This window comes from Camarhynchus parvulus, chromosome 5 (assembly GCF_901933205.1).
Source record: "Camarhynchus parvulus chromosome 5, STF_HiC, whole genome shotgun sequence".
Lineage (NCBI taxonomy): Eukaryota > Metazoa > Chordata > Aves > Passeriformes > Thraupidae > Camarhynchus > Camarhynchus parvulus.
Window position 1 is genome coordinate 38784627 of NC_044575.1, and position 138291 is coordinate 38922917.

Genomic DNA, 138291 nt, shown 5'->3' on the forward strand with positions numbered 1-138291 from the left:
CCTGCACAGCACAGGGAGTGATACCTCCATTTCATAGAAGCATAGAATATGCTGAGTTGGAAAGGACTCATCAGGATCATCCAATTCAACTCCCCTCTCTGCACAGGACACCCCAATAGTTACACCATGTGTCTGAGAGTACTGTTCAAATAATTCTTGAACTCTGTCAAGCCTGGGGCTATGACCACTTCCTGGGGAGTCTGTGTCAGTTTCCAACCACCCCCTGGGTGAAATGCCTTTTCCTGATACCTAACTTAAACTGACTCAGCCTCATGCCATTTCCTCAAGTCCTGTCACTGGTCATCAGAGAGAATAAATCAGTGCCTGCCCCTCTGCTTCACCTTCTGGGGATGGTGGAGATGCACAACCAGGTTTTCCCCATCCCACATGCAGAGTCCAGCACTTGCCCTCGTTCAGCTTCATACAATTGGTGATTGTCCATCTGTCTGATTTGTTGAGGTCTCTTTGCAGGGCCTCTCTGCCCTCAAGGGAGTTAACATTGGCAAACTTAGTATTCTGAGTATTCTTTTGAGTCCTAAGTCATTGAGATGTTGAAGAGAACTGAAGCCCTGCAGAACCCCGCCAGTGACTGGACAGTGTTGAAATTCACACCCTATTTCCCTCACTCTTCAGGCTCCATTGCCCCTAGAGAACTCTGGCTTTCCCCACCTCCCAGCAGAGGTACTGCCTTCTCCATATCAGTACTTCTGTGACTTAGGTAGGAGGGAAGGCAGTGGGAGCTCCTTCTTTCTCAGCTGGCTGCTGCTCTCCAAGGCTCTCGTAGGAGCACAAGGCTTTTGGATTCAGCTCACTCGGCTTCAGCAGCAGAGTTATGCCGGTCTGAGTGCAACCCCCTTGCTTCCAAACAGACAAGTGGCCCCGGAGGAGGCAGCTGCACTCCAGGCTCCCCAGACAGGATCTCTGCTTGCAGGAGGACCACAGGGGGACAAAAAGGTGGGCAGATTCTACCTCTGCACCTCTGACACTTGTGTGGTCTCTGTTGCACATGGCTGAAGGTAGAGGTTAAAAAGCTGCCAAAGAAGATGCCAGCCAATGGCTCAAGTGGCCTGTAATCTTGAGTCCTTTGCAGAGTCTCTCTAGCCATGGTGGAGGGCTTTTTGTTTTGATTCTGGGGTTTTGTTTTGGTTTTGTTGTTGTTGTTTTTGGGGGGATGTTTTGGTGTTTTTTCTTTGTCTATTTTGGGGGTTTTTTTAACATCCTTGTTAGATGGAAAATTTACATGGGCAGAATTGAACCCATGGATACGAGTAGTGAGACTTCATCACAGGCAAAGGCAAAGGATAACTGGTGTCAGATGCTGTTTGTCGTGGTCACACTGGTCCACATTTCCCAAAAACCAGTGTAATATACAGCTCTCTAGTACCCACTTGTAATTATGTGGCAACCACTGGAGCAAAAATACTGCTGCAAATAGTCCAGTCCTATCAAATGTCTTAATTAATGATCAGGTTGTAGAGTCCCTCCTTACTTGGAGATACTTAAAACCCCTCTGACATGGTCCTGGGCAGCCATCTCAGTGGCCCTGCTAGAGCAGGGGGTTTGACAAGATGACCTCCAGACATCTCCTACAACCTCAGCCACTGCATGACTGGGATTTGGGGCACTGTCTTGTACTTGGTCCCCCACCTGCTGTTTTACTGACACTCATGGACTTGCATGTTGCCACAGGAAGCAAGAAGCTGCTACCCCCACCAGGAATTTTGTGTGAAAAGCTTTGTTTCAGCAGGATGCCTGCAGTAAACCTGTACCTTATGTTCCCTAATTATTTAGCTAGAACAGATGAATTTGCTGACCCTTCCCTGAGCCAGCCCATCGTTCCCCTTCCCAGCAGCTTTGGTTTTGCCTACCCAAAGCATTACTTAAGCTCTGAGGTTGTTATTGCCTGCAGGAATGGCACATTCATGGTACCACCAGCAGCACTTATCCGATGTTGTACATTTGAGTCCAGCACCCTTAAGCTTTGGTATATGGCTCTGTGTGCCTCCAGCCCCCCTTCCTGATCCTCACAAGTTGCACTTCAGAGCAGACTAACCATTGGGGCGAGGGGGCAGGTTTAAAGGAGCTGGTGTGGTTAGTGGGGCCTGCTTGACCCCACAGAGATGCTGGCAGAAGGACTGCCCTTTTGCTGCAGTGTTATTTTTCCCAACAAAAAGCAAGAAATTCCTAGGATAACTCTTTAGAACAGACATTGTCAAATACGTCTTCAGGGATGTGAAGGGGTAACTTAAACAATGTGTTTATTTAGAAAGGGATCATGTAAATTTGGTGTTGGGGTTGTAAAATATACAAACTTGGAGGAATAAATATACAAAATGAAGCAGGAAATCTGGGTGGCCACACTCGTAACTGCCCCTATTTCAGAGCTCCCCATTATGTCCTGATGTTTCCACTTCTTTACTCCTATAGATGCATTGCCTGTGGATCACCCCATGCACTTGACTGATGCTGGAGCTGTGATTTACCTCTCAAGAGTCATTTGCTGCATTCTAGTACCAGCTGACACAGCACACCCAAAATTACCTTGGCCCTTTCCCAGCCTTCTTCTCCCTGAGGGTTTTGTGTGAGTATGTTGTGGCTCATCACTGCCCTCCCCGTGCCCTCGTGCCATGCGTCTGTCAGGACTCCCTCCTCTTCACAGCCTTTTCCTCTCCACTGCCACCTCTGTCAAGATTAGAGAGCCCTTAAGACAAAACACTTCTCCGTGCTCCATCAGGTGGAATAGTGGTCACTAAGTCTTGGCCATAGGGTAAAGAAACCTCCTTGAGTTTACAGCCCTTACAGCAATGGGGTTGTGGATGTCAAGGCCCAATTCTTCCCCAGCTTGTGTTAAACCCACAGGGACTGATGGATCTCAAATCACATTCTCCTCTTTCACCAGGGGCAGAGAACAGAACAGAGATGCCTGGGGCAGTTTTGCCAGCAGGAGCACGGTGTGAGGGAGCATGGATGGGTGTTTAACATGGAGCTGTCCTCCCAGGTGATGGGCTGATGGAGGCTCTTTAGAGTGCCAAGCAGAGCTGGCTGTGCACACCCTGCTCTCCTCCAGCATGCCAAAGAACACTGCTGGAGAGCACACACTGCTTGGCCACAGCACACAGCTGCACGGGGGGATCTTGTCTCACAGCACAGGGGAGGTGGAGGAGACTGTTATTCTTGTTGGCTACAACAAACATAGTTTTTACATATTCCAGACAGGAACAGCTATCCCCATGGAATGCTTGAAGCGCTGGAATTCACCAGCTGTTTTCTTTGGACACTGGTGTGTTGTATCTGGACAGAAACTGAGTCATGCTTTTGGACTCAGTACATCCGCTAGTCTGCTGTGCCAAGGAAACTTTGCCCACTACTAGGATCTCTTCCTGTTTTATAAACAGCAAGGCTGTTTGCCCTGGTTTTTGACCCTCTGGAAGAGAGAATGAAGGCAGCTCAGTCAGGGTCATAGGGAGAGCTGGGGCAGGGCAACTTCTCAGGCTCCAACCTGATGGCTTCATCTCTGTCCCTCCCTTCTGGCGTTCCTCACCAGTTCTGAGCAGCAGAATAGAATGCACATAATGCACCATATGCAATGCAGCATAAAATCCCAGCACATGAGGCAAGTGATAGGCCTTACCCAAGGAGCTGTCTTACAGAGTGCATGGCTCTCAGAAAGAGAATACCCCAAATAATAGGTGCTGTACGGAGTGCCCGTGAGGTGCACATGGTGGCTGCACTCACAACCCAGGGCTGCTTTCACAGAGACTCAGCTGTGGAGCAGTTCCTGGGAGCAGCCAGCAGCTTTGAACCCTTCTGGGATGTCACTGTCCAGTTTGGAAATGATTTTGTAAATGGGTTTCTTCCAGGAGGGGTCAGCATCCTTGCCTGCCCTGACGGCACTGAAGAACTCCTGCAGTGTCAGGCTGGCCACCTCCAGGAAGCGCCCGGGCACCTGCAGCAAGACAGGCATCAGCCAGTGACACCGCCATGCCATGGTGCCTCCTGACCCCCACAAGCACCACCACCCCCTTTCCCCCATCCCCCTCCTCACCTCAAAGTCATTCCCCTTGTTGTAGTGCATGTTGAGGGCACGGAAGAGCTCTGAGTCCCTGGAGACCTGGAGAGTGCAAGCATCCACCACACCCTCCAGCAGGGCCTGCCGGGCAAACTTCTCCACCTGGATGTAGTAAAACTCACGGAAGTTGCTGAACCACTTGATGAGCTGGGAGGTGATGCAGCGGCTGAACTGGTGGGGGGACAGCCAGGGGATGGTGTTAGGCCAGCTTGGATCCTCCCTCCCCACCAGCCCCTGCAAACCCAGCCAGGCACTGCTGGGCTGGCCCAAACCCAGCCATCCCCAAGCTGGGGCAATGACATCAGCATGTCCCAGGTGTTGTCCACACTGAGATCTGGATCCCAGCTGCCCTGCAGTGGGAAGGCACATTCATGGGGGGCTTTAATCTGAACAACTCGATTGCACAGAGTGAAGAGCTGACAGCCCATGTCTGCCACTGCCCTGTGCACCTGCCCCTGGGCAGCCCATGCTGAAATAAATGGGTGCTGTCCCCATCTCCTGCCAGCAAGGCAGGGGGACACAAGAGCAGCCCTTTCCTCATGGTTCCCAGGGAGGCAGGCTAGGTGCCACACCACGTGGGAGCCCTGCCCCGCAGCAGTTCTGGCTGCTGCTCTTTTACCTGCACATCAAGGAAGTAGGTCTTCAGCAGAGTGGAGCTGGGGTAGCGGGTGAAGAAAAACATCAGCTTGGCCTTCTTCAGGTGCCCGGGGGTCAGCGCCTCCTGCATCTGCCCTGGGGTCAAGGAAAGCCTGCACATAGCCAACCCCGAGCTTGGCATGTCCCTGAGCACCACCCCTGACACACCAGGCCCAGTGCCCTCAATAGCCCCTGCTGGCCTGTCAGGGGGCAGAGGGGGTTCATCCTTGGCTGGACAGCCTCTGGTTTTTCCCTTGAGAATCCCTGGAAGCTAATGCTCCCCACAGCACTTCACAGTCTTGTGAGAGCCAGAATTTCTATGAGACTCCTGCTCATGGTTTAAGATGACAGGACCCCCAGTACAGCCCAAGAGGAGGCTTGGTAGCTCCTGGCTTATACCCACAGCTATGCTACAGCATCTGGCCAGCCCTGAGGAATGGCAGTGCCCCTCCATGGCTTACGGCTCCTTTCCTGCCCACATCTGTTTAGCCCCTATGGAGCAGCAGGGACCTTGGCCCTGCAGAGACCAGCAGGAGCAGTGCCAAGCTGTGGCTGCAGAGGACAAGGGGAGCACATTCCCCAGGGACCTCTAGCTGCCCCCAAAGGATATGTGGGTCGAGGCAAAGGGTGTTCCATCATTTGCAGCTGGCAGATCACCGTGGCCATCCCTGCCAGCTGGCAGCAGTGCCAGGCTCTCCATGCTGGCAGGGCTCAGGGGCAGGGGATGGTGCTGCTGCTGTCTCACAATCGATGACCTCAGTTTAACAGATCCCCAGGGCAACTCGAGGGGCTCTGGACAACCCCTCTCCAGAGCAGATGGGCTCTCACGAGAGTCACTGCCCCAGGGGCTGTGCTGGCCATGGCCCAACAGCTGGCTCAGCAGCTGGCTGTGCTGGACAGAGGTGGCTGAGCCCAGAGAATAACCCATGCTGGGTACCCGAGAGGATTTTCTGACCCCCTTTGAGCTGAAGGAGGCAACATAAGAGCTCAGGCTCTTCCCCAAAGCTCCTGGCAGGACCTCAGCCTGGGGTGAGCCCAGGGAGCCTGGTGCATTCATGGGAGATGGCTTAGCAAGAGGCTTTCTGCATTTCCCACCAGCAGAATACTCTCTCCTGGCATCTGGCCCCAGCATCAGAAGGCTCTGGTGCTGCTTCTGGATGTGGCTGTCTGCCTTTGGCCAGAGAGTCTTCAGGACAGAGTCCACTACCTGGGATGTCACCACAGACAGCTCATGCTTCAGTGCCTGTGAGAGTACCCTCACTGCTGAGGGCAGGCCACCTGTGTCACCTCTGTCCTCAACCTCCTCCAGCCCACACGCCTCCAGGACACTCCTCCTGAGAGGCACTCGGCGTGGGTTGCTGGTGGCAGTGGCACTGTCCTTGTCCAGTCTGTCTTGGGGCTTTCCAGGCAGTGGCTGCACTTTCTCAGAATCTTCCTGTGTTTGGGCAGCATCCTCAGAGTCACAGACTTGGTAGAACTTCTCCTGAAGCCACCTCAGCTGCTGCTCTAAAAAGCAGAGCTGCTCTTTCAGCTGCTGGCAGCCCTTGGCATGGGAGCTGCCCCCTGTGGGAGCCACTCTTCCAGCTGCCCCCAAGCCCTGCTGGGGCACCCTTGGCTTCCTCTTGCTGTCCTGGGGCATGTCCCCACCCCTTTCCCTCTCATGCCCAAAAGGTGCCTCCAGGCTTGTGTCAGATGCCTGTGGGGTTGGTGGGAGGCTCATGCCCTGGATGATGCTCTCCACCCTGGCCCGCTTGGCTCGCAGGTGCTGGTCACAGAGCTGCTCCCGTGGGTGCTGGTTGGAGAGCTGGTCCCCATCACCAGCACAGGGCAGGGGAGCTGGGCCACGGGTCCTGGGGAAAGCCAGGGCTTGTCCTTCTCCAGGACATGCACCACATTTGTAGTCATGGGGCAGAGCCACTGCCTGAGAGGAAGGGAAAAGAACGGTGGGATCCAGGTTCCTGCCAACCATTGTGTGGCTGAGGAGCTGTGGAATCAGGGATGCACTGGGGGAAGGCAAGAGAGAGTCAGTCTGGAAACATGGCTCCAATTTCAGCCCCTGGCCATGCCCTGAAGTGGCACGGTCTCTATCCTGCTCAAAGCCAGTCCTGCTGTCCATTGTATCTTCTTCCTGCCTGGACAGACTGGCAGGCTTCCCAGATGTTTGATGTTTCATCCTGCTAGTGCTGTGGAACTGGAGAAAGAGCAAGAAACAGGACCTCATACAGCAGTTTTCCAAGCACAGGGATAGAGATTTTTTTTCTCCAGGTTTCCATGGCATCCCTGCTCCCCTGCAAAAACTATTTCACCAGGGAGTGACCCAGGCAGAAATCTCCAGGCACTGCAAAACCTGTGAGCAGACTGTCAGATGTCACATAACAGCAGCAATGCCCTGGGTGCCACCCCACCACCCACCTACCAGCCAGGCATTCATTGTGCCCTGATACATTTCACCTGCTTTGGGCCCAGCAGCGCCTGGCAGCGCAAACTTCCACATCACCAGCTGCATCTGCACCAGAGGCATTTGAGGAAACTGCCTTCTGGGCTTGTGGACTCTGCTATGAGGGCAGGGAGCAGCAGGCAGAGCCCTCTGCCACGTACACCTGGGCAAAGGGTGGGTTTGGGTGCTGGCAGAGCGCAGAGGAGCAGCTGCATCCCTGGTGAAGGTATTCACACAGCCAGCTGGGCCATGGGTGCTGCCGGCTTCTGCTGGCCCCAACACCCCCAGCAGAGCCCCCAGGGCCCGGGATGGGTGGCAGCACCTGGGGCTGGGCCAGCGCAAAGAGCCTGGTGGAGGAGGGCACAGACAGGGTAAAGGGGCAATGTGACCTGCTGTGAGCAGGATGCATCGAAATGGTCAAGCTAACACAACATGGGGTTCCTGAGGGCTTGGCAAAACACTGAATTAAAGAAACGAGGATGGGGATTATCAGGGAAGAGGAAAAAATACTGAGCCAGCAGCCCCAGGCTTAAAATTGTCATGCAGACTCCAAGCAGGGATTCACCCCCTCCGGTCATTCCCCGCTTGCAAAAGTGTAAAACATTGTATCCTGGGCAATTACACAGTAACCATCCCTGAGGGATGTTTCTTCCTTATCCACATTAATTAGCAGCAGCTTTGCACCACTAAATTAGGACAGCTCTTGTCTTTTTTGGACCCCTTTAAAGTCTGAGATTCTTTTGCTGTTCCCAGAAATACCTGATCATTTTCAACACCATCAGTCTCCTGTCCCTGTCGCTGCTCCAGGCCAAGTCCTCCAGGCAGTGTAGAAAATGGGGTTTCTTCTTAGGGGTTTTTAGCAGGTTGCCTTTCTTCAAACACCCTGAATTCCAGGCAGGTGCCTGGCACCGCTCTACCTTTTGCAGAGCCACAGCCATGACAAACCAAGTATTTTCTGGGTTATCTGACACCACATGTTAATCTGTGTTGCCTCCCCACCCATCCTGACCATTAGGGTTTCATTTTCCTAAGAGTCTGGTGTAGGGTCTTTCAAAGTGCTCCATTTATCCTCAGCCAGCACAAGGCTGGGCTGCCAGGAGCTCTCACCATCCTGCCCTGCCCCTGTGTTACAAGCTTGACCATTGCCTACAGCTGCCTCTCAGCCTGCCCTCTGCACCCAGCACAGTCGCACAGCAAACACACTGCAGTCACAGATTCCATCCAGCCTTAGTCCTTCCTCAACGCTGTGGTCCTGTAACCTCACTTGTTTTTGTACAGAAACACCTTCTTTTGATGCTTGTTCACAATTTCTCTTGTTTGCTGTGCTCAACAGCAAGGTCGGGAGCTTGCCTGTCCCCTGGGCTGAGGTTTCCCAGCCCCCTGGAACCTGGGTGATACACCCCTTTCAAACACATCAACTCAGAGCTGGCAAGGTGACCTCCACCTGCTTAAGGTTTGCAGCATCACCGTCTTTCTTCTGGAGATTTGGAGGGAGGGAGCAGAGCCTCCCGTCCCAGGCCACGGCAGCCCGCTGGGGTGGCCCTGGCTCCCCCTCGCTGCAAGCAGGTGCTGCCCTAAGCAAACTCCTCCTGCTGCTGCAGCTCTTTCCCCTCGAAGTTAGCGGGTGTGTGCTTTGGTTCCCACTCTTACTGGCAGCTTTCACTAGTGCCACGCTCCAGAACACTAAAAAGCAGACGAGACTCGTCCTACCTGAAGAAAAAGACAGGAACGGAACGAAGGTGTTCAGAAGACGAGGGGAGTGTGCCATCTCCAAAACTGAAGCTTCCCCTCATGGGCTCCCTGGGTGCTCCTCGGTGGGACAGCCGTGCACGGAGCGGCGTGCTGTCCCTCCGGACGGCAATTCCCCGCAGAGCCTTCCCCGGCTGCCGCATGGCTCTGGGCGGGGGAACCGGTGCCCGAGCCGAGCCGCGGGCAGCCCCGGGATTGCGGGAAGCGCGGGCAGCCCCGGGAGCGCGGAGAGCGCGGCGCCCGAGGGCAGCCCCGGGAGCCCCGGGAACGCGGCGCCCGAGGGCAGCCCCGGGGCGCGGGGAGCCGCAGAGGCAGCGCCGGCGCGTCCTCCCGCCGCGCTCAGGGCCTTTAAAGAGGGAGTGGGGAGGCCGGAGGCAGCCAACCAGCTGGGAACGACTTCTGAATATGCAGATGGACAGCCAGGAGGTCAGGTCCAACACCCGCGTCCGGCCACCTTCCCTGCTGTGTGCCGCACTCGTTAGCCCCTGGAAGCAGACAGGCAAGGGCTATCAGGTGCCGAGCTGCTGGCTGCCCAGGTGGGCAGAGCCCCAGAGGAGCAATTCTGGCCTGGAATTTGGCCGGAAGGCCCATTCAGGACCCAGGCTAGTGAAATGTTGGTGAGACGATGCAAATACACCAGGTTGACATGCCGTGGCACAAGCAAGGAAGGAGCTGGTCCAGATCCCACCAGCTACCCATCTTCCATGGAAAGTGGCCAGGCATTTCCCACACCCCACACCATGAGGGCACGGAGGCAATTTGGCTGCCCTGAAGGTCTGCAGAATAGGGCATGGCCAAGAAATGGGACAACACAGGAGAAGAAGAAACACAGAGTCCCTTGCTTGTCACAGGGTGCTTTACAGACAGCACCAGCAGAGCTGGCATCACTCCCAGCTGAGCACATCCTGACCCCAGCCCCAGGACAAACCCACCTGCCCCAGCAGCACACGTGGTTGTCAGACACTTCTCCTCATGCAGGAGCTGTGGGTGGGTGGGCAAAGCCTAGCCAAGCATGCCACTCCTGGGGCTTCATCTGCTTTGCTTCCACAGGCTAACTGAGCATGGCAATGCCTGGTGTATTCACTGGCTAGGCAGGAGGCTGTAGTTAAAGGCAGTTGACATCAGGTGGTCAATATTGTTCAAGGACATTAGCCTTCGAAAGACAGATCACAGAGAAATCCCTGACAGAGAGCCTTTCTGGCTCAGTTACCTTTTGTTAGAGCAGTCAGCTCATCCTCAAAGCCTCAGAGACAATCCCCTGTTGATTTTTATTCAACCTCTTTCCTTTGAAAATGATCTCATATTTTGAAGCTTGCAGTTAACCATTCATATATTATTAAGCAGTGGCTAAATTAAGTAGATGTGCATAACCCAGACTTGGCTCCTTGAGAGATTCCTGGCTGCCAGACAGCCCTTTGTAACTATCCCAGGCTGATTCCCAGAATCTGTAAATAGGTTCCTTGGGTTTTCTTCCACCTGTGGTTCCCTGCCTGGAAGCAGGCAGAAAACAGAAGCTAGCTGGGGAATTCTCAAATGTTTTCAACATACAGAGAGCAGCTGAGGAACAGGGCTTACTTGTGGGCTCATTTTCCTGTTTGCCATGCTGAGATGAGCTCACTGCCCATTTCTAACCATGCAGCATCCCACGGGGTGATGCTTGCGGCAATGTCACCCACACGGGCTGAGCGCCGTGGTTTGCCAGGGTGAGCAGGGGAAACACGGCCACAGCTGCCCTGCAGCCACCCAGAGCTGCCTCAGAGCACAGCGTCATGAAACGGCACTCCTCGTCATGCACGGGGTTGTCTATTACACATATACACATACCACTACGTATAATAACATCTATATGTGCAGATACATGTTTATATAAGCATATGTAATACATAGATATTTTATTTGTATGTGATCTATAAGTAATAGTACTTAATATCACATATATTATACAGGATATGTTAATACCTATATTATTACGCATATGATAACACGCAGCAATATTATGAGCAGCCCCGGTTCCGGCCCGGCCCCACAGCCCGGCCCCACAGCCCGGCCGTGCCCCACAGCCCGGCCCTGCCACGATGGTCCCGCCCCGGCTGCTCCCCCCGCTCTGGGCTCTTGGTCCGGCCCCGCGCGCTTCCGCCTCGCGCCGGGCCTGGTTCCGGTGTCCGCCCTGCGGCCCCTCCCGCCGCCGCCGCCGCCGCCGCCGCGATGGTGCCGCTGTGGCGGTCCCGCTGCCTCGGCCGCGCGCTGGGCCGCTCGCTGCGCGCCCTCCGACAGGTACGGTCCGCGGGCACCGGCCGCGGGGAGCGGGGCAGCGAGGGAGGGCGGCGGCCGGGCGGGCGAGGTCGGCGGCGCCAAGGGCACCGGGACGCGTCCCCTGCTGCCTGGCGCTGGGCACCGCCGCCCCGGGGACACGGCGGGGCCGGGCGCGGGAAGGGGGCGGCGAGGCTGTCCCGCAGCAGGGGCCGCGGTGAGCGCGGCGCTGCCCGTTCCCCGCGGGTGCCGCTGCCCCGCTGCCAGGCCCGGCCCCGCGGGAAGGGCGGCGGCGGCCGGCACCGGGCAGGGCTGACTCGCGGGAAGGGCTTCCGAGCGCCGCCGCTCTCGGGCTCCGCCGTCCCCGCCTGTCTGTGGCTGTAGCGTTCGGGGCCCTCGCTGCTGGCAGCCACCGGCCTGCGCTGGCAGAGACCCCCCCGGCCGGGGTGCGCCCGGGGCGGGACGGCACCAAACCGGTGTGCGGTTTGTTGTGTAAATTCTGTGCTCGGTTCTCAGGGCAGTCACTGAACCGCTGCGAAGGGTGGTAACCTCTGGCGGCTGCAGCGGGGGCTGACAGAACCCGGTAGCTGCTTAACCCTGGGGCTGCCCTTGGCCAGCTGGGTCCTGTGTCCTGCCGCACACATCCTCGTTTGAACAGCAAACATGCCCAGCTCCATGCGCACACACCTGTGTGTGCGTACCTACGGGATGGGAAAGATCACTTCTCTTCCCCTGAGCAGCTGGAGCCTTCGAGCATGAGACTTGGTTTTAGACATCCTGCAAATGTAGGCGAGCAAGTGTTAACAACAGATTGTGATGTAAAGACACCTTTGTGTTAGAAATGCATGTGTATACATGTAAAACTGCATTACGAACAACTTACAAGTAACTGTATAAGCTACAGCTTGAAGTGTAGAGACATATTGATTATAATGCAGCTTAAACAAGCTTATCAAAGTGACATTTTAGCAATATTTGACCTTTGTCAGCTCTCAGTGGTGCTGTGTAATTATAAAGAACAGGAAGAAGTCAGATGGAGTATTCAAATCTTTTACAAAACTAGTCTGAAAATCAGGAGGTTTTAGGCTGAATGCTAGTTAACCTGTTAGATGTACTGGAAGAGTTATAGTAGTACTTTGATCTCCATTTGAATAGCGATATGGGAAGTAAGTTTTGATTATGATATAATGCAGGCTTTTTGGAGAGATAGAAATTCCAGACCTTGGCAAACCTCTGATGGCAGAAGTGAGAACAGTAGACATGTACAAAATTCAGAAGGGGAGGATTGAATTGGAGAAGAGTGGAGTCAGTGAGGGTGAGGAAAGTTTGACTGGGTTTTGACTGTCTGTAAAAGAAGAGGTCCTGAATTCATATCAAGTAGAAACCATTAATGTGCATCAATAGCTTGTAGCACGTAAGAGTCAGGGCAGGGGCAGGCAGACCTTGAAGGCTACGTGAAAAAGTTCAGGGAAAAGCTAGCCTGGAAAAGATAGATTTGATCAGGAGCTGTGTAAAATGCTTTGAGAATCAAATCCTTCTGTTTATCTGGGCAGGAGTTGGTAAAGAACTTTTTCTTTCCTGTTTAATCCTCCCCTCATGCTGGAAGAGTTCTGAGCCTGTTAGTCACAGTATCCACCACTCAGCATTGTTATCTCCATCCCATCTCGGCATCTGCCCTCCCATGCTGTATATAATGTTTTGATATCCATGAAAGCCATGCAGCGGGGTTTCTCTGTGCAGCAGGGGTTTGTGCTCATCCTTGTTGAAGCAGCAGCTGCTTTGCTCTCAAGAAGCCATGGCTGGAGAACCAATTGCTGCTGTGCCTGTTGTTGGAGCTGCACAGCACTGGCCTTCTGGTGTGCCTCTGTTGAAATGAGCTGCACTGTCAAGTTAATCAGATTCCTGAACTGGTCCCTCACTGTTGGTATACAGGCTGTTGCTGTAGCTGATGTATTCCATCCTTTATTTCAGTGTGTACTGACCTGCTGGAAGGTGATGGCTCCTTGAAAGGTGTGGCCTGGACAGTGCATGCCAGGGTCACTTTGACGCTGTTATTTTATAATAACAGTTATAAAAACAGTTCTGAGAAGTTGTGTGAAACAAGAGGGAAATATTAATCACTTGGTACATGAGTCACTGGCTAATTAGACCAAGACTTCTTTCCCCAAGTGAAGGCTGTTTTTTTAAACTGACCCAAAGTACTAATGCCACGTGGCAAAACTGAAACATTTCCATTCTCACTGAAAAAGCTCTAATAGAAGGCAGAGGGCAGATTTAGCCAAGTGATCCAGGAAGAGGTGTAATCAGAAGGACTCCTTCAGGGAAAAAAGGGAACAGGAAGCAGCCCTGTCCAGTGTCTCCTGAAGCTGCATGTTCATCTGAGGTACGGTGGTTAAGATACAGACACACAGCAGTTCTGCAGAATGTAAGCCAGAGAAATCACAGTATCTTTTATTACTGGCTTCCTTCTCACATTAAGCTCTTCCCCTAATTTCTTAACCTTAAAGGCAAAGGGTAGAGTGATACCATTTTTTTTCCTTAATTTTGCTGCAGTTGTAGAACACAGACTTGACACCACTGGTGGAAGAGAGCTGCAGGTGTTTTCTCACAGTGATTTATTTTAGGACAGACGTTCCTTTTTGTTTTAACTCCACAGTAAACTGGTCCTGAGCAAATAAAATTGTCTGGTTTTGCATCAGTCTGAGGCTGTTCCTTTCTTAGCAATTTATTGTCTGGCATGCTAGGAATGCCTTTAACCACTTAAAGCACCCGGGGAAACATTAATGTATAGAGGGGAACTCAGGTCGCTTGATACTCAATTGGTGATTGACTCCATGCTATCTGGGACCCTACAGAAAGTGGGAAAAATATGATCAATACAGAGTGCTGAGGATTGTGGTGCTCTAGAGAGCTGACCCAGTGGAGTTAAACTGGAGCTTGTCTTACTGATCCTGGCTTAGAGCTGGCTCTACACAAACCAGATCTGAATTAGCAGGGTCAGTGCTGCACCAAGATTAGGCATTGTGGCATTCAAGATGACTCTACGAGTCTGCACAGTGCTTCCTGCTTTCCCTTACCCAACCTGACTTGGGGCAGGGGCTCAGCAGGCCCTGCCACAAGCTGGTTTTGCAGCACTGTTGGTTCTGGATCACTGATCCCTGCAGTGAAGTGGCAGTCAGGGAGGCTGCATGGTGTTGTGCTGGAGCTTAGCAGTAAGTCAGACTGGCTGCCCGCATCCTTGCCACAGCTAATTATAACCCTGTTGAATTGCCCATTGATCATTGAGTTGTCTCTGTGTTAATATCCAACAAGTCAAATCCATTTATAAGCTTGGATAATTAAACTACCAAGGGCTTGATTCCAGGCCTGTTAGTAGTTTTGATACAAAGTGTTCATTGAATGTGTTTTTGTATGCTGCAGCACTCAATCCTGTAGATGGTGTGCCAAGCTTAAGTATATTGTTGGTCCTTGGTCTCTGTTGTCTTGCCACACTGCTCCTCAAATTATTTTGATATTTAAGGTCAGTTATATCCCATCCTGCTTGCTTTGCTGAAGATGAAATCAGGGCTTGTATGCAAACTTCACATCCTGAAGGTGTGAAGGAAATCTAACTTTTAACTTAGCTGCTTTGAGCTCTTGAGTTGCTGTCATTCTAAGCCAGTCAAGTGCATTTCCATCATGGCTACAGTGCTATTTTCCAGTTGCTTTTAAAGAGTTCTTATCTTCTCCAATCCTGCAGGTTTGATGTGAGAGAAGTATGTAATAACAGTAGGGGGAAGTAATTGACTTTTTTGAAATTGAATATTTTGAAGTGTGTTGTACTTTTGAGCACTGTTATGCTGAGCTAGGTGTGTGGTCAATGATTACACAGGTATGAAGTGAAACATCAAAGAATGTGGAATTCCCGACTAACTAACAGCAGTAGAAATTTTGCCACTGAGAGGAATTCTGGTCTTCTGGAGTTCAAAGGCTGCATAGCTTTAGAAAAAAATTTTAAAACCCTTAGATGCTGCATTCATGACTGCAGGAGTAAACATCATGGGATGTTTTATCATCATATCCAGTAGGTACCCTTTATCTTCTCATTTATAGCAAATTCTATTGGAAATCTGTTCCTTCTTAAAGAGGAAAGTGCATGAGAAGGTCAAAACTTCTGGATCCAGAACTGGAAAATGCAAGCACCAAATTTAGCATCACTGCATCATAAAGCACCCTGGGAGGAGACAAAGGATAAAGAAGGGCATAGGTGTTCTCCTGCTCTAGCTCACTGTGGGAAAGTGGCATGCCTGCAAGACTGGAGCATGGGAATGGTGGATCCTGTGTCTGATTCAGATCTCAGGGAAAAAACAAAGTCCTTCTAGGATGGATTTGTCTTCTTGCAATACTGATACATCCTTTTCTCTCTGACAGGGGAACTGTACTCTGGCAAGATGCCCTCTGTCTGGTGAGTCTTACACTTCTGTTTAATTTCAGGCTACCTAGCAAGATCAGAGCTGATGATGGAGGTTGGTAATCGGTCTGATTGGGGTTTGTTTCTGTCAGTCTGTAGTGAAGAAGCAGTGGAATGAGCTAAGTTTCCATGGGAGTGCCTCCCTTGACTGATGTACATGCTGCCTGATCCATTTGGCTCTGGTGAAGGTTTCACAGCAGCAGCACAATGTATTTCAGGCATTCAGTGCTCAAAGCACATGCTGTTGCAGAGCCCTAGCTCTCTAATGAACTCCTTTGAAGATGATGGATGAATATTAAGTGACATGTCAGATCTGGTGTGCCTGTGAACTCCTCTTTGATGCTTAAACTGTTTTTCCTTAGAGCTCTGTTTTTTTTCTAGCTGCACTGTAGAAATTGTGCTGCTTTTTTAAAAAATCAAGTGGGGAAATGGTTCTTCCCTCTGTCATTGTGCAATTGAGATAATTATGTTCTCCAGTTACTACGCTGACTCTCTTTAAGATCAGTCTGGAAAACTGCCCAGTGCCCTGTAAGTGATAAAGGACAAGAGTCCAGTTCATAATAAAAAATGCAGTGTCAGGACATATGAACAGTGTGGGAAGGGGACAGTGGGGTATGTGAAACTGGGAAGCTGTGCAAGTATTTCCCTATTGTGAGTTTTGGAAACTAATTTTCTCTGGTCAGGGAGTGGGTAGAGAAGAGGGATGATGGTGGCTCATTACTCTGTCCTACACCCTCTTTTCAGTCCTTTTTTCCTCCTTAGCTGTCTCTGTGGCTGTGAAGCTTTCTGGGGTGCCTCTTACAGGGCTGATTCCTTGCTCCATATTTCGTATAGGCGTGGATAACTCAGCAGTTCTGGAGGTGGTTCCTCATAGCTCTTTCCTGGTTTTGCTCTGAATGCTCTGCTTCATTTGCCCATTTCAATGTTATCCTTATTAGCTTTGTTGTCATAGCTGTTTTCCCCATCCCTATAAATCTAGATGAAGACAAAACCACTGTTCTTGGCAAGCTCTGGGCAGGTTTGATGGCACTTAGGTGTCTCTGCATGGATATATTCCCCATTTGGTCCCAAACTTCTTTCAGTGTCCTCTGCTTTCTTTTATCTGATGAGGATACTTGAGGGTTGGACAACTGGATAATATAACTCCTTTCTCATTCACAGGTGTGTCTGGGAGCCAAGGACTGGCTTACACAAACAGCAGGAAGCTTATGTAAGTATCCACAGGAAAACTGTCATGTGGGGAGACTGGGGCTGCTCTAGCCATGATAAGATTTGAGGTCTGAGGAATAGAATATGGTTGGCTGTCATGAAATCCTTGTGCACATTGTAGCAGTATGGAGATAGCCCTAAAAAAAAAATCTAGGTTTTGCAGGTTGGGAACTGAAAACAAGCTCTGTCTGCAACTAGATACTGGGACAGGGAAGGGACAGGAGTGAGGAAACCAGCAATAAATGGATTTCTACTCTTTGATTATCTGACTAGAGGTGTTGTTTGCTCTATGATGGTCTCCTGGTAGATTTTCTATTGGGAGAAGTGAGGTCATTCACAGAGCTGTTGTTCATATGTCAGGGTTTGCGCTGATGAGGTGGTCTTATAAAAATGCATTTGGGGAAATAACCATAAGAGTACGTGTATAAAAGCCGAAATACTTTCAAATCCTTTTTTTGTGCAAAGCAGCCTGTGCTAGAGGGAATGCTAGAGCACATTTGTTTCAGTTTTCCAAATGTGATGTCAGTAGATATAAAAATCATCCTTTGGAATGCTTGGGATTGCCAGCTCCCTGTGAAGAAACATGGTGGAGGGAAATAGCTGTTTTTTGGATGCATTGCCATAGGCAATTTCTGGTGCTTTTCTTTTATTTTGGAGCATCTAACAACTTCTGTAGAGATGGCAGTCCTAATGTGGAGGTAAAAAAATCATGCTGCACTAGTCTTGGGCATTGTGTGGGCTGGCCAGGTCACCCTTTAATCAGTATTTAAACTATGAGGGTTCTGTTGGGTTGTCTTTCTAAATGGAAATTCCATACATGTCAGTTCTCACTGAGTTTCTGAGAGCACTAGTGATGGTAGGATGTAATGCTTCCTTTCTGACTGGATTGTTGCAGCTTGAACAGTAAATAGGAGTCCTTTGCAACAAATACATCAGAACAGCTGAGCGGCCTTTCACATCAATTAAGCAAGTGTAAATTCTGTACTTGAGCTTGGTGCTGGCAGCCTGCAGAGGAATGTTCTTCTGTGTTCATACTCTTCTCTCTTTCTGCAGAGTGAATAGCTCCAGTGTCTTCACTGTCCGCTACTTCAGAACCACTGCGGTACATAGTAAGTAAAAAGGCAGGAATCAGCGTGATGCTTCTGATACCTCTTGCTGTCCTGCCAGCAGCCACCTTCCATCCTTGGTCAAGGCTCACTGCTATCCTGCCTGCATGGATGACTCAGGGTTTATATCCCCAGGGCCCTAAAGATTTTGTCTGGCATTCCTGTCACAATGTGGCTTTCAGTCAAATGTGAATTTCTCTGGTGTTTAAATGTTGATCAGTGTTGAAGCAAGGAGATGGACAGCAATTGATGTCTGACAGCCTACGCCCTTTAGCAGAGTTGTGATGACAAGAATGAAGCAATACCATAAATTTTTAGCTCTGAAAGCAGTCAAGTCTGTTTGTCTCTCTCACAGGGGATGACGTGGTTACGGTGAACACACCAGCCTTTGCAGAGTCAGTCACAGAAGGAGATGTCAGGTGGGAGAAAGGTAAGCAATTGCCCCTTCCCTGAAATTCTCATTGCTGTTACTGCTGTGTTGGACACCTTGGGGATCCATTACAGTTCACTGGCTGACATCCTGCTCTGTGCCTTTCAGTCTGTGACAAATGAGGCATTTAATTGCAGCTCTCCTAAGGGGTTAAGAACTGCAGTTACTGCCTCATCACCTCTCTGTCAGGGGTACTGTTGGATGAAGGGAGATATCTAAGCTGGAGTCAGACTCTTAACTGTGCAGTAGATTGCTTGAGCTAGTGTTTTATTTAGAAGTAGTGGAGAAGTGGGATGAAGAAGTTATGGGTTAGCGTGGGAAACTGCTGTGGGTATAGAGGGGAGGCCAGAGCACACCTCCCTCCTCACAGTGGTCTTCATATCTGTCATTCAGCTGTTGGAGACACAGTGGCGGAAGATGAAGTGGTGTGTGAGATTGAAACAGACAAGGTAGGAGTTTCTGGACCAAAACTTCTTCTAGTTCTGTAGCAGGTACCCTGTGTGGCTTCTCTCCTGCTAAGAGCTCCTATAGCCTGCAGGGCCCTGACTGTGTCTCCTGCTCTCTTCATGGAGAAAAGCTTTTCTCATCTAGTATAAAACTTGCTGTGCCTTAAGTGAGAATTCTTGATAACCCTTACTCATCCATTTGATTAATCATCACTGGTGTTGTTTTTTATTGGAGCTGTAATTTTACTTCTCCTTCCAATTTGAGTGCTTTGAGTTTTGAAACCTGTTTGTGCTTAAACAAAGGAGAAATCTGCCAGACATAGGTTGTCTTCAGATCGTTTTAAATCTAGGCTTTAAGTTTATCCACCCCTGAAAGGGCTATTAAGCCTTGAAGTTCTTGCTGAATTCTCTGCTGAGTTCTGTTTTCAGCTTTGCTGTCAGGAAGATGCTGGCAGTGGGTCAGTTCTTGACTGTGCCGTGGAGATCAGGCTATACATTACACTGCCAGCATCCTAAAACTTCTAACTATTGGCACAAAATCCCAGTGGAGGGTGTGAAAACTGGTGCAAATAGTGTGAGGCACAGCTGCTGTCTGTGCCAAGTTACAATGCATTTCTGCACATTTTGGCATCTTCTCTTGGGCACTTGGTCTCCAACTGATGTTTGGGAGAATTGCACTGACTTTCTTTTTTTCAGACATCAGTGCAAGTTCCAGCCCCAGCAGCTGGTGTGATTGAAGCCCTTCTGGTACCCGATGGTGGCAAAGTGGAAGGGGGGACACCTCTATTCAAACTCAGGAAAACTGGAGGTAAGTCAAGCATGGATAACTTGTGTAGGCCTTTGTATTTCCACCAGTTTTTTTCTGAAGATTTAAGCATTTAGAAAAAAATGGTTTTTAGCATTTAGCAAACCATTTAGAGGGATCCTGAGAGAGGTTAAATAATTCCCTCATCTACCTCTGTAACTGGAAGAAAATACTCCTTTTGTCCATTAGAAAAGCATAATTTTAATCCTTCTGAGGGGGATCTTCTCTTTTGCTCCCTCTGGAGGAGACTGAGCTCTTAGCTCTAACTAGTTGAGAATTCCCCTAACTCCCTTCTGTGCCCTCTTCTCTGTAGCATCCAGCCTCCTCCAGTGAGGAGGTCAAGGGTGTTGATGAGTAAAACGCTTTCACAATGGCTTTCTCTTGTGGTGACTTCTGTCAGCTCAGTAGTGCTGAGAATATAAAGGCACTCTGCTTGAGGGTTTACTTTTGTTAGATTGGTTGGACTCACAGATCTCTGCCAGTGGAAGCTGGTGCCCTTACCATGGTTCTTCCTTGTCTTTCAGCTGCTCCTGCCAAGGCTAAACCAGCAGCAGCCCCTCCTCCTCCTGCAGCCCCTGAACCTGCAGCTGCGCCTGCTCCTCCCCCTGCTGCAGCACCAATTCCCACTACAATGCCACCAGTGCCGCCTGTGTCAACTCAGCCCATCGACAGCAAACCAGGTGAGGCAACGGCCCTTTGTTCCTGTTCTCGAGTCTCTCTGCTTTGGGGGACAGTGTATAAGGCTAAAGACATCAAACAGAGGCATTTGTGGTGAAGGCCTCCCACAGTATTGCCCTGCTTGCTCCAGACTGGATTGTTCAGCTGTGCTTGGAACCTTCCCAGCCTAATTCAAGCTGCTTCCATACTGTGTCACTTAAGCAAGGAGCTCAAATGTGCTTTTCTACCTCAGGGCTTTTTCTACCTGGCTTCTGGTTTTGACTGATGTGTTTTTTCCCCTCAGTGTCTGCTGTGAAGCCGGCTGCAGCCCCAGCGGCAGCCCCTCCTGGGGAGGCAGCGCCCACCAAAGGTGCCAGATCAGAGCATAGGGTAAGCTGTGGGAGTAGGGACCTTGCCAGCTCTTCTGTTGCTAGGTGATAATCTGTTCTGGCTGGAGCTTGCCGGATGTGTCCATATCCACCTGTACACACTCAGCTCAGGTGGGAAAATTCTCTGTGTGAGGGAACCACTTACAAGTGGTGTGGAGGAAGAGCCTGGACCAATCTGGCACGGGTCTTTTCTAGGCAAAAGTCTTGTCTTGAGCTCTGCTGACTCAGGACAGAAGGACTTTGTGTGATCTGCTTGGTTTGTCCTCAAGCCCTCAGCAGAGGGTTGAGGCTGCTGAAACTGCCTTGTGTATTCTCAAGAGATCATGGTTGAGCAACCTGCTTTCTTAGCAGTCCTGCTCTTCTCACTTGAGCCACATGGAAAGCTATGCATGCTTGGAAGTTTTGAGGAATGCAGAGGTCAGAAGTAGCTGTACTGTGATGCATTTCAGCACTGCTTTGCACGTGAACTGTGGATTGAGCTGAGCAGTGAGAGAAAATCCGCAGCCCCTTGTGCTCCTGACCTAGAGTGAAAACCTTGGCCCTAGACATCTAGTCACTCAGAGGGCAAGAGGAGGGCCTTTTGAGTTTCTTGTGCATTTTGCCCTTGGATGAGCTTTAGGCAGCTTTTGCTTACACCTTTTAATTTGCAGGTGAAAATGAATAGGATGCGTCAGCGTATTGCTCAGCGGCTGAAAGAGGCTCAGAATACTTGTGCCATGCTGACCACTTTCAATGAGATTGATATGAGGTGAGGAGTAAACCTCTTTTTCCTTTTATAAGTAGAAACAGATTAAGGCAGTAATCTTTAAATAGCAGTCAAAACCTTACAGGTTTTCTTTGGAGAGACTGGCAGCATGTCTTTTGGGCCCTCTTTCTTAGGTATGTACCACAATCTGTGCAGCTTCTTCACGACCACTTTGGTGTTGTGGTATGAGGGGGTACAGAGCTTCCTAATGGCCTGTCATTCCTTGGGAGTCACCTGTACTTGTAATAGGGGTAGTCTCTGTTTCCTCTTCTGTGGGCTTTTTGGTGGAAGACTGGTAAATGTTGGGCAGAAGACCAGAAGGGGCTAGTATCACTTGCATATAGTGGCTGTTAGAAGACAGCAAGATGTAGCATCTGCTTTCTGCCGCTCCACCAGGTTACTGCTTTTGGAGGTGTTTAACTTGCAGTGAGTTGGTTCTCCAGGGCTCATCATCCTTTCAGGTGAGCATTGCTTAGGCCTAAGGCCTTTGCTGTTAGATGGTACAGCTTTCTAGAGACAGAGCAGCACCCTTCCCCATCCTCTCAAGCAGGTGGGGGGCTCCTGACTCAAGTGCTTGCATGGAGTGAGCACACTAATGTCTTTGGAGGGTGGGCAGCTTATGTTACAGTGCATTAAGGGGAAATTGTGCCCAAATCAAATTGTCTTGTGAAATCCTATGCTACTTCTTAAGACAAAACATGTAAATATTTGGGTCTCAGAACAATAAGGCTGGCAAAATAGTCTTGATTGGAGGGAAGTGCTGCAGCTTTATCTCCTCTCAGAGGCTCATTGAGGTGTCGCTTTACGCCAGCCTGGGGCTCTCATTGCATCTGGTAATGTGGTTTGGATCGATTACTGTGAAGTTGATTTGTGAAGACCTGTGCTGGGGCCTCTTGCTTCCCACGGGGGTCAGTGTCTGAAAGGAGGAGGCCTTAATGAGGCAGTTCCATAGCAGGTTGTATCCTCATTGCTGCAGCCTCTGTGTCTTGGGAGGCACTAATGTCTTTGGGCCGTAATCCTAACTCTAAACAAGGTTAGACACAGGAAAACAAACACTCTAAACCACGGAAAATCCTGCTCCTTGGTGAAACTGTCTCTTCAAAGACTGAAGGTCTCTGAAGGGGGAGGGGATGAACCATGCAATTCCACAGCATCTGATGTTAGGCTAGAATAGGCAGAGCTTGTAGCCGCAGCTTGGTTGATGTTTTGTAAATGGCCTCAATTTTGATTAATAGAAACAGTGGGGAAACGTGATTTGTCTGGTCAAGAGCTGTGGGTGGACTGGCACCCACTACCATAGCTCCTGGGAAAGTTCCTTTCATATTCACTCAACTCTCAAAGCCAGAGAGTTGGGTACAAAAGTGGTGTTGTGCTGTCTGGTGCTGAATTTGCAGAGTGGTTGAGGTCTTTTCCTTTGATCGCTTTGATTTTATTTTCTGCATGTTTATTGCTTTTGCCACATCCTGATTTTTCACCCTTCTATGTCAGTCCAGCCACACCTGCATTTGCTGTCTGTGGTGCCACACTGGTATGGGCACTGTTGTCTCCAGAGAATAGGTGGCAACATCAGACCTAAGCAGGAAATATACCATGCCACACCTTGCTTCTGTTCTCGGCAGTGTGGGCCTTGCAGGTTTACCCTGGCTGTGGAGCTCATGGTCCAGGACCAGTTTCTCTTTGATCCTTTGGCAGGAACCTTAGAGCCATGTTTATATCACATGTGAAGGCTTTTGCAGCAGACTGGAGGTGTCTCATTTGGTGGTCCAGATTTGCTTCCTTGGAGTTGGCCCTGAAATCTGTTACTCAGAGAGAATGATGTTTTCTTGGACTCCTGGTTTACCGTGGTTATTGTGTGTTTCACAGCAACATCCGGGAGATGAGAGCTGTACACAAGGATACTTTCCTGAAAAAGCACAACCTGAAGCTAGGTTTCATGTCAGCTTTTGTGAAAGCTGCAGCCTTTGCTCTGCAGGACCAGCCTGTTGTGAATGCAGGTGAGTGGTGACCCTTGCTGGTGACTTGCATATCTAGGGAGCATGGCAGAATGGGGGAAAGGTAATGGCCAAGTCCACAGGCAGGAGTAGTAGCTTGGAGAAGCAAGTCAAATGCACAGAAAGCATGGGGACAGTCCTGCATGCTACAGCTGATTTTGCTAAAGCCACTTACATAGGTAGAGGTCAGCTTGCCAAGACTCGACTGGGAAGGGGTGACCAGGAGTGGGGCTGAGGCCGTGCATATGCATCCTGCAGAGGGCAGAGCCTGCTGGTTGTGTACAGGTGACTGCTGTAGGCACAGTGCAGTTCCTGGGTGTGTCAGAGGTGCTTGCTGAAACGCAGAAGAACAGAATAACCAAGGGGAGAATAACTGAGGAGGACTGAGCAGTGTGGACTGTTTTCTTTCTGTCTGTCCTGGTGCCTCTCCCACAGGTACAGGAAGGAATCATTCTTCTCTGGAGTTATGTTTAAGCTAGATGTGAGCAAGTTGTTATGATTTTTTTAGCCAGTCAAACCTTTGATCTTAGGTTCTGCCTATGTAACACAGGTTTTTTCTCTTTCTAGTGATTGATGACACGACCAAAGAGATTGTGTACAGGGACTATGTGGACATCAGTGTTGCTGTAGCAACTCCCCGGGTAGGTACCTTGGAGCTTTGTCCATGCTTCCTGCAGCCTTTCATATGGGATGATCATATACTTTGAGCCAGCTGAGCTTTGTGCTCTGCTGCAGCAGAAATTAACTGATAAGACTGATTCTATAAATGAGACACCTGCTGCACTATGGACTGCTGAGATGGGTTTTGAGAGAAGGTTGAGGACCAAGAATATTCTACCACTATATTCATCTTAATAATTGATCTGGTCGCAGGGTCAATATAGATCTCAGTTGTTAATGAGTAGGGCCGGGTTAGGGAAACCCTTTCTTGTCATGAATCCGTGACATAGGCAGTAAAAGCTTTGAGCGTCCTGTCCTCTGGCTAACTTTGCTGGGCTGTTCCACAGAGATGTTTCTGTCCAGGGCGAGTATGGGATGGGGTTACAGATGTTGAATTAGTGAATTACCTTCTTGATTAGAAGGTTCTGCTATGAAGCAGAGGTTTGACAAGGACTGAAGTTCTGTCACTGTCTTCTCCCGAAGTCTAGGGGAGGCCCAGCAAAAAGAGGTGACAGAAAGAGGTGCCAGCTGAAATCTCCCAGTGCCTTACCTGGGAATTTATCAATGTGGAGCTGGCTCCAGACAGACCTGGTTGATTTATGAGATAGGCTAGCAAAGGCAAAGGTGATGGCTCAGTTTAAGGTGTCAGCCTTTGATGTGTGTCATGCCAGGTTTCCTGTCAGGCTACCAGGGTGTGAGGTAGCTCTGCCAACCAGCTGCTGTGGGCTGAAGGGGAGGCAGGAGCTCTCTGGGGCTGCGTCAGATTCCTGTTGCATGACAGCTATCTGTGTTGCTGCACTGAATTTGCTATTCATGGACTTTGCTTCTCCCCAGGGTCTGGTGGTCCCTGTGGTTAGGAATGTAGAAAACATGAACTTTGCTGACATAGAGCGTGCTATCTACGAGCTGGGGGAGAAGGTAAGGAAAGTTTTCTGAAGAGGGTTGAGAGGAATGGAAAGAACTGCAAATGCTGGATTGGCATGTATTGATTTGGTCTCTGTGTCATCATCTCTGACCTCTAACACACTGAGTTGTGCTGTGAGGAGTGATCCAGTTACATGGCTGGCTGTGCCTTTGCCTTCTAGGACAGCTCTACTTGTTGCCCATCCAGAAGACTGCAATCTGCATTAGTAACATGATGTATCTTCACCTTTGTCCTTAAAGGCCAAGGCTGAACTGCCCTGGGGTAGAAGTCCCTGTGTCTGTCTCCTGCAAAAGCAGGAGTTGGAAGCAAAGGCGAGAGAATCCTTCCCCAAAGCCACTAGATGCTCACTCTAAGGACAGGATGCATTTTCGAACAATTTGTGCTGGTTTCCAGCTGACCAAATCAATAAGCAAAGTTCTCGCAATCAGTATTTATTCCTGGAGAGAGAAATTATAATTCCCTTGTTCTTTGCTCTCTGTGGTCTGTGTGGCTTTCTAAGACCTTATTTTTACTTCTAGGCACGGAAGAATGAACTGGCCATTGAAGACATGGATGGTGGCACTTTCACAATCAGCAATGGTGGGGTTTTTGGGTCACTCTTTGGAACACCTATCATTAACCCACCCCAGTCTGCCATCTTAGGCATGCATGCCATCTTTGACAGGCCTGTGGCTGTGGGAGGCAAGGTAGGTGGACCTGCACAGGAGGTTTTAGGGAACAAAGGACAGGGCTCAGCAGACTGCGGACCTTTTTCTAAGGGGTTGGTGTCACTTCTGAAACGCTTCAGTGTGAAGAAGGAGAAGAGACTAATGGGTATAGGGCACCTTTGCTGGCCCTAGTACTTGCCTGAGCTGTGCAGGGGACTTTGTCCTATCTGTGAGTGGGCAAACTGGTTATAGTCTGCTTAGGTGTGGGAAGGAGGAGCTTGTAGCCTTTGTGATAGGGAGTGGTTCCAGGAAGGGCCCTTATCTTGTATGTGGCATGGACCCAGCCTGGGTGGGTGGGTGGGTAGATAATTTTGCCAGGCCGGACAAATCCAGGAGGGCCTGAACACAGGATTTGGGGTGGGAAAAAGCCAGGTCTTCCCTGAGTTCACAGGAGGGGAGCATGCAGGCAGGAGTACTGAGCTCACTAACTGCTGTCCCTGCCCAGATCGAGGTGCGGCCGATGATGTTCGTGGCGCTGACCTACGATCACCGGCTCATCGACGGCAGAGAGGCCGTCACCTTCCTGCGCAAGATCAAGGCAGCGGTGGAGGATCCCCGCGTGCTGCTGCTCGACCTGTAGGGCAGCCACACCCCCACACAACCCACCCAGGACAGGGCAGCACCAGCAGGGACAATGCAGGGCATTCAGGAACTGGCAGGGGTCATTCCAGTCTTTCTCCCTCCGCTGTGATTGGAGCTGTCCCAAAGGGAATTATGGGAATAGCTCCTACCTCCTTTCCTATTTTGTTTAATGAAGGTTTAGTATCTCACGAGAACTTGCTGTGCAGTGGGCCAACCACTGAATGGCACTGCCTTTCCAGAGCCATTGTGGCATCCTCTCCCTCACAGCACCAAACTCTCACCTCTAGCTTGTCCTGTACCACTGGAAACTGCTTGCTGCTGTTGTGCTAGGGTACCCTTCCCTGCCCCTCCATGGCAGGTTCAGCTTTACTGCCTAGCACTGAGGTTCCTGAGAGGGAGAGGAGAGGAAAGGCTACTGTCCTGTCCATCTTTTGCTTGAAAATATTTCACACTCATCTGCCTTGCAAGGATGGTCTGACCCCGAGGCCACTTGCAGGAAAAATTTTGGTCAGAGCAGGGCTTGAGGTAGGTGTCATGCTTCTGGCAGTGCCCTGGTTACACTCCCTCCACAGACAGTAACACGGGGTGGCAGCTCCCCTACTTTCTCTTGGCGATTGTCTCTCACCAGCCCAGTCACGGTGGTGTGAATGTTCTTGTTGGGGTGGGCAGAGCCCATGACCTCTGTGGAGGCAGCACTGTTCCTGGGGACAGCCCTTTCACCATTACATGCCCGACAGGGGGGTGAGAACCAGCCCCCAGCAGCTGTCCTTGGCACACAGCTCACTGGGTGTGACTGCTGGCTTCCTGCGTGCTCCCAGCCCACACCCAGCTGGGGGGCCAGGCCTTTCACTGAAATGTACATCCCAGCCCACGGGTGCTGGTTTGGGGGGAGGGGGGCAGTTCTGAATCCGATAGCGCACACATGAATTGAGGGGTGAGGGGGTTGCTAGTGCCTGCAGAGTCTATTACTCTTACCCCCTACACAGAACTTGTAACAAAAATATTTAACACAGCGGATTTTAAATGAAATAAAACTCTGCAACGACTGCAAGGTGGGGTGTGTTTGAGTGGGCAAGGACTCTGGCATCAGCAGCATCCTGAGTGTAGTGCAAGAGTCCTGTTATCTGGTGGTGAGAGAAAAGAGGCAATGGGAGCTGAGCCCATTGCTGGAGGTACTAAATTGGGTCTTCTCTGCCTGTGAACACTGCTGGCCTCAAACTCTCTGCCAAAGAATTGGCTCTTCCCAGCAAAGAGGAGGTTTTTAGGGCTGGAAGTCATCCTTTTTTAGCAACAGAACTGTTACAGATGGTGAGGAATTCCCAGTGTTAGCTAAAGGGCAGGATGGCCAAGAGGAAGACCTGAGAGAGGCTCATAAAGTTTTTCAGAAGTTGAATTTTTACTGCTGCAATGGGAGAGTTGTAATTCATGCAGGTGTGGAAAGGCTGTTGCAGAGGGAGAAAAGAAGCAAGAACAAGGAACAGTGGAAGCTGTCTGTGGTGCTCGGTGTTTCCCTAACAAGCTGTCCTCGTTGGGACAACACAAAATCATTCCTGGATCATGGCAGGGTTTTCCCAGGTCTGACATCAACTTCAGAGATGGTGTACCCTTCCCAGCTACAGCTGAAGAGGGCAGCCCCTTGTAACAGAAAATGATTGCACTCACAGCTGCCAAGCAGATGAAAAGGAGGGCAGTTCCTGGTACTGGTGCCTTCATTTTCCTGGCAGCTAGGGACAAAAACAGAGTGCAAAGTCAGCTTTTTTGCCTGGCCCTGGCTAAGATAGGTTAGGGGAAAAGGAAAAAGCCCTTCTTTGTTCTGGGAAGGGTTGAGAGTCTAATTCTTGCACAAATAAGTTGAATGAAAGAGAAGGTTTTGATTAAAAAATGCTGCCTGCACTCAGCCTCTGTGCTGGTTTAGGATACAGAGGGTCCACCTTGACTTTGTACATGAGCCTGGGGAAGCCTTTATTCTGTCTGGAGCAGCAATAAATGAGGCCTTTGAACCAATCAGGAAGGAATATGCAGTCAAACTCTTAAAATTATGCAAACTGCTTTATTTAATCTGCCTTGTCAAGGCTTGCTCTAAGAGAGTAGTGCTTGAAACTTCCTTTTGACTCTTTGGGTGACACCCATGGCACTGAGTTGCAAGATGCCATGCTGTGGCTTTGGACATAGGGTCCTTCCTCCCGAACCTCTCCTGAATCACAGGACTAGGAGGCTGGAGGACAGGGGTGCAAGGGTGCAGCTAGAGGGTTCAGCCAGTGCGGGCTGCCATGGAGAGGAAAAGCTCCAGGCTCAGCTGCTCCAGCTCAGTCCTCCAGTTTCTGGACAGCAGTTGAAGTGTCCACCTTTGCTGGTGTAGATGGGTTTCTCCAGAGCTCTGCTTCCCTCTGGTGGACGAGCACTCCTGCTGCTGCCCGGGAAGGTGTTTTTGCTGCTGCAGGCAAACAGGAACTGGAACCAGCAGCCACAGAGACCTGTTGCTGGTACCAGTCATTCCTTACTATGGGAGATAAGTGAGCAGCGTGAGGGGTGCTGAGAGAGGAGGGCCAGAACTGCACCGTTGCCATTGCCAGCTCATCCTTCAGCCTTTCTTGCACCACTGAGCACAGCAGCCTCCACCTTGGGCTGTCAGCAGACACATGTGTTTGTGCTTTTTCTTTAATCCAGAATCTATCTACACTTGGCCTCCTTCCCTCTGTGCTGGCTCTCAGAGTTGCCCCCTTTAAACTCTCACTGTGGGGTCCAGCAGGGATGATAGTGCTCGTAGCATAGTTAGCAGAGCTGCTGTCCTGCCAGGTGAAAGGAGCAGCCAGGGTGGAAGGCTGGAGCCACAACACCTAACAGTGACAAGGGGCTGGAAGAGAACCCAGGCATTTCTCCCACATCTGAGCTGCAGCTGTGCAGACCTGGGAGGCTGTGAGGCAGGCAGCAGCACAAGGACAGAAGGCCAGGCACTCACTGCCACCTTCTGGGGTTTGGCTGCAGGGTGCTCATGGCTGGGGGCGACACCAACCCAGGGCTCCCAGGCAAGTTTCAGAAACAGATCTGGGGCTCTCTGTCACTCAGCAGGGTTGGCCTACACCTGGCTGATGCAGCTCAGAAACAAAAGGACAATTCTCTAAGTGATACCAAGTAGTTTATTTTTTTCAGAGGGCCGGGGGAGAAGAGTGGAGGGCTCCTTGTGTCACCCCTGCAGCAGGGATGACCCACACACACACACACACACACACACATGCAGTCAGGGAGGGGCAGGGACCGCAGGCTTGGGCTCCAGCCAGCGGGGCCCAGAGGGGCTGCATTTGAAAGCCACAAAACTTAACTGAGCAGAGGGGTCACTGTGGTAGCAGCAGAGATAAAAAACACAGGGAGGGAGTTCCAGGGCAGGCTGCTGAGCTGAAGAAGAGATGCCCCAAGAAGGGGAATACCACCACTTCCTGGAGGTGTGCACCCAGGTTCCTGTTCCTCCCAGGGAGGACCTGGAGAAGACAGGCCCAGCCTGACGCCTCCTCTTTGGAGATGGCAACGAACAGAAGCAGAGACAGAAGGACATGTAAGGCTGCAGAACCTCGTGTGCCCCAGCTCAGGGCAGCCCTTGAGGCAAGCCTTCCCCAGCAGGCAGTGTTGCCAGTGCCACAGGTGCCAGGGAAGCAGCCCAGGGCCCAGCTCCCTGGGGGAAGGAGAGCCTGCCTAGCCCACCAGCTTGTTCCAAGGGACTCTGCTGAAGAAGGAGTGAGACTTCAGCTTTGTTATGCCGCCTCCTCCAGAGCCCAAGCGTCGTTTGGGGTTGTACTGCAGGAGCTGCAGAGAAAAACAATGGGACAGGAGGATGGGGAGATGGGGACGCTGGAAATGAAACCAGGCTAGACCCTGCCTTTTCCCCAACCCCTAGTGCCATTCTCCCCGCCATCCACCCTAGCCCCTCACCTCAGTGAGCAGCGATGTAGCAGCCAGGCTGAGACCCTCTGGCAGATGCAGCTGGGTGTGAGGCTGAATCCCTGATGGATGGTTTTGGGAGAGTGGCTGCAGGAGGCAGAGGGTGATGGTAAGCAGAGGCACCAAGGAGGGTTGGAGCACCCTGTTCAATCTTCATTGCCACATAACCCCAGCCCTACACAGCAGCATTTAAAAGCCAGGGCCCTTAACACCCAGAGACCACGCACACATGTCTAAAGGAACCTGGCCAAGATCTGAGGTGCCAGCAGGGCAAGGCACCCTCCCAGCCCCACACAGCAGGTAGCCCTTAAGCCTCCTCCTCCCCTGTCCTCCTTGCACAGCTCCTCAGCCTCTTACCACTCCTGTCAGCAACTCATACAGGAGAGAGCCAAAGCTCCAGCAGTCAGCTGCTTCAGTGGGCTCCACGATCCCCCCCACTTCTGCAGAAAGAGACACAGAGGGGTTAGAGCTGGAGGCGGGGAGCACCAGTGACCACACTGTGCTGGGCACATCTCACTGCCTGCAGAAGCCCCCTCTGTCTAATTGGAGCCACTGTGCAGCGAGCTGGAGAAGCCAGGGGACGCATCCCTTACCTGGAGCACTGTACAGCTCTTCCCGTGCCTGGCTGCGGTACTGGGGCTCCACCTCTGTCCACTGGCCAAAGAAGGTGAGACGGACATGGCCTGCAGAGCAGCACCAGAGTCAAAAGCAGAAAGGTTAGGAAAGACTGGGGACTCTGGTCATAGCACAAAGCCAAGCCATATCCCTGCCCCTGGGAGCAGCCAGGGCACTGGGGCCCTGTCATGCCCTGAACACAGAGGAATTGAGCACCCCCTGGCACCACACACCCCTCTGCTGGCCTCCCAGGTGCACAACAGGTGAGACTGCTTAGGCAGGCTCCAAGTTCACAGATCTCAGTGCAGGCTGTGCTGAGGAAAGAAGAAGGTTTTAAGGGGGAAGCGGGGGAGAAAGTTAGCTTTCTCCTTGCACAACTCTCTGCATTTTTCTTTTCTTAAGCAATTTGTAGCTCTCCAATTTGTCCCAGATGTTGCCAGCTGAGCAGGGACTTGCACTGACAGCAAGACCCATGGCTCAGAGGGATGGGACAGCTCCAGAACATCCCCAGCAGGCAGTTACTATAAGCAGGGGAAAACTAACCCACTAGTCCCACTAACCTCAGACACAGTTCAGCTGGTCTCAGCTTCCCCAGGCTGGGATTTCCCAGGCAGTCAACCCCCACGTGGGAGCAGAGGCAATGCATTTCTGTGGCTATGGCCCTTGACTCTCCTGCTGCAGAGCCATCTCTTGTAATAATTACTTGGAAAACCTAAGCAAGATCACACTTCCAATTTCAGAAATACCAAACCTTCCCAGACTCCCACCCTCCTCCAAAGCAAACACAAGAAAGTCCACATCTTCTGGAAATGGGTCAAGCAGCAGTCTCCCAGCTGGGAGACCAATTTCCTCCTCCTTGGGGCAGCAGCATGGGGCATTACCTACCAGCTGTATCAAGCAGCAGGTTCCTGGGGTTGAGGTCCCGGCACAATACACCCTGTTGGTGAAGTCCCTCCAAGGCCAGGAGGATTTCTGCTGCCCACAGCTGCACCTGCTCTTCCTTCACAGCCCATGCTCTCTGGCTGTGCCCATGGGAAGCCAAAGCCCTGCATCGTCCTGATGGTGGCTGTTTGCTGAGGCAGCCACAGGTCAGGCTTGCTCCCCAAGAGGGCTCCCACACAGCTGGGTCAGGCACACTGGGTTTGCCAGAGCTGAACAGGGCAACTCCTGCAGGAAGCTGCCTCTCGCCCAGGGTCAGGAGGGGCTGAGCCTGGGGGGCCTCAGACACTTTCTGAGTTGGCAGCTGCCCTGCCCCTGGCTGGCCCCCTCTCACAGTCTTTGGTACAGGAACAAGCCCCTGGGGAAGCCTGGGGCCTTGTTGGGAGGCTGTTCTCTCAGATATGCAGCCTGTGCTGCTGGTTAGATCATTCCATGGGTAAACAACGAGGCCCTGGCCAGGGCATTTGGCTGACGCTGCTGGAAAATGGTCGACACCACCAGACACAGCCTGTGTCACACTCAGATCCTGTCCTCCAGGTGCAGCCCCACTGCCACCAGCAGGAGCCAGGAGAAGCTGGCAGTGGTTCCCTGAGCCAGTGTCTGTGGGGCCAGAGGACTGCTCCTGAGGGAGTGAGGCATCAGTGTTTCCCAATACTTGGTAGTTCACAGAGCCTGGGAGGCCACTGCCTGTCCAAACAGGGAGGATGGATACTTGGCTGCCACCCTGGGAGTTTCCCACACCATCCTCTGTGCCGTGGTGCTGGAGGGCTTGAATGGTGTTTGAATCGGCACAGTCCTGCTGGACACCGTACTTGGAGCGGAGGTGAGACCACAGTGTCCCCCCTGGAAAGCAGAAAGGAGAACAAGTGATGAGGCAGAAATTATCCCTGGTTCCCCCACTGCTGACATGGCCCATTGAGGGGCCCAGGCCAAGGCCCACACAGTGGGGTTGTGATGGAGCATCATTAATGTCCCCAGCAGCAAAGCTCAAGTCCATGCAGAATGCACCCCTGCCCTACAAGCACACCATGCCCAGTGCCACACTTTCCCTAGGACCTGGCACACCTAAGTCCCATTCCCTCCTCCTTTAGCAGCCCTCTCCCCATTCTACACAGTCTCTTTGATCCCGCCTCTGCCACTTCCATGTCACAGACAAGCAACATATTCACAAATACTCCTGACCCCACTGCCATCCCCACTTCCCCCTGAAAGCCTTTCCTCCCTGTGTGACAGAAATGCCAGAGAGCTCCCACAGCATGGCACAAGGCCATGGGTCAGCAAGGAGCCAGAGCAGCAGGCCCTGGAGCCCACAGCATGTTGCCAGGGCTTCCCAGCCTCACTACATTCAGTGCTGGCTTCTTTCTGCGAACTCATCCTATAGCAATGCACAAGGAGTTGAGCCTGTTCTCCACATCAGCTTCCATTTGTCATTACTGGACTCCAGCTGCTGCTCCCTACACATCCATTCAACCAGCAGAGTAAGTAAGCTCCATGGACAAGCCTCCACCTTGTCATACTTCTTCACCAGGATCTGGGACAGCCTCAAGTAAGCCTCCTCAATGTACCCAAACCCCAGTATGCTCACCACCCTTTAAGCCCTAATTTTCCATTTCCTCTCTTTGGTATGATCTCAAAATCCAGTCTCATGTTTTGTAACCAAAAAACAAGAAGTTTCATAAAGGTCTTGTCAAAAGATGGTTTTGTTCTACAACATTCAGGTGAACTACCTCACTTTGTTTTCCTTCTCCATCACCTTCCTGTTATGGTCAGACAATACCAGCAAAATGAAGAGGTTTTTCTTTCCAAGATGCTGAATCACATAAACTTCATTACCCAAAGGCATGACTGCTCCTCCCATGAGGCACAGTGGCTCATCTCTCTAAAGACTGAGGCTGGTTTCTGTATAACACACCCCTCCACATACACAACTTCTTTCTCCTTGCGAGTCTCCATAGGGCCATTTCTAGGTCACATCCCCAGCCAGTTCTTATCCAACCTCTGCAATTCACAGGTGGACTCTGTTAACTAAGTCTCCAAGCCCTGGTACCCACCACCCTTCTGTGAAGAAGACAGCTTACATTATCACCATAAAAAACGGTCCCAAAACAGGAGGAGAAACATACTTTGGGTTTTAAAGAAAGGACAGTTTGGGATAAACCAGGATGCTTCACAGATGGAAGGCGAGACTGTCCTCACTCACCCTGCACGTGTTCCAGATGGAGGAAGATGGAGTCCTCACTCACATAGTAGCACAACAGCTTGACCATGAAGGGGACCCCATGAGGGATGATGGTCTGTCGTGTACGGGTCTCAACGTGGGATTTGGGGAGGCTCTGAGGAGGGACAGGTAGATGGGTAGAGCATGGTAGGGACTTGGACTCCGTGCAGCCTAGCACCTGGCAGGGCTGGAGGCCAGGCAGAATGTGCCTTCTGCCAAGCCCCATGGCTGCTCCCAGCCCACACATGATGGAGCTCCCCCATCTGCACAAACTTGTGGCTCATACAGCTCTGTCAGTCCCCAGCACCCAGCTGTGAGAAGGCAGAGCTCTGCAAAGCTCTGCCAAGGTAGGGCACTCCCCATCTGCACTGTGGGACCCACAGGGCACAGCTGCTCCAGAGCACTGACTCCTCTGCAACCACCCTGCTCCCTTCAGGGAGGAACCTGCCATCCCAACCCTTTCTCCTCCTCCCCTGGAAATGACGCTTCTCCCTCTCATGCCAGATCCTCCTCGTCCAGTCAATGAAGTACTTCATTGTTAGTTCCAAGGACGCTGAAAAATACTCTAGGACTTGTACTGAGCACCCCTCACAACCTGCTTCAGGGGTTGACTCAGTTGAAGTGTTAAAAGCCAGAGAAATGGATGACCAAGGAGAACCACTTCCCTTCTGATCACAGAGGATGGCTGAGGCAGCCAAAAGAAGATTTTTGAACCATGAACTTCGTCCAGCCTCTGAGAGCTGCTGTTTGTGATCCTCTCACCTGCCCCAGCCATCAGCTTGGACAAGGTGGCCCCAGCCTGGGAGGGAGAAGCAGGCAGATGGAACTGAAAACACCCACCTTGAGTATAAAGGTCTCACCAGTGGCTGGATCCTGGACAATCTGCACCTGGGACAGTACACACAGAAGTGGTCAGAAGAGGTGACCCAACACACAGCCTATAGGAATGACCCAAGGGTCTCAACTCTGGAACTGTAACAAACTCCCACCCAACTGGAAGAGTTTTGTGAGGCTCAGATCCCTATTTTTGAAAGACAAAACACAGGTTATTGCAAGGAGATAGCCATGCAGCCAAGAAGTAGGAATTAAACTAAGAGGTGGCTCCCATGCCAGTTTTACTTCCTTCACACCGAAGGGTTTCACAGTGCTCTTTTTGGGCTCAAACTGGGCCTCAGCAGGACAGGAGGATCACATCTGTCCTGACAAACTGAGATGTGTGAACAGCAGTGCAGAGCAATGTGCCGTGTGTGTGGATACAGTAAGCCTGGCATCTTCACTCCAAGATAGTGAACTTCTAATTAGTTTATTTCCAGACAGTTCAGCTTTTGCTGAAGTCTAGATTACCCACAGGAGTCCACCATTATGCCACCTGGGCATAAAACACAATTCCATATATGGGAAAGAATGAGTGCATAAACCTTCCTGTCAATATCTTAGGAGGTCTGGTAAGCAAAAATGATGGGAACATTGACAGATTTCCCAATCAACTCTTCAAGGGGTCTTGTGTCCTCTCCTATGAATTTTTCTGGGTGGGAATGCTGTAGATGGATACCCCAACATCGCTTGATGGATGTGCTGAGGGCTGGCACCCCCATTCCAGCAGCTAGGACCCTCCAGCTTATGCTCCCTCTGGTGCAGCCCCAGCCTCACCCCCCACCCCCTCCAGGTGAAGTCATTACCTTATCAATCACTCCCACAACCTTGCACCGTCTCAGGTTCTCCACAGCTGAGCTCAGTGTCCTGATGGGCCGGAAGCGCAGGCTGCTGTAGCCCTGCAAGGTGTAAGAGAAGAGGATGTAGGACCTAGGAATGCTGTTGTTCACTACAGTGGGTGAAAAAGGCCCCTGCATTTTCCAGAGGAGGCAGCAATACTGCCCAGCTAGTCAACATGTAAAGAAAACACTCCAATGGCCATGATTCATTTCTAACATCAGCTGGACCATTTTCTTGGCCAACCCCTGGATTTCTATATTTTCTAGGGAAAGCTTGCACTTGCAGCAGATGTAAAAATCACACCAAAATTTGAAGCTAGACCTGGACTGTTTCAACATTAAGGGGATCTGTGTGGAAGGTAGTTGTCTTTCTCCCTGCATTCTTCCCTCTAGGCTCTGACCTTGCCCTGCCTCACTCCCCTCTCCCTTCTTTAACCACCTCCTTCCCACAATGCAGAAAGCAGCCACGGTCTTTGGTTTCCATACAGATGGGAAGAGGACATTTCTAACATTTGACAGGGGGTTCCCTGCAGGCTTCAGTCTCCATAAAAATGTCCATAACCCACTATGGCGGCAGCAAGCTAAGCATACACACTTTGGAGGGTGGGGTCCTGGAAGCACCCTGGGCAGCCTGGGCCCACCTCAGCTCCTTTATCCAGGCAGGGAGAAGACCTGCCAGCTCCCTTGCAGCCACTGGCAGGCCAGGACCCTCGGCAGCTCCATGTGCCTGCCGTTTTCTCCACACATCTTAGCGTGGTATCTGGCAGAGGCAGACAAGGAGGACCACTGGGGCTGCTTTATCTGCGTGTCCCCATCCCCGCCCCGTTTCCCGGTGCCACAGAACCGCCGCCATCCCCCCGCGCGGCCCCCCGCCAGCCCCTCACCGTGGCAGCGGTGCTGCCGCCCCCCGCCGCCCGCTGCAGGTGGCAATTGAAGATTTCCTCGGCGCGCCGCAGGTACTGGGTGATCTTCCGCTTCACGGCCTCCCGCCGCTCCTTGTTGGGGTCAACTGCAGCCGGTGCAAAGGGTGGCTGTGAAGGGCCTGGCTTGGCCCCGAAGGACTGGCCACAGTCCCCAGGGGATGCCCCAGCCCTCTGGCCCTCCTCCCGGTAGGGACGCATTCCCTGCAGAGATGCCCCAGTGCCCTCAACACACCCCCTAGCGGGATTTTCCCGTCCCCTTGTTATTCTCCCTGCAGGGATACCTTGGCCCCTCACGGGACTCCCGGTATGAATGCCCCGGTGCCCCGGCTGGCGTCCCCGGAGGGATGCCCCGGTCCGCTGCCCCCGGGAGGCCGCACACACCCTGCACGCCGCGGAGCAGCACGTCCACGCCGTTCTGGTAGTGGTTGAAGGCCTCCTCGTAGTCCTCGCTGACGTCCCGCTCCAGCGCCAGCCGCAGCTGCCGCGCCGCCTCCACCAGGTAATCCCGGCGCCCGCCGCCCTCGGGCCCCGCGGGCGCCACGCGGCCCCGCAGCTGCCCCAGGTAGACGCGGGCCTGCGCCAGCGCCCGGGAGCAGGGCTCGGCCTCCGCCCGGCTCATGGCCCCGCCGGGACACCGGCAGCGCGGCTGCGCGCTCCGCCGGGGAGCGACGCACGGCCCGGCCCCTCCGCTTACCCGCGGGGCCCCCCGGCACAGCCCCCGGCCCCGCCGAGCCGCGCCCGGGCAGCGCCGCCGCCAGCATCCCCCGGCGCCGCCGGGCGGAGCGGCAGGGGCGCGGCAGGGGCGGGCGGTGCTGATTGGCCGCGGATGAGATCATCATCATCATCACCATCATCATCATCGCCCCCCGCGGGATGCGTGCCCGGGTCCCCCCGCCGGGGTCCCGCCCCGGCCCCAGGCAGGCGCTCCACCTCCCCGTTAACGCGCTGCGAGGTGAGCGCCGTCGCTCCACTTGTTTTATTATCATCCTTATTCACCATTAATTGCCCTTAATTAACCAAGCTCCCGTTCATTAAATTGTGTCTTCGCGGCCGTGTTTCCTTCCTCCCATAACGCGTAACTAGCTGTGTTTTAATTAGCCTTTGTTGCTGCCGTCCACCCGACAGGTGCACCCCTTCCAGCAGCTCCTCGCTGCCACAGTTACCATGGTGAGTATCTTGACACTTCATCATGGCCAGCCCAGGGTACCCCTGGCTCTTCCCGTTTCCTCTTTCAAGTGGGTGCCGTTGGCCCTGACACTGAGTTTCGGCCAGCCCTTCTACCAGCTCTTGCAGACTCTTTGGGTTTTACCAACTTATTCCAAATGTACAGCACAGGAAACATCAGCACAAGTGCATTAAGGTGCAGCAAAGTGACAGCGTAATCGAGATCCCGGCTGGTGGTTAACAAATGTTTTGTACGGGAAAAATAATCAGTCTTTGGCTTATCCTAGAAACATGTATTCCTGCCCTCCTGGCCTGGCTTTTTCTTGAACCAGGAGTGCTCAAGTGGTTACTACCAACTGGCCGGCTGGTTTGCTGTGTCTGTGGGGTGGTTGGTCCCAGATTAAATAAGTGCCTAACCACTGGCATGGCAGGGGACCTGCAAGGGGAGAAGAGCTGGAATGAAAGCTGAGGGATACCCTTGGAAAAACTGTGCTGATTGTCTGGGAAGAGGGCGGCCCCTGCATCTTTGTCCGTCCCTTGCTAACCTATGTGCATGTCCCACTACAACAGGAAATGATCCTAAGATGGGGGTTTTCATTCTCTCAGGAGCTGGCCCTGTGCTGTGCCATCACAGCCCCTCCAGCCTGGTCAGTCACTGTGTCCAGCCCCTGCTGGACCTGGTACTTGCTGTGGGACTGGCAGAGGGGGCACCCCTTTGTGGCTGACCTGTGGTTACCCTGCATGCACACACTTGTAGGCGATCTCCCTGGGCTCGGGTGCCCTGGGCAGCTCCTTTGCACAGCCCAGCCTGTTAACAACAGCACAGGACAGTAAAGCCTATGCCCACAGCTCAGCTCAGCATCCAGCACCAAACACTGTCTCTTACAAAGACCATTTCTTTGGGAGTATGAAAGTATTAACTGTGCCTCAGAGGGCAGGTCTAGGAGGATGCAAAGCCATCTGCTTTGTAAGACAACTCATTGCCCAAACACAATCAGTGTGCTTGGTTCTTTGGTTTCTCCTCAAAACACTTCCAGGTTCCTTTTCCAGCCTCTGCCTAACAAAGACGAATTTTTCCTGCCCAGCCTATTTACACCCCACAGTCTCTGTGGTCTTTTAATTTCCACCAGAGACTGGAGGCTCTTTCTTGAAATGAAAAGTCTGAGCAGGCAAGAAGTGAAGGACAGCCAGGGATGAGAGCAGGGGTGCTGCTGGCACAACTCACCTGCCTGGCTTCAGCAGATCTGTGTGGGCCTGGAGAGGACAGAGCACAGGAAAACCACAACATCCAGCACAATGTATCTGTGGAGTGGTTTGGATATTGAGGTGATGGTGGCAGAGAGATGTGTGAACAGGAGTCACCAGGAGGGTACAAAACTTGGTTAAGTTCTTCACTGAACATCTCTGGAGTGGCCAGAGGAGCGTGAGCCAAAGGAATCAGCAGGAAGTACCTCAAGGATGCTCCTGTGAGGAAAAGCCTTGCAAGGGAAGAAGACTTGTACCAGCCCTGAGGCACAACTGCCTTTACCTGTGGGCTTCCAGGTTTCCATGTCAGTGCTAGACAGAGTACCTTAAATGTGGGGATTACTTTTGGATTAACCTGTTGAAGAGCTTGTGGTCCTTGTTGGGAAGTGGGAACTGCCAAAGCAGAACCAGCACAGACAAAGAGCAAGGAGAGGAGTGAGAGCTGCCTTTTTCTCACAGGCTGAAACTGACACATGAGAGCTGGCAAAAGCTTAAAATACACTGAGACTGCAAACATCATTGGCTTCAACAGGCAGGATTACATCAAATTTTGTGAGGGTGCAAAAGACTTGTAAGTCACCATCAAGAAGTTAGGACCTCAGTGTTTCTTCATTTGCACGGAGACACGTGGGAGACCTGCCTGGGCATGGCTGGGAGACACTGCTGGGTGGCAGCGCTCTGCTGGCAGCCTGTGCTCAGGGACACCAGAGGTGACAGGGAAGCTTTAACCCCAGGGCTTCATCAGCTACCATGCTACATCTCCGTGCCAATCGCCACATCACCTTAACAGTTACTTCCCAAAAAATGTAAACTATTTTTCCTGGTGCATGAGGCTGCTTTATGTTTTGTCTCCCTATAACTATCCTCCTAAACCATCTTGCTGCAGCTCCTAAAGCCTTATTAAACAAACCTTTGCCCTGTAAGGCTGGAAGACACAGGGAGCCCAGGGACACTGATAACCCAGTGGTGTGTTGTTCCTGGGCTCTGTGGGACAGCTGCAAGGGGTACTCAGGCAGGGAAAGGATGAGGGGTTTGGGAGCACTGGGGCTGGAACAAGTTTTCTGCTGGTCAGTGGTGGATACTGCTGGCTTTGGGGCTGGGGTATGTCAGGGTCCCTTCACAAGGGCACCTACAGCCCTGCACTGTAGTGCCTGGGGACATGGGGTTCTGTAGATGCTGCTGACTTTGTCAGAGTGCTCACACTGCTGTGGCCAAGGAGGGCTGCCAGGAGCGAGTGGTATAAAAAAGCTACAACTGGGACCACACAGAGGAGGGACAGGCAGACAGTGGTGGGTCCCCTTCAGAGGAAACATGGGCATTGGACACAAGCCCTGAAGCCAGGAGCCCCTGTCTCCCCCTCAGAGCAGCAGTCCCCCACCCAGATCCTCATCCTTCCATTGGGTGGGATGTCCTGCTGGCAGTTCCTGCCACCCTGGAGTGAGGAGGGTCTTAGGGCTCTCCCCTCTGGCAGGGACAGGGAAAGGAGCTAGCATTCCCCTGGGCATGTGATGCCTGCAGCAATCACAGGAACTCCATGGGCTAGGGCTCATTAGGTTCCTGTTACCTCCATGGACCTGGAGGGAGCCCTGACAGCTGGAGCTGCAGCTCCCAAACCTCTTGTGTAAGTGATGTTTCCCCTTGCTCCTGCCCTGCCCCAACTATTCTGCCCATCATGGCTGCATTGGGACAGCCACATCCCTCCCAGCACTCACATTCTTGCTATCCAACACCCCATGCCACAGGAGGAGCAGGGGACAAGGCCACACACGGCGCCCAGGTGATGGAGGGAGAGAAGCAACACAGGGGTCTGTGCAAGGCAGGTGCCTGGCCCCGCCAGGTCTGATAGGCAGAGCTGCCAGGAACATCTCAGTGCCAGGCAGCAGCCAAAGAGGTGACACCAGACACCAGGAACTGTGTACAGGAAAAGCCACTGTGTGTTAGTGTGTTTGAATTTGTTTTAACCCTAATCATGAGTCTTGATAAACTTATTTTTATTAATTAACATACTTGATTTATGTAACTTTCTTTTTTAAACATGTAATACTACCGGGGTATTAAAGACAATACAGAAACCATCACATACATCCTCAAGTGCTGCACTTGGTTCTCCTTGGCCTCAGAGCAAAACCAGCCAGGCAGAAATGAGACACAGTGACAGGGAAAGCCTGTGTGGTCCACACAGACTTTGAGTGATATGGGAACGGGAGCAGCGAGTTCCCCTCATCTGTGAGGTAGTGAAGGAGGAACTTCATGGGCTATTTTTGAGGCAAAGGCCATGTAGGCTGTGCTCCAGGATACTGTGGATGCCTGGAAATGGGATCCAAAAGGGATCCTGCAAGCTCCTGAACGATATGCCCAGCTGCACAATTACAACTCACACAGTCCATCCCTGCTATATGGTGGCACTATGCAGGTTCACATAACCTTAACGCCCACCTCCAGCTTCCCCTGGCAGGGATCTGCCCTGTCCCCATGTCCCCAGCCTCAGGCAACACCAGCATTATGGCTTGGAGAGTCATAATGTAACCCCCATGACAGGCAGCCCTGTCAGGTGTGGCAAGGAGCCACCTTGGACCCCAGTTCTTGCTATGTTAGGCTCCACCCTTGTTCCTCAGAGCAGGATAAACCACAGGTCCCATCATTTAAGGTAACCTTGAAACCTTTGCAGATCTTGCCCTCCAGTCTTTTGTTTGAGGCTTTCAAACAAACAAAAGAGAAGGGGTGAGAACAGGATGGGCACGGTGAATAGGGACAGGTACCAGTCCCACACTGTGGTGTGGAGGGGAAGGGAAGCTCACCCAAGGGTCTCCCAGCACCCAGCTGAACTCCAGCACAGGGATAGCCCCCAGCCCAGGGAGCAACCTGCTGGCTGCCCATCTCCAGCACCACACCAAGGACAGTCCCTTGGTGCTGCAGGATTGGTGATGGGGACAAACCCTGTGTCACTGCCCTACTCCAGCCTGAGTGGGTGCCCATGGAGAAGTTCCCTGGCTTGTTGGAAAGCAGACAGGAGCTGCCAGCTCCCATGTCTGACCAGCTTTTATTGAGCAGGGCAAAGCTGAGATGCAGCTGTGAACACATGAGGAGCCCAGTTCCCTTCTGTTCCCAAGCAGAACAGCTTCCCAGGCAAGATCCCTGGCACCTGCCTGGCTTGCCTCGTGCCAAAGCTGGGACGGATGCAGCCCACAGCCTTGCCTGCCCCAGGTTTCCTTCCTCCCCAGCTGTGGAGCACTGGCAGGACAGAGAGGTTTTGCAGGTGCAGCCCTGTGAGCCGTCTCCACTCACTGCCACATCATGCTGTCCCCTCCCCAGCCAGTTCCAGCAGCACATGCACCAGCTTGGCTCCTCATTGCCCCTAGAATGTCCTCAAACACCAGCACACTGCTTGAGCTCCTCATCTTCAGCCCCAGGCTTGGTCACAAGTCCTTTTCTCTTGCTGCCAGTGGGGCAGAAGGGGCAAGGGAGTCCTTGGTGCCAGGCTGTGCTCCCACCAGGGCCAAGCAAGAGTAACAGTCAGCTCTTCCATGCTGGAGTCCTGCTCCCGCTGCGGCTTGGAGGGACACGACTCCACAAGTGCCCCGTGCCGGAACAAAGGCAGCTGGCTCCGCCCGTGGTGGGAGCGGGGCTGGGGCAGGGCAGGGGCTACCTGCGGGGTGTGCCACATCTGCAAAGAGAGCAGGGCACGGGGTGAGCACTGCCAGCACGGGAGCCTCACCTGCTCTGCCCTGGGTCCCCCTCTTTGTGCCTGTGACACACAACTGCAGGGGTAGGGCCTGCAGGCAGACTCTTTGTGGGGAGCAGTGAGGGTGGTGGGGCTGGCACTGCTGAGCCCCCAACAGCAGCCTTCAGACAAAAGGGGAAAATGCTAGAGCAAACTGCTAGCCACAGGTGTCACACCTCAAAAGTGCCCACAATGAGTCCCGCCTGTGCTGTTACAGCAAAGAGTTTGAGAAAGTGAGATAAAGGATGGAAAGAGTAGAGTAACCCAAACAATCAGTCAAGGACAGCAGTAAGGACACAACTGGCAGCAAGATGAGGCTGAAACTGGAAATTCATGGATCCATGAAACCCAGCATGGTCTGTGATGGCAATAGAGCTAAACACCATCAAGTCACCCAGCCCATCCATCCCCATCCTGCCCAGCTTTGAGCTGCTGAGCCTGGGGACTACCAGGTACCTCCTGAGTCTTTGGTAGAAGGTCTGTTTCCCCACAGCCACTGTCCCCTCCTGCTTACTTCTGTGTCTGCTCTGCACAAACCTTTCACTGCTCACAGTGTCAGTAAAGATCTAAATGCTTAATGAAGACACATCCCAAGAAAATGAACCCAGAAGACACCACCCATACCTGCCCCTGCTCACTTACAGTTCACAGTCTTTCCGTCCCTTCTTGTCTTGTCTTCTCTTGCCTCGGCCCTTGGACCTCCTCCTTCAGAAGGAAAGTACCACAAGAAGGGCTGATGAGTGGGAGATGAGACCCACAATCCCAGCCAGTAACAATGCCCCTGGTGTCACTTACCTTCCCAACCTCATCAGGTCCTGCCGGGGCCTGCAGAGCGGGAAAGATGACAGAGAGAAGTGGTTATTGGGCAGTGCTGCATGTTGAGCTACAGGAGCTGGCCCTGGGACATGCCCCAGTGCACTGCACAATCTACCTGTCACCATTCATGTTTAAAACAGACACAATATCACTTCTCTTGACCTTTCAAGCCCTCAGTCAGGAGCTGATTGCAGCAGGCAGAGAGCAAGCAGAGACAGCACAGGGGCTGGTTGGCTTGGGTGACTACCCTGGGGAGGTGGCATTTTGCCAGTGAGTATGAGGAGGGCAAGTTCAGCTTTAGCTGCTCTCAGTGGCAGCTTTCACATCTCATAGTGAAACAAGGTGCAGCATCCTGAGTGGCAAACATGGGGGATTTGCTGCAAAGTCCTGGTAGTGGGTTCTCAGCCATGACCTACCTCCCCCATGGGGGTCACAGCCAGGACATCTGCCACACCTACACTAACTACAAAAGGCAGTGATGTACTGGTGTGGAGAGCAGATTAGAAAGAAGCCAAAAACTGCTGCAGAAGGCAGCCTGCACAAGTGCTCTAGGAGATCCCCTGGAAGTTACCCTGGGGAGGAAAACCACAAAAGGCTTAGGAAATTCCCTGCATGGGAAATAGCTGGAAGCACAGAAGGAGGCAAGTAATATATTTGCTTCTTCCCACTCTCCCTTCTGCATCTACTGACAGACAGAGACCGTGTGGAGCTGGGTCTGGTCCAGTACAGCTGCTCATAAAACTGCAGGGGAATACCAATGTGGGAATCCTCAGGATCTTCTTCCAGGAAAGGATCGTGTCTAATGGCTGCCCAGCAGGACACTCATTCTCTAGTTTTCACAATACTAAATCACCCTTGGATCATGATGAAGAGTGATGACCAGGGCCCCCCTTGCAGGCAATGCTGGAGTCTCTATGGCAAGGACCAGCTGCAGGCAGCACCGGAGCTGCTCCCACAGCACTGCAGTCATCAGGCAGAGGCCCCATCCTGCCCAGGCTTTCACCACTTTTGGGACACAATGAGCACCCCAAGGGGTTGACAGGTGCCAGGAGTCTGTGGCAGGCAGGTGCTGTGCATCCATTCCAGGCCAGCACTGCATATCCAGGCCAGGCTGGCACTGCATGTTTTAGGCTTTCACTTGTTGGCTTGGATGTAAACCTCTGCTGTACCCCCAGGTCTGTATGGGGTAGCCTCCCTTAAGTGGTGGCCCCAAGACTCAGCTGTTGAGCTTTCTCTTTGGGCCACAGTCACATCCAGGCGTGACAAGCCATGGAGCTCCCTGCAGAGCCACCACCTTGGACATGCTATCACACACCAAACTGCTGCCAGAGCCACCAGCCTTGCTCCATTACCCACAGGCAGATCCTCTGGCTAAAGGAGCATAGACTGGGCATGCCAAGGCAGCTGCAGGGATGGGGAGCACAGCCTGCAGACAGTGCGTGGAGCCTGACCTGTGTTCACAATGGCACACACCCCATTGTCTGCGGGGAGTAGGTGCAGCGCTGTGCTGCAGCCTGCAGCTGGGTAAGGGCCACAAGCACCAGCAAGCCCCAGTGCAAAGACAGCCAGAGGGGTGCCAGCCCAGCCAGGGTGCCCACGGGGTGCCCCTGCTCCACACACAGGGGGAGCTGGCAGGCTTGCTCGCGCTGGAACCCAGGAGTCCCTACCTGCACTCGCACTGCTTGTGCTCGGTGAACGCCATCTCCACATAGGGTGCCTCCCCGTTTGGCTTTATCTTCAGGAGCTGAAAGAAGAGCAAAGGTTACTTCTCAGGCAGTGACAGGAGGGGGCTGGAAAGACTCCTGAGCTACTGCCTTGCCACCCCAGGTTCTTGGGAAGATGCATGTCTAACTTGTTCCTCGGGACCTCCAGCAACAGAGTCCATCTCCACACGTAGGCAGCACTGGCCAGGCCCAGCTGCCCTGGCAGCTTGGGAGGCTCTGCCAGCGCCACCCCTTGTTTTCAGAGCTTTAATTTAAGTCCCACGGTCTTGGGATTTCCCAGCCTTAGAAAAGATTTTTCAGTCTCTGCCTTCCTGGAGAATTTTCACATATTTGATCCCTTTGCACACCTCCCTTCTCTGATAGAAATATCCTCCCAGTCACGTTTTTCAGGCCAATCCCATTGCTGCTGCCTCCTCCTGGACACTTTTCGTACAACTCTGAGTTGGAATTGACTAGAGTCAGTACCACAGTGCCTCCCCAGCCCAGGGCTACAGGATTTGCCCTGTCACGTGTCACAGCCCAGCCTGAAGTTTAGGTTGGACATCCAAGGGCCTTACAGGATACGTTCATCATTGGTGTGAGCCACACTAGCTCCTGCGGAAGTGTCTGGCATTTCCACCCTGCATATAGCAGCAGGATCCCTCCCATAGAGGGAGACCTGTGCTTGGGGAGCTGCCTCCTGTTCACACCAGGCTTTTGATCCACCTCAGCCAAGAGCTTGTTGCCATCCTGCCTTCCAACACACTTTCAACCTCAGAGAGACCAAAATCACTGGTGGTTTATTGCAGGCATTCCCTAGTGCATCGTCCATGGCAAAGCAGAGCATTTCCCTGGTCCCTGCAGCATCAGCAGGTTGATCTCTGGCAGCTCAGGGCAGGGGCTGCAGTGTGAGGACAGCTGCTGCCTGGTACGTGGGGAAGAGTTGAAGAGCCCAGGACCTCCCACCCCGCATCTCACAGCTCACACAGTGGTGACTGAAAACTCGGCTGGCTCAGCCCTTCATGCTCACCGTGCCCCAGTGTGGGGGCATCCATCCAGCACCACCCCAAGCATCACCTGACAGAGGAGAGCCTCACTCCTCCCTTCGATTCAAGGGCAGTACCTGCTTTGACCCAGCAGGCAGCCACAGCTAACTGGAACACCCCCCAGCCCTACCACAGGACAGGAAAGATCTGGAAAATTAACAGCAATGAGCGAGACAGACCACACAGAGAGAAGCCGGGGAAGGAGGGGGTGAGGCCAGTACCCCCAGGGGTGACACCTGACCTCAGGGCCAAGCCCAAAGAGCAGGCAGAGGGACCCTACTGCCTTGGCATGCATTTCAGCAGTTGTAAGTCCTCTCCCTCGCTAGCCACACTGCTGCAATGTCCAGGGGATGCAAAGCTGCGAGTTCTCTTCCCGGCGCTCGGTGAGCCCCCCTCCAGCTGTGCGGCCCAGCCCCGGCCCCGCAGCAGCAGCTCGTACCTGCATGGTGACCGTGCTGGTCTCCACGGGCACGCAGCGGAGACCCTCGTCCCCACAGCAGCCTCCGCAGCGCTGCAGGGAGACGCAGGAGGGTCTGAAAATGTACTCCACCTCGTTGGGGAATTCGGTAATGACGTCCACCAGCTGCTCCAGGGGCCGGCAGAAACTACGATTCCAGATCTCCCGAAAGGTAAGGACTGCAAGAGACAGGGACAGGGACTGTAAGGAGGCCCCCAGGGAGGCAGAGCCCAGCCGGGCCGCTGCCGGGCAGGTGCAGCAGCCGCGGGGAGGTCCTGCAGCCACCACGGAGCACAGGGAAGCAAAGGATCACTTTGTGTTCCCAGTAAGTCCGTCACCGTACTGCGCGCATCACTGTGCGGGGGCTCACGCAGCCACCCCGACAGGCTCCTTCTCTCTATCCGGCAGCTCCGTCTCCTGCCCAGGCACTCCGCTCGTCCCCGAGCTCCGCCGCAAAGGGGCTCCCCCGCACCTCGCCCGGCCGGACAGCCGTCCCCTGGGGCTTTCCAGCAGGGAGAGCTGGAGCGGAGCTCTCTCACCCGGCACCCCGCATGCCGGCACCGGAGGGGCGGCACTCTAGGGACCGGGCTGCGCTCCGCTCCGGCCCGCGGCGGTACCCGGTGCCCGAGGATGGCTGGGGGTGTCAGGTTGCTCCGAGCCTCGGCACGGCTCCCGGCTACCTCCCCGGCTGTCACCACGGGGCTCCAGAGGTAACACAGCCCCGGGCAGTACCCAACGCGCCCCGGCCTTCCGCGAAGCCTTCCCTGGGTTGCTGCCCCCTCCCAGCCGGGGCACCGGCGGCAGCTCACTACCAACTCACCGGGAGACTCCGTGCTGGCGGTCCCCCGTTCCTCCGGGGCCTGCGGGGAGGGAAAGGCGAGCTCTGGGGGGGCAGCACGGGGTGACCCGCTGCCGCCCCCCGCCCAGCGCCGGGAGGAGCCGTCCCGGCCTTCGCGGCTGCCCCGGGCAGCCCACCCTGCTCCGACCCCCCTCCCGCCCCTCGGCTCTCACCGGGGCGGGCGGTGCCCCCAGCGTCCCGGCCACCAGCAACCGCAGGAAGGCGCCGAGCAGCCGCATCGCCGCTCCCGCCGCCCCGGTACCGACTCGGCGCCGCCACTACCGCCCCGCCGCCCCCGGCATGCCGCCCTGCCGCCGGCCCCGCCGTGCCGCCTCCGCCGCCGCCGGGCCATGGGAGCGCGCCCCGCTCCGCCGCCGTATTTCACCGCCGCCGCCCCGCCGCCGCCCCGCCCCGGCCCCGCCGCGGGGCGGGAGCAGGTGCCCGGCCCCGGCGGCCGCTGGGACGGCCGGTGCTCCCGGACGCGGCGGAGCCCCCTCCTCCTGCGCCCCGCACCGCCTCCGGCCATCGCTCCATCGGGCTGTCCCGGCGCTTCCATTCACCGTCCCGTGCCCGATGAGTCCCCGGCCGGCGGGAACCACCGGGGCTGTGCTGGGCTTCTCGGCTGGCTGTTTTCGCTGCCCCATCCCCATCCACCCGTTCTGCACCCACCTGGCTCCTGCCCCCATACAACAACCCCTTTCCCACCCATCCTCTTCATTCCTCTACTGATGCCTTGTTCCACCCAAACTTCCCGTGCCTGTCCACCCACCCCCTTCCCCCTCAAGCTGCCCCGTGCCTGTTCCATCAGCCCCTGCCGCTGGACCCCTGCCAAAGGGTTTCCAGCCCCCCCCAGCCCCAGGGACAGCATCCTGGTTCTGGTCTACAGCTCAGAAGGGAAGGGGGCACAGCAGGTCTTGGGTCAAACCCTGCTGCCAACCCAAAGGAGCTCTGTTGGCCTTTTCTGTTCTATTTTTAAGCCCCAGAGGCCAGCGAAGCTGGAACTATGGGAGGTGTGATGAGATGCCGACAGGCAACACGATCCTCCGTGGGCTGCAGGTCCCGGGGAAATAACGAGCTCTGTGTCCGTGCCAGGATTCACGTCCTCCTGGGAGAGTGGGGAGGCTGCTTCAGGGCTTCCCTGCCCAACACCATGTGAGGTCTGTCCCTGCAGCATGAGGATGCCAGTGATTCGCTCCCAGCCCTGTGGGATCTGTCCCCAGGGGATGCAGGACATGCCAACTGCCTGTCCTCAGCCCATTAGGCCATGAAAGTGGCAGCAACTCAGGCACCAGCAGGAGCTGGGCTCAGTCAGGAGCTTCTAGGCATTGGTACCACTGAGTGTGTGACAAAGCTGCTGGAGCAAGGCCTGGCAAATTAGCATGGAGATGCTGCAGAGATAAGCACAGAGAACTCCCAGCCCCACCGCGGGGAGGGTGTGCTGCAGTTCATCACTCAGCACCAACTGAGCAGCTGCTGGGGCTGCTGTGGCAGTGACAGTGCTGTTCATTCTCCTTCTCCTGGCTGGGCAGCAAAGAGCAGGTAACATCCTTAATGTGATGACTGGAGCATGCTTGTTGTCTCCCTCTGCCACCCTACGGACCCTCCTGGGCCAAGGGGACCCCCTTCCCACTTCCCCAGGGATGGTTGTGAGATGGGGTGAAGGGAGCATTTCCTCCCACCCGAGAGCAGAGGCCGCCCTGAGCAGCAGCTGCTGCCAACTCGCTGGACAGACAGAATCCTGTTATTGCAAAGACCGTGACCACACGGGGCCTCATGCCTGTCCTTGCAGGAAGGTCCCTTGGGGCCACCTCTCAGACACAAGGCCAGCCTCTGGCGCTGGAGCAAAGGGCTCTCCCCCAGGAGCTGTGTGGCTGGGGAGACCAGCCCTTAATTGCTGAGTGCAGTCCTGTTCCTGGTCTGAAGCTATTTCCTCAGAGGCCTTGGGCAGAGTTTACATTCCTGGGATGAGCATCCACTTTCTAGGCAGTGTGGAACAGAGACAGGAGAAGAGGAATAATATTTGGACACTGGTAACCTGTGATCAGCAACATCCTCCTGCATATGGGAGAAACATCAAGCTGGCTGGGGTCACAGCTGCTGGCTTTCCCCTCTGCCATGCTCCTCCCTGAGGGGCCAAATGTGCCCTTCCCCAGCTGCAGGACAGGCTGGAGGTCGATGCTATAAATGCACCAGCATGTCCCCTGTGCCGCCTCCCACTCGGCTCTGGGGAGCAGAGTTACGCATTTGGGAGCAAGGGACAGAGGAAGCTCAAGGAACCAGCCAGGGATGTGAGGCAAACAGAGACATTTCCTTAAAGAGCAAATGCCTCCCTGCAGTGAGCCCTGCGCCGTGGCTGCTGACTGGGAGCATCACCCCGAGTATGCCACTGCTGCCTGTGCCACCTCCCTGCCCTGCTCACAGAGCTGAGGAAGGAGGTGGGTGGGGAATCATGGTGTGTCCTTGCTGCAGGTGATCCCTGGCTGTCAGGTGGGGAAGGCCAGCCCTGGCACCCAGCTGCAAGCATGCCATGGCACAGCCCTGCCAGGGAACAGGGTCACCATGGCTCCTACACCTTCAGGGTGAGGGGCAAGAGCGGGGGCCCTGGCTGCCCATGAGCACCAAAGGAGCCCAGAGCAAGCAGCTGCTCTTCCCTGCAAACCCCACCCTACTCATTGCAGGCAAGGTCCCTCCTAAGTAATCTTTTCCATAAAACAGCCCCATGTCAGCATCAGAGTTCTCTCACAGGCATCTTATATCCTGCGAAATCCCACCTTTGGCATCTCACATGGAAAGAACCCAATAAAAACTTGTCCCTGCATCATTCTTAAACCGACTGCAGCCAGGACCTCCTGTGTCACCCCCGAAGCCCTCGGAGAACACCTCTGAAATCCTCAGAGCATTATTTTTGTTCTGCTGCTATTTAGGACAGACAACTCGGTCTCATCAAAGCTATAGGCTTCTACCAAGGGAAGGGCCAGTCCATCCATGATCCAGTGCCCAGCAGAGTCACCCTCTTGTGCTGGACCCCAGTAGGCAAGAACCCCACCAGCAGCTCCCTATATCCTGCATTGTGACAGGACTCCTGAGGCCAAAGCAGCATGAGGATGTAGGGCACTGGGCTCCTCACACCTGCCCATCATTCCAGAGCCCCCAGGTCTCACCCTCTCTCTTTCATTTGATTGCTTTCTCTGCTTCTGTGATGTCTTCTTAGAGAGCCTCCTCAGCTCCACCACCAGTGAGCCAGTCCATGCTAGCACTGAGATAAACCAGGTCAATCATCTGCAGTTTGTGTATCCACAGTGAGAATGAGGATGGGAATGGACTGGCTGGGGCATCCCCAACTCCAGCCTCTTGGCACAGGTACCCAGGCCTTCTGAGAAATGCAGGGATCTTCAATGCCCTTGCAGGCAAGCAGAGCTGACCCCTGAACAGTCAGAGTTGCTTCTCAAGGAAACAGCTTGCAAACAACCTGTCTGGGCACCTGGGCCCCGAAGGACTTCTCAGGGCTGTGCTGCAGCAGCCCCAACTCCGAGATGCCCTCGGCAGCACATCCCCTGTCCCTGGCGGCTGCTGCGGTGGCGTCAGCGCCTGTCCCAGCCCAGGTGTGCAGGGGGATGTGTTTGCCGAGGGGGAGGCTGACAATAGGGGGAAATGGGCCGGGCTGTGCACTCCGATGGTGGCGGCTCACAGCCGCGGCCCGCGGCCCGCGGAAGCGTCCGGCCTTAGTCAGCGCCGGCCGCACGTGGCAGGAACTCTGCTGTTTGTTTTGGTTCCTGGGGAGGGGAGCTCAGCCTCCCTGGGGACCCACAACCAAACCTGCAGGCACCTGACAGTCCAGCCCCATGCCTGGGGACATCAGAGTCTGTTCCCCACGGGTCACAGGCACTGCAGGCTGGCCTAGGTCAGACGTGAGTTTTGGAGGGGCAAGGGATGAGCACCAGGACTGCCTGAGAGCACTCCAGGCAGAGAACCCAGGTGAATCCTTGGCAAGCCTGGGCGCTGCTTTCAGACACTAATCCCTCGTGGGGCCAGGGATGATGCTACCAAGAAGGATGTCCCTGAGGCTGCCAGACCCAAGCCCTGGGCTGGGAGTGTGCAGCCCTCGTGCAGCCAGCGTTCCAGGAACAGATCAGCGTTGGCAGACCTAGTGCCACTCAGCTCAGTGGCCAGTGGCTGGGCAGCCCCACGCTGCGGGGACTGGCCAGGCCACGGCTGTTTGCAGAAAAGCACAGCCCTGAAGCAGGGTGAGGCACTGGAGAGCCACACCACAGCCCCAAGCATACGTGGGCACCTACAGGTAAGCGTTCAGTCAGCAGCCCCGACAGTGAGCGCAGTCACTGTGCCAAAACAGCAGCTCCATGCACACCAAGTGCCTGAGAGACCAGAGCAGGCAGCAGAGACAGTAATCACAGCACAGCTCACGCTGCTCTGCCCGAGCTCCTCTCCTGAAGCCCTGGGTGGGAGCTGCAGCTTCAAGTCCCAGAAAGCCTGCAGGAATTTCTCTCCAGCAGCTGTAGAGTGCTGTGCTTGGGAAAAAACAAGGCTGAGAGCAGGACAGACTGGTGCAGCAGTGTGCATGACCTTCTGCCACCGGCAGAGATAGAACACCCTGGGCCTGCACCGGCTGGAGGCACAGGGAATGGCAGCCGTGGGAGGGGTGAGATTCTCCCAGCAGGAGCTGAGCAGCCCTCTCCTCAGGAAAGACACAGAGGTTACTTTTTCCCCAGAGAACCAAGCATATTCTGCACTTTAATCACATTTCATCTACCCTGGGGAAAGGGCAGTGAGCACTGAACAGAGAAGAGAGGCACACAGGCACAACCCGGCTGCTGCTCTGCTGCTGCTGCCCCTGCTCTCCAGCTTTCCCAGCCCAGCCTGTCGGTGGGCAGGGGCTGCCTGGCGCTTTTCTCCTCTGCCAAACTGGAACCTGATCCACACCCAGCCCAGAGCCTCTGGCCGCTTATCATGTGGATGCAGCTCTCCTGCTTTTAGTTGTCATAATATTGACACAAAGCAAAATAATAGTGATGGCGAGACTCTGCCTGGCTCTGGAAGGCAAACAGGCAAGGAGACGGGGAGTAGCAGACTCCGCTATTGTGTGGGACAGGGCAGCAGCCAGGGCTGCTTCCCAGCTCTGCTCCTCAGCATCACTCCTGCTGATAAGAGGGGGATGTGGGATGCGGGCGGAGGGGGAATACAAGCTCCACAGCACACCCTCCCTGCTGAGGAGAGTGGACGTGTGTATCGGCAGGGCTTCATCCCAGAGGCTTTCCTAGAATGTGGGTGGAGGAGTGGCTCATCTCTCCCTTTCCCCGAAACCTGGCAGCCGCTGAATAGCTGCCATCACCCGCAGCAGACAATGAGCAGAGCGAGCCCGGGGCCAGCTGCAGCGGGAGCAGAGGAACTGCGGGGAGCTGGCTGGTGACCAGGAAGCAGCCCAGACTGCTGGTGTCACGGACCCCTTGGTGACCACACGGCGTCCGGGCTGCACTTTGTCTCGCTCCAAGGGCCCGGCTTCCTGCAGCCACACCAGGTTTGCTCCGGGGCTTCTCTGAAGCCAGCCCGGAGGGATGAGCCCCCAGCAGCACCTCCTCTGTGGTGCTGGCCCAGCCAGCGTGCCATGCACCCTCGAAGTGGTGGCAGGGCCACAGCCAACACCTGCATGGTGCCACTGAGTCTTCTGAGCACTTGTGCCTTTGGTGGCAGCGAGAAAAGCCATTGCCTTTTTTTTTTCAGGGTGTGAAGGTTCAGGACACTAATAGCAATGCTGAGGACAACAGCTCCCACCCAGCTCTGTAGCATGCTCCCTCATCCCTTGCTAGAGCTTGTTTTCCTACATGACATGCAGTGACTTCCCACATTTCCCTCACCTCTTCCTGACCAGCCTGGCCTTTGAACCAGCTGCCTCCAGCTGCCTGTATCACGAGGGGAGACCTGGGCTACTGCCATAGATGAATGAGCCGACGAGTGAGGCTCCACATCCAGGGCAGGCATTTGGACGCCAGCTTCCCATGCCTCTCCCAGGGGCTGGAAAGAGCAAGAGGCAGCCCAGCCTGTGCTGCTTCCACAACAAGCCCTAGAAAAACCTTCATGCTTCCCAGCCTTGGTCTCTATTTTTAAGGCTCCTAAAAGGAGGGGGGCGCAAATTACAAACTTGCTGGCAGGAGGGACAGTCCCTGGGCCGGATTCAGAACTGCCTACTCATTTTCCATAGGGATTGTGGACTCCATTGGTACCACAAGGGCCTGGCTATGGGCTTGGCCTGTCTGTGTGCGCTGTGCTGGCGTGAGGATGAGACAGTAGCCATTTTCCAGGCAGAGACAAGCGCACGTACACGCAGGCGGCCAAGCCAGGAGCTGCACCAAACCCTTTGCTAACCTGAGATACTGAATCCATCCTGTCATTCCCCTTAGCAACCCCTGCCTGTTTCATCCTCAGGAAAGCAGCCAGGCTTTCCTGAGGATGACCAGTTAGAGACAGCTGTAACCGAGTGATCAGCGAGGACCAGCAGAACACGTGCCCTGGTACCTGCAGCGTCAGACGTGAATTTCAAGCATGCCAAAGCTGCCGATGACTCAGACAATGTGCGTGCTCCTGAACAGCCACAGAGCTCAGCCTTCCAGCTACTCACGTACCTGCATTGGATCAGCAGCTGTTTGTTTGGGCTTTTTGTCTTCTTTCCCTGGAAGCTTGAGTTTTAAACATGCATTCCACACTCAGTTCAGCTCACCATTTCCGTCCCCTTCACTTACTAAGTGGCCTGCTTTCTCCCCTGTAGCACACAGAAAACACTGGTTTGGTCTCCCTTCAGCAGATTCATTCCTGCCTCTCCATCTGTGACTGCAAAAGCTTTGGTCTTGCCTTGTTTTTGTCCTAGGCCTTTGAGCACAGGTTTTCTAAAGAGCAATCAAATCACACCAAAGATACCTTAGTGCATCCTTCCCCTTAGACTGTGCTGAACCCACATGCACTGTGACCTCCTTAATTCAGTCACTTGTGCTCAGCAAGTGGCTTAGGCATCCAGCAGTAATGCTGCTTCTGTCCATGTCACCCACCCAGCCCTGAGCTGACAGCCTGCCCTGCTGCTCCTGCTGGGCCATGGCTCAGCTGACTCCTCTGCTGGCTCCTTCTCTTTGCCTGTGCTGAGCGTGAGCAGCTCACTTTGCTTACCCAACTCTTGCAGATGAGTCCAATTACTGGAGTTCAGCAAACTGATTCTCCTCCCTGGCATTTTATCCAGCCCACTTATCCACTGAGAGTTTCTAATCCAAACAGCCTCCCAGCACACGATGTTCCAGTGCTCCCAGGCTCTACCCAGCCTCTGTCCTGCCTTGTCCTCCCTCACATGAGCACTCGGGGGATGACATTCAGCCCCCAGGGATGCAGAATTCCCTGGGCAGAGGGAAGCAGTGTCTCCAGCAGTCAGCCCCGATGGTACAGAGCAGGATGTCATCCTGGCTAGGCTGGCAGCTCTCCAAGGAGGTGAGACAGTTTTCAGCTCCCCTGCAAGCCCATAAAACGTGCTGCCATGCTTGGCTGGCCAGCTCATTCCCTGCTCAGCTCTGTAGTGCACCTGACCAGCACTGACTGCACTGTGCCAGCCTCCTCGCTCGCTTGTGCACCAGCTGGGGAGCTACAGCCACCAGCTCTGCCCAGGGAAGGGAAGGGAAGGGAAGGGAAGGGAAGGGAAGGGAAGGGAAGGGAAGGGAAGGGAAGGGAAGGGAAGGGAAGGGAAGGGAAGGGAAGGGAAGGGAAGGGAAGGGAAGGGAAGGGAAGGGAAGGGAAGGAGGGTGTGCTGTGCAGGAGACAGCTCCCTGTGGCAGTGGCAGCAGAGGGGGGTCCTGCTCCCTAACACCCAGCAGCTGTGGAGCAGCAGGTGAGACTCCCTCCAGCTGCACAGGGCTGCACCTCCCCACCCCCCATCGCTTCTGCACCCTGGCACAGCCTCAAGGCAGTGGGATTTTAGCAGACTACACCAGGGCACCAACATGCATCTTTCCTTCCCCACTTGCCCTACACTCTGTGCTGTCTCTGCTGCCCATCCTCCTCCTCAATGCCTCTTTTTCAGTCCTGCTGGGCAGTCCCTGTCTGACTCCTTGGGTCCTGACAGGAGCAGCTGGCTGCTGACAGTTGGATGTCTTGCAGCCATGGTCCCTGTGAGCAGCCTGGGGTTTGCCTGCAGCTCCCCAGAGAGCCCCAGGCTTTGGCTCAGCTCAGCTCTGCAGAGCTAACGGCTCCGAAATCCCCATTCAGAGGCTTTCATTCATGAAACATAGGGCAGCAGACCAAGTGCAGGACTCTGTCCCTCAAGGGACACCAGACTGCCAGCTGCCTAAACTGGCTGTGGCAGCAGTGCCCAGCAGAAAGTGCTACAGGGAAACGAACAGAAACAGCACAAAGGGGAAAAGCTCTGCAGCCTGGCAAAGCACTGGGAAAAAACTGTCCTGCAATAGTTACTGGGACCAAAGCAGGGAATGTAAACAGCCCAGCATCCACAAGGAGGTCACAACCTCAGAGCCCTGTTTCCCTTCTTCTTCTCCATCCTGCCTAATCTCCAAGAGCTGCTCTGTTTACTAGCAAGATAAGTAAACAAACAAAGGAAAGCTCCAACGTGGTGATTTTTATTTTTCTGGCCAATCCACAGGTCCCAGCCCCTGGGTGCACATGTGGGAGCTGTTTCTGCACACCAAGGCAGCTGGCACACAGCCTGCAGGACCAGCAGCAGGCAGCTGATGGGCACAGCCCTGCCTGTGAGTGGCTGTGCAGAGGGGCAAAGGGGGAATGGGGTTTCCCTGCACAAATGCAGAGCTGGGCAGACCTTGCTCCAGAGAGCCTCTGATTTACACACTGTGGAAGAAAACATACACCCAAATCTGGGGAGAAAGAGGAGACAAGGCAGTGGGAACCAGGACATGTCCAGCTGGGACAGTGGGGCCCAGCACAGTGGAGCCAATAGCTGGGCAAACCCTGTCACGCTCTACTGACTTTCTCCAGGGGCAAAGGATGGGACAAGCTCATCATGGAGTGAAGCTCTGACCTCTACCCAGGGCTGCAGCTCCCCCCAGCACATCCAGCCAAACTCAGGTGTGTGGCCTTTTGCCAGGCATTGGAGGGATACAGCGAGCTCCCTGCCCCAGGCCGCTGGGCTCTCTGGCTTCCAGGCACCCAGGGGCACTTGAGGAAGGAGGAGGAAAAGAGAGGCATGGAAGGACTCTCAGTCCCCTGCAGGCTTTGGGTGACAAATCACCTGTATTAAGTGCTCAGAGCCAGCACACCAGCTGTTGGTGCTTTGCTGGGGACCCAGCAGTCCCCGGACAGGAGCTGGCTGTAGGGCGAGTCCTAAGCTAACCAGACTAACTCAAAGATGTCATGAACATCCAAGGCCCTACAGGCCTCGGCATGAAGCAATCACTGAAAGTTTCCAGCATAAACCCGTTTGCTTTTATTTCCTAATCTCAAACAACAGGACACACCCCAGAGCGATAGAGTAAAGCAGTACGGCAATGAGAATTATTCCATGGCTCCTGCCTGTTCCCTGGACACATTGGTCCAGGAACTAGACACAAAGGAGCTACATTCCTGCCTTATCCAGGGCCGCTTCTGTCTCTGCCAGCAAGAACAACTGGGCTGCCAGGAACGGCGCCTTTCCCAGCCCGTTTGATTTGGCCCTGCAGAGGCGGGCACGGCGCGCTCCAGAGCGAACCCGCCCGTGCGCGCTCCCGCCGCCCCGGGCACCGCCCAGCCCCGGCACCGCCCGCTGCCAGACGCGCCTCTCATTGGCCGAGCCGCCGCCGGGGGGCGGGCACAGCTCGGCAGCCTCCGCCAATGGGACGGCGGAGGGGCGGAGGAAGCGGAAGTGCCGCCGTCATGCCGGGCGCCGCGGAGCGCGGCTCGGAGCTCTCCGAGCAGATCGAGGCCTTTGCGGCGCGGCTGCGGCGCGGCGGGGAGCGGCCGCGCTCCGAGGACACGGCGCGGCAGACGCTCTCGCTGCTGCGGAAGATCGTCGGGCACGGGCGATGGAGCCGGGCCGGTGAGGGCGGCGGACGGGCGGACGCAGGGCTTTCCCGGGCGGGTGCGGCTCCCCCAGCGCCGGGAGCGAGGCGGCGGCGGGGCCTGGCGGCGGGGCGAGCCGCTGGAGGGCAGCTGCGCCCCGGTCGCGGCTGTCGGGTGCGGAGGGATCCGCAAAGCCGGGGCAGGCCCGAGGCGGCCTCGCTGTCAGCGCCCGGCGGGTTCGCAGTGGCTGCCCTGGCGCGGCGGAGCCCTTCCCGGCCTGCCGTGCTCACGGCCGCCGTACCTGCGGAGCTGCCCTGCTCCAGCCGTGCTCTCCTGTCAGCGGCGGCAGTCCGAGCACGGGCCTTTCCAGCAGCACGCGGTTTCCTCTTTCATAGGAAAGGCCAAATGCGCTGTTGATGGTCTTCTCTTAGGTCTGTGTTGTGTCCAAGCGTTTCCGACTGCCAAACCCACCACTGGAACCGGCTGCTTCGTGAGGACTCTCTGCTGGTCCCTTCCTGGTGTTTCTTGGTGCTGTGGTCCTTGTGCTGGAGCAGCTGCTGGGCCTGGGATATTGCGGGGGTGCGCTGGTTTGATGCTCACATGGGCTTGCTCTGGGCAGCGCTAACCAAGGCCCTCCCCTCTTCTAGGGGAGCTCATGGATCTGATCCGGACAGAGGGCCAGAGGATGACAGCAGCCCAGCCGTCGGAGACAACAGTGGGCAACATGGTGCGACGGGTATTGAAGGTCATTCGTGAGGAATATGGCCGGTAAAGCGCCCCCTTGCTCCCTCTATCTCTCTGAAAACCCAGAACTGCCCTTTTAAGCTCCTTCTGCAAAGCCCCTTTATTTTCCATCATCCCCTTTTCCCACCTCTCCTAGAGAGGGATTCAGGGAGTTTTAACACCAAAGGAAACCCTGTTGTTTCCCCTGTGGGTGATGACATTTCCTCTTTAGAAACCTCTTGGTGTATGTGTTGTGAGTGCATGACAAGTCTGTGCCCTGGCCTTGGGTTGTTCTCTCTGTGCCTAGGGGGTTCCATCCCACTGGAGCAGTAGCCTCGAGCCTGCTCCTTGTCTGTGGACAGCAGTGGTTGCACATGACTTAAGAAGGCACTTTCTGGCAGAGATTTGGGTGTTTTTCTGCCAAGACAGCTATGGAGACTCTTTGGTGTGGCATAGTGTGCCTTCTGTGGGTGGCTTTCCTTCCTGTTTCTTCACATCCAGGTGTGCCAGCTCAGCCTGGCTGCAGCCCTGTGCTCTTTCCTGAGGCTGAAGAGGCCACTTCTCTCCACAGGCTTCACGGGCGCAGTGAGGAAAGTGACCAGCAAGAATCCCTGCACAAACTCCTGACTTCTGGAGGACTGAGCGAAGATTTCAGAACCCCTTACCCCTCCCTCAGAGCTAATGTTATTGAAGCTATTAATGAGATGCTAATTGAGCTAGGTATGGATGGGTCTGAATTGCTTCTGAGTGAAAATTCTTATGGGATAGGACTGATGCTTTCCTCTTCTCTAAGTGAAATAAAACAATAAGGCTGTGGGAGGCTTAATCTGAAGGAACCAAGGGACTGAAGCCCTGCTGCTCCCATGAATTAGTTTTAAGTCCTCTTTGGCTTATGGGGAGATGGGTAGATCGTGGAAGGAGCAATATGGGGGGCTGTAGGCCTGTGCTCTGGGTCTTCTGGGAAGTCTTGAGTCCTGTGAAGAGTGTAAAATCCCTATGCACATATAACCTGACCCTTGTCACAAAGAACCATGATACAATTTTCTTTTTCTGTGATTGTTGTGACAAATCAGGCACCCAACCCACCTTCTGAGGCCCAGGTTGCCCCACTATTGAACTACAAAAATGTTGAAGTTTTGTGGGTCTCATCAGCAGTGCTGACACAATCCACTCCCCTCACAATGGAGGTTTCAGTACAGCTATTTTTATATATAACCAGGGTATAGCTAGGGAGCATGAGGCATTCAAGGGCCAGCTTCTTGGTTCCACTTCCCTGGCAAAAAGAATGGGGAGAAAAGCTGCTCCTGCTCTTCCAGTGCTATAATAACATTGCTTTAGTGAAAAATCTCTTGTTGTAGGACAGTCCTAGCAGCACAAGTGTTGCGTTTGCTGGCTGCCTTTACACCCACATGTTCCTTGTGTTCCAGAGGGCACCACTGATAACATTGCAATGCAGGCCCTGGAGCACATCCACTCCAATGAGGTGATCATGACCATTGGCTACTCACGCACGGTCGAGGCCTTCCTCAAGGAAGCCGCTCGCAAGCGCAAGTTCCAGGTCATCGTGGCAGAGTGCGCGCCCTTCTGCCAGGTAAGGCCCAGGCTGCCTGGACCCTATTGTCCCACACATTCTTACTGAAGTCTTGTGTCTGGAATCAAGGTGAACATTATGGAAATTCCTCTGCAGTTGAGAGATTGGAGACAGCTCATTATCCTGCCCCAGCATCCTTGAGTTGAAGGGCTGTGTTCAGGTTTCATCACTTGGTATTTTTGCAGTTCAGACAAGAACTGAGTGCTGATACCTTTACAGTTACACTGCAGGAGCTATGTCACTGGGAACCAATTGGATTCTCCCTCTTTTTAGGGTCATGAAATGGCTGTCCGACTGTCTAAAGAGGATATTGAAACTACTGTCATGAGTGATGCAGCTATTTTTGCTGTCATGTCTCGAGTCAACAAGGTAAGGAGGGCTCCACTGGGGGAGGGATTTCATGGCAGATTGGGTGCTTAGGCCTCTCAAATCAGCTGCAGGTCCCAGCAGTGATGGATGTGTCTCTCCACTGAAGACTCAGAATTGTAATAGTCCCTGTTCACTGCTGGGGTGGTGATTCAATGTGGAGCTCCAAGTCAGTATGATGACTGACTGAATGGTGACAGGTTTTTCAGGCTTAGTGGCCACACTTACAGGAGAGCCTCAAAGGATTAACCTCAGTTTTCAAAGGAGATGGAGCAAAAAGCAGCATTTCTAGAGGGAAGAAACACCCCTTTGCCTGAAACAGAAGATGGCTGATGAAGGGCATCGTTAAGGTTTGTCTTGTTAAACAGATACGTTCTGTACTTTTAGAGATGAAAACTTGGCACCCCAAAATGGGGAGGAAAAAAGTACTTGTAACATATTAAGATGCAGCCACATCAGTTCTTATCTATATATTTTAAGCTGCTTTATATTACTCCCTCAAGCATAATGCAAGGGAATTTTTGCAGTGAATAGTCAAGTTACTTGTACAAAGCTTACTTTGTAGGTTTGTAGAAAAGGGACTACAGCCCAGTTTCTGTTTGGCAGCAGTAGAACATACATTTCTCTTCTGAAGTTCTCTGGGCTGGAGTCATGCTCTTGTTAGTGAGGAACGTCTCAGTGCAGAGCCAGTGCCAGATGAAACGGATCAGGCATTCAGCTGCCCTAGAACTCCAGCTGCTGGCTGGCTCTACTGACACAGTACTCCTCCAGCTCATCTGTCAGGGTCTGAGCCAGGAAGTGTTCCTTCCCCAGTTTGCTGTGGAACATGCTATCCAATTCTGATTTGCCCTTTTAAGGTCATCATTGGTACAAAGACAATCCTGGCCAATGGCGCCCTGATTGCTGTGAGTGGGACTCACACTCTGGCACTGGCAGCTAAACACCACTCCACTCCACTCATCGTGTGTGCCCCCATGTTCAAGCTTTCACCACAGGTAAGTACAGCAGCTCTTCAGGACTGCACCTGCAGGGGCTTTTACTTGTAGGAGCTTAGGGTGGAGAGCACCATCTGTCCCAAGGCAAGGTCAGTAAATGAGCCATCTCCCCCATCTAGCTCTGTTACTTCAGAGAGGAGATCCTTACCCAAATCTGGCACACCTCAGGATCTCCTTAAAGCACCTCTGCCACATGTGCAAAGCAGTACATTGGATATCAGGATGTAGACCACGGCCTAGACTGATGAGACTGGCATTGCCACACTTATTTTCTTCAACCATGACAGATTATACCATTAGTGTTGAAAGGCAGAGAATGTAGAATGAGACTCTTTCTTACACTCAGTAGTTTTTCAATATTGTCAGTGTGAAGTTGCAGACTGAGGAAGTCACTCCTCCAGTTCACTAGGCTCTGGTAAGGGCAGCCACGTCATAGAAGGCTCTAAAAGCTTTGAGGAAAAACCTTGCACCTGTAAATGTTACAGAGGTTGTAGACACAAGCACTATGTAATTATTGTAAACAGAGTTAATATCACCTGACAAGTCATCTTCCTCTGCATTAGTTCCTTCCACTGCTGGGATCTGTTTTCACAAGGATAATCAGGTAGGGCTTTTTTCCTGATCCTCCTGTCCTCTTTCTCATTTAGTTCCCTAATGAAGAAGATTCATTCCACAAGTTTGTGTCACCACAGGAAGTGCTGCCATTCACAGAAGGTACTGGTTATTCTTTATACATCTGGTCAAGCTGGTTCAGACCTTTTTTTTTTGTAACTTATACAAAAAACATCAGACCATGTTATAACCCAAGACAGAAAATCCTTTTTTACTGTCTTTGACAGAAAAGAGTGCTGTGAACCATCCAGTTTTATAACTGTATATTACGTAGAGAAAAAGGATTTATTTTGAACACTGTCTTGGCAGTTTTTCTTCTGCTCTGACACAGTGTTTTATTATAGGATGGTGATAATGATGCCAGGTAGGTAGCAGTTTCCTGTGGGACAGGGCAGATGCCCAAGATCCAAGGGCCCCTTCCCTTCTTTCCTGTAACTTCTTGAAACTTTGTTACATGATACAGCCATTGAAACATCAGTGTCTCTGCCATGGGCTTCCCACACAAGCACCATCTTTAGAAAGGCATCAGTGCCCAAGCCCATTTTCAGTTAGCAAAGTCTCTTTCAAAGCCCCATTTCTATGTGACAAAGGGTTTTGAAATTAAGATAGCAGGCTTGGCAGCAGATTTTACTTTTGGCCTTCTGAGCATTTCTTTAAATAATAACTTTGGCAGTATCATGATTCTTGTATTATATATTGGTAGGGTTTTTTGGCAGTTAGTCAGTCTACAGCAGAGGGGATCTGGGGTTTCTACCAGCAAAAATGACCAGAAAGAGAGTTTTGCCATTCATTGAAGGTTGCTGTATAGGTGTAATTTAATGACATCAGTGAAGAAGTTGCAGAGTATTCAGGATGCTCAGGTACTGACTTCAGGGTGGCGTGTGCATAGCCAGTTTGTTTAGGGGCTCCAGAAGGTGTGCAAAAGACTAACTGTACTTTGAGTTGCTTTGACTGATATTGCTGTTATTCACTTCACAGGGGAGATCCTGGCAAAAATCAATGTTCACTGCCCAGTGTTTGACTACGTCCCTCCGGAGCTCATTACTCTCTTCATTTCTAACATTGGGGGTAACGCACCTTCCTACATCTACCGCCTGATGAGCGAGCTCTACCATCCCGATGACTATGAACTCTAATACTGTGAAGCACATCACTATTCAGACTCTTTTATCTTTCTCTTTAAAAAGATACAACAGCTAATTAAATTGTATGTTGCAAAGGCAAGTTGCTGTGGGGAGCCAGTGGGAATTTGCTCAGCAATATCTTTTCTACCCAAAAGCAAAAGAAGGCAGAGCTCTTGTACAGGTTTATATCACATGCTGTGCCAGAAACCATGTGGAGCTGCTAACCCACTTTGATTTTGAAATAGCAAGGTATATGTGTAACTCTGGGGCAGCTAAGCTGTTACTTCAAAGTATGCTGCAATAAAGGCTGTTTACAGTGATCTCACTGTTAAGCACATTTTCCATATGCAGCTGTTTTGTTTATTTAACTAGCAGGAGTTTTACCAGTGTAGTCAGTTGCCTGCACTCACTACATGATGCAGTAGCTGGCTTTACAGTGTGCTTTCACATCTAAATGTGGTAGGAGTAGGAACCCATCAATAGTTGTCTTCAAAATGGATATTTAGCTATTGAGTTATTTCTGTGGGGCTAGGTGGGGATTTACAAATCTCTCACTCAAGAACACAAACTGCAAGGAGCTGGAGAAGGCAGCTGTGTGAGTCATTCATTGCCAGGTTAAGTGTTTCTTGAGTCTAAGTTGGCCTATATATACTATGAAGCTGGTCGATGCTCATTCCAACCACTGCCACGAGCCCAAGAAGTGAGTTGAGTGTGAACTTTATTAAGAAATACCTTCCAATTTTCAAAGTACTATAAAATACACTAATTAAAATTCCCCTCTCTATTATGCAGAATTATGCTGTGCTTGCAGAAAAGAAGTGCTTTGCTTCAGTAACTGCAAGTGGCTGCAACTCCACACAGTGCAGCACTGACATAGCGCCCAGACTTACAGCGCTATTCCTTAAGGCTGAGAATGCTTCTCCAGGCTCCAAGGGTGGGCTCCTCCTGCCATGTTCTCCTGGCTGGTCTCTGCTTCTTTAGTCAGTAGTCAGAGGAGGGCTTTGATGACTGCACTGGCTCAGAACTTGGCTTCACACAGGGTAGTCTATCCACAGGATCATGGATCATACCAATGCTTCTAGTGGTTGCAGTTTACAGTTTTAACTTTTTTTTAAATAGGTTCTTTTTTTTTTCCAAATAGCTGCCACGCTCTTGCCATCTTCCTAAGTCTAGTCAAATTAGGTTTAGGCTGGAGGGAGAAAAATTAAGCACAAGTCATAACTAAGTAAATAAGTTTCAGTGTTTCCACACTCTTTGCCTTAATACAGTCATTGCTAAGTTAGTATCTAATTCAAAGTCCCACCTGACTTTCAACAGAATCCAATTTAATAACAATAAAGCACAGTAATAGCAAAGGGAGGAGTAATGATTTTGTTTTAAATTTAAATGTAACCTGATTTAAATATAATTTAAATGTAACCTTATCTAGTGGAAGGTGTTTGTAGTCAAGGCAACAAGATGATCTTTGAGGTCCCTTTCAACCCAAACCATTCTATGATTTTATAATAAATGTTGCTATTCCTGTGCTTTATCCCCATTTTACAGCATCTTAAACTTTGGGAAAGTAAGCATTAGTTTAATGAGCATCTTTGTCGCTAGCAAAATTTCAGAATTTCCATGTTTTCCAAATTTTACACTTCAAAACTGCAAGCACTTTAAATGTATGCTTAACCTTAAGGACACTATTCAAGTCAGTGTGACTATTCAAATAATATATGGTTAAGATCCTTGCTAAAGTGTTTACAGGACAGATGGCTTTTGTCCTAAAGTTTCATTTTATTGATAACAATATGTAACGAGTCAAGTAATATAAGGCCAGTGGTGGTGGTTTCAAACTGGACGATCTTAGTTCTAGCACACATACGTGATGCACCTCTGATAACCCAGAGCATGGATTAGCAGAGGTGTGTCCCACACAGTACCTGTTTTTCCTGCTGTAGATGGTCTATGTCTGCAAGAGGCAGCATTGAAGGCCTTCCATGAGCACACTGGAAGGGTAGCTTACAAGATGACAAAGCTTCAATAAGCCTAGAGCTCTCCTCCAAAGTCAACGGCTCATTAAACTTAATAGCTCCTGAAAAAGAGAGATACATTCTTGCCCCTGCTGCCAAAGAGGACTCCACTTCCTTCTACAGCTGTGGTTTTCAGTGAAAACTTTGGGATCATCTCCCAGAGATTAGCTGAGAGGCTGCAAAGGCAACCCAAAGGCTGCAGTGTGGCAGACCTGGGGCTTAGCTCAGTTAAAGAGTCTGCTGTATAAGGAGATCAGCTTTCCATGACTTAAACTTTAACATAGTCCAAGTCTGATGGATGGTAAGATGATTACATTTTGGCATTTCAGGTAATGTTGCAAGAGGCAAATAGGCTTTTTTGTGCGTGTGTTACAGTTGAAGTTGGAAACAGTTCACAAATCAAGAAGCATTAATCCAAGACAAGAGTTAATAACAGTTTCACAGGCTTGAGTGGCTCTCTGTGGCTGCCACAGACAGGTATCACTTCTGAAACCAAGTGCTAGCCCTGCCACTGAATCCGTTCTCACAAGTGAGTAACTTAAAGGCATCCAGAGGAAATTCAAGCAGAATATCAGGGAGTTATTCCAGAGGTGTTTGCAAACTTAACTTTCACAGATGCACAAGACCATCTGCAATACACTTTCAGCCTTGAGACTTTTTTAGACACAAAAATCAAAACCTATTGACTGCCAATTGAAAATCGAGACGCTGTTGAGAAAACAGATACTTCTGGTTCACATTTGCCCTTTCAGTGTGATCTTGTTGATACTGTATATGGTACAGGAATTGCAACAAGATGCTGGAGCTACTGCAGTCAAGACCAAGAAGGCCTGCTCATTGCCGGGTGCTGGAAAGCAACAGTTCCCTGAGAAGATGTAAATTTTTACCATACTCCTTCCAAAAGTTCTTGAAATGTTGCAGGCATACTTAAACTACCACTTGGGATACTTAAAGGAAATTAAAAATTTGGAAAGAGTGGCTAAGTGTTCTTTCCTGCATGCTTTCAAGCAGATTCTAGCACCTTCCCCCTGTCCCATCATAGAGCTGTTATTTGAATGGTTTAGAGCACACACAAATGAATGCATCTCAGAACTGCATGTTTCACATGAAGGCTGGGAAGTATGTTAGGCCCATACATTAATAAATTGGGGGAGTATTGCTTATCCCTTAGTGCTGTCCATGAGCATTACCTCCTCATCCCTAAGAAATAGCGTTTAACCCTACAATAGCTGCAAACACATCCAAACACTGCCCCAGGGAGGATGATGTGTAGAGATAAAGGTTTGGGGGGGGGGCAAAAAAGCCAAAAAGAGACAGAATGAAAGAAAAGTACAGTTTCCCTACCATGACAGGCCTGGGAAGCTAACACCTTCAGAAATGTCAGAGGCAGTGTCCCTCGTGCTCCTCCTCTTGTGGTCTGCAATAGCTAAAAGCAGTAAGGGAACATCATGTTACTTTCCATTTAATATGAGACAAAAGAACTGAAACACAAAGGAAACTAAAAACGAGGAAAAGCAAGGGGATTATTTAGCCATCTCTCTCATTTGAAGCTCAACAGGCTCCCTTTGATTCACGCAGTAAGCATTGGATGTTACAGTGAACTCTAGAAGTAGACAGCAACTCACCTCAACTTGTTCTTGAATAAGCTCCTAGAAAGAAAAAAGGTAATGTCATCAGTTGCTATTTTTCCCTTCCATCCCCCTACCCTACTTTGTTCACATCTGTGTATAATTTACTGTGTGACTGCCAGAATAAGAAAAAGTGATACTGTTTGTAGTACACTGACCACAGTGTGGAAGACCTAGGTGGAAGTCCTGACCTCCCACTGCAAGTAATCACTTCAGAAATTTCTGCCTCAAACTGCAGAACATCTGAAAGCCCCACTGACCATGTAGAGATTTCATGGAAGCAACTTTTTTATTGCTGATCATAAATATTATTTGTTATGACTTATTCATTTTACTGTTGCTTCATTTAATAATTTTTCTGTTCCTTCAAGCATTTACTGTCCATTCAAGCATCCATGTGCACTAAACTGTTAAAATATCTTTTCTATATAGTTTTTCTTAGCTTCTCCACTAGTCCAAGTCTGAAACAGTCTTCTATCATTTCAGTTACAGTTCAGTTTGGGGACTATTTAGCTACTAAAAGGGATGGCATTCTCATTTGCCAGGGGACTTCATTGTCTCCTTCATAATAGAGATCCTGTAATACCCTGGGCCATGGATACAGAACAAGACCCACTATCATAACTTCACTCATATGCACAGCTGACCTCCACAATACTTTTAGTGATAGGTTGTCTTTTCCGTCGTAATTCGTTGGCTTCTCTTTCTATAAAACACATTGGCACTTTCCTCACAAGAATCAAGGAGTTGTTTGTCTCAGGAAATGATAATTCAAGACCCAAGTCCTCTAAATTTTTGTAGCAGCATCTGAGGAAAAAAAACCCAACAGAAATAAGACATCAACCACAGTATCTATGACTCCACAGCACATGTAAATATTTCTGTCCACATACATGGTTTCTCATATCACTTCCTGTAAGTTTCCCATCTCAAAATCCATGCCTCCTGAGATTCCAAGTAATTTTCAAGCCTTTTCAGCTTACACTCAGACATGTTTTTCACTCCAATAACGGTGCATTTTTCATGTTCCACAGCTACAAGATCTAAGAGTTCCTGTGTCATGTGAAGAGAGGCTTTATTTCTAAATCTATAAATCTGCCTTTTCTGAACATGCACGAGATGTCTGGTTCAACATACAAACATTCCAAATACTGAAATTACACAGCACTACTTTAATCTAAAAGAATTGTGATTTCAATTAACACATATTAGCAAATTCTTAAAATGGAAAAATATTTTAAGAAATTTATGATGGTTTAATGAACTTTATATCCTGTTAAGCAAAGAGAATACAGGAAAGAACAACCTCTAGTTAATGATGACATATGTCAGCCTGTGGATGGAAAAATACACACAAAAATGAGACTTCACAGACAGATGAGAGCTTATCTTCAAAATGAAAACAATGTAACAATATATACTTTATTAATTCAGGGAGTATTCACTTAAAACAAAGGTGGTAAAGATTAGTTCTAGAAAAGAAATTCTTTGAGCAAAAAAATAGAAAGAAGCAAATCTAAACTTACCTAAATCAATAATGAGAACAGTACAATTATTAGCCTCCATATGAACGTGGCTTGTGAAATTCTATTTAAAAAAAAAGAAGACATGTATAGCCTTCAGCAGGCTATACAGAAAGAAAGACAAAAAGCCTATTGTGAATGAAATGACAAAATCCAAGCAGCTATTGAAGTCAAATGGGCTTTTCTAGTTTTTTATTATTATTATTAAAAGAAAAAATAAAGAAGGAAGTTCAAGAGAGTCAACAGAACAATGCATTACTACAATGCCTAGTAGATAAATAACAGAACCAAAGCTGCAGGTGAACCAGAGGTCCAGCTGAACGATTAAATTGCAAGCATAGCTGAAGTCAAAGGTCTTTTAGACAAGTTAATGTATTTTATTACACCAAACTTTACCACAGAATACAGTCACAGTCTGACAGTAACAATAACAATAGAATTTAGATTTTCACATAATACTTTTAATTCCTAACTTTTTAGTAATAGTCTCACAGAGCAATTGCAAAGGGATGAACTGCTAATACACACTGAAAAATTATTAAGTCACACAATAAAAGTACTAGTAAGCTAGCACCACTAAGCTTCTCGTTGAAAATCACTGGCATCCCTCTGTGCTGAATATTCAGCCAGTGTCCTTAGAAGAAACACATGCCTTTTTGAGTTAGTTCCTTACTCAGTTTTGTAGAATGTTTGTGATTTACCTGATGAAAATAGTAGCTCTCAGAATTTATTAGCCGTTTCAAAAAGTCTTTAATGTCACCACTTAAAAGTAGATAAAAAAGGAAATGCAAAAGGTTGTCATGGATGGAGAAGCAACATCTATTATGATTTAGAGACTACGGAAGAAGGGTATGCTGGCAACAGATGGTCAGTGTTCAACACCAGTCCTGATCTGTATCCTCATGATTGTTTATTAATGATGGGGAAAAGAAGAGGCATGGTCAAGGAAGCAAATTTGTAGAAAGTACAAAATTATTTCGGTCAGCTGAGACTAGATAGAGACAAAGTTGAACTCAATCAGAATTTAAAACAAGTAGAAAAATAGAAGAACAATAGAAAAATAGAATAGAAATCAGTAGAATGAATGAAAAATGGGCAGAAAAACAGAATTTACTCCTCCTAAAGACAAATAAATACAAATTATCAGAAGTAATTTAATCTATTTCTACTTTTGGCTGGCTTCTACATAAACAACAGAAATTAAAAAAATAACCCTCACTGCTCTGTTTCTTTGCCTTGACCATCCACAGACAAGCAGCTCATGCAAGCAGCAGTAGACAAAAAAGGAGACAAAATGTCAGGTGTGGATATAATAAACAGAAAACATGGCCACAGCTGCAAAGCTACTGTACAAATCAATGGGATTCTCCCACTTGGTATATTGTATTCAACTTTAGCCATCCATTCTCTAAAATAGATCTATTAGAAATGAGAGACATTCATAGATGAGTGCAAAAATAAATCAAAGTTGAACAAGAGGCATTACAAATATTGTGATGTTAGCAACATCGTCATTGAGAGGTGGGAACAAAAAAAATCCAAATATTACTGAAATATGAAAAACGCTAGGCAAGTGTATCCTTGTAATAGGCAACAATCTTAATAAGGACTGAATCAGCAGCTGTTGAGCTTGCCACAGGAATCACAAAAAAGGAAAAAGAACAGTAATGAGGTAATACTGACAGAACTTGATCTAAAAATTCAGAACAATGCACTGAAAAAACCTCACAAATGGATGCGGCAGGCAACAGACAGGGATGTGGGGGAAATAAAGTTTGATAAGTGTCCAATAGGTCTGCAGTAGTCCAACAAGAAATCTGTATCTCAACTCTTGAAGAACAAAAGTTAAATATCCTAATTGTAGCTAGGTCACCATTCTGAAACATTTGGGAAACAGTGTTCATTAGTTACTCTTGGCAGTCACCTAGGAAAAAGGAATGTGTTTTTGAAGGATTCACAATACAGACTTTCCATACCCCATCCTCCTCTTCTCAAAAAGCGCCTCTAAAGCCAGTACCTAGGTCGACAGTCTGGGCACTGCACTCCTTTGTGCACTCCCAGGTCCTGAGCCCCAGACAGGAGGAACTGTTGGAAGCTGCTTTGGCAGTCTTCTGGCCCACACATGAAGGTTTACTTTCCCAGGGAAATCAGAGCACATTGCAAAGGCACAAAAATGGCACACCCCAGGGTTTTGTCTTGAGATGTTGTAACAACGTGCCTAAGAAGCGTATCTGTTTCCCTCAGTAGAGACAGAGCCAACTGGGCTCTGCTCAGGAAAGAATCAACAATTTTTCTCCTGAGTTTCATGGTCACAATATATAGATATCTTCCTGATCAACAGAGCCATTCCCCAAAATTGAGAGCTATTTGTCACTACTAACCGTAGAAATCTTCTTTGCTCTTCAGTAACTTCAATCTCCAAAGGGGGAGAGATGGAGGATGACAGTATTTTCTTCTTGCCACATGCTGCAGCTTCCTTCTCATAGGAATCTGTGAATGAAACATTTAGAAGTATCCCTCTTAAAATATTTACGGAGGCACTACCCTTAATGACCCTCTGGTTTGGCATGTAATCCTCTGCTTGGATTAAAAAATGACCACAGAATGCCTTCTCTTGAAACTTGTGGAGGACTGGGAATGTTACAAACCAGACATCCAGTCTCTGGGGAAGGGTTGGTTAATGCCACTTTGTTTTTTCCCACCAGTTCCAAAAAAGAGTCACCCTAAATAGGAAAACAACCTACTGATATATTTGGTTCAACTCAGAGAGAACAATTTTTCCACAGAAAAGTCAGATATAAATGGAGTAAAAATACTATTCATTAAGCATTTCTCCCTTCAGTCTTTACCTTTTTTCAGTACCTGACCAAAAGGAGCAGAGTTCCTGGAACACTCAGCAGGAACTGTGCGTGTTTGTTGATGTAAGAGAAGGTCAATGATTTTTAAGTACTTGATGGATGGTTATTGTGCTTTTTAACACTGAAACCAATGGCTAATGAGCTTACACAGAAGACTATTATCCCTTTGCAAACAGTCAGACTGTGGAAATTTTAGGCTTTAAGCACAGTATTCAGCTAAAAAGGAACCAATTGAACTAGAGTCTTTATTCAGCATCCCATGTCTTATTCTTCACAGTATAACCACACAAACTTATTGATGTTGTTTTATTTCCTTTTCCTTGTTTTTCCTATCAGTCTTCCTGCTCTTTCATTATGTCAGGACTATTTTAGTTCAATAGTTCTGTGGATAGGGAGCATATCTTTTATTTTTGGAAAGGCTGTAAGAATTTTCAGCTGCCAATATTATGATTGCTACAGATACTGAATGTCTGCAGTCTTCTAGGTATCAGGATAAAGATGTCAAATGGATAGATATCCTATTGGTTCTGTACATGCCAGAGAGCTCATTTGTACTTTTCTGTGCACTGATTATCTTTGTTTCTTAGACCACCTGAATCCTCACCTGCAATCAGCTGCTCCAAGCGGATCCGTTCATGAGCTGCATGTTGGTCCACCAAAATCAAGAGGTTTCCATCTAAAAATGTACCACAACAGATGAGAATAGGCAACTTTGTACCAGACATCTGCAGGGGTAAGAAAGAATAACCACTTCCCAGAGGCCACATTTAGAAGATAAGTATCAGCTTGTTTCACAGAAACAAAGTGAGGAGGAGGCTGTGTTGGCAGAACATAAAGTTACCACAGAACAGAAATTCAGTAGTCCAAAATGGTGGTTAAATTAGGTAACTAAATTGAGTCAGAAACTCTTGTCTATTGACATCTTCATCAAACTTCAGAATGAGAGCTGAGATCATCTACAAACTGTTCTGTTTGACACTGTCTTTTAAAATGTTACAAAACCTACTGATTTGAATGCCTTTTTTGTACAGCTTCAGAGAGCTTCAACAATGAATATGTCCAGACACTGTGAACACAGACTGAAAGATATTAGCAATTTGAGTACATCTATTTTTATAACATTAATCTGAAGGCGGTAGGAACACTCAACAATGTCCAAAATAAAGACAAAGAAGATCCAAGAAATTTCAAGCAAAGACTAAGGTTTTCCTCTACTAACAGTATCAGCCCAAGGCAAGAAGAGATTACAAATAGGACAGTGCTCCCTCTGCAGTCCACTTGACAGCCACCTCAACTTCATGCCATTAACCAGTCTTACCTGCCTTTTTTTCCATTCCATTCCTAGTGTTAATTAAACAAGCGATAAATTTATTGTCCACTTGCTGAAGAACCTGTAAGATACTCATAAAACTCATTATAGAGCAGTACAATTATTTTTAAAATGAAGGCAAACAAAAGAAACAACAATCAAAATGGATCAAGACCAACGAATAGCTAGTATGATGACTAGAGGACTGGAAACCACATCTTTCCTAACCCAAAAGGCCTAGCAAAACTAGACTGAGAAGCTAGATAGTTATTCTTTATCAATACAGTGGGGAACTAAATATGGAAAAAGCAGACATTATTTAAGCTAAAAGATAATACTGGCAGAAGGTCCAATGACCATTAAATGGTCATGAAACAGTTTCGTCGGGATCTAAGAGAATATTTCAAAATATATATAAAAGGATAAACTTTTTCAAAGATAATAATAAGGGCATGAGTACTAACTCTTCTAAGGTGAATGAAATGGCCCTGTAGAAACCTCCTTGAGTTGGGAATGAAAGCTGTGCACAGTGACTCTGAGTAATTGATCTGTTGCTATCACCAAAAGAGAATGTAAACAACTTTTTTTTAACTTGCTAATCATCTGCAGAAGAAAGGAAGCAGTTTTCTCCTTCATTTTTTTGATATAGAATTTGCCTCTGTGACTTGATTCTACTTTCCCCTCAAGCATCAGAAATCAACCAGAGCAACATGCAATACTGAGATGAGGCGCACAATGCTTTCAGTCTCTTATTGTTAGATTTCAAATATACAGATATGGTGTTATGGAGGAATTTCTCCCAGTGTTACACAGACAGCTCACACTGAATTCTCTGTTTCACAACATGTGCATTGTTCACCTGGTAGGTAAAAATTAATGGATGACTCTATTTCTTTGTGGGGATACAAGACTAATGATTCTTTTTATTCTTTTCCTGTTGCATGATGCAACATTTTCTGCTTTTAATCTTTTGTAGAGAGATTCTCAAAATTGCTGTCGGGTACTGAAGGTAGTATTTAGTTTTTTCAGAGATAGGAAGTAGTAATTTCCTCTAGTTTTGCCTTCTTAAAAACATAGAAAGGAAAACACGATACAGGTAATCACAGAAACATTCAGTAAGTTTTAAAGAACAGTTCTTATTATGAGAAAACAGACAAATGGTACCTTCCATTCTCCATCTTTCCTCTCTTGTCTTTGTGAAACATAACCTGTTCACTACAGTAACTTTATTTACTCCCATTATTCATGCAGTCACAACATAAGTAAGGGAATCATTTGAATCCTTGTCCACCCTGGAGATGAACATTACCAGGCCTCACACAGTCAGAACCTGCAATCTCAAAGTCAGCAGTCTGACTGCATAAAAGTAGTGCCAGCTGGACCTGTAGGCCTTTTGTCACTGGGATGCAAGAGAGGGAGAGAATCCACTCTGGCATTCCTACCCAAGCAAACCATTACATATGTAAGCTGAAGACTTATATTTACATTATCTTTTAAGCTAACACTCAAAACATCTGTTAAAAAAACCCCACTGAAATAATAAAACTTGATGTTATTATGCCACTATTACAAATCACTTTTAAGTGCAGACATAAATTTTAGGGTGAAATTTCAAATTTTTCCATTAAATCTTGGATTTGATTTTGAAATCACTCTAAGGAATTGAATTTCTAAGGTAAATAAAAAAGGAAGATACAGGGCACAGATTTGATAGAAATATGAACTAAGAAAATGTTAAACAACAAATATAAAAACTGTACTTTGAACTATCATTTAGTTAATAATATTTCTAAGCAGTAGTAACAGGGCTATCTCTTGATTTTGATCTAATCATACTAGTCAAGTAACTTTAGAGTCACTTGCAGATAGCTGATTAACCATGAGATGATACTAGGATATGGCATGACACACATGTCTGCTGGTATCACACATGACCAAGAATTCTGTTTAGTGCTTGTGAAAATTAGGAATGTGAACTGTTTGCCTGGATATTTCTTTCCTACCAGGTAGAAACATCAGCAAATCCCACCTGCTGAGTAGGACTTTGGGGATGAAAGCTAGTAATAGATTATATTGTACCTGCATTGAATGAACCATGTCTTTGGTGAAACGATAAGGATACAAGATATTGTGAATTTTCACAGCCAGACTGTCAGCCTGGCCGCTGGTCACATCAACTGCAATCTGTAAAAACAAGATTCCACATCAAGGAAAGGCTCAACAATGCAGCAAAAAACCCCAAACGCACAGAGCAAATACTCCAATGAACCAGTTTTAACAAAAACTAGAAATAACTCTGCATTTCACAAACCAAGCTTTCTATACAAGAATAACAGTAACTAAAAGAACCATCTGGCAATACCTGTGCTTCTACCCCCACGTATCTTTCCCATCTGGCTACTACCTGCTAAATTCAGTGCATCCTGCTGATTCCAAGTAGCTATCAAAAGCTGAAGTTAATGATCAGCCTACGTGAGCTCTCAAGGGATGGCATTACAAAGGATGCATTACCCCGGAATGAGTCAGAGCACACGTCACTGCAAGGACTGAACAGAAGTGTTCCCTTCCAGAAACTCACCAGCAGGTGGTTTGCAGCTCCATGCCTATTGTTTGCAGGTGGAAATGGTTACATATATATGTTTACACACACACACAACATGAGGATTAAAGATAATGCTACCTCATGACAGCAAAGGAAGTTTTTCTAAAAGCTCCAACATTGTTTCCCTCTCACACGCTGTAATCCTGCCAGGCTTTAAAAACAGCTATGGTAAAATGAACTTTTAAGACCTGTTCAAACCTGGGTTATTTTATCTCTGTCCACAAAGCAGACAGACACTATATTACAATTTTGCCATTCGATAACTTTTAATTTTGAGATGACTATCTCTGTAGAGGGAAAGACAGTTTACAATGTTTTGGTTTTGGAATTATGTAAAATGAAAGATTAGCCTGATACCTGCCTCTCTTTGAATAAACCCACAACAATGACTTGTATCTAAACAGTCTATAAAAACCAAAACTTCGAAGTCCATAGTGTAATATATTGCTTATATGCAACAATCATTACATATGCAATTTCGGACCCAATGTCAGAAAATAACAAAAATCTAAAATTATTCCTATTTCAGCATGAGATGTAAGGTAATACTTACCTCTGGGCAGGGAACAAAAACAGGATTATCCCATTCCAAAAGCAATGACTGGAGGGACTCCCCTTCAGCATCTAGGAACGAAGACATAGATAATACAGGAACTATCACCATCTGTCAACAGACTGTTGTTCACTGGGGACCTCAACCTCACACAAGTATTATTTCTTTTTTTTCCTTCACAAAAAGGGGAGAGTGTACAAATAAATAATGGAACATTGCACTAGGCTTCTGTACTGTCTGCTTTAACTAGGAAGGGCAATGTGCATCTTTCTGACTCCTAAAAATGCTGCAGCACAATTCAATAGGCCTGGAAAAGAGGTGGAGGGAAAGAAAGACCTATTTAGCTACCCATTCCCTCCGGACAAAGTTACATTCCAAAAAGATTATTTCATCCTTTCCACTGCAAAAAAAAAAAAGTGTGAGGATTGAAGCTATTTTTCACATTCCAAGGCTGGAATGACTACAAAGAAATGAGTAGGTAATTATTCTTTAAACTCATGACATAATTCAACAAAGAACTGGGTATTTCATCCTGTAAATAAGTATTCTTTAACCTGCCTTCAACCCAAAAATTTTTTTTTCAGTTCTAGATCTGAGATGACTCACACAGTCCCATTGTTAATAGGCCTTGAGTAATTCTGGTTCCTGTTGGGACATCTGGGAGAATTTTTTGATTTGTTTTTACCACAGAACACTGTGTCCTGGAAAGCTGGCCCTACCTCTCAGATTCTGGCTTGTCTGAGTCTTCTCTTTTTGAGGTCTAGGAAGGAAGGGAAGCACAATCTCACTTCTAAAGGGATGGCATCTGAACTGAAACCCTAAACAAAGAAATAAATTTACTGCTGCATAATAAGCAGCAAGCAAAATTAGTAAAACCTATACATCTATTATAGTCTTATAAAGGAGCATGTGCTTAGCCCTGGAAAACTTTGGTATCACGCAGATTTTGCAACCTAATATTGAGAAATAACAACACATATGTAAAAAGCTGAGAATTATCAGACATACACACCTTGGGAAATGTAAACATATTACCATGGTTTCTGCTGGACTGTATTTAAAAATTGGCTGCTGCCTTAAACTTGTAATAATTATTTCCAGAATTAGTGCAACCAGAAGTGTTTTCCCCAAAGAGAAAGGATGCATACAGTAGTCTATCAGAGATCAAAACATTGTTGAATTCCCTCTGTTAAGGAGCAGCAAAACTGTCAGTCTATCACCATTCCTATCAATACTTAAAACAGTTATCAGGAATTTTTAAAACTGAAAACTACAAGTCAGTGAGCCCACATGAGGTAACAGAGTTAGTCCAACAGTATGTTCTCACCCACCCAGAAATGATTTAATATTACATACTTGTATTGTTATCAAGAATACTAAGAAAAGTGCCTCAGATTTCCAGCACGTTGGTAAACATTTCACCCTTCCTTTGGTACAATTCAGTCTTCTATTCTTTGTGAAATAATAATAAATTAATAAAGTTCCTTTTTACCAAGAAATTAAGGGTGTGCATTCAGGAAAAGAGGCAGAGTGATAATGCCAAAGAAAACCAGCTGTGTGCTGATAAGCTCAGTGTGAAAAGGCTCTATAAAATCTTAGGCCAGTCCACAGACTCCTGACTGTTGGCTCCATTCCAGTGAGGACTAGTGACCCTGGGGACTGAGAATCCTTTCAAGAATCCAAATGGGCAGCCTAGCACTGGAGAGTAACTCAGCATCCCATTGTCACAAAACCCAGAGGAAAGGACAAAATGGCCTGATGTAGCTCCTGCTAAACTGTGGCAAATTGAAGAATGCTGCCTAATTCTGACAGAACTTTTCTAACTATTGTCATGAAGAGACAATATCTCTCAAGTTCATGGAAGAATCTACCATCTGTAACAACACAAGCCCAGTATTTTATACATGTAATAGACAAAGAGTCATCTCCCTGTTTTTTCTTAAAAGAAAAATCCTTGTTCAAGATATATATTGCTCAGAAAGTTAGGATTTACTTGCTCCAAGGCTGGTGAGACTTCAGACTTGGCAGAGATATTATTAATATGATTCTTCTGACAAGCAACATGAAAAAAGGTGGTGAGGATAGTAATGTATATACTTCATGCAGGCAAACCCCATACAATTACCATACTTGAGCATCCATTTTCACTTGCCTCAGCTAGATCATGAAGATATACCAGTGTAATGACACAGCATAATGTAAGGAACAAAAATTGCAAATATAGCTGGCGTAACAAAAAAGACCAGGTTGAGCTAGGATAGTTTCCTACTACAAATGCATTGTTGAAAAAATCATCCAATGGTGAAATGAAGTTTGATGAACATTCCTGTAGCAATCAGTTTAATCAGTATGAAGAAGCCTGGGTCTGGCCTACAAAATCCAACATCTCTGTTGAGCATGTGGCTTGTGGCTGGAAAAGATGTCAGACAGCCACTGCTCTCATGAAAAAGAGGGTATGGATTATTCTTACCTACTTCCACCACTAAGCAGTGTAACTTCCCTAGAATTGTGTACAAGATGCTATTCTTAGGGGCTATGAAATTCTAAGTCAACATCATGGGGTTACTGACACTTCTCTAAAAACCAAAATGAAAGCATACAAGTGAGGAAATTATTCTGCTCCTGGGTCTTAACAGCAGTCCAAAACAGTGCTCAACATTAAGAGACATGAATGCTGTGTTAGGACACAGTTATATTCATTTCTATGGCTGAAAGGAACAAAAATCCTTTGTTTTGAAAACATATGAAAGAATGTGTTTGTTGAACTTTGAAAACGTAAGACTATAGGATCTTGCCACAGTTCAAACACCTTGTGAAGATTTGGGAGGTCCAGCTCTTAACCTAAGTAAAGAATAAAATCAGACACGTTGCCAAAGAACTGGCAGAGTTTAGAAAGACTGGCACCACCGATACAACGGAGAGTAACACCAATGCTAAGGACAGTGCCATGGGAGGTAAAAGGATGCAATACAATACATGTCTTCAAAGCCTACAGACTGTACATCATCTGAAAGCATAAGAGTACATGAGGTATTATCTCTATAAACATGAATGCACTATCCAACATTTTGGAGAGAAGGTCAAGTTCTGCATCTCACGGCTTTGGCTGTTACTAAAAGAGTACTGTGGGCAACAAAACTGGTATACCACAGAAACTAAAATGTTAGTGAAGGAGTGAATATTTGCATTTGCAAGTAGTTTTGCTTAATAAAATCTTGCATCAAATTTTCTTCTATGGAACACAAGAGATATTAAAAGCTTTTGGCATCAATTATTATACATGAAGGGGAATAGCTCAACAACTGAAACACCTACTGCACCAGTGACAAACAAGGAAGTAAGAGACAAAAATGGAACAAACCAAAGGCCATGACAATTGATTAGAGAAATTTTTAACATGATAACCAGAAAGAAGTCCAAACTACTTTTTCAAAATAATTGATGTAGTAGAAAATAAAGTCTACACCAAGAATGGCTGCATCTTCACTCATAAAATCTGCCTACAGACAGAATGAACAACAAGAACACATATATATGCCTTGAAGGGAAAATTATCAAAGACAGTACTAGACAGACAAACTAGATCAGAAATACACAGAAAGTCAAAACCCAACAGACAGATCAGCGAAGACTCATGAACACTGTGCCCCTGAAAAAATAATACAATGCAGGTTTTCTCAGTAGTGGAAAAGGTCCACCATCAAAACAGCAACAATGCTGTACAACATCTGCTACAAAGTGTGAAAGAATAGCCTGCCTTCTAAAATCCATGGACAGGAGACTACACATTCTCAATGAAGTTAGATTTTTTATTCATCTTTCAGGGGTTGCTTTAAATTTTGTATGCAGTGTGAAAAAAGATCATTTTAATATTAGGTTCTCTTTAAAAACACATTCTTAGAAACACAAGGACAAAATGGTAAAAAATACGGTACTTTTCTGGTACACTTACTTTGAAGTATGTTCCTCATTTCATATGTGACAATAGTTATATGTAACTGTTATCACAGAGAATGTCATGATGCCCAGTGAAAACTAAGGCAGCAGTTAATTCTCATGCTGCTGACATTTCTTTTTATCATTTTATTTTAAAAGATCTTTTAATATCTTTACTGTTAATGTTTTACTGCCTCCATAGTTCCCAACACTTTCTTGTTTTCCATGCAGCTATTAGCTTTAAGGTAGTGACTAATTCAGTAAAAGCTCTCAGGTACTGCCAGCAAGATTATTTCATGCACCTAGAGGAACAGTTTTCCTCATCCCATTTTTACAGCCACCACCCCTCTTACCATTTTCTGAAACAACATTCACAGCCATTGTTGTAATATCTTGAATGCAGGCAGTTTGAAATCCTTCACAAGGAGGAGTGCCATAGGTGCTGAGTCCAGTTGCTTTATTGATGTACACTGTCTTACCCGATAAAGCATCAAAATCTTGGAGCCAGACAGAACATGAATCATTCCTGGGATTGCCTGTGCTCGTGTTGTCATCAGAGAATTCCAAGTTGCTTTGTAAGGTCACATGGGGAACCTCAGTATCATTCATATTTTGTTCTGAGGATTCACCTAATGTACTTTTCTCTTTACAGATGATGTCAGTACAATCATTTTTAGCAGGTAACGCTAAAACTGAAGAGACTGTGTATTCTCCTTCTATACTGCTGAGTGGTGATGAGCTGACAGGACTCTTCACAACCTCTGCTATCACACCATCTGATTGCGAGCACACAGCCTCCTTAGAAATGTTGGACTTACACTCCTTCATTTTTTCCACTGAGGATTTATATGTTTGACAAGCATTATACAAAAAATCATTATTTGAGGATTCACAATCAGAAGAATGGACATTTCTTCTACTTGAGTCTGTTTGGAACTGTTCACCAAGTTGTTCTACTTCTTTGTGATCAGTTTTCATTCTGGACAGTTTGGATGATAATGATCCTGGAGATCTTCTACAACTTGTAGTTTTGTTACTAAGCAGAGAGTAGTCAGACAATGTCAAAGGACTCTGACAAAGGACTCGTTTGTCCTGTGGCATTTCTCCACTGCAAAATAAAGTCTTTTCCAAGGAACCAAGACCTTGGCTAATATTATTAGAATCTTTAACTTCTGCAGGAGGAGTTTCACAACTGCCAAAGTTATCATGATTGCCATTCCCATCCTTTGAAAAGTCACAGTTAGTTTCTGAATTAAGAACTGGGAGACCAGATTCATTTCGCTCTGACGTGGGTGTTGGTAGCGTAGACTTAACTCTCCCATAATACCTCCTGAACTTCTCTAATGATCCCAGCTGTGTGGACAAGCTCAGCTTCTTAGAGGGCTGTGATCTTGGCACAGCTATCTGCCTTCTAGTGTTTTTGATAACAATTTTCTTGTGAGGAATACCTGAAGAAGTTGCCAGCGGCAATTCCATACTGTTTGATATTTCATAAGGTCGTTTATTGGTAGCAGCAGGCAGAGCTCTCTCCTCCCTCACCCGATGTGACAGAGCTTTGTTCTCATGACCATCAGTCTTGCATACTTCTCTGGTAAGAGAAGCTGTATATTCTTTATTAGCTTTACTGGAAATACCCTTAGCATTTGAAGACTGAATCACAACATTCACTTTGTGTTCCAAAATATCCTTGGCACTGACAGGGCCAGGCCTACAGTGTGTGTTTGATGCAAGATTTGTTTCTGTCTGTTCACAGTCATGTGGGGACTCATTTTGCATAACACTTTTTATGAGGCTTGTAAGGCACAACTTTAGTGGTATTGAACTAACAGCCCCTCCTCTGGCATCATCTATCACTTCAGCTGTTTCCCTGTTTCTTCTTGCATTACACAGTCTTATTAATGAACTTCCAGAGACAGTTTCAGGTCCCACTGCTATTTCAGTGGGGTCTTCTCTCTCAAGCAGTGACTGAATAACATCCTTATTTAAGACAAGAACCTTATTGCTTTCCTGCATTACTTGACCTTGATGGCTGCCTACATCTTTTATATTATTCTCTGCACAATCCCCTAGGTCACCACAACGATCTATTTCTCTTACTTCTGATCTGGCTCCTCCACCGAAAGAGGAACAAAGACGTTCTGAAGGTTTCAGACGAGTATCAGGTACTTTTTGGGAACTGTTAGTGTATTTTGGCTTCTGTTCTGAGGTATTTGATTTAATTAACTCAGAAACTGTGTCATCTTTGCTTGGCAATGGAATCTCTGCTTTATTGTTTCTACATGGATCAGATGATTCAGCAGTGTTCTGAACTGGGGCATTTTTAGTTTCCTGTACATTTTTACTTGACTCTGTAAGACTTGAACTTTTTTTCCCAGTAATGGATTTCCTCTTGACATCTTTTGATTGCAAGCTACATATTTCATAAGAATCCAAAATTTCATTACATGCTTTCTTAAAATTTTCCTGGATGCTCTTCTCATCAAGAATTGAAGGCTTCAGAACTGGAGCATTATGTAAACAAAAGTCATTGTGTTCATTAAATTCTCTGATGTCCTCACTACATGGTTCAATAAATAAATGCTCTCGTTTCAAAAATACTTTCACTCCTTCCTCTATGCAAGTTAGAAGAACATCCCAGTTCTGGAACTCAATCAGAGTCTTTGCAGGCTCCAGGCACACATCGTAGTCACTGTATGCACAGGTTACATTGAGAATAAAGATCCCATACAACTCTGGCCCACAGCGATGGCAACCGGGACTTGAATTAGCCTGTCGGCTTGCAGGGACGCTCTTTGCCTTGCAAATTACACTTTCTTTTCTTAATAAAAAATCAATTAGTTTATGTAGTCTTGTCTTTAAAACAAGCCTCCTATTCACATACAAGAACTGCATATTCTTATTGTAATGTCCCTCAGTACTGATAAAACCACTTATCTCAAATCCCCCAGACTTGTGATTTATTTCTCGCAACTTCTGGGATCTGCCCAGTCCATAAATTTGACAAAACCGAGAGTACACATCTCTTGTCTTAGGGAGCTGAAGCACCATAGAACAAGAAACATCGTTTCTTAAAGAAAGAGAAACAGAAGGATGCATTAGCGAAACAGCCTCTATCTTCTGTCGCACTCTCTCAATTTCCAGCACAGGATCCATACACTTTCTCCTCACTGGTAACTGATGGAACAGATTGCACACGGTGACTGTAGTTCCACCACTTGGTCTGTTCAATTCAGCTTCACATACCTCCAGTGCTTGCCCATTGTGAAACAGTTTCATAAATGTTTTTGCTGTCCTGCTGGTCTTAGATGAGATTTCCACTACACTGGCCATGTTGGCTATACTTGCCAAAGCCTCTCCTCTGAAGCCATAGAAAGTCAGGTTCTCCAAGTCTCTCACTGAGCTGCACTTGCTGGTGAAGTAGCGCTTTCCAACAGCCTTTAGGTCCTCTTTCCCCATCCCGGAGCCATTGTCCACCACCTGAATCTTAAAAGCTTCCAAATCCACCCTGATAGCTACACATGTTGCTTTGGCATCAATGCTATTGAGGACAAGCTCCTCAACACAGTGTCCCAGTGAGTTGACAGTGATTCCAGAACGCAGCCTGGCTCGCACATCTTCCACCAAACATTTGATCATGTCAAAATCTGATAGATGAGAACCACCAGAAACTGCAGGGAGCTCACTGCTCCATGTTCCTTAAAACACGGAGAGACAAGGGGGAAAAATTAAATAAATACAAATTAAAGACCTGAAAAGACTTCGATTTATTTCATTCACCCTCATAAATACACTTTTCTTAGTTTTCTTGGCATTCAGAGGCTTTTTATGTGATTACTTTCATGCTCGTGCTCTGACTACACACTGTCGGTGCCTTCAAGGTAGACACCAGAGCCTGAGCCTAAGCTCCTTACTAACAACAGGCTGTGTTCTCAAACTTAAACAGATCCAAATCACACTCCTACCGTGTCAGGCAAAACTCAAAGGACCAGCAAGCAAGAGGTTTCTACTGCAATTTTCATCAGAACTATAGAGTAAATATCACCAAGAACTGGGCAGAAAGCTGTTTTCTCCTGTTTTTACATCCCCACAAAAACTAACAGTCCTGGTCAAATAGCATTTGCTGCTACCTATCCAGGAAAGGAGTAAAGCACGCTTGGCAACGGGCGTCAGGCACAAAGAGCAAGCTGTTTATGCGAAAGACAACCCACTGTTTTCAAGTCCTTGGCGCCTACTAGTTTCCTAGTGGCATTCAAGGGCCCTGCTAGCCGTGCCTGGGGACCCGGTGCCGCCGCTGCGACAGGTCCTCCGAGGCTCCCTGGCCGCAGGGGCTGAGGAGGCAAGCGCGGACCCGCGGCTCAGCTCGCCAGCACACGCTGTTCGTGCCCTGCCCTCATAGCCGGAGCGCCTTCTGCTTCCTCTCCCTGGCCGCCCCGGGCCCCGCTCCCGCGTCCCGCCCTGGCCCCCTCAGCACCCACCGGACCGGACCGGGGCGGGCCCGCAACGACCGCGGCGCGAGACCGCCGGGGCCGGGCCGCCGGGCTCCTCGCGCGGGGCGACGGCGCGTGCGCGGCCGCGAGCGGGCGGGGCCCGGGCGAGAGCACGCCGGGAGTTGTAGTTCCCACCCGGCTGGGCCCAAGGAGGCTGGGGAAGGCGGGAGCTCGGCCCGGCTGCTACCCCCGGCCATTCCCGCACAGCGGCGCCGAGTGGACAGAGAGAGGGGCAGATTTAGCAACCAGATCCCGCTCGAGGCCCGTCATCCACTCAGCCCCGACATCCATTCCACACAGCAGGTGAAATCCAAGCAATTTTATTCTACAGAAAATATGAAGTTCTGGCATAAAATAAATTGTTTCTGAGACATTTAGTACACAGAAATAATATTTCTAGCGATGTTTTCTAGCGGCACTACGCCTGTGTTTCCTTCACATGAGCACCACACTACAGATTTCAGATTTATGTCATGTACAACTCCCGAAACCACATACACTTGGAAACGGAGGTTCTGGCCCTGAATAGCTCCTTTAACAGAGACAACACAGCTCTTCCTCTAACCACAGGAATTCTGTGAAAAGCTGAACATCAAACTAACAAAACAATAAATTAGAAATTTAATAAAATAAAGTTCTCTAGAGCTGAACATTGGCTGACTGAACGAGTGAGGAAGAGGGGCGATGTTCCGTGAGCTCAGCTCATGCTCCAGAATTTGCTTCTTCCTCGACAAAGTCACTTCAAAATCTGGAATTCCTTGTGCTCCAGCGCCTGGATCTTCTTCTCATTGTTGAACTCTGCTCGGCTGATACGGGACTGGGGACTTCCTATCTTCTTGAGCCATTCCTGCAGCTCCCGCACCCTGGCTGTCGGCCCCTGGATTTGCCCTTGAACAGTGCCGTGACTGGTATTCTGGACCCAGCCAACAAGCCCCAGCCTCTTAGCCTCTCCCTGAGAAGACAATGCAGAACAAAATGAGGTTAATCCAAACTGTAAGAAAGCAATAGAACAGCATTCGCATACAGGAGCCAATTTTGCTGGCAAGACACAGACCTCCAAGGAAGTTCCTGTGGCTCAGGCAACAGGAGCAGCAGAGGATTCACTCGACTACTCAATATATTCTTTCACGCGAAAAACTGGGGCTGAAACTCTCTCTTCAGTCATGCTTACATAACCCGGCCGGGCTGCCAGCAGCACCGCGATGCCGGCCCCCTTCAGCAGCAGCCGGAGCTCAGCCCTCAGCCGCGGGCTCGGCCCCTCCAAGGCGCCCGCAGCGGGCTGCAGCGGGCGCGGCGCACGCCGGCTGGCAGCGCAGCCCGCCCCCGAGACCGCGGTACGCACCTGGGTGTACTTGCGGAAGAACACGCCTTGCACCTTGCCGTGCACCTCGTAGTCCACGGACACCAAGCCCTCGCCGTCCGCCATGGCGGCACCGGCGCCGCCTCCCGTTTCTCCGGCCGCCGCAGCCGCCGCGCGCCCTCTGCGCCTGCGCCGCGCGCCGGCCGCCGGGGGCGTGGCCTCCCTCCCGCGGCCAATGAAGAGCCGTAGAGGGGTAGGGCCGGTCCCTCATTCGCCGCCTCATGAATAATGCACACCCGACCGTCTCACGAATAATCCGTATCGGATCGCCTCGCGAATAATGCATCTTGGACCGCCTCATGAATAATGCATCTCGGACCACCTCATGCATAATGCATCAGAGCCGCCCACGGGCGCCGCGCTCGTGCCGCGGTGGAACGGCCGCGCGGCCAGGAGCGATCCAGGGGCGCGCGCCGGCCGGAGCGGCGCCGGTCTCCCGGCAACAGCCGCTGGCAGCGCGAGGGCGACGCGGCGGACACAGCTCCGCGCCGGGGCCCCGGGAGCCGCGGGCAGCGGCAGCGGCAGCGGCAGCGGCAGGAGGGGTCGGGTCTCTCGGGTCGTAAGCGCAGCGCGCGGCGCGCAGCTTGCCGAGGAGGGAGGCCGGCGGAGCGCCGGGCGCAGCCCCGCAGGTAACCCCACTCGCCCCGCAGGTAACCCCGCTCGCCCCGCGGCGCCTCGGGGGATGCGGTGGAACGAGCCACAGGAAGATCGTGCCGAGCTTGGTCGGACTCCTGCATGTCAGATGTGTGTGACAGAGTGAAGGGACACGTTATGGGAAACTGCCCGGGGACTATAGCAATTCCTCTGTCATTGCAGTATATTTCTGCTGCTACCATGGTAAGGCAGGGCTCAGACAGAAAGACAAATAAAAGTGTGTCTTATTTCTGTCTGCATAAACGGTTGGGCAGCATGGAAGAGGCAGCATGGAAACTCCCTAGATGGAAGGGATGTAAAGATCTATAGAAAGCAGGAAAGTTACAAAACCTTTACTAATACTTATAACCTCTGTCTGCAGCGCGTATGCATAAACTGTTAGGAGAAGATTTGTCCAGTTTTGGATAAAATTGTTTGCAATGGCTTTGCTTCTAACCTCAGGCTCTTTCTCAGGCACTGAATGGATTTTTTTCCACCGGTGGCTCCTGTGGTGGCAGCAACTAAGTTTTCTCCTGGTTCCCAGCTGAAATACCAGAAGAACAACTTTCAGCATGGATTCATACTTGACAAAGAGGAAAGTTTAAAATATCTCTATGGACAAAAGAACCAAAGATATTCCTATTCTATGTCTGCAGAAAGCACTCAGGACAAGCCCAGACATGGAGGCTTCCAGTCAGGTGGACTAGAGAGCAAGTGTCTCATCAGCCAGACCTGTACTCTGTCAGCTAAATCGTTAGACAAACATAAAGAAGGAGTGGACCGTGCATATCCCCTGCAACCAATTTCTCACCACAAGAGTGCAAGCGATCCACTGCTCAGCACTGGAAGTTCCCCCCATGTGCAGGAAGTTCCAAATAGTAGATCAAGCTCAATAAGCAAAGAGCTGGTTCCAGCTGGGAGATCTCAGTTAGCTGCAGTGCTCTGCCCTTGGACACGAGAGCCTGAACCATCAGCTCTCCATCTCTACAGGAGAGAGCTGGCCTACATCCTAAAGCTGGAGGAAGATAGAAGGAACCTAGAAGAGGCAATTCAAAAGAAAAAGGCCCTTCTTGGAGAGAAGCTAAAGAGGACAGAGGAGACACTTAGGAGGATTCAAAGAAAGAAGGAGCTTATCAAGGTAGAGGAGAGAAGAGAAAGTGAAGTGGAGAGGATCCATGAGCAAAAGGCCACAAGGCACCCTGAAGAGAAAACTTTCAGAGCTGCAGACACGCCAGGTGTTGGAATCTTCAGTGGGGCACAGTCTGCAAAGGTCTCCATCCCCAAGTCTGGCACCACTCCCCACTCCCAAGAGCTGGCTGTGGGGAACCTCAAGGACTGGCCGGGGGCTGCAAAACACAACAAAACAAACAATAGCAAAATACAAGACAACATCCCCATGGAGCATTTAGCTTCTTGTTCAAAACTGCTCCCAAAACAGAGCCTTTCTCTCTCTGCCCTCTCAGACCTAGATTCTGATGACCACCCATCTGCAGAGATGCCTCACATGCAGGCCTCTGGTGCTGTGGAACAGGAGGGCTTTGGACAGTGCAGCTTCTGCAAACGTAAGTTTCTCTGCGCAAGGCTTGAGAAACACATGAATATCTGTGGCAAGAACCAAGACTCCAAAAGGAAAGTGTTTGACTCTAGCAAGGCCAGAGCTAGGGGAACAGAACTGGAACAGTATCAGCAGCAGAAGAGCCCAAGAAGTCCTCAGGTAATGTGCAGTCCCTTTGCCTCCCTGGATCCACATCTACTGTTCACACTCCCTCCACTTCAACCTCTGACTGAAGTGCAAGCACCTTCCCAAGTACATGGGGCCAAGGGATGCAATGCAGCTATTGCCTCTGAAAGGTTCTTGCCAAATGGATAAATAGATCCATTTAAAATCTCATAGAGGGAGGCAGGAGTACTGACTTGGCTTTATAATGTGTCAAGGGTGCACTACTGGAGAAAGCTCACTTCCTTGCTGTAGTTAGGATGCAGACTGGTTCTGCTGCAGTAAAGCTCTGTGACATCAGGGGCTGCAGGGAGCTGACTGAAAATCCAGATAATAGCACAATCTGTTAATGAAGGCAGTGGAATCAGGCAGCTCTCTTCCTGCAAAGATGTAGCAACCTTCTTTAGTTCCTTGGCCCTACTACTCGCTTTTCTGGTTATCCTCAAGCTCTTTCTAAATACTGATGTTTCCATCAGTATTTCCTTTACATCATTCTTTGTGCTGGTCTTTCTGGTTCCCTTTATGGGACTCAGCTTCTCAGGCTGGGTTTTATGCCAACAGGGAATGCACAGGGACAGGTGCCATGGGGTGGGCTCTGAGTGTAAGTTTGAGACTGGAGGCTGATGGTGGTCCCAGTTGCCCTGACTGCCTTTCCCTTCCACAGAGTAAAACACCACCCAGAAAGAACAACTGGAAACAGAAGCACGAGGCTCTCATCCACATCATGTCACAGGCCCGCCAGGTGGAGCAAACCCTCGCTAAGGGGAGGAAGGTCTCTGGCCTGCCCCCACTGCCTCCCATCGACAATCCAGACTATGTTGCCTGCACCTACTGCGGACGCAAGTTTGCTCCCCGAGTAGCTGAAAGGCACATTCCCAAATGCAAAAACATAAGGAATAGGCCCCCACCTCCACCACAGAGGAGGCGCTGATAAGGCAGCTCCCAGCTGTATCTGCTGCTGTGATTCCCTGCCTGGTTTTTGCCAGATTCACAGTTACGGACATTCGTGTTTTCTGTAGTCTCAACACTGGCTGCAAGCTTCTATGTACAGCCAGTGAACAGCTCAGGATGAATCAGCTGAAAAACAGAACTTGTATACTTTGACCTGCACCCTAGGCTGCCCCACAAAAGATGCTCCTTTCTCAGCACAAGAAGCTCAGAAATTCCAGGGGTTAGAAAAGCTAGCAATAGCAGGCACTTGCTGTTTGAATCCCTATGTTAATTCATGTGCATAGAACAAGGATACTCTGAATCAGCCAGGCCCTTGAAGCAACAGAACAACCATCACAAACAGATTTAATATTAAAAAAAATGGAGTTTTCTTCCTGTAGACCAAGTTGCTAGGAACCTCTAAAAGCAAAGCTTTCACCCTTCCTTAAGTCATCTGCTTATTTCATCTTGGTTGCTGCAATGGGGAGGAACTGTGACAAAAATATATCCCTTCTTTTGTTTTCTTCTCAAGATGTTATTTTTCTAGATTCTGACTATTAAATATATTAAACTAGTTCTCTTGTGTAAAAGTTATTTTAAATGGTCACAGAGTGGTCTGTGTTCTCACAGTAAGAATGACTACTTTGTATGAGAAAGTTGCAACAAGAAGCAAACAAGGAATAAAAAAACTCCAGAAGCTCCTTTTGCAAGTCCTCTGGTAGCAATAGCAGCAGCTCATGGCAACTTAGGGAAAGATCTAAAGCAACTAGATTAAGCTGGAATAGTCAGAAGCTGAATATGAAGAAATACTCCAGTCTTCAACGAGTGAACCAGCCACAATGACTGAACCTGACTGCTGAAAGTTTGGAGAGCTTCTGTCCTATAGATATATGAGCAGAAATCTTGGTCCCTTGGCACACCCTGGCAAAGCATGAAGGTCCCAGAAAGCATGATTGCTGCACTGTGCCAGCCAACGATGCGTGTACAAACCTGAGCAGACTCAAAAGAAGGGAAAATAATTTACTGTATCCAAACTGATTGGAGAAGCAAGACCAATGCTTTAACTTGACAGTTTTGAAAAACAGGATAGCAAGAGGTAGGAAAGGGGTAAATTGAAACCTTTATGCCAGCCTCCTTGAATTCATGAAAGGAACAAGTGATTTGAACACACTAGTTAAAAAATTCAGCACCACTGCCTGTCTTCTAGTATTAACTCTGTTTCCCTTGCACTATGTTTTGTTGACTATATTTAGTGGACCCTAAAGGTCAGCAGTGTAAATGGTAACATGTGGATACATACTAAAAAGTATTTGATGCTGTTAAATTAACCCATGTGTTGGGGACTTCTCATAACTGACAGGCAAATGGCTGAGATTGAAAAGATTGAAACTGTAGATTAAATAAAAGTTACTAAAATTAAATCACCAGGCTTCATTGTTACATGTTTTGGAGCTAAGATAGGCAGTTCACCCCTCCTTGCTGTTGTTTCAGTGTCCAGAAAGTCTCTGGTAACTGGTTTAAACTTAGCAACATGTCAGACAAAGTATCAGGGTCAGCACAGAGATTTAGGGCACTGCTTTGCTATCATGGTTAGTTACCAGTTAGTTACCCTGATGCTACTCAAGCTGTGTTACTCATGACAGCTCAGCTTCCTCTTTTGCTCCTGCAGTACAATCCTCCTCTCAGAGACATGCTGCGTTTTCAGCATCCAAATCTCCGGTGGATTTTAAATCTTTAACTCTGCTCTGCCTGTCAAGATATTTCACAATTTAATACAATTTCTGATAAAAGTGACATGCTTTTAGTACAGTGTGTAGGAACAGTTGGCTGAGCGGGTGTCAGGCAGCTTTTCCCTTCTGTAGGCCTTAATGATCAGTGAAGGTATTCTGAGAAAAACAGGTACTTCTTCCCTTTAAGCCTCTCTTCCCATTACTCACTTCCCCACTTGGCATTCAAACTGTGGAAATAAACACACACACACACAAGCTCCTGACGTCACTAGGAGGAGATGTAGAGTATGAGAAAAGAATGGGTTTTTTGTTTGGTTGTTGTTGGTTTCTTTTAATGAAGGGACACAGAAACTGACATTTTTTTTTAACCAGAGCAAAGAATCTAAAAGCCCTTTCACCCTCTTTCTATAAGCAAAAGAAAATAACCAAAACCAGAATGCCAAAAAAACAGATGACTGTATGCATATTTCCCTTTCCTTTCTTGGAAAAAAAAAAAGACAAGAAAAGGAGTTCAAACACAGGAGTATGAGTTTAAACATTTATTTAAACAGAAATTCCAAACCACTCCACCCTTTAACCTTTCAAAGAAAGACAACGACAAACTAGTTTTCAGCCAGAGTGTCAGAGCAGGCATAAGTTGTGTTCCACTACAACAACTCAGTAGCAATACTAGCAGGAGACCAACACATATGGAGCTAGCACTGCAAGAAGGGGAGAAGTAAAAAGGGTTTGAAACTGCTCGAAGGCACTTCTGCCTGCCTGCCTTTCTGTTTTCAGCCCAAGACAAAGGTGCTACCTTTAAACTGCTTTTTTTGTTGCATAGCTGGCTGGTGTGAAATCTGTGGTCTGTAACAGGCACAACCTGGATAGCGTGAATCCTCTAAGGCACATATGAGATTGTGGAGCACAGGGCATCCTCTGTCAGGAGCCCTAATCCTCCACTAGATCCAAGGGGAATCCAGTCTGTGCACCTAGCTTCCCAACTGCAGAGCATTGAGAAATGAGGATAGCAGTGCACTGCAGGAGAGCGACTCTCATCAGCTTGGTGCTTGCTTATTGGACATGGCTCAGGCTCAACGTTTCAGTCCTCAAAGGCACTGTTGCATGTGACCAACGACCCTCAAGCCGGGACCCTGACCTGAGAACTGGCTCCAACGCACAGAGGGGAAAGGAGAGCAGAGTCACAAGGGCAAACAAGCCTGGCTGTACCAGGGCACCTGATTCTCACCACCTCCCAGGAGGGCTCTCCTCCTGCCCTGCTTCTGGTAGCAATGGACAGGCACTCTGGAACGGTTCTTGCCCTGGACACTGCATTGGGAAGACAGCACATGATTCAGCTCCCAGATCCTAGCAATAGGCACCAAAGAAGTATTTAAGGAGCATTATGTTATGAGCAAATGGTTTGGCATCTACCTCTAGAGACAAATGGGGAATGTTGGATTCCCTGGAACAGTCCCTCAAAAGAAGTCTGTCAGAGGTGATATGATATTCACCTCCAGTACACCCAAGGCAATTCTAGTAACATGCCATTGATGGGGATCATTTAAGCCTGATAAAATCACAACCCCACTCTCACAGCAAAGGTGAGAGGAACTTAGGACTCCTTGGAGGCACCAAGTAAGGCAGGGGAGGCTAGCTGCTCCCGGGGATCCTACCAATCCCATAAGCTTTACTTCAAAGTCAGTTTGCTAATAAATTTAAGGGGAATAAAATTAACCTCATTCTCGAATAGAAAATGAATAAATCTTGAGCATCAGACCATGCCTTTTCCCATCTCCAATTTTCTTGGGAAAGCTTCTGACTTCTTGAAAGAAGGTGAATTCCGGATATTTGATCATTCATGGTCTTTGGGGAAGGCTACATTCTGAGACCACAGCAGTAGTGACCTATTCTGGGTAGGAAATGGCATTCCAGCTTCATCAGAACACTGAGTGGAAAAACATGGATTTTTCCCACACCCACACAGAGTGTAGGCACAGGGACTGAGCAGAAGAGAAGCCAAGCAAGGAGCAGCTACAGGCTTATGCCAAGAAACCAGAAACTCTGGCACCCAAACCAATTTGAACAGCTGGAGCAAGAAACGCGTAACTTAGTCTGAGGTCCAGATGCTTGGCATCTGGTTGGGAGACAGGTGGTCTGAAACCAAGAAATACAGATCCAATCTCAGACAGTCCCCATTACTGCTACGGGAAACACCCGATTCACTCATCTTGGTGCATTGCCTGGAAGTTGGAAAGCCCGCAGCACCCAGAATAAAGCCTTCAAACTCTGTCTATACAGACCAGTGGACTCAGCCATATGGCCAGAAGCTATGCCTTGAGGCCAGGGACGTGCTGTCTACCATGATCTCCCTAAGAGGAACATCTCCACTGCCTCCAGAATGACACATTCACTGGTCCCTCTGCGCCTGAGCAGAGGGAAGCAGCCTCACCGGTGAGGCCTTACCACATGGTAAGGAGAGGATCCTAGTCCTTCACCCCTCTGAAGTGAAGGTGGCGAGTCTTAGGGCTCAGCCAGCTTCAGTACAAAACATGTTTCCTCCTCTTGTCTAGAGATGCAGTGATGAATACTGGGGTCCCAAAGGCAGCTCCCAGGAAACAGTGAAACAATGAAAGGGTCACAAGCTGCTACTGGAGCCATCGCCATGATGGGGCCGTTCTGCCTCACGTGCAGAACTGACAGATAAGGTACAAAGAGGAGCTGCTGCTGCTTCAATCACTGAGCTGGCCTAGAGCTCAAGGGCCCTCCCCCTCTCAAACTCACTCCTAGTTCATATCAAACGTACATGGGTGCTGCTCTGGAGCCTCCGGCCTCGCTCCTTGTCCGCGAGTGACCTGACGCCAGAAAAGCCGCTCTCTGCATTCGGTTAGTGTGCTGTGAAGTTAGATGGATCCCAGTGGGCTCAGGAGACTAGAGGTTGGAGCGGCACGAGTCCGTTCCCAGGAGACACCAGGAATCTGAATCCACGTCAGGTTTCGGATCCACTTCCATCTCCTCTTTGGTTGTCTGTGTTCCTTTGGAATGAACCTTCACCTGCCAAAACACACAGCAGTTACCCAAACAGAGCCAGGACTAGCTGCACAAAAGCTAGAAGCTGCACAAGGTCCAGTTTGTGTTCTCCACAGCCATTAGTTACTCTCTGCAACATATGACTGGCCATCCCTTCTCAGGAGAAATAAAAGGAAATCCCAGGTCCTCAAAGAGTGGGCCATCCTCAGAGGAAACTCTTTGGCTTCATTCCTGTTTTGCTACTATCAGAGCCTGCATCAGCAGCTTATACAAGAAACAGGCATCTTTCTTATTCCCACCAAATCTGTTCTGATAGAGATGGCTGTTAAGGGCTGCTCTTTTCTGCACAGCCTCCACAATCTGCAGGAGCATGGTGAGCCCTGAGCACGGATGTGCACCCAGATGATGGATTTTCACCTGCTGCATTTCCTCCATCCTCCTGCAGAACCGCTGGAGTTGAGCACTCAGACGAATGGTTTCCTGCTGCAGCTTCTTCTGATCATCCAGACACTGTAAAACCAGGCCTTGCAGGTGTGTCACCTCCACTTGCAGAGCACTGCACATGCAGCCTGCACCAGGAGATGCATCCTTCCCTTCACCACATGGTAAGGCTGGACTCAGGCAAGTAGGCTGCAGAGACATGGAAAGAAGTCAGGCCAGGTTTGAGTGCAAGGCCAGGAGCTGTATATGCCACAAGAAAAAAAACATGCCCAGAGTGTTATCCCAGCTTGTTCCCTGACTTGCCAAACTTCTAGCAGGCAGGGTCAACAAGATACTTCTCCTTCTGTCCTCTGTACAAAGCCACTAGCTTCCTCCTTTTCCTGGGAAGGCTGTTCCTATCCTCTTAGCACCAAAATCCATACGGTTCACGCCCATTTCCCTAAGCGCAGGATCCCTGCCTCCCTTGGGACAGAAAACTCCTAGAGTCAGGTAGTCTCACAGGTCGTAATTTCTCATTGATTTTCTATATCAATTCTTCTTCCTATCTCACAACAAATTCTGCTTTTTAAATTTCTGTTTTCTGCTAGGCTTCTGAGCCCTCAGCTTCTCTTTTTTTTTCCGATTGCACTATACACATTTTCCCACAAAACTGATCTCATTACTTTAAATCTGACCAAGAATCAGCTTTGTATTCCCAAAACATCCTTGAGAATTTTTCTCTTTGCAGCATCATCTCTGATTATCACCAGCCCTCTCTTCCTCATCCAGATGAATTAGGCCTACAGCCTCTTAGTATGAATTAGCCAACAGTCTCTTCTCAGCTCTCCCCATAATTCAAATATTGCCACTTATGGTCCCCAAGAGCTTTTAGCCAAGCATTCACTTTGATAACATTACCCAGGGCTCTGTTTTGGGCTTGTTTAATCCAACAGGTTCCTCAGAGGCCACTTTGAGTCCCTGAAGTTTCTGGTAAGGAAGAGTCTCCTTCTCAGGCTCTGAAGATGCCATGCTCAGAGGAAAGGGGCTGTCAGGCATGGGGATGAATTCAGCATTCTCCAGCTCCTGGATAGACAAAAGAAGCTCTCTCAGGCCTGCCAACTTCCTGCAGGTCATTTCATCTCAATCGATGCACCAACACCCTCTTGTGGTTAAACAGGCAAAAAGGCGTTAAGTGCTCTACGCAACACGGCTCTAAGAACCTAGCAGAGTATCCCTCAAAGGTGGAAGAAGCCTCCCAGCTCTCCCAGCCTAGATGCCCTTTAAGGCATTTCTGAGAAGCCGCATTACCTTCCGCAGCCAGCCAGGGCAGGAGCTGCTGTCAGTACTGTTGCCTCCTGTAGCTTCTGTAGTGCTGATCCAGCCCCCCAGCTCACGATCTGCTTCCATGGTTCCCCGAAAGCCTCCACTGGGATTGGGGGTTTCTGCTTCCTGTTCATTATCCTCTTCCTCTCCTCCCCCAGTTGTGCAGCTCTGAGGCACTAGCAAACAAAAGGGAAAACTTTATACTCTTCCCACCTCTGCTATTCCTCCTGCAAACCCCAGATGGTGCAGAGAAGGTGGATAAATTTGTACTGTATGGCCACGGTGATAGCACATGTGAGCATTATCTCCCCCAGCAGTTTAGCTCCTAACACTCCCTGCAGACCTCTCCACAAGGGCTTGTGTGCAGCACTTTTGCAGTTTCTTGGCCCCAGCCCTCCCACAGGTCCAAGAAACTGGACTCTATCTCTCCATCAACTAGAGCTCCTTCTCATATCAGTTCCCTTCAGTGAATTCCTCTCAGCTTTTCCTTGTCAAATTGAAGTTCCTCAACAACAAAGGCCTCTCTGCACCCACGTTGTTCCTCCTCTGTTTCAGTTGTTGCTTCCTCAGGTTTGGGCCATCCCTTCCCGTGCATAGCACCAACTAGATTTCTTCCCTTTGAGCTCTTCTGTGAGGCCTTTCAAACACAGAGAAACCATGCTGCAGGACCAAACTTCCTCCACTCAAACTAACCACTGAGTGGACTTAAACCAGAGCTACTCAGGGCATGTTACTTACCAGTACCAATGGACAGACCACTGCTGTTGGATCGTATTGTTTTGGAGTTCAACACCTTTTCTGCAAAGAGAGAAGCATGCTTTCAGTCAGAGTGCCACACAGAAAGCAGGATAACTCCTACAAAGCCAGTGTTGCAGGCCTATGGCTCAGAGCAGCTTGCCACATTTCCCCCAGAAATCTGGCCTGTTCTCAGGCAAGATTTATACTCTCCTGGCAAAAAAATATATCATCATAAACAAGATCCCAAAACTACATCCTAAATTTACACTTACCAACAATGATGATGGTGTGCCAGCCACGGCATGACAGGTCTGGAACATGATGCAATGATCCAAATATTGGCCGAGGCCACGAGGTACAAATATCTGAGCCATGAGTTCTCTCAGTTGAGGTCATTGCCAGACGCCCGTTCCCGCCATTACCCCAAGCAAAGATATGGTTGTCTGAGGAGAGAGAAATTCAGGGGCTCAATTCCCTCCCTACTTCTCAGCCTGCAGCTGCTGTAAGGATCAGTCTTTCTGCTGTAGCTGCTATCCCAAAGCATCTAATCCACCAGCTCCATTTTGACAGTGGGAGAACAAACCAGTAACAAACCTAACAGGCAGCCACCAAGTCAGTACTCTGCAGCCTTAGGGACAGCAAATACTTGGGGATGCAGGGGGTGATCAACAGGGCAAGACAGCCCCAGGCCAGGAGGATGTCTTTATTTCAGGGCTGTGCTGCAGGGCTGCTAAGAGAAACAATCAATGGGAGCCAGTTAACCCCTCTGCAGATTAAGTTCAAAGTAACCCACCGCAACTTGGCAAAGAGCCACTCACCGTCAGTAGCAGCTATGGTGAATTCATCTCCACATGAAACCCTGATCACCTGCTTACCCCCCAAGGGGCCTCCCAGCAGGTTTATTCCCAGGTGCTTCTTATAGTCCCCAACACCAAGCTGTCCACACTTGTTGGAGCCGAAGGTCAGCAGGCGGCCTCGCTCTGCAAGGAACAAGGAGGAGACAGTCACAGTGAGGGCCCAGCTCTGCAAGCAGCCATGAGACAGAGCACAGGCAGCAACAGGAACGGCTCTGCTGAGCAGCCAGCCAGGCTGGAAGGGGACAGTGCTAACCAAAAGGAATGGGTTTAGCCTGGAAACACCTCCCCAGTTCCTTTACCCACTGCTTCCCTTTTCTGATGCTGGGGGCTTGGGACTCCTCACAGTTCTCTGACTGATGTGGCTTGGGCAAAGCCTAAGTTGATCACAAATGATTCCTCTGCTAGCCCAGAGCATAATACTTCCCAAAACTTTTTTTTTCTCCCCTTTAAAAAAACAGGAAGGCTGACATTGATGCTTCAGCTGGCCAGGAAACAAGACTGCTGAGAAACAGGAATCCTGAGTTCCTGGAGCAGGCATGAACCTTGTTACCAAGAGCAAAATCCCCAGTGTCAAGGGCCAGGCTGAAAGGGCAAAGTTGATGTAATGTAATTCAGCAACCAGCATTCAGTTCTTACTGCACAAGGCTCTCACCATCAATAGAAGCTGTGTGTGTCTTCCCTGGAGAAATGGTACGGATCTTGTAGAAGGACAGCTGCTTGGCCAAAGTAAGGGAAGTGGCATATGGCACCTCACAGTATGTCTGACAAAAGATGTGGGTAAGCACAGAGTGAAAAAATCACACATTCATCAGCTAAGACCTACTAAAGCAAACTCATGTCTGACCACAATATTAAACCTAAAGTTTAGGTTTAATGGACCTAAAGTCTAGGGTTTAGGACCTAAAGACAGTCCTAAAACAAGTATAATAAAAACCTGCCAGAATCCATATCACTGGATAAGTCACCAGAGCAGCTCACTGTTTTACCACCTCAGATCTGACATAAGCCCACAGGGCAGACAGAAAACTGAGGAACAAATTGCCCCTTCCCACAATCCCAATATCCATTGTCTTGACTGGAATTAAAGTACTGGCACGAAGCTAAGGAACACTTTGTCAGAGAACTTCCATTTCCCCATATACTACTGATTGCTAGGAGCTGGAGCCAAGGATCCAAACTCACATCATGGTTGATTATCCCTGCTGTGCACTGATTCAGGCCCAGCTTGTTGAACTCGTTGAGTCCACATGCCAAGACTTTGCCTGTCTGGGTAAGCAGGAAAGTTCCATCACAGCCACAGTGAACGGACACAATGTTTAAGGTCTTCGGAACATCCACCTAGGTGGAAGAAATACATCCTAAGAAAATAAAAATCCCAACACCTATTACATGGAAGCTGGCACATGGAAAACATATGAGGGTAGAGCAGTGGCACAGCTAGACTGGACATTATCAATAGCCAACATAGTTACTTTGAAGGTGTAAGAATACCATAAAGTCTGTAGCATATGGAAACTCTGGTCACAATGCAGATATTTAAGGCAGACACCAGTGACCAGCACAGGAACCTGAAATATGATGCATAGGCAACCTGGCCAGAGGGGCTCTACAAACACCAAACCCAGTTAGGTGAGTAGGACTGGGTTTGTGTCTGTGCCATGTGGGTGTGATACTGTGTGATCACAGATATTTGGCTTCCAAGGCACATCCTTATTTGCTTCTAACCCCCAGCAGGTTGGAATACTGCAGTTACCTCAGCATTGCATTTCAAGAGGGTTTTACTTTCAACTAATCTTTAACTCACTATATTACATTCAGAGACTTGCAGTAGTTGCACTGCTGTGAGTTTCCTCTACAGACCCAAGGTAAGCCATTTGGTATTTCTCACTATGATTTCTACAACACCTGGCATTTTGAGTTCCATCATGGAAATCAGAGCAATGAAGCTCTAAGCTATGATGCTGTCTGGTTTGTGAGTGGTATGACTCTGCCATGATCGCTAGGAGAGAAATGAAGCAAAATGAAGGGAAGAAGCAAAGTTAAAACCCTTGAAAATTCTGTAACGTCTCAGAAAAAACACCTGTGCCCCAGAGATAGTATTTCCAAACAGCAACTAATTTGGATTTATGCCCTTGCAGATTTTGAGAAGTAGTCACAGCCCTACCTTCTGAGGGGTGTAGTGATCTTCTTCTGAATCCAAGCCCAAGCGTCCTGCATCAATGAAAATAATGCAGTTAAAATGGCCTCCCCAAGTGTCCATATCTAAGAACTGGTATTGTCTCTCCACAGTCCAAAAATAATCTCACTACAGAACTAGAATCTCCCTCCTCCCCTACATCCGTCATCACCCCCCAACCCCACTCACAGAACCATTGGGAAGCCAAGTGGCACTTTAGAGCTTTCCAGAATAAAGTCCTAGGGCTTCAGTCTCCAGTTCCTCATTTTTACAAGGAAAAAAAGTCCCAAAGAAACAATGTTTTTTGCCCCCAGGGTATATACCAGGCAGCCCTCACCCAGGCCCTGCATTGCACACCTGCACCAGGCCACTTTCCAGTAGGCACATCCCAGTGCCTTTGAGGATCAGGGAGACTCTACCTACCATACTCTCCACAGCCCCATGTGTAGACTTCTCTGTTCCTGGTCAGCACTGCCACATGGTTATCTCCACATGAGACCTGCTCCACAGCATTGGTAAGAAAGAAATCCAGCTGCAGGGGCTCAAGCACTTCAGAGCCATAAGCCTTGTCAACGCCAATGCATCCATAATAGTCTGAGCCAAAGGCATACACCTGGCCCTCATCTGAAGGACAGAAGGGAAGCTTGGTCAGCACATGGGGCTCGTGTTAGGCTGCATATTAACTTCTTAGGACATGGTCAGAGCAACTTCTTTTCTGCAATCATCCTCTTTAGTGCAGAAGAATGTCATCAGGAGACTATGGAGTCCTTCCTTGTTCATGTTAAGATGGATCTTACATGACAACCTGTAGCTACCTCAGTGCCAAAAAATCTTTGTTTGAACCTGCCAATTTCTTTAACAGTAACCCATAAATTGATTCTGTGGCCACCTAAGTCACTCCTTCCCCAAAATGACCACCTGAGATTATCTCTGTCAAATTTCTGCCTTTTCAGCACTGGAAAAATAAGCTTTTTGAGAATAATTTCCATGGGTAAAGCAGAGTTGGATTCTTCTATAATAGACAACACCACCCCTAACACATCCTTTAAAGTATGAGCAGGGTTAGAACTAGAGACAGCTACCAGATGTCAAGCATTCCAAATTAAACAGCAAATCCTAGACACACATTATTTTTCATCACTGGGCGATTCTTTCCCCACACAGTCCAAAGAGAGTTTCAAATATATCTGCATTCTTGATTTCAGGCTTCACCATCTTTAGTGTAAGCATGAATGGAGGCAACACATGCACTGGTAAAAGCAGAAACTCTGTACAGACATGTGGATTTGTGGTTAACACCCAGATTTATCACCAAAAAGGAGCACATCCTTAGCAAAATCCCATCCTCCTTGGGAGTCAATATCTTCCTCTGCGTAATAATGTCGACCTATCTCAAATGTTGAGATACAATCTATCCCAAACGTAATAATGCTGGTACTATCCTCCAAATTGAGGGATGAGTAACATACAGGGCTTTCTCCTTTGTGCACAAAGCTGCTTTGTGGATCTCATGGTGAAGACAAACACCTCCAACAGCTCAGCAAAGTGACAGGACTTGTCAATGCCTACACATCCTTAATAGTCTGAGCCAAAGGAGTTCCAGCTCTCACCTGTGATGCACACTGTGAAATCATCTCCACAGGACACCTGGCGAATGGCTTTGCCCTGAAGCTTCTCTACGTGCTTTGGCTGCCGGTAGGAAGCTCTGTCTCCATGTCCCAGCTGCCCGTGCAACTTGGTGCCCCCCTGCATATTCTGCAAGACAGAAACACCTGGTGAGGTTACATTCCCAGAATCCCAGAGAAGGTGTCAATAGTTAACAGTAAACAACAGAAGCAAACAACAGAAGACTGCAAGGAGCAAGAGAAAATGTCCTGTCTGCTCTTGGGAAGAGACTGCCATCTCTACACATACAGCAGGCAATCTCAGTGGCAGCACAGACTTTCTGGCATGATGCACTAACAAGGAGGGATCCAGCCTCAGGTCAGCACCTGGTGAGGAATCCCTGCTCCTTCCTCATCTGCCAGGCTACAGAATCTGCTCCCTGCTGCAGGACTGAAATTCATCCTACAGCTTTTTGAACTACTTTTCTAAATCCTAATGGCTGCAAAGAAATGCACAACATGAAAAAAATGTCATTGATATGGCCTGACATAGCAATTATACAGGAAATTTATACAAAACAAGTAGTGTTGAAACAAAAACTATTAATAGCCAGCTGAAAGTTTTTAGTGGTTGCTCGTGGAGGAACATCCAGTAAATTACTCCAAGTTGGTCTCCTCCTATTTAGATCTCTTTCCTTTCTTACTGACTTCTAACCTGTTTTAACAGATTCTGTATAATCAATATAAAAACCCATGGAAGCCAGGAAATTACCTCCATGTCACAGACCATCTCAACCTGAGAAGACTGAATTCAATTGTTAAAAATGCATTATGTGCCGACATTTTTATTCACTTTAAACTATTCCAGAATTTCCACTCATCAGAAAAGGCAGATGTTTAGCATGAGATCCCTCTGCTTTCAGATGGAAGTTGCCTTGCAGATGACAACTGTATTACAAAAAGATCACTCATCCCACCCATTCTGATCTCGAAAAACCTCCTCGAAAATAAAAAAAACTGAGAATCACTAAGTCTCTACTGCACGTCTAAGTAGTCAGGAATGGAATGAACATCTCAGGAAGAGGTGTTTGACTCAGTGTTTGGGCCTACAAGACCACCATCTACAAACCTCAAGTGCACAGCAAGTCTCCAAGACACTTCCTGCCACAACAGAAAATGTCTCCCAGAAACATCCTTGCCTTGGGAGACTTGGGTCAGCCCCAGCTCAGATGGCCTCAGTGTCCACTGTAGTCAGAATTCTCCCTTTCCAAGCTCCCTGTCCGTCTGATTCAAACAGATTCATGAACAGTCAGCAGTAGATGTGAACCCCCCTTGCCCACCCTGACCTGCTTCCTGCAGCTTGTGTCACTTACCACCCAGGTGTAAAGCTCCTTCTCCACCGTCACCACAGCGAAGTGAGTGTTACCAGCACACACCTGGCGGGCACTGCAGCCACTTTTGATGGCATCCAGCTTCTGGGGGGTGGACTTGCCACCACCCCAAACATACACCTCACTAGTCCGGGAAGTCACCACGGCAATGGGAGCCTCGTTCATGGTACTTGACCTGCACGAGACCCCCCCACAAAACACACATGCTTTCATGAGTTTGCATTCCCTGTCATCACCCATTTTCCTGCTGTTGGCTAGCAGTTTCCTCTTCACAACCATTCATGGTTTTTATTTTCAAAAATAAAATTCAAAATAAAAACCAAATTCTATTTGAGAAATAACAGACAACCAGCTATACATGTCACAGAAGCTAACTGCTTCACAGAGCAGCCTTGCTGGGAACTGTGCTGAAGCTCTGCTATATCAGGTTTTATAGAAGATATTTATTTATATGAATGTAATATTCATCATTCAGACAGTCATGTTCCTCCTGCTGAAGGGAATCTGTGTGAAAGGAGAGATCTACATTACAACTCAGATATGTAGGCTGCAAAGATGACATCCTCAGTAGGACAGATTAGAGCTGGATGGCACCTGCTGAGGTACAGTTCCAGCCATACAAATAAGTACGATACAAAAGACACAGTAAACACAGGACAATAAGCATGCAACTGCTGTGTCAAACTTCTAGCATTCAGGGATCTTCTAAACTACACTGTTCCATTAAGGTTGTCACAGGCTAACACTCTCAGTTCCTCTCTGGGGAGCTGTTCTCTCCATACTTCCTTTCAAACACATGTCTAAATAATTACCTTGGTCGCTTATTCGGCCCATTAAGCAGCGTGACTTTCTCTTCCATCTCCCTGCCAAGGGAGAAAAAGGATTTTAGGAAACAGCAACATTGCTCTATGCAATTTACTGACAAGCAGCACACACAGACTGTTTTCCTTTCCAAAAAACGCTGCTGCCTCTTGGAGGAAGCATGGCAGCTGTTTACCAGCTCGCAGCAATACACAGTAAGTAGGGCAGAAGTAATGCACCACACAGCTAACAAACTTCTAGAAGAGCTGAGGACAACAAACTATGTCTGCATGAAAATGCAGCCAACCAACACCCATATTCCACAAGAATAACCTTAAAAGGCTAAATATTATCAGGATTTGGGCTTTTACCAATGCCTACAGAGAGACAAAACTCAAACTCTGCTGATCGCCAAGCAAAAGAGCATTGCTATAAAGAACTAAGTCTGCTGTTCCCAAATAAACAAACGTGGAATAAAACCAGCCCAGAATTACTGTCCACCTTTCATGACAAGATAGTGTGTGCAGGCTGATGGTCAAACTAAGCTAACATGGGCCATTTTCAATGCAAGTCTCTCTCCAAGAGGGAGGCAACAAAAGGAAAAAGTGGGGGTCTCTGTATTGAATGAATATATATAATTCTCTATACTGAATGATCCATATATTTTGAATGTATATATTCAAAATGGCTTTTTTCCAATGACTGTAAGAGGATCTCTGTGACTCTTCATTCACGGAAATTTGAAGAGTAAAAAGAAGCATTCCTCAAACAGTTTCAGAATGGAATACATCAAGGTTCTCAATACAAAAGCTTCTAAGGATACAGAGACCTTTCCCATGCACCAACAGAACATCAGATCAGAAGACAAGACTGCAAAAATGCATTTTTCCCCTAAAGAAAATGAAGTACTTCAATATCTGCCTCACATCAGTCTAAATTCATTTAAGAAGGTTGCTATGAAAGCACAAACACCACCAGTCTGCACAACCCCTCCTGTGTTCCCTGTCAGCCATCCAGGTTTTCAGGCAAGACCATCTGAGGTTACCTCCTGCGTTTGCTGAGGAGGGGATGTTCAAGCAATTCATCTGCAGTGGGTCTCTTTTCTGGGTCCTGAAAGAAGGAAGCAACAAGTAATTCCCTGGGAAATACTCATCATCTACAACAAAATCTTGGGCCAGAAGACCTCATTCAAGCCCGCGTGGACTTCCTTCCTTGACCCTCTTCAGAAGGGAAAGGAATTAATTCAAACATTTAGAGTGAATAGGGATAAATACTATGGATGTGCAGGAGGGACTTGCATGCTCCAAAGGTATTAATACTACGTTTGCTTTCAATAAATTAATTCCCTACAGAAAGCCAGAGCCCTAAGAGACTGTACTGAGATGATGCTCCTACCTTCACAGCACTGCATTAAAAAATAATTGCTTCTGCCTGCCCATTAAATAATTGTGATCAGAGCAAACCCAGCACACCTCCAGAGCCTGCAGGACTGAGACAAAGCTTTCAGGGGACTGGAGAAAGCCCAGTCTTAGTGATGCCTCAAGCCTCACAAAAATTACCCTGCATCAACAGCTCACATACTGAAACAGGCATGTCATTCCCCTTCACCCAGGAATTCCATGGCTGAGACAGCTGGGAATGGGTATCTGAAAGTTAGGAAGTATTTCACCAACCTGATCAAGGCAGGAGTTCACCATCTGGATCAGCTCCCAGGAGTATACAGTGGAATCAACCTCCATGGCACGATTTCCCTGTACAATCTTCACACAAAGGTTCAAGGGATTCTAGGCAGAAACCAGTCATAATGAAAGCAAACTGGACAATGTGTCCAATGGGGAGAGATGCTATAGGCCGCCACTACTTTCCTCCTCCATCTCTGATCAGGACACATCCCTCTTCTTCCCTGCCTAGCAGGTTCTCCAGAAATCCAATAACAATTCCTGCAGAAATAGCACCTCTGATAGATAGGACTTGGCAATATCCAGCTTTTCACCAAAATCTCTAACGGTGCAGGGAGATTAGGCTTCTCTTTGCATGAAATCTCCGATGTGGCACATTGCCATTAAACACAGCACAACAGCACAGCTGGGATTTGAGAGCCATCACTGGAGAAAGTCATGAAAGGGGTGGTATTATCACACCTTCTCTTTCAGGGTTACAAAATCTTACCTACAATAACTAGCAGCTTTTCCCATCATATGGCGCAAACTAGCAAATCACATGTGTCAGCCAGCAATGCTCCTCTCACCCTCCCCTATGCCAGCTTGACCAGACTTCACTTGCAATCAAGTTTTGAGAAAGAGTAACAGGATCTAATCCTATGAAATGTGAAGACCAGAACCTTTTGCTACAGAATGCTACACAGAAAATTCACAGCTAGTAATGCTAAAAGAGCAAAAAGACTACACAGTCACAAACCTCCTCCTTGTAGTGAAAAGGATACTTTGTTCACAACCATGATACAAATTAGCACAGTTATTATTCTGCGTCTAGTAAACATGGGGCGCAGACAAGGGTGGGTTTGGCAGAAGCCAGGGAGGCCGCTGCATGAAGGCAGAAGGGAAATCTGCATGAAGAGTAAGGGGAATCATGCAGACATTTTCTCTATATCTGTCACTCTCAGGCTACTGTTTTTTTTTTTAATTAGCAGATTTAAACAACAATGAAAGAAAAAAATGACCGAAGAAAGCTATGAGCTGAGTGTGAATCTTAGGACAATAAAAAATAAGGTTACTCAGTCCATATTGGTTTGAAGACTTACAGTAGCATCAAAGGTCCTCTTCAGAGTAAGCAGCTCAAATATGACACAGCCCACAGCCCAAATATCTGATTTGAAGTTGTATTTCACACCCTGGCAGAGTTCTGGGGACATGTAATATGGAGTTCCCACCAGCTAGGAAAAAAAACCATTTAAAAATCAGAAATGATCCAGCAGCTTTCAATTCAGGAACTCTGTATCCATTCTGTTCACACAGGACAGAGCTAGACACAGCACTGGTGATACACCTCCCTAATGTGCTGGAGGGATGGGAATAATAAGCACACCTTTTCTCCTGTCAACCACAAACCTGCCTGGCCCTGAGCTTCCTCAAAGATCCTAGACACCTCTCTTCTCATGTACCTGATGTGGTACAGACTTCTCACTAAAGTAATAGTCACAAAAACACAGCAAGGACTTTCCCCTCTCTTAAATATACATCATTTAGGGGTAATCAGGGCCTTATGTACTGACCAGGCATATGGAAACCATCATAGGAGGCTGAAGAAAAAAGGATCTAGCAAAGCTTCCAAATACAGATGCCAGACCTTAGCTATGGAGCCACACTGATCACAAGATAGTGCCAGGACAAAGGCTGCTCTGTCTCGAACAAAAAGAAGGCTTCCTTTTGGGTCAGTACATGGAAAGCTGGCTTGAATGCCACCCAAAGGGCCTTTACTTCAGAAGTGGACTTTCCTGAACAATTATTTTGTGTAGAACAAACACCCCCACCACACAAAAATCCAAACCCCTGCACAAAGGCCTCCCAGGTACTGCAGAAGCAGTGGCTTGGCTCAAAGTCACAACAAGGAGACACAGAACAAACGTGATAAAAGATGTAAGAATGAAGCTTCCAGATGAATGGAGCTCACTCCTTAGAAAGAAACTAGACAGCAAAACAAAGTAAGAGAGAATTTAGAAAAAGGAGAAATATTTATAGATGACCTCTTTTCAACTCTCTCAGCAAAGCTCCAAGGAGCTTTACAAAGCCTGCCCTTCATGAGGCTCTGCAAGTACACTGGATACCTAATGGGCACATTGAGAGTGTGCCATCTCCCTCCCATTTCCTGTCACAAAACCTGACTGCTGCAGAGCTACACAAGTCCCTGCCATGGGAAGGTTCAGGAGCCCTGAGATTCTGAGTATCACATAGAGAACTGGGACAATGCCCATAAACCTTTTTTAAACAAAGGATAATGTAAGCTTTCTGTAAGACAGATGTACTTTCTCTATCTTCTTTGGTAAATGGTAGAAAATGATAAATTAAGAAATCAGTGTTTAGTAAGAAAGATGTGAACATTCTACAAAATCACAAATTGACTGCTACAATTACAAATACTGATAATAACATGTTTTGCGTTCATTTCCCAAAAAATTACTTCCAGTCTGCACTGGTCATTGGGTTACAAATTGAGCAAGTAGACCAGAGCATAGCCAGCATATAAAAATCAAAATATAGTTGAAGGTGTGTAGTTCAAAACTTTTCATATGTGAAAAAGGAAAAAACAATGTTTGCAGGTCTAGTGGGTATAGATGAATACAGACAACACAGGCAAAAACAAACCTGGAAATTCACAGCACAGACTGAACTGCCTCCGAAAGTCAGAAGGCCATGAAAAGTGTGACAAAACAAAAGTGGCTCTACGGCAGCCCAGCCTAGTGAAGGCTTTATGCAGCAGCCTTGAGTTCCTTACAGTGGAACTACACAATAGTGCTCATGATCTGGAAGGGTACTGGCAAGTATTTAACTACACATCCTAACAGAACACCAATGCCTGGCCTTAAATTGAATGATACAGGCTGGTAAGAGGAAGTGTGAGCTGGCTTGTGTCCCAAACTATAATAAAGGCTTTAGCAGACAGGAACCTCAGACAATGTCTCCCTTTCCAAGCCTAACATTCACCACAGAAATTAATGGAGATGAGAAATCCAAGCTGAACCTTGTAGGTGCCTGCAATACAGTTTATCCTGTGTCATAACTGGCTGCAAAAATGCTTTCTGGCAGGGTCTGGAGCAAGGCCAAGCTTGACAGCCTTCTGGTAGAATTAATCTCTCCTACAAAGCTTTGTCCCCCTTCAGGAACATTACCAATAAGCCATACATCTGGTTACCACAAGAAACACAAGTGCCTTTCTTGCTTCTTCACACTCCGGTTCAGAGCCTGAATATTAGAGAGATTTGAGACATGCCTGTGGCACAGTGCAATGTCAGGCACACACATCCAAGCTATCTCAGATCCACCTGAGGCAAAATTTACCTGCTAGCACAGCAGCATGACAAAATCAGTGTAATTTGTTAAGCTGGCCTTAACTAGCCCAGAGGAAGAGAGTTGCTCTGATGTGCCTATAGTGCTGTCTCTGTTCTTCAGCTAGCACTGCCTTCCTATTACACAGACTCACCTTTAGAAGTACCATGCCTAGGGGAAAGAAGAGCAGTGCTCTCTAGCATGGCTACACCAGCTCTGGTACAATTCTATTCCCATAGTGGCACCTATCTTTACTCTGCTGCTGCTTTCCAGAGAGACAGACCTCTGAAAGGTTACCTGGGAGCAAGGATAACTGCAGGCTGCAACACATCAGCAAATATGGCAAAGTTAGTGAGACAAAGTTAGGAAGTAAAGTTGTAGTGAGGTGGGTGTCAGTCTCCAAGTAAGTGACAGGACAAGAAGAAATGGCCCCAGGTTGCACCAGAGGAGGTTTACATAAAATACTAGCAAAAATTTCTTCACTGAAAGGGTCAGGCATTGGAACAAGATGCCCAAAAAAGTAGTTGAGTCACCATCTCTGGAAGTGCTCAAAAAAACCTGTGGATGCAGCACTTGGGGACATGGTTTAGTGATGAACACAGCAGTGCTGGGTTAACAGTTGGACTAAATGATCTTAGTGGTCTTCTCCAGCCTTAATTCTATGATACCATAACACTGAGGGAAATTGATGGGTGAGGGAACGGAAAGCAACAGAAAACAAGCAGCAAGAATGTACAGCATCCCTGGTTTTCTGCAAGGCATACAGAGATGAAAGAAAAACACAACTCCGTTTGCACACAAAGATGGCAGATACTCACAGTCTCAGCCATAGAGTACTCAGAGTTCAGCTTCTTTGCCAACCCATAGTCTCCCAATTTAATCAGGTTTGCCTTGGTTAGAAAGATATTTAATGTCTTTATGTCTCTGAAACAAGAAAAAGAAATTCAAACACTCAAATACGCTTACAGATTTCACAGTTTTCCACAGATTACTATATTTTCCCCCCAAAATGAGCTACTTGCTACTCTGCCAGCACTCCGTCACACATACATACACAGAGTTCTCCAAAGGCAATTCTGCCCCAAGTACCAGCGCAGTAACTGCAGTTGTCCATGTTTTATCACATTCCCACACAAACACAACACAGTTGCAAAAGCTCAGGCTCAGACACCTATGTAAAGGCCACAGATCAAAGATAGTTCTTTCCCCCCTCTCAGTTTCTTCTCATATGAAGGTCATTGAGCAGGTCTTATTTTTGCTACTTTTATAAATAGACCCAAGCCAGGAGACGCTGAGCTCACTAAAAACATAAGTGTAAGCATGAATATGTATGTATGCAAATATAAACACATACACGGAGGGTGTGAAACAGATGCCACTCTAGAACTTAAGCATAATGTCCTTACTCCTCAAGAACTCTTTATAACATGACATAGGCTTCTAGCCCATGAGTTGGCTGCGCTGACTGAGAAGGCTTTAGTCTAGGTTTGAAGGGGGAAGGAGATCAGAGCAGGCTGGTTAGACAGGAGCCTGTGGGCTGCATGCCAGTGTTGGGGGGTGAAATCCATAGTCCAGGTGAAGTGCATCTGCACCAACACACACAGTGTGAGTAACAAACAGGAGGTCCTGGAAGCCACTGTGCAGCAGGGAAGTGTAAGGGGATAGAATATAAGGTAGTATAGAATGTAATCTTACCCCCTAAAGAGTTACAGCTGGGTCAATTATTAGAAATTGAGAGCAGGCGTGATTTTAACAGGCCGCAGCTGTAGCCAATAAGAAGAGTGATATAAAAGAGTAGATTGGCTGGTTGAAGGGAACTGGAGTTGGTTGGCTACTGTGAGGATGAGGAAGAGTCAGTGCCTAGAGGAGCTGCCTACATGAAACATCAAGGAGGTACGAAACTCTACCAATATGGAAGCCTTGCAATATAATGACGACAGGGAAGTTGTAACACAGCTGCCATCATGGAAATGTGGTGGGGAGACTCACCCACTAGAATGCTGCAGTGCAGCTCTTCATAAGGGACAAGCTGCAAGGACAGGCGGTGGGGTGGCTCTGAACACTGGGGAGCATTTCAACTGTACAGAGCCCAGGATCAGGGACAATATGGCTTGGTGCCTGTGGGTGAGAATCAGGGGGAGGATCACCCAACCAGGATGAAGAGCCAGATGAGATCCCACAAGCAGCTGGCTGATGTTTTCTGATGACCAGTTTTTGTGGGAGATTTACCCTGCTGTATGTCTGCTGGAAACTCAGCACAGCAGAAAGGAGGCAGTCTAGGAGGTTTCTGGAGGATGGATGCAGAGATAACTTCCTGACACAACTGGTTAGAAAGCCTACTGGGGCAGTGCCTGCTGTTTCTGAACTGAGAAGGGCTGGTGGGACATGTGATGGCTGGAGGCTGTCTTAGGTAGTGACCACAAAATGAGTTTTCAATTCTTGGTGAAGTAAGGAAGAGGGTCAACAAAACCTCTACACCTTGGAGTTCTGGAGCACAAACTTTGGTCTTTTCAGCATATTGATTCAGACAGACCCTTGGGAAACTGCTCTTAAAAACAAAGGGGTCTAGGAAGGCTGGACATACTTTAGGAAGGAAATTTTAGAGATGCAGGAGCAGGCTGTTGGAGAAGCTGGCAGCCCATGGCTTGTGTAAGTGCACTCTTTGCTGGGTTAAAAACTGCCTGGGTGGCCAGGCACAGAGCGTGGTGGTGATGGGTGCCACATCCAGTTGTCAGTCAGTAACCAGTGGGGTTCCCCAGGGCATAGTGTTAGGGCCAGTCCTGTTTAATATCTTTATCAATACTTTGGATGAGAGGATTGAGTGCACCCTCAGCCAGTTTGCAGATGGTACCAAGCTGGGCAGGAGTGCAGATGGATTGGATGGTAGGGTAGGCTCTGGAGTGGGATCTAGACAGGCTAGATCAATGGGCTGAGGCCAGTTATAGAGGTTCAGTAAGGTGAAATGTCAGGTGCTGCACTTGGGCCACAACAGCCCCTGCAGTGCTACAGGCTGGGGGCAGAATGGCTAGAAAGCTGCCCAGCAGAAAAGAACCTGGGATGCTGGTCAACAGCAGCTGAACATGAGCCAATGTGTGCCCAGGTCACCAAGAAGGCCAGAGGCATCCTGGCCAGCATCAGAAGCGTGTCCAGCAGGACCAGGGCAGGGATTGTTCCCCTATACTCAGCATTGGTGAGGCCACACTTCAAGTCCAGTTCTGGGCCCCTCGCTGCATGAAAGACATTGAGGGGCTGGAGCGTGTCCAGAGAAGGGCAACACAGCTGATGAAGGGTCTGGAGCACAAGTCTGGTTAGAAGCAACTGAGGGAGCTGGGGGTCTTTAGCCTGGAGAAAAGGAGGCTCAGGGGAGACCTTTCCACTCTCTACCACTGCCTGAAAGGAGGCTGCAGCAAGATGGGGGTCAGTCTCTTTTCCAAGTAACTGGTGACAGTTGTCACAAGAGGAAATTGCCTCAGGACACAGCGGGAGAGGTTCAGGTTGGCTATCAGAAGAATTTCTTCACTGAAAGGGTTGTTAAGTATTGAATGGGCTGTCCAGGGAAGTGGTAGAACCACCATCTCTAGAAGTGTTCAAGAAACAACTAGACATGGCACTCAGTGCTATGGTTTAGTTGACACGGTGGTGTTCAGTTGGATTCTTGAGATCTTGGAGGTCTTTTTCAACCTTAATGATACCATGATTCTATGTACTATGCCCAAGAGATCGAAAGGCTGATGGCCACAGAAACGCTGAACTCCAAAACTGATAGAAAACACTCTCTCTCAGACAGAATAATCTGTGTGTAGTTTCACAGATCAACACAAAAGGCTGGAAATAGAGAGGAAGCCCTGGCAGCATGATATGCTTTTCATGGCCAACATTTCTTGACACCCACTTTTCCTAATGTACCATCAACAACTTCCCAGGGTAGGTCAGGAAAACCTCAAGTAAAGCAGCACTTTGCATTCATCCACCTGGGGCATTGCAAAGCCCTGGGTCACTCTGACAATGTCTGCAGCAGAAGGAAATCACTGCAAACATTTAAATAATTGTTCAGTTTGTTATTATGGAAGGATTTGGGGCCACACATGTTCAGAGGAGTAAGCAGGAAATCACTGCAAAGCAGGACAGGCATGGCATCTGCTTCAGGCCAAAAGCTTAGGCACTATTTGCTGAGTGTAGGCTACCAATCCCTCATTAGCAAGGCTTGCCAATTACTAAAGATTCAGAAAGGCAGCAGCCAGGATGCTCTCCTACAGAAAATGTCCTCACACAGCTATGCCCTTAAGTTAGTGCAGCACATGATCCAACTGTGCTGGAAGTGGCTGTCTACATGTGCAGTACTCCCCAGAACATCATGGCTTCCTTGAAACACACATAGGATGTGACACTTACTGCTCCCAAACAGAAAAGGGCAACAGAAATAGTTAATTAGCTACATTTTAAAATCTCAAAATAACTGTCAAAATTACCACTACAAGCTAACAGACTGTACTAGCTCCTTAAGTAACAGGCCACAGAAATAAGACTCAGACAAATGCAAGACAAATCTTCCCATGGGTTATATCAGAGCAATGGACGGATGTAGTCTTCATCACCATTAGCCTCCAGGAATTACAGAATGATGTATACATTGGCTTGCAGCTATTAACTCTGGAACAGGTCAGAAGTACCTTTGGCCTGTGGTAAATGCTCTTCCTACCCACTTTAACAAACATCATTTATGTGCTATCGCAATAAAGGGCAAATTTACTTCCTTCCTGTGCAGATAAACTCTGTTCACACAGCTGCAGTTCCAATTTCAAATACAAGATTTCCTGCGCATTTATCACAAGATGGTTTCTAGCCCAATAAAAAAGGTGTTCTTAACATCTAGGAGATCCTATTACACTGGAGAGAAGCTCGGTGCTTGCTTCAAACAAAAGAGCAAAGAAGTTCTTCACTGACCCCCGTGAACTCCACTGGTTACCTCAGCTTTCAGCATGCCACACTTACCTGTGAAGAATTCCAGCTCGATGAATGCAGCTCACAGCTGATGCAATTTGAAAGAGATACCAAACCACCATCTGCACAGGGAGGAATATAAGCATAATGTGAGACTCGAAAAAAATTTAAAAAACACAAAACCCTACACATCCCTGTCACACTGAGGCACAGCAAGATGGCCTGGCCATACCGTTTAGATGCCCTTTCAGGAGTATGAAAATTTTAGAATTTCCTGGTTTGGAAATCTCTAAAACAGATATTTCCATAGGTAGATTGTTCTACTTCCATTCATAGTGTCTGTCCTGACAAGCATTACAGACCCAATAAGTGAAAAAACTTCACAATGACAACTAATGACCACTTGGGAAACATCTACAGTTGTGCTCTCCAAAATATGAACTGGGACCATTAAATACTCTCCATGAGCCAGAAAGCCTTAGAAGTCACTATATAAGACAAGTAAGTGTAATCTAAAACTAATCAGCTTGGCATGCAGTGAAAGCAGATGGCAAAAAGTAAGTTTTAAATAAAATAAAGACAGAAAATGAGAAGAGTAAGATAGATGCAACGAAATTACTTGGAAAAAACACGTACAAAATTATTAAGAAGGGACAGAAACAGGGGCCACTAGGAAGAAACACAGAAAGAAGTTTAGAAGTTAAATGTTTGCCAAGATGATAAGGTGAAGAAAAACAGCTTTCTTTCATTATTCCTCCCTTGGAACTATAGACTGTTTATAGACAGTTTAAAAGGAAAATAAGTTTCAGATAGTCCATAAATGCTTGCAATATTGAACGAGGAGGATACCAGCCCCCAGATAAACACAGAAATTCCCCACCATCATAATGAAAAAAAATTAGAAGTAGAAATACTCAAATAACCCTACAGATCCCCAGAACATTAGGCTAGCCCCACTGCTCCCTCAAACCACTCCAAATTACCTCTTCTTCAAATAACTTGTCTTTCTGTCGCAGAATCTTATCGTAGAGGTTCCCTCCTGTAATTATAAGTGAGTGAGAAAGACAGAGATGTTCATCTTAGTTAATGGCAGCAGTTACTCTGCTCAAGTGCTGCTGGGAATACTCAACCTCCCTAAGAGACTGATCAATCACTACAGCTCTCTCACAGCATTCTTCACTTCTTCCATCTAAGAACTTCAGTGGTGTATTTAAGCCTAAGCAGAGACAATTCTCTAACACCACGCTTTAATACTCTCTGAAAAACAAACCAGTAAGCTCAGCCAGCAGTCCCTACTTTTTTATTTATCTTTTAAAGTGTTTCTTGGGGTATGTAAACATGTATTAGCTGTACACCAAATCACATGAGATTGTCCTGTTCAGCATTATATATACAAATAATACATTAAAAAAGAGAAAGAAAACAATTTTTAAGTCAGAGTAGTCCCTGAAAGCACAATATACAGTCTTTCCTTACCTGCTCCCTCTGGACTGGCCTCTCCTTTATCTGCCCTGCCAAATACACTGGTGTAGAATTCACAAAGCACTGACAACAGCTGTACCACTAACAGAAGCCTGAAATCAACAGAAATCTTTGGTGCACCCCATGACTTCAAGAGAGCAGACTGAAAATCAAGGAGAACTAAAAGAAATGATGCTGAGGGCTGCAGGTATTTAAACTCCCTGTCAGATCAGCACCCAAACAATAAATTCCAAAACTCTTATCACCTCCTGTTGTTATTCCAATTCCCAATTATCATATATTATATATATTTATTCTCATTCAGCCTTGCTGTAACTTCTCAGCATTTCCTTTTTCTGCCTTACATTCACATTTACAAATTAGCTACAAGCCACTCTTCACATTCACAATTTAACCAAAGTATTCACTTCTGCCTCTTCTTACGAATGTCTTTTCTAACCATTCAAACTTTGAAGGTTTTTAGTCAATTGTGCTCTTCACCTCTCTTCTTTTCCCATCTTTTTTGCAGCTTTTTTGAAACAAAGAACAGCATGATAAGTACTATATTGCCAAAATCCTACCCAAGGAGACAAGTTAGCTCTTGACTCATACAAGCAATATCTCTATGCACACATACAAAAACCAAATTAATTTTGTGTTTATTTCATCTACTCACATCTAACCTTCCAACATAGGTTATTCTCTTTTCAATTACTGTATTTTATAGGATATTTCTTCCCAAATGTATTTAATTTGTATTCACTGATGTTATCCCATGTTAAATCCAAGTCTTACAGTACCATGGAACTGAAGGCAAATAAATCAATAACTTGGCTTCTTCCTCTATAAAATAGGGACAACATTTACTGAAGTTTGAAATTCTTTTCTAGATCTTCAGAAGAGACAAGCCAATTAAACAGTAAAACCTTTGGATTCTGAGAAGTGTCTGACAGTGACGAGTCCAGCTTTACTTTAAATATTACTCACAAATTATCTTGGGCTTGTACACTGTAAAAAAAAAAAAGCCAAAGAAACAACTATTTATGCATTGGCACAACCACTACATGGAACTCCGAAGAAGATTTCCTCTTTCTCATGTTCCTTGTTCTCTACCATTCAGACACATTCAGGCAACACCAGCTATACACTCATCTCTTGGTTATTATCCCAAAGCCAACAGAGGCATTTACAAATGTACACAGACATCAAGACTACACAGCTTTTATCTATGCCCTCCAACAAATTTATCATGGCCTCAAGCATGCAGTCTTTTCAGAGCAAGTAAGTAATTGACACCGAGAGAGAACCCCTAAAATAAAAGGTGCCTCAAAGAGCTAACATTCCCCTACCCTTGCACTGGACTCCATCCTCCATAAGAACAAAAAGCAAAGAAGAAAAACCAGCTTTGGCCAAGCTGCCAACCAGGGTGTCTGCCACCCTTCTAAAAAACCTTGCACAAATGTGTTGTGCTCTCCAACCCGTTCCGGTGAAAGCAATCTGTTGTATAAGGTGATCACAACACGACTATACCCTTTTCCAGCAAAAAATGTTTCTACCAATGAGCCAAGGCTTAACACAAGCCCTATACAAACACCAGATACTTTGCCTGGGGAGCTGTCCCACTCACCCAAACAGGAGCCACACTGCAGTTCTAGGCAAGTATCCTGTTCCAGCAGTGTAAACTGTCTATGGGCTCCCTTCCTGCCATCTAAGAGCAGCTGCTGGTCACAGCCTCACTGCAAATCCTGCTATCACTCCATCTGAGGACTAGGTAGCTAGGACTGCCTTCCCTGCCAACTCCAAACACCACCATCTGAGCTACTCTTGGACAGAATTTTAAAACTTTCTCCACCACCAGAAGGACCAGGCTTGTTGTTTGGGGTTTTTTAATAGTAAATGTAAAAGATGAAAGCAGAAAGCAAGAAAAAGTCCCGGCTGCAGTATACCATGACATTTTTAAGCTCTGATTTGTAATTGCCAAATTATAAACCTATTTAAGTGACAGTACTGAAAAACAGCCCCACTCTGCACTGGTTGAGATGCCCAGAAAGTCTCCCGGTCTTCTCCCACTGCTCTCCTAAAAGAACACAGCAAGGTGCACTGAAAGTGTTTATCACCAATAATCCACTCCTTTCAGCGCACCAGCCATTCAGAAAACTCAAGAAATCATCAACTGCATAGACTGCCTCCACTAACTACTGTGCTTTTTTTTTTAGCACCTGAGACACAAATCAGAAGGGTTCTCAGTCTCCTTCAGGAGCTATGCAGCAGAATTCACCGCCACTCCTTTGCTCTCCAGACCCCAGAAACACTTGCTGCAGGTTCTGCAGGAGGGTGATCCAGACACATGGCAGCTGCCTGTTCATAGATGGGAGTAGGGATCTCACCATTACAGTACTCCAGCTCAATCAGAAGCGTGGTGTTATCCATGAAGTGATTGTAGTATGCGATGATGTTCTCATGCTGCAACAGGGCCAGGATAACGATTTCGTTCAGAGCATCACGACGCTCCTTTTCTGACAGCCGGGTCAGGTCCACCTCTTTCCACACTACAAGCGAGTCATCCTGAAACACAAAAACATCTTTCAATTAAAAACACACTCTTATGAAGAGAACAGTATGTGCCTTTATAGCAGGAAATTAAAATACCAGGAAAAGTAGAAGACCTTCCTGTCTCTTACATATTTCAGAAAAATATTCCTCACAACTTAAGTTTTGAGGTTTGCAGTTTGTCATTAGAAATAGTCATGGCCTGAAGCCATCTTGCTAGCTGGCCAACACTCACTCTGGGGAAAAAAACCAAAACCAAAACACCAAACCAAGGGAAAGACACAGGGTTTGTTTTCTTTCAATAAAGACTAAACTTAGTCCTGTTCAGTAAAGGAACATTGTATTTTTAGTGCTGTAACTGTAGGATATTGTACAAGAGCATAAGTTGTTACAAATATTCTAAGGAAAAAGCCTAAAGGAAAAAAAAACCAAACCAAAACAAAAAAACCCTCCAAAACAAGCCAGTAAGGAAACCAGAATGAATTTAGATTTAGTTTGCCCTTGTTAGGCCCACACACGTTGTCAGCCATGCCACAAGTGATCTCTCAAGTGAACAGTGTTCACTTATACCTGGGCAAGCCATGGCACCTCAACGTGGCCAGAAAAAAACTGAAGAACTTTCCTTTGGAACTAAATCAAACATTTTTCCTTGACAGCCACTAAAACCACAACTACAATTGAACTGGATGGTATTAAACGAGTTGGGAGCAACGGGAGGACTGACTTATCCAGTCTCCCCTGATTACACCAAAATGCTGAGCATGTGAGAGTTACCTGTATGAGATGACCCCATGTCCTCTGTAACTGGAACAAAACACAGAAAAATGAGTAGTCTACTAGCGTGGGAAGAACCTCCACATCTCCCTGCCAAACTGCAGGGGACCCAGAGACTGGCAGTGCCCAAACGCTACAAAACCCAGACCCCGCACCCCCGGACACTGAGGGCTGAAGCGGTCACTTCGTATCCGGGCTGTTCCCAGAGCGGTGCCGGGGGATGTCACCCTGGGGGCTGTCAGTGCCACCCTGGGGGCTGTCAGTGCCACTCTGGGGGCTGTCGGTCACCCCAGGGGCCGAGCCCTGCTGCGGCTCGTCGGGCACGGGCGCCTTGGAGCACCGGCCCCTGCCGACCGCCCCTCCGGCCCCGGCAGCGGCCCCCGCCCCTCTCGGAGCGGCGCCGGGGCCCCTGGGCGGGGACGGCGGCACGGAGCCCTCCTGTACCTCGGCTCGAGGAGCCCTGTACCTACCTCGGTGCGGCGGTACAGGGTGGCCTCGCCGAAGGCGCCGCGGCCCAGGGTGCGGATGGGGATGTAGTGCAGCTCCTCCTGCTCGCCGGGCACGCCGCCGCCGCCGCGGGAGCCGCCCCTGCCCGAGGACTCGTTGCCGAAGTCGGAGCTGATGGAGTCGCAGTGCCGCTCGTACTCGCCCAGCGACATGGCGACGGCGGCCCCGCTCGGCCCGGCGCTCCCTCAGCGCGGCCCCGCGGGCTCCATGTCGGCTCCCGACGGCGACCCGGAACCGCTTCCCGCCGCTGCCGCCGCCGCGACCTCCGCGCTCCCGCCCCGCCGGGCCCGGCCCCCGCCCCGCCCGCCGCCGGGCTCGGGGCGCACGGAGCGGCTGCTGTGCTCCGGTTCGCTGCCCGAGGAGAGAAGGGTCCAAAAGCGCTAGTTTCCTAGGAAGCTTTTAGAAATAAAAAAACTGTCTGAAGCAACCGATTTATATAAAAAAGTAATTACTGCTTCTTATTGTACAGATGTTAATGTTTCTTTTTGCTTAGCCGTGCTACACATAATATACATATTGAAAAATAATTGACACAAGGAGAACACACACACGGATAAACGCCACGACTGTACCCCAAGCACAAAGATCTGCTGGAGTACTGAGAGCACTTTCAGTGGATACATATTTCACACTGTTAATAAAGCGTAGCCATCTTCCTCTCTGTGCCACTCACAGTTCATGGATTCTCGCTCTGATGGAGAAATAAACTAAAAGCTTCATAAATCTTAGAGCTGAAGCTGCAATGACTTCTCTGTCATGAAGTACTATTTGCAATCCTAATCTTAGCTTTGTGATTCATTTTCTTCACAAATGATGCACAACCTCATTGCTTCAAGTTTTTATTTTCAAGGTTCTGCAGTCACAGCTACAGTTGAGAAAGTGGAGTTGAATGATGGAGAACGTTCACTTCAAGACAGGTGATCCAATGCTTACAGGAGACCTCAGGAGCTGAAGCACAAAGCTTTAAACCCAAGCACAACAGAGCCCAGTCAGCTCTTATTTCACTGCCTTGGGAAAATGCTTGAAAGAATGAACAACGCTCCTTGCAAGGTGCTGAAGGTTAAAGAGCTGTTTGGCATTATATACACCTATTGTAAGTTATACATCAACATCTATTTGTTGTGCATTGAAATTATTTCCATACAAAGATGATGTCCTTAGGAGCAGCAAAGACAGCATGTCAGTTTTAGAATAAAGAAGCTTGCAGTAACAGATGAAAAAGCTTAGATGTGTCTTGCTAAAGATCATTTGCTCCCTCCCTTGGATGGAGAGTACTTGGGAAAATGTCACCTGGCAAATAGTAATATTTTTTTTTTGAAATCTACACAAAGAAAATCTCATGAAAATGGGATTAAGGAATTTGGAGCAGTTGTAGAAAATCAGAAGACTAATTGAAAAAATTCTTCATTTTTCCTATTTGAAAAGTAGAGCCATCTTGACCATTATTATCTATAGTATCTTACAAATTCTTCCACAAAATGCTTACAGCAGTAACTACAATCAGGTTTAGCCACCCCAGAGCATTGCCTTTACTGCCCTTTAAGAAGCAGGCAATAATTCTCACAGCAAGATGCCCCTAAGGTAAGTAGCAGTCACTGTGCACTTAGGTTCATTGGAATATGACTGAAGAATGCCTACCTGACTTTACATGTATTTTTCACTCAAGCATTTACAGAAATCAGACCATCAAGCCCCATCAAAGGGCAATGTCATTTTCTCTCTTGCAAAATGGGTATTGAAGGATGAATTTGGGTAAGGGTAGGAAAACTGTCACTTAAAGCAAATCATAGCAAGCATCTGCCTTACTTCAAAGATCTCATTCATGGTTTTCAGAGTCAAGGCAGTACATTGGTTATATTACTAAGGAAATAACAGCTCACATATTACAAGGAAAATCAGCCCATGTTGAGAAAGAAGTGACAAGGCATCTACATAGTTAATTATAGTTAAGAAGACAACACCATGAAAATCCTGCTGCATATGTATGGCAAATACTTTATGTGTGAAGGAAGATTATCCAAATAAAGTACACTGGGGGAAAGAAAAGCCCAAGCAGCTGGTATGGGTGAGAAAATGCTAGAGGGTAAAACTCTGCAGCAGGTCAGACCAGAGCTGCCATGGGACATAGTAGGAAAACACAAGCACCTTGTCTCCTCTGCCTGCCTCATCTATTGGGAGCTGTAGGAACAGCATTCACCAAATAACCAAGGAAAAACAAGTTCTTACCATTACAGTTCCAACAGAACATCTTGGCGCAGTTTATGCAAAGATCACATAATGCAATCGATTTAAAAGCTCAGGGGAAAGCTACCTCAGGAATACCAGTTGTGAAAGGAATTTAAATGACAGGAAACCATGGAAGTGAGAGAAAGCAATGTGAGCATGGTCCTGTCATTGCTTTTTGTGGGGTTATGTGCCCCCAGAGCAAGTTATTCAACATGTACATTTTCTTGAAGTGCTAGACAAATTCGTCCTTTAGGAGCTAGCAGCTTTCTCCAAACATGAGCTAAACCAATGATCCTCACAGCAAAGATCACTGTGATGGACACCAAGAGATCACAGGTCCTCTGGCAGGCTATGTCATCGAGCTGAAATACAGATGCTTATGCATTGAGTTTGAAGTGATGGACCTCTGGCAATAGAAGAACAGAACAGGAATCTGTTACTACAGTTTTGCAGAAAGTTTAAGGCACTTCAGCTGCAGCTGAACAGAGGAATTTCTAGCTCCTGACAATCCTTCTAGTGCAAAGCAAAATAGGATTTCTACAAACATTACTGAGCAAATACAAATGTTTTGGTGCAGTGGCAAAGGCTTGGGGTCCATTGTTTCAGGTTAACAGAAAGGTCCAAGAAAAGTCAACTCACAGTTTTTCTAAACCCTCTGCTCTTTCCAGCCTCCTCAGAGAAAGGTTACCTGGCTCTGGTCTGCCGAGCTACCACAGCATCACATGAAGTGATTTGGGGGAAGAAAAAACAAGCACAAGTTTGACAAATTTTCCAGGTGGATAAAGGGCAGCAGAAAAAACCTGCCAACACTGGACTCCTGTAGTCTTCAACAGACCCCATCTTTTTTTTTCTTCTCTGAAAGATTTATCCATTTCAGGTTTGTGGTCTCTCTTTCCCAAAAAGACATCTTCAACTTAAGAGTTCATTTCCCAAAGACTTTGTTCACTAAAATCATGGCCATCTCAGGCATCTGAAAGACAAGTACAGCACAGAGACACAACTAAAGATATGGGAGACAAAAACATGAATTGACAGAGGTAAAGAGAGGCCAAGCTACTTTCCCAAACCTCTGCCTCAGGACCCACCAAAATGTATGGGCAGGAATCCCCTCATGATCTTGACAACCAGTTGCCAAACCAGTTTGAGTCAAATGTCTCTCATCTGCCAGTCAGAAGATAACACAGATGTTGTACACTTAGGTTACTTCTCACATACCTGAGCAGCTTCTAGAAAATGAGCAAGTGTGTAAAATGCTCATCCCCTCCCACATGTAGGCAAACAGCAGCTGCAGTGGGCACCCTGTACGGGGTGCAGCCCACGCTGGCAGAGCGCACAAAGATAAACCTTACTTGGGAATGCTCACGTGCTGAGTTAAGTACTGCGATAATTAAATCGTTAGTCACATTGACAAGTGGGTGGAAGAGGCTGCAAACGTCTGATGCAGTTTGCTACAGGCAATCACAGATTTACCACTGATGCATCTGTCACACACAAAGATGGGCTCAGACCCAAGCATCTGCAACAGCTCAACTTTAGGCTATTTCCCAGAAGTGAAATGGAACGAAGACACCAGCCCTGCACCCCCAGTGCTGTAAAACCACCAAGACCCACTACCAACCTACCGCATGCAAGCAGCTGTATGATTTCACATACTCAAAATATTCATCTGGGGGAAGAACTTGCAAAGGCTAATCCTTATCTAGGGATCTGGGAATTTCCCTTCCTGAAATCCTCCCTGATAGTACTAACTAGTTATCTAGCATTTTTATGTCCCTAGTCTTGTTATGTGGCATATTTCACTTGGCTACTGCATAGCAAAAGGCTTGCAGGGTCAGCAGAGGAGATCTGAAGCATTTCAGCAAATACCTAACCACCCTCTTCAGTATCTGCCACTCACATAGTCCCAACTCATCTTTGCAATAGTTTTCAATCTTCTCTAAAGTACAAAACTGAAAGTACTTCTGTTTGTCTTAATGAACAAAATTTTACGTGAGAGCTGCTGGTGAAAAACTGGATCTTGTACCCCAGAGCACCAGCCCTTGTTTCACTACCAGCCTCAAAATTCCTCCCCATAGAGCAATATAATTAGGAAGGGGGGAGGGAGAAAGGCAAAAATGGTAACATGTATTAGGACACCTCGCTTGCTGTGCTGATCCCACTCCACAGGAAAGCCTGTGCACCATTCCCAAGTCTAGAATTAATTGTTACTAGAGAAGCTTAAGGCTTGTGGACACTGTTTACTTGCTACTTCCTGCAACAGGTCAACTTTCAGGAACAGCAGCCTGTAGGAACAGAGGACAAAGAGGACAAGACTCACAGCAACAAGGTGAGGTGGGTTGTTTTTCCCAAAAAAATTTTTATTTGAGAAAGCTGACAAAAGTCTCCCAACCAGTCATTACAGGTAAATCCACACCAGTCCCCCGCACCTGCTCCCCAGTAACTACTCCAGTACAGTGAAGATCAAAACATAACACCAGAACAATGAGAGTGTAACAGTCACCTGGGGAACTTAAGGCCTCACCATCATTTTTAAGATAACTTTGTACTCAGATAAGGATGGGGAGAGGATATCAAAACAGACAAGACCAGAAAAGACCCTTTTTTGTACTGTCTTTTCAAGTTATATAAAAACAAAAGAAAAACCTTAACAGATCTACAGGCTTCAAACTGTAGGACCTAAAACTACCTTCAAATGACTTCTGTAATTCAGTCCTGTGGCACTGCTGCTGTTCTGCACTGTAACAGCTTTCAAGAACATACAAGGATAAAATGGATACAAGGGCAGAGGAGTGGACTTAGGATCCTAATATGGCCTTATCAAAAACCAAACAAATTAAAAGCAATCAAAGTACTTGCAGTGGAATTAACAACTCCAGGAACTGGGGAATGGCAAAGAACTAATGTATTTAGATGACAGGAGATCATCTTTACATCCTCTTTTCCACTGCCTCACCCTGGACAATTGTTTCCTTCCTAGTAATAGATCAGACTCAGGTGAGAAATTATAAAACTATGCTTTTTTTGAAACCGCTAGGCTGGGCCCAGGGCCATGACAACCCCATCCCTACCCTGAAGTATCCAGACACAGGACACCAGAATGCTGTGCTGCTGAACCACTTGCTCTGAAAGAACACAGAGACGATGACAGAATTGTAATCACAGCCTAAAAACTGCAACAAGTCCAGGAAGTTAACCTGCCTGCTTTTTCCCAGCCTGGCTTTTTTAACATAGTGCCACATGGACAGCTGAGAAATGGTGAGAAACTGCTGGCTCTTGCTATCCAGTACTGCACAGGAAAACAACAGGTCTGTTGAGGGCACAGTACAGACTGCCCCCTCAGATGTAGAATTAGCCTAGTCCCACCCTGTACTGCCTTTTTTCAGTTCATCCACATTCTTCCAACTCCTCTGCTACCCTGCACAGAACTACTGTACCCTCAGACCTCAATGCAGGGTACAGGCCCTCATGCCTCATGTGGGCATCAGCTCACCCTGCTCTGAGGTCTCATGAAAAGACATTCAGCCAGCTGCCTGGATAGATGAGAAGTCTCCTGCTCAATGTAAGAGCACATTTCCTAGCATGACCTGCTCCCATCTGCTCTGTGACTGTATCTGACCGATGCCTCCTGCACAAAAGGCTGTTCCTGACCAAGATTTTCAGGAAAGCTGCTGCACCATTTCAAAACAAGAGAGGCAAATCCAAGACATACATGTGGGGGAAGGGTGGGACCAAGGCTGGATAGCTTATTTGAGCAAAGCAGCCTTCTTTCCAAGCTCAAACACACTTCCAGGCCTGCCTTAGAAGGCTCCCCTTCCTCCAGGCTGAATCACCATATGCTCAAGTGTCCTGACCTGTCAGCACAAAGACACCAGCTCCCACAGGGAGAAACACAGAGGTCCATGACAGGGACCAAACCTTGGAAGACCCTCTATTCTCAGGCCCTGCTGGAATGATGAATCCTATTGCTTTGCACTCATCTCCATTTGCTCGAGGCTTAGATCCCAGCTGGTGAGGACAGGGAATTCCCCTGCTCTGCCCCAGTGTGACCTGCATGCCACCTAAAGAGCGCAGCAGGGTCAGGTGGTTCTGAGTAACACTGCAGTCACAGACAGATGGGAGACATCATCAAGCCATGATTATAGAAGGAGAATAGACAGCGCAAAAAATTTGCTGCAGCTGTCATGGAAACATCTTTTTTTATTTAATCGCTGCCCCAGGAATACCCAAACCCAGCATGACCTCCCCCACCCTCAACATCCAACAGGATTTCACAAGTCCCCCATTGCCTCTGATGTTCAGGCTCCCCTCCCCCTTTAAGGTCCAAGTTCCTCCAGAAAAGCTCCAGTCAGTGGGTATCCTCCGTGAGATGGCTCCAGGAGGCCATGGCTAGGTCCCAGCGGTGTCCAGCTGGGTCTGAGAGGAGGGGGAAGAAGATTTGCTCCTTTACTCAATCAGTTTCTTGGCCTTGAAGAAGCGACGCAGGTAGAAAACCTGCCAGGTGGCCAGGCCGATGAGACAGCACATGGAGAAGATGCTGAAGTACAGAACCCGTGTGTTTGTCGACTCTGAAACAGACAACAAACCATTGCACCTGAGTCTGGCATCACAGGATGCACCCAAGATGGCAAAATTCCCAGGACTTCTTCTCCTCCCCCATGCAAAAGCAAGATAGCGTGAAGGCAAGGGCACCTGAGAACCAGCAGCACTTGAGAATAAAAGCAGAGGCAACAACAAGAAGGATAATAAGAGGGACCAAGATGAAGCTGTGGTTAATGTGCAACATTGAATGGAACAGAGTAATTCCTATTAGGAATGGAGACAGAAAGAAATGATTTCTAGAGACAGAACAACAAGACTCAGTGACTGCTTCAGGTTTCCCTTACTAGGAACAGAACAGGCAGAGACCACCATAATTGCTTGATCTCCAAATGCTGCCCTAATAACACATTTAACAGAAATTAGGGTTTTTAGAGTTCCATCCCTCTGAAGGGGCACACAGTCTCTCACCATTTGTGTCCCTCATCTCCTCTTCTCGTTTCTTCATATAGGCAAAGTCGTTAACGATGGACTCTGAAAGATCTTCCAAACGTCTCAATTCTACTTCCAGGGGTTTCAACTTCTCCACTTTAGCAATCTAGAAAACAGGAGAGTCAAATCACTGAACCAAAACCAAAAGCTCCCGCATGGGTTTTTACTGCCAGTTTGAACTGCTCCTCCCCACATGCTACAGATCTGGGGCATCCTTCCCCTCGGGAAATACCTCTACGAGCCAGAAACTACCATTGCATAAAACACTATCACTTCTCCCACCTGTTTTCTGAAACACACTTTCCTACTACTCCTCCTACACAATGGAGGAGCATAGCATGCATGCAGGCACACTTCTTCCTTATTCGGCTTCATGTTAGCTAATTCACAGTTGGCTTCTGAGGAGTGGGTAGAAGCTCTTGCCACACGACAAAACCTCCAGTGAGTGTAAGTAACAGACTGAGATACAGGTGACTAACTCACATATGTATTCGATACAGTTCCGTAGGCACACAAGCCATTAGCACCGAGACTCCCTTCACTAATGCCCCAGGGAGCCCAGGCAGCCCGGTTCCCAGCAGCAGCGGCTTCATTATCCCACAAGAGCTCGGGGTTTTATCCCTCAGACAGAACCTTCAGGCTGCCGGCAGGGACCCCGAGCCGCCGGGTGGCGCTGCGGGGCCGCCGCGGGGCCCGGCTCCCGTCGGGAACAGCGCGCTTCCCCCGGAGCGCTGGGCCAGGCGGGACATCGCTACTGGGCACTGCGCCCGGCCCGCGGCACCACGGCTCACACGCTTGGCATCCAAAACCAAAAATACGTTGCAAATTCAATTAGAAAGCACAGCACACAACAGCAACTGTTCAAATTGAATGGGTAGACGTGTGTCTCTGCCCGAGCTGTGGCTATAACCTGACATACAAGTTACATAAAACGTTTGACACAAGGACATTCAAAGGAAGCTAAATGCAGTTCCTGACACTTCTCCAGGGTTTGGGTAACTGTGGTTCTTGAATAGAATTTGTCACCATTACCAAGAAGTGACAGGCCCCTGCCATGGGCCAGATGCTGTGTCCCCAAGTAATGCAGCAGAGGAAAAATGAGTTGGAGAAAACACACAAAGCACCTGCAGCTCACCACCAGTCTCAGCCTCACAGGATTATTCAGATATAAGCTGCATGATGGCCACCTCTCAGTGATCCATGCTGACAGGCAGGCAAGAGGGCACCCAGCACGAAGGTATCCCCAAGCTGCCACTTCCAGATGCAGCTGCCTGGGGATTAGAGCCAGAGCTGAAGAGATGCTCGTGACCAAGCCAGTGCTAGCTAATCAGCCCTTCCACTGAAGGGTCTCCACATGACACACATATCCTGGCAAGCAGCAAGCCATCAAACAATCATCTGAGGATTTTTATGCTGAGGCAAGCTGTATATTATAGCTCTGCCAACACAGCAGTGTCAGTTTGGAGTGTTTGAAAGGAGGGGTAGGAAGGAGAAGGTTAACCCCCTCCTGCTTTCTAGCCAATAGGTTGTAATGACAAAACCCTGTGGCCTGGCCACACATCTTCCAGCAGAGACCTTTGCTGAAAAACTAGCACCAGAGTTTGCATGTCTACAGCTCAGACTCTGCTGACACTGCTAGAGCAGCAGGTCTGTAACACACACAAGGTGTTGGGCAGCTGTACTGACAAGCTAGCCTTGCACTGACCAGCTCCATTATCTTCCTTAAGGGCTCATTTCCTCATTTACATAAGGCTACAAGGGTTCCACTGAGAAAAAACAAGGTTTATCTGCTCCATCTGCATCCCTTCAGCTGCTCTTAACACGTGTAGCTACAATCTAATAGCTACTTTTAGTCCTGCATGTATTCCAAGATGTGCATCCTGAATCACGGAATCAATTAGAGTGGAAAAGACATCTTAGATCAAGTCCAACCTAAGACCTTACACCACCATGACAACTAGGCCACGACACTAAGTACCATGTCCAGTCTTTTCTTAAACACCACAACCTCCCTGGGCAGTCCTGGAACCTTTCACCCCTAATGAACCCAATATGCACAGCTGCTCCAAGAGATTTTGTAAAAAAGCCCACCAAGCATCTGTGATGGTGGAACATCATCATCCTAGAAAGAACATCTGGAGAACCAGCACCAGGAGAACAACTCCAATGAGCTCCCCAGTGGTCACTTAAAAGATTTGTCAAAGCCTAACGCTCTTCTAGCATAGAAAGAGATACACTATAGCCAAGAATTGATAAGTAGTCAATGTGGAAAAAAACCTAGATCATCAAGCATGCTTAGTGCCACCAGAAATATTTTCACTTTTATAAATCTTCATTTCTACTTCTTGAATGGATAAAGTTATTCCTCCCAAACCCAGATAATTAAGATATGACATTACAGTTAGATTTTCCAACCTGGCTCACTATTCCAGCCGCTTTGCTCCAAGAGTGTCTGGATCTATGAAGTTTATGAAGCCAGACTTGGACAGTATCAGTGACCCTCATTAAACTCCCCGAATCAACTCTCCTTGCATCAATTCAACAAGAAGGACTAGGGCTGTAAAACAGGTCACTGGTACCCAACAACACATGAACATCACAAGCAAAAGGCTCAAAAAGGCTGCAATTCCACAAGAGAAACCCAAGCAACATTCCTGCCCTCTGAGACCCTACAGCAATCTGTCAAGTCAAAACTCACAACTACTACAGCAAACTGAGAAGAGAGATGGTGAAAAAAAAAAACCCACACTGCAAAGCAGTGTGGTTAAAAATCTATAGCAGCTGTACAAATAATAAGTCAGTTTGAGTCTTTTGTAGATATCTGTTCAACAAGGCTCAATACAGTCTACAACTTTGAGAGCTTCCTCACAAGTCAAGGATGATTGCCAGGGCTGCCAAGATCTGCCTTTGGTATCAAGTGGACTGCAAGTCTAAATTCTTCTTTTCTTGTATTTGTCCATGGACCTTTTCCCTCAGTGAGCAGAAGAGATGCATTTATTCCCAGACAGTTTTATCAATACAACCAGTGAGTATGTAGATACACAGGCATAAGGGAACCTTTCTGCACAGCAACGGTGCTTCTAGGTAGCACTACAGTAAAGTAACTCTGGAGTATGCTGTGGGGTGGTATTTAAAGGGACTTTGTAAATATAGTAAATATAATCCTCCCAGGTATGCTCTCAGGGATTCACCCCATAAAATTTCAACATCTTGCAATCCCTCAGTAGCAGGCTGACAAACAGCTGGCCCTACGAGCGCTCCACTCTTCCCTGACCCCCAGCACAGTTTTACTCTCCATGTAGGATGTGCTCCAGACTGACTTAAGCTATGATTGCTCTGCTCTTCCCTGACCCCAAGCATCTCCTTACAGTCCACACAGGAAGTGCTCCCAGCCAACTTAAACCACGCAAGACCAGACAGCCCAAAGTTTGAAAGGAAGGTGAAAACACCAGCATTACCACCTCAGATTTTTGTTAATTTTCTATCTGGAACCATGCACAGCCTCCTCTGCTACCCACTCTCCTCTCTATGGCATCTCCCATGCCCTTACGCACAGTGGACACAACAATCATCTGTGGGACTCTTTCTCCACCAATAATTCTCATTTTCTCAGGCACAGGCCCTGTACTGGGGGATGATTGATCCCAAATTCTAGTGAGCCGAAAGCATGACAGCTGCCATAAAAATTCAGCAACCAAACCAGTCAGGACTGTCTCAGCCACAAAATAACTGCTACTCTACAGCCAGCTCTTGGGCCTAAGCAAGCCATGTCCTCCTAAGATGGAAATGTTGAGGCTTTTATGCCTATTTCCAATGTCATGCCTTCAAACCAAATACCCATTTCAGAGCAGCTACTACTCTGCCAAGCACCTCTACATTGATACACTGCCAGTTCTTAGAAACACACAAGAGCCATTTCAGGCCTGCTGAGCCAGTACATCTTACAGGCAGGAAGGTAAGAATAGAAACATTGAAACTTGACCTTTAAGGGAGGGTCTGATATTAAATTCAGATGACCTCTGCTGCAGGGGCTGGGGAAACTTCACCTCTCAGTGTCTTGTTGCCTCTAAATACCTATGCCCAGAAGCTGGGTCATGCTGTCCTAGTGAAGAAATTCACACATTAGGCTCCAGTTCCCAGAGCACAGAATCAATTCTAGTTGAGGTTTGCCTTTTTTTTTTTTTTTCTCCCCTAACACACAAAGCTTCACTGCAATTGTAGTTTGCAGACAGGCTTTCATCACCACTGGGAAAACAGCTTCCCATCACGAGCCCAGATCTACAAAAGCATCACGTGAGTACTGGGAAAGGGAAGCCTGCAGTGCAGGCAGCCAGGGGACATACCTCCTCGTAGTTCTTTGCTTCAACGCCATGCTTCATATCCAGAGTCACGAGCTGGTCCGGCATCCTCCCTGTTCCTGGAAGCATAATGAAAGGATTCCTTATGTGAAATGTTCAGCCTGCCAGGAAATCACCAGCTCTTCCCACCAGTGAGGAAGAGCTCAAATCCCTCCCCTCCCCTCCCTCCACGTCTGCAGCTAACTGCGGAGGCAGCACAGTCCAGCCTAAAAATACAGAGACTTCACAATAAATCCTGGCTGAAGGACAGCCTCCCAAATATAATGAGAACAAGCTGTAACTAAAAGCACTGAGTGTCTGCAAGATGCAAATCACTGTAAAAACTGCAGAGGATTAGAACATGAGCACCAGCTGCGATGAGACAGCCTAGTGAAAGACAAGTCACCGGAGGGACAAATATTCAACTGGGAGGCCCATGTTCACAGGAAGTGAACAAACAACTTGTCAAGGTTACTGGGGCTGTAAATGGCTTTAAATGGCTGTAAATGGCATTCAAAGGAGCAACTGATAAACTGCTCCAAGTGAGGAACTTGGCCTATGAGGACTACTGATCCTTACATGCTGGAGTATCTGCAGAAGCCAAGGCAATCCCTTCACCAACCATCTCAGATAGCCAAAAACCACACTGCTAATGCAAACCCTGAGAGAGCAAGAGGCTTCTGAAGCTGGGAAAACACTGCCTCAGAGAGCTGCCAGCTGGAGCCACACAAACAGCACATGAGGATGCAGTCACCAGCAGAGCAGGTATCTTTCAAGGCTGATACCCCCAGGCTAGGGAAACCTGTGGCTTATAGCTTCTTTCAACTGCTACAAACTGTCACATCTGAGAACATCCACAAGAGGGAAAAAAATTATATAAGATAGTCATATCAGATACTCTCAAAAATGCTGCACATCAGCTTATCTGAGTATCATTCTCTACCACCCACCAAGAAAATACGTCTGTATGTAACACATTTCCAAATCCCAGCATGCTGGGACATACAGCTGTCCTCAACTGGCTGCCAGCAAAACACAAGGTCTTAATTTACTTAAGCTATGAATTTCAGAGTCTCTATCCAGAGGCATGTCCAATACTCACATTTTGTCTCAGAAGCTGCCAGGTGGGCATTCCCTCAATCCACAAACAATTCAATGTACAGGTTATGCTAGGTAACTCCAGCTGGAGCTAGGAAGATATTCCAGATCTTTGATACAACATCCCCAATTTCTCTTTTTCTACTCACTCACTGAACAGCTCTTCAACACCAGCATAGAATCCCCTTCTACTGCTAGCAGGACAATGAATAATCCACTGATAAAATGGATTATCAGCTACAAACCACTTCCCAAGTTTCTTCATGGGAATGCACTATATAAGAGTCCAAAAGATAAATTATGATTAGGATGGGATTTTGTCGTTTTCTTATAAAGGACTGGTTCCTGTAAGAAACCCCTGAAGTCCCAGCACTGCTCTTTAACAGACAGGCTGTATACAACCCCCGGTACTCCTTTCCCCAACCACAAGTTTTGACTGCTTATGCCACACACGTTACTGGCACGCATGGAGACAGGCAGGTAGGACAGACAACAGCAGCTGTAGAAAAAAAAATTTCACAGCACACAGTTCAGTGAGAGGATTTTTTTAATGGTGCTCAAATTATAGCAACTTGATTTGAGAGCTGAAGTTTGCAGGAAGAGATGAGAAAGATGACAAGACCAGTGAACAGAAGAACAGAGCTAGAAGAATTAATTTGCTAGACTGGAAGGGAGAGCTGACAAGAAGTAAGAAACCAGAACCATAAACCTGCCATGTGCAAAGAGACGGAGAGCAGACATTTTGCAAGAGGTTAACATTGTCAGGAACTGGCAGGGAAAAACTCAAGCTGCTCCCCTGTAAGTTTACTAAGCTCAAGGCAGCTCCCTTCATAGTCATCGAATCCTCAGAAACCCCTTGCTTCTCTGGCAGCCAAGGCTCACCAGAGCAAGCTGGATCAGCAGCGAAGAGAAAAACAGTCGAGATTCAGAGATCACAAACTAAACTGATGCCTACATTCCTGATACCTAGACTCCTCAGGTCTTCAAGTGGTCATCTCACATGAGCACTGAACTGTATCCTGGGAAATTAGGGGAGCTCTTAATTTGCAAAGTGAGTGGAAAAGTAGGATGGTTGAACTGAATATCAAAAAGTTTTCCCACAGGAATTCCAGAAAAAATGAGTCCTAACACTCTTAAAGTTTGGGAAGAGAAGGATTACAGAAGGGGCATACAGGTAAAGATTAGCACACAGAAGAGCCCTAAAGGGAGAATGCAGTGAGGCCAGGCTGTTCACCTGAGATCAGCATATCATGGGAGAGTAAATGTGCCTGGGAGCAGAGCACTGGTCAGGAAGACAGGACTATACTGCCTGGAAAAGGGTAAAAAGCCCATCATGCAAATACCCACAGCTCCAAGAAGCACCCTAAGAACTCCTCCACTCTGATAAAGTGAACCCTCGATATAGGATCTCTTTCTCACTTCCTCTTCCTCATTTCTGTGGTTAGGGATTGAGAAATCCCAGTTGCTTGGACCCTTAAGATCCAACTGCTCTAGGTTTCCTCTACCAACAGTTTGTCTCTTTCAATACTCCACAAACATCCTCCTTGGCTGGTGCCCTAAGTCCTGATTACTTACTTGATGAGACTGGGAAAAAGACCCTAATCTTTAAAGAGAAACATGGGAATTAAACAGACTTGGTAAGTTCCCCCACTCCCATGCTGACCTTAGAGAGGAAACAAGGTACTTCCTTGTGACGTGGTCACTTCTTTCCAAGTACCTTAACCAAGTCCTGCAGATGATCAAGCCTCACAGTGTCATGTCCCTTACTTTAATATTTCCTTGACTTCCAGCACAGACATGGGAGGTCTGGAGATACTCCAGGTGGAATTTGGGGCACCTGGGTCCAAAAAGAAAGCCTCCAGAAGAGGATCCAGCTGCTCAGTTGATGAGCCCTATATTTTGGCAGCTCAGTGCCCCACAGATCATCAAGGTAGAAACTGCATTTAGAAATACTTACTCCTCAACCATATTGAAAGCTATAAAACAAACTTGCAACAAGGGAGTCAGGGAACAAACATTTGCTACAATCAAAACAGTTTTAAGGGGCTTGGTCTAGGCAAGAAACCTCAACTCAAAGGCACCGAACTAAGAGTCTAGACACAACTAAAGAAAGAAACCTTTCCAACTTCAGTGTGTGATCACATGGAAGCTATGAAAAGGTCTGCAGGACTGTCTGGAGACTTCTCAAATACCCAGGTGTTGGAAAGTAAATAGCATGAGTGACTCCCAGATGAGTCACTAGTGCTTGCATGTCTCAATGTGTTAGGGAACATTTGGAAGTCCTACCTCTGGAGTAAAATAAAAACATAATCCTGAGCATTTGGAGTCACTATTTTATCTGTAAAGGACCATAGAAGAGGTGTAACAAGTCAGATCCCTCCCAATCCCAGCAAAGAATATTCTCTTTCTGTAAAGTTCTCTTCAACTTGCAAACTATTTAAATCTTATATATGGAGCAGAAATAGCAAAACAGCCGCTGCCTTTCAGCTGATTTGAGGAATGCTGCTAGTGAAAGCTCTGTGAAACACTCTGGGATCTTTTAGGATAAGACCTAAGAAAAACCAGGCCCAAGGAGCAGAACTCTGACAGTGACCATGAAAAGGTGGAGCACCCACAAACTTGCATGCACCCACAGCACCACTGATGAGACTTTTGGCCACTTTCAGCACGTTTGTCCTGAAGCTGAGCTCAGGCAATACATGCGTCACACTCACAGGAAACAAGCCTCAGCCCTCGTTAGGCAACCATCCCTGCAGCACAAATGCAAAGCTGACGTCTCTGCCCGTTTCCCCTTCCCTTTATTGACCACTTCAAGAGCAGTTGTGGGTGCAAATCAAGGACACATTCCCTATACACACACAATCCAACCTCATTAAACAGCTGTCAATCTATTGCAGGACAGCTACCAAGAACACATTGTGCATAGATCACATTCTAACAAATGGGAAAGAAATGGCCTGCTGGGGTGAAAGAGAGGTCCCGGACATGTGGCACTCAGCTCTGCCCTGGCTCAACTGCAAGATGGGGAGAAGTGTGAAACTGGCAAAAGAAGTGTGGTTTGCTCACTGGTACTGCCACTCATTGCAACTGTGGTGACCTCTGCAGGAGAATTGCCCAATTCCCCTTTCAGAGGAAACCCAAGTGCTCTACACAACAACCAGAGAGGATTACTTCAAATGCAACACACAGAGCAGATGTTCTGCAGTGAGACTGGCCACAACCTCCTCAAGATCAGTTTTAAAAGTCAAAAAGTGTTCTGTGGACCACTTTACTCATATTCCTAATCCACATAAATACACAAACTTGATCAGAAGCTAGAAACAGCCAGCACACCTTTCATTTCACTTACCCACAGGAAGCTTGCTCTCAAAGCAGGCTTCAAACATATCATAGTCTTCAGTGGTGAAGGCAAACTTGCCCTTGCTGGCATCCTCCTTGGCATACAGGATGTGCCCAGCTGAGTCAGTTATCTGTAAGAGGAACAATGAAGGTAAGAAACACAGTACTTTGCTGCTGTGAGCTCATGCTGCCTGTGCAGCAAGAGTAATCCTAGCCTCCCCTCTGGATCTGCTTCTTTCTCCTTTCAACAGTTTCCCTCCTTCTTTGTGACTACATCAATTCCTCCCCTCCTTATCCACACACCAGGAGCTGATGAAGAGTGACTAAGAAGTAATTATTGACTCTTAGATCCAAAAACCACCAATCAACCAAAAAACAACACCTCCCCCAAAAGAAAACCAACAAAAAACCACCAAAAATCTATTGCCCAAAGAATCAAAAAAATCCCAAACTGAAACCCACTAATTTCTCTTCCTCCTATGAATCCTAAATGTATACTACATGTAAGAATTGTAGCTGAACCAAACTGTCATTCATTGCCTTTATTTTGCAAGCAAAATTCATGAATTCCCATAGCAACAGAGATAGGGAGAAGACTTATGGGACAAGAGTCACATTCCTCAGAAGGTGCTCTAGAAACGAACCATGAGTGTGGCCCTGAATTACACAAGGTTTGGGTGCCAAGATCCATAAAAGTGGTCACTTCAGAGGACAATTCAGACTACACAGACAGAATAATGACTGCTTTGTGCTAAGTCTATAAAACTACTAAGAATAGGCAAAAACTGTGGAAGATCTACAAAAATGCTTCAACAAAGAGTATAAAAAGAAAGGACACGAATTTCATGACGCAAACTTGAGAATAACTGTGCTCAATTAAAGGCTCCATCCAGCTGAAACACTGACTGGGGAGAGGGGTGAAAAAACCGAAGGTGTTACAACACTGCATGAAAATGAACAGTGTGTATTCCACTGGAATGCTTCCATTTTCCCTCAATGCTAATTTATAACAGGTATGTCTGAAACAGCATGGAAACTAAAGTTACTAGGGGTCTTTGAAAGTCTTAAGAGATAAAGAAAGTAAAAAGATTGGGAATAATTTTAATAATAAGACCAAAGTACACAAAATAATTTGTGGTATGGAAAAGGTAAGTCAGACATTCTCTTTTATTCCAGCCTTTTTCCCTGTACAAATGCCATGCAAAAGGGCTATATACCCAGAACTATTCTACAGAAACACTCTTTATTCTTATTAGAGCACTTAATTAACTCTCTGGCACTCTCTGGATTTGAAACAAGTGTGGACTTACTCATGGATGAGAGCTGCTGCACTAGACAGGAAAAACAATCAATTATATGAACTCTCACACTTTATGGTATAAACCATAGCAGGCAAGACTTTAGGAATAAGCTTCCTCTATGTACAGATTATCCCACAACGGCCTGCTGAGGGATTTCTTGTAGCTGCCCATGCACTATATGCTGTCAAGTGTCTGAGAACAATGAGGAGCACTGTTCTTCATGCAGCAGCTCAGAGCTGTACCTGTTTTCCAGCGGCAAGCAGATGAAAGCACGCCTGCACAGCCAGGTGCAGGCAGCTGTGTTGCCATCACCTCGCCACAAGCCACCAGATACCTCCTGTCTGGAAGCCACCAGGCACTGGGGAGGCACTGGGAAGCTCTGGGCCCAAGTGAGCAGGCCCATCTGCAGTAAAGGACTGTGTACGTTTCATGACATGGCATGTGCTGTTTTAGTGGAGGGTCATAACTAACCAAGATGCCTCAGCAGCATGACGCCATACATTCTGTGCACCAGGTTCTCCATCACAAAAAGTAGTCAGAACAACGTAGCTCTCAGATGCCCCTATTATTTTGAGCACTATTTTCCTGTGCCTTTGTAGGCACCAGAGCTAATCTTTATGCAGCTTGATCCACTTTTGCCCTTTGCAGCTCGTGAACAGCATTCTGGACAGTAAAGGCTCTGCTATCCGATTTCATCAAAACTGAATAGCATTACCCAAATCAGCCACACACACTGCCCATTCAGCCGGGGGTGCGAGGGCGGGAGAAGCTGCTAATAGCCCGGCCAGAACGCTTGTGGGGGAGTCGACCTGAAAGGAATTTTTCATGCTATTCCAACGTTATTTACGGTAAGGCAATCCCCTACAGACAGGGCATTGTTTGCCCTTGACAAACAGCCCGATAGGGTCGGGCTCCACAATGGGGCAGAGGCACGTGGCTGCCAAGCAGCGCTCAGGCGCCCCACGCCCCCCGCAGCAGGCAGCTGGCAGAGCCCGCGGGTTCCTGCAGAACAGAGGGGGCCTCTGTTAGCGCTGGCCTATCGCACACACACATCGCGGCTCACCGGCAGGAACCCAACTGAGCCGGGACTCCGTTACCTACCACCCTCCTCCCTCCTCGGTTCGCTGGCCCAATCCAAGTGGCCAGAGCAGACCATCCAGTGCAGAACAGAGAGTACCTGCACACATCATGCCCTGAACTGACCCTTCCCACACAGACCACAGAGAAAGCAGGCACTATCAGAGAGGTTTCAGCACTTGGAACAAGCCCAGCATATTGGGAGGACACAGCATACCTGACCAATAAGAAGGAAAGCAAGAACTGCATTCATTACTTTTTCTCCTTTGCAGCTTTTCAAACTATACGTGTCTTTTAAAAACTATTTCATTTTATGGTTTGAACAAAAAAGAACTTCTATAAGCAGTACCACTTGGATACCAGCTTCATCAGCAAAGCCAACCAAGACACAAACATGGGACTCACTGGTTCACCATCACCTCCCTAGACAAGTCCTGTGTCATAAAATTGAGTTTTGGAAGAGACCTTGGGGTCAACTGACCTAAGAGTGGGCAACCTGAGAACCAGGAGGCTTGGTTGCCAAGCAGTAAGAGACAGATGGGAACACGGCATGCTGTCTCAAATACATGTGCCTTACCAGGCAAATACTACATCCATATTTTAAAGCCTTAATGCTGCTTGGCTCTGCCTATACACAGATGAGTTTCCTCTAACGAAGCAAGTACAGAACAATATGATTTTTTTTAAAAGTAAGACTCGAAAAGAAGCCTTCCCAAGCCATAACCAAGTGCAACTGTCAATAATGCCAGGGCCTTCAGGCATTGGTAGGCAGATGCTGGAAAGGCAACCTGATTTCAGGAGGTCTGAAATACTCAAGAACACCAAGTCCAGAAACTCCTGAGACCATTGTGTCTCTGTTTGCGTGCTTAGTATTGAAGCCTTTGGGAATGCAGACAGAAACAAAAAAGGGGGCAGAAGGCTTGTAGTGAACTGACTGTGCAGCAACAGACCTTATTCAGCTACGTTGGAATTTTGAACAAAGCCTAGGAAAGGCAGATTGTGGGCAGAATTTAAGTGAAGTTGTTGAATTAAAGTGAAGCTGTTGAAGTTTTATAGCTGCGTGTCATACATGTGTCATGAATATTCTGCCAATCCTGTACTTCCCGAAGGATCATTTTCTTCCCTGCAGCAAATATATGCAAGCCACGACACAGCAAGATGAGAATAGCCATTTTGGGTACCAGATTCTGGTACAGCAAAATGTTCTCAGCGCCCATTGCACTGTGCCAGGATCCCGTTGTGCCAGGCCCTACGCACGGCGGGAGCCCTCGGAAAGCCACGTCACCAGAACTCTTTCCTGCTCACACGGTGCCAGCAGCCCGGCTACTGCTTTATCGCAGCGGCCCATCTCGCCAGGCGCCGGATGATCGGCATCGTGTGCGGATTAAATGGCAGACTGCGGGACGGGCCGCTGCAACCCCATCTTTGGGGAGAAAAAGCTCCTGTTTGGCTGAAGCTAAAACGCCGCCCTGCTCCCTCGCTGCCCAGCACCCGGAGTTCCTGGGCGGGCTGGTGGCCCCTCGCACAGCGCGAGTCCCGCGGTGCGGCGCAGGCCGGGGCCGGGCGGCTATCGGCTCACGCGTGGGCCGGTGTCACGCGTGGATCACGTCACCCCTTCCTTCCTTCCATCCATCCATCCCCGCCCCGCACGGCCGGCGAGGGGAGGCGGGGCCGCACCGCCCGCCTCGGCCACCCCCGCCCCCACGGCCGGCCGGCCGGGGCCGCACCTTGAGGTTGGCGGAGGGTCCGCTGGAGGAGCCCGGCGGGGCGCTGATCTCGTACTCGCCCGTGACCAGCGTGTCGCGGTGGATCTCCTCCCGCAGGCACTTCCGCGCCTTGCCCGGCAGCTGGAAGGAGATGGGACGCGCCGGGCCCACCAGCAGGAGCAGCAGGAGCAGCGGCAGGAGCGGGGCCCGCCCGAGGCGGGGGCGGCCGGGCAGCGGCGGCAGCGGCATGGCGGCGGCTCCGAGTGCGGCGGGCCGGGCCTGCCTCCGCCGCACGTGACCGCGCCGCCGCCGTTGCGTCACCGCGGGGCGGGGCCGGGGCGGGGCCGCCTGACGGGCGCGGGGTGTGGG

General features: G+C 48.4%; 10 protein-coding genes across 12 annotated transcripts; 3 read left to right on the forward strand and 7 right to left on the reverse strand.

Moving 5' to 3' along the window:
* Window positions 1-2244: 2244 nt before the first annotated feature.
* On the reverse strand, window positions 2245-9149 carry PROX2 (prospero homeobox 2). The gene is made up of 5 exons (XM_030949855.1): window positions 8853-9149; window positions 5313-6896; window positions 4689-4793; window positions 4046-4240; window positions 2245-3946 (listed from the first exon to the last, which is right to left on the reverse strand). The coding sequence occupies exons 2-5, from the start codon at window positions 6876-6878 to the stop codon at window positions 3761-3763; spliced, it is 2052 nt and encodes a 683-aa protein (XP_030805715.1). The 5' UTR covers window positions 6879-6896; window positions 8853-9149; the 3' UTR covers window positions 2245-3760.
* Window positions 9150-11038: 1889 nt separating this feature from the next.
* Window positions 11039-27294, forward strand: DLST (dihydrolipoamide S-succinyltransferase). The gene is made up of 15 exons (XM_030949209.1): window positions 11039-11165; window positions 15552-15585; window positions 16753-16801; window positions 17854-17909; window positions 18262-18336; window positions 18730-18785; window positions 19479-19590; window positions 20112-20267; window positions 20549-20634; window positions 21284-21381; window positions 23242-23372; window positions 23937-24010; window positions 24864-24947; window positions 25473-25640; window positions 26107-27294. Exons 1-15 carry the CDS (start codon window positions 11097-11099, stop codon window positions 26239-26241), a joined length of 1383 nt encoding a protein of 460 aa, XP_030805069.1. The 5' UTR covers window positions 11039-11096; the 3' UTR covers window positions 26242-27294.
* A 2068-nt stretch (window positions 27295-29362) lies between these two features.
* On the reverse strand, window positions 29363-37202 carry RPS6KL1 (ribosomal protein S6 kinase like 1). The gene is made up of 10 exons (XM_030950044.1): window positions 36965-37202; window positions 36545-36669; window positions 35628-35720; window positions 34789-34836; window positions 33931-34063; window positions 31677-32573; window positions 30770-30859; window positions 30534-30616; window positions 30168-30263; window positions 29363-30041 (listed from the first exon to the last, which is right to left on the reverse strand). Exons 1-10 carry the CDS (start codon window positions 37200-37202, stop codon window positions 29931-29933), a joined length of 1914 nt encoding a protein of 637 aa, XP_030805904.1. The 3' UTR covers window positions 29363-29930.
* A 3841-nt stretch (window positions 37203-41043) lies between these two features.
* PGF (placental growth factor) lies at window positions 41044-47847 on the reverse strand. Its single transcript, XM_030949689.1, has 7 exons — window positions 47747-47847; window positions 47556-47595; window positions 46718-46914; window positions 45197-45273; window positions 43509-43538; window positions 43356-43418; window positions 41044-42656 (listed from the first exon to the last, which is right to left on the reverse strand). Exons 1-7 carry the CDS (start codon window positions 47810-47812, stop codon window positions 42635-42637), a joined length of 495 nt encoding a protein of 164 aa, XP_030805549.1. The 5' UTR covers window positions 47813-47847; the 3' UTR covers window positions 41044-42634.
* A 9578-nt stretch (window positions 47848-57425) lies between these two features.
* Window positions 57426-64332, forward strand: EIF2B2 (eukaryotic translation initiation factor 2B subunit beta). Its single transcript, XM_030949057.1, has 8 exons — window positions 57426-57603; window positions 58214-58334; window positions 58861-59009; window positions 59717-59880; window positions 60154-60249; window positions 61104-61241; window positions 61889-61955; window positions 62832-64332. Exons 1-8 carry the CDS (start codon window positions 57441-57443, stop codon window positions 62987-62989), a joined length of 1056 nt encoding a protein of 351 aa, XP_030804917.1. The 5' UTR covers window positions 57426-57440; the 3' UTR covers window positions 62990-64332.
* MLH3 (mutL homolog 3) lies at window positions 63679-83953 on the reverse strand. Of its 3 annotated transcripts, XM_030949054.1 has the most exons (12): window positions 83874-83953; window positions 79752-83093; window positions 75463-75533; window positions 74387-74491; window positions 72317-72389; window positions 71603-71674; window positions 70522-70630; window positions 67265-67424; window positions 66615-66638; window positions 66334-66415; window positions 64900-65051; window positions 63679-64166 (listed from the first exon to the last, which is right to left on the reverse strand). In XM_030949054.1, exons 2-12 carry the CDS (start codon window positions 83032-83034, stop codon window positions 64089-64091), a joined length of 4209 nt encoding a protein of 1402 aa, XP_030804914.1. In that variant the 5' UTR covers window positions 83035-83093; window positions 83874-83953; the 3' UTR covers window positions 63679-64088. The 3 variants fall into 3 exon arrangements, with proteins under 3 accessions (XP_030804914.1, XP_030804916.1, XP_030804915.1); XM_030949055.1 differs by lacking the exons at window positions 63679-64166; window positions 64900-65051; window positions 66334-66415; window positions 66615-66638 and adding an exon at window positions 68144-68204 and having other exon boundaries at window positions 67330-67424; XM_030949056.1 differs by lacking the exons at window positions 74387-74491; window positions 75463-75533; window positions 79752-83093; window positions 83874-83953 and having other exon boundaries at window positions 72317-74257.
* A 230-nt stretch (window positions 83954-84183) lies between these two features.
* ACYP1 (acylphosphatase 1) lies at window positions 84184-85382 on the reverse strand. The gene is made up of 2 exons (XM_030949058.1): window positions 85228-85382; window positions 84184-84837 (listed from the first exon to the last, which is right to left on the reverse strand). Exons 1-2 carry the CDS (start codon window positions 85309-85311, stop codon window positions 84622-84624), a joined length of 300 nt encoding a protein of 99 aa, XP_030804918.1. The 5' UTR covers window positions 85312-85382; the 3' UTR covers window positions 84184-84621.
* Window positions 85383-85727: 345 nt separating this feature from the next.
* ZC2HC1C (zinc finger C2HC-type containing 1C) lies at window positions 85728-89032 on the forward strand. Its single transcript, XM_030949359.1, has 3 exons — window positions 85728-85874; window positions 86353-87592; window positions 88260-89032. Exons 2-3 carry the CDS (start codon window positions 86360-86362, stop codon window positions 88524-88526), a joined length of 1500 nt encoding a protein of 499 aa, XP_030805219.1. The 5' UTR covers window positions 85728-85874; window positions 86353-86359; the 3' UTR covers window positions 88527-89032.
* A 1747-nt stretch (window positions 89033-90779) lies between these two features.
* NEK9 (NIMA related kinase 9) lies at window positions 90780-118043 on the reverse strand. The gene is made up of 22 exons (XM_030949358.1): window positions 117774-118043; window positions 116367-116544; window positions 113502-113557; window positions 112570-112640; window positions 108396-108501; window positions 105336-105467; window positions 104248-104358; window positions 103620-103684; window positions 102586-102636; window positions 101756-101948; window positions 100389-100533; window positions 99202-99402; window positions 98767-98813; window positions 97785-97940; window positions 97255-97363; window positions 96564-96725; window positions 96018-96188; window positions 95746-95805; window positions 94993-95183; window positions 94603-94767; window positions 93682-93894; window positions 90780-93288 (listed from the first exon to the last, which is right to left on the reverse strand). Exons 1-22 carry the CDS (start codon window positions 117960-117962, stop codon window positions 93166-93168), a joined length of 2895 nt encoding a protein of 964 aa, XP_030805218.1. The 5' UTR covers window positions 117963-118043; the 3' UTR covers window positions 90780-93165.
* A 4333-nt stretch (window positions 118044-122376) lies between these two features.
* On the reverse strand, window positions 122377-138218 carry TMED10 (transmembrane p24 trafficking protein 10). Its single transcript, XM_030949653.1, has 5 exons — window positions 137944-138218; window positions 133849-133969; window positions 129408-129481; window positions 125044-125170; window positions 122377-124601 (listed from the first exon to the last, which is right to left on the reverse strand). Exons 1-5 carry the CDS (start codon window positions 138169-138171, stop codon window positions 124480-124482), a joined length of 672 nt encoding a protein of 223 aa, XP_030805513.1. The 5' UTR covers window positions 138172-138218; the 3' UTR covers window positions 122377-124479.
* Window positions 138219-138291: the final 73 nt, after the last annotated feature.

Coding starts and splice junctions, on each gene's coding strand:
- PROX2 (XM_030949855.1), bottom strand. CDS start 6,878: ATGAAACATCAAACATCTGGGAAGCCTGCCAGTCTGTCCAGGCAGGAA. Junction 4,794..5,312: donor CCTTTGCCTCGACCCACATA/TCCTTTGGGGGC, acceptor CCAGGGCAGATG/CAGGAGGCGCTGACCCCCGG. Junction 3,947..4,045: donor ACAAGGGGAATGACTTTGAG/GTGAGGAGGGGG, acceptor GTCTTGCTGCAG/GTGCCCGGGCGCTTCCTGGA.
- DLST (XM_030949209.1), top strand. CDS start 11,097: ATGGTGCCGCTGTGGCGGTCCCGCTGCCTCGGCCGCGCGCTGGGCCGC. Junction 20,635..21,283: donor GTGCCAGATCAGAGCATAGG/GTAAGCTGTGGG, acceptor TTTAATTTGCAG/GTGAAAATGAATAGGATGCG. Junction 23,373..23,936: donor CCAGCCTGTTGTGAATGCAG/GTGAGTGGTGAC, acceptor TTCTCTTTCTAG/TGATTGATGACACGACCAAA.
- RPS6KL1 (XM_030950044.1), bottom strand. CDS start 37,202: ATGAGCCGGGCGGAGGCCGAGCCCTGCTCCCGGGCGCTGGCGCAGGCC. Junction 34,837..35,627: donor TTGTGGGAGTGATTGATAAG/GTAATGACTTCA, acceptor GTACTGTCCCAG/GTGCAGATTGTCCAGGATCC. Junction 30,264..30,533: donor ATGAGTTGCTGACAGGAGTG/GTAAGAGGCTGA, acceptor TGCCTCCTGCAG/CCACTCTCCCAAAACCATCC.
- PGF (XM_030949689.1), bottom strand. CDS start 47,812: ATGCGGCTGCTCGGCGCCTTCCTGCGGTTGCTGGTGGCCGGGACGCTG. Junction 46,915..47,555: donor CGCCAGCACGGAGTCTCCCG/GTGAGTTGGTAG, acceptor TGTCTCTTGCAG/TCCTTACCTTTCGGGAGATC. Junction 43,419..43,508: donor GACCTGATGAGGTTGGGAAG/GTAAGTGACACC, acceptor TTCCTTCTGAAG/GAGGAGGTCCAAGGGCCGAG.
- EIF2B2 (XM_030949057.1), top strand. CDS start 57,441: ATGCCGGGCGCCGCGGAGCGCGGCTCGGAGCTCTCCGAGCAGATCGAG. Junction 58,335..58,860: donor ATTCGTGAGGAATATGGCCG/GTAAAGCGCCCC, acceptor TTCTCTCCACAG/GCTTCACGGGCGCAGTGAGG. Junction 61,242..61,888: donor TGTTCAAGCTTTCACCACAG/GTAAGTACAGCA, acceptor TTTCTCATTTAG/TTCCCTAATGAAGAAGATTC.
- MLH3 (XM_030949054.1), bottom strand. CDS start 83,034: ATGATCAAATGTTTGGTGGAAGATGTGCGAGCCAGGCTGCGTTCTGGA. Junction 71,675..72,316: donor TGGAATGGAAAAAAAGGCAG/GTAAGACTGGTT, acceptor GTACATTTTTAG/ATGGAAACCTCTTGATTTTG. Junction 65,052..66,333: donor AGCTTCCCAGGCCTGTCATG/GTAGGGAAACTG, acceptor TCTCTTTTTCAG/GAGCTATTAAGTTTAATGAG.
- ACYP1 (XM_030949058.1), bottom strand. CDS start 85,311: ATGGCGGACGGCGAGGGCTTGGTGTCCGTGGACTACGAGGTGCACGGC. Junction 84,838..85,227: donor TCTTCCGCAAGTACACCCAG/GTGCGTACCGCG, acceptor TTGTCTTCTCAG/GGAGAGGCTAAGAGGCTGGG.
- ZC2HC1C (XM_030949359.1), top strand. CDS start 86,360: ATGGATTTTTTTCCACCGGTGGCTCCTGTGGTGGCAGCAACTAAGTTT. Junction 87,593..88,259: donor AGAGCCCAAGAAGTCCTCAG/GTAATGTGCAGT, acceptor TCCCTTCCACAG/AGTAAAACACCACCCAGAAA.
- NEK9 (XM_030949358.1), bottom strand. CDS start 117,962: ATGTCGCTGGGCGAGTACGAGCGGCACTGCGACTCCATCAGCTCCGAC. Junction 97,364..97,784: donor CAGGGATAATCAACCATGAT/GTGAGTTTGGAT, acceptor ATCTTTTGTCAG/ACATACTGTGAGGTGCCATA. Junction 93,895..94,602: donor AGCCCAAAACAGAGCCCTGG/GTAATGTTATCA, acceptor ATGTCTCTGCAG/CCTACTTGCCTGAGTCCAGC.
- TMED10 (XM_030949653.1), bottom strand. CDS start 138,171: ATGCCGCTGCCGCCGCTGCCCGGCCGCCCCCGCCTCGGGCGGGCCCCG. Junction 129,482..133,848: donor TGAGAGCAAGCTTCCTGTGG/GTAAGTGAAATG, acceptor TTATGCTTCCAG/GAACAGGGAGGATGCCGGAC. Junction 124,602..125,043: donor GGAGATGAGGGACACAAATG/GTGAGAGACTGT, acceptor TGTCTGTTTCAG/AGTCGACAAACACACGGGTT.